The sequence below is a fragment of the Balearica regulorum genome, chromosome 2 (assembly GCF_011004875.1).
Source record: "Balearica regulorum gibbericeps isolate bBalReg1 chromosome 2, bBalReg1.pri, whole genome shotgun sequence".
Lineage (NCBI taxonomy): Eukaryota > Metazoa > Chordata > Aves > Gruiformes > Gruidae > Balearica > Balearica regulorum.
This window is the reverse complement of record NC_046185.1, coordinates 141,195,155-141,339,333: the sequence shown is the minus strand read 5'-3', so window position 1 is coordinate 141,339,333 and position 144,179 is coordinate 141,195,155. Positions and strand designations below refer to the sequence as shown.

The following is a 144,179-nucleotide window of genomic DNA, read 5'->3' as shown; positions in this document are numbered from 1 at the left end:
CTAGGGTCAGTCTGCAGTTCCATCTGCAACTCTCATGTCAGAATAGAAAAGGGCAAGTCAGCTATGCACCCCCAAGGAGACAGGAGGTTAAGTCCAGGATGTGATTTCAGTCCATGAATCCTACTACCAGATGGGAGAAAAAAGAGAAAAAGAAAAAAAAACCAAACCCAAACCAAAAACCCAGGAGAGCTTTTCTCCAGCTTTTCCCTATTAGCCAGAGTGGGAATCCCGCACTCATCGTGTTGTGAACTGTGCATCTTCCCCAGAACCCAACTGTCCCCAGGCCCTGACAGAACTTCAGTTCCCAGGTCAAACACGCCCACAGAGCCGGCTACATGCCTTCTACGTATTGCACACACAGCTTCACAACACTTACAGCCCATTGCGGGGATAGGCAGGGACTGCTTTGTGCTTAATTTAACGCAACAGTGTCCTGCCTGCTCGATGGAAATGTGTGGCTACTGCAAATATTTCATGTTCCGACTGCTGGCGGGGGGAAGGGCAGAAGGAGGCTTTTCTCCTTTTTTTTTTCTGAGAGCTCATAATTTTCAGTGCAGATTCTGAGAGCTGAACTGCCTGGGGAGCCCAAGAGAAGAAACGTAATGATGAAGGAATCCTGTTGCAGCAACAGCAGCAGTGCCACATGGCTAACTAGCTGGAACAAATCACACTATTGCTCTCCAGCCCTCTCCTTAAGACACAAGCAAACGTGGCTCAGCAGTAAGTAAGTTCTCCAAACCAGGGCTCCGGTTCTCAGATGCAGGAATTTCAAGGAAACCTTGCCACAGTCCTTTTAGGATTGGTAGGCTTTCTTAGAAAAGTATTTCCTCATCTTCTTTTCTCCCCCATCGTTATACTTCCAAGTCCCTTTTCTGAGGGACTGCCTGCCACAGCATTCCGAGATCGTGCTGATAGGAATCAGAGCAATCTTTTCAAGGCTTATTTCTCTTCAGCATCTCTACCACCAGGTCCAAGGACCACAGATAGGTGGTTCTGACCATGCTCTTCTTTAGACATCGAAGCACTCTGAGTAAGATTTTCAGCCTGTTTGGTGGTAGTTACAATTTAAGTGTATTTACGGCAGACTAATAAGGAGTGAAAAGGAAATAGCATCATCTGATATGCAATTAAAAGAGGAGGCCCATTCAAGCAGTTTTCCCAAGCAATTTCCAAAGATTTGCATCTCAGCAATAAACCCTCAGCCGTATTAAAAGCCAGTCTTCATGAAATAAAGCTATGTCCATAGCTGAACCCATTTTTATGGAGAAATAAGCATTTCTGATATTTTACTATATAATACTGGGGGGGGTTTCACATGCGCAATATGATTGAGGTGGCCAAAAATGAGATATATACTTCTTTTAAGAAGACTTTTTTATTAACCAAGGTCATTTGGGCTATGCCCAGCTGGCACACAGAGGTTAGATCTTTCAGAGAACAGCAAGGCAGGGAAGTGAAAAGGGTTAAAGTCTTGAAACACAAACTCTCCAGGAGTGACCCTACCCCAAGCTATAGGAACCAAGGTAATATGAACTTCCAGTGAGTTTCAGCCAGACTGATTGCTGTCAGTAAACACACACCAAGGCACTTTACAATTTCATAATTTAATCCTATTTTTAGGAACATTTCATATTTTTCTTTAGCTGCAGGTCCTGGAGTCAGGTGATGAAAGAAGTGCAGTGCACACACTGCAATTACTCTGAATAAATTGCCACTGAAGGCTAAAATGAGAGTTTCACTGGACATTGTGCTTAAATAAGAGAGGACTGCTAGATGCCACAGCCAGATAGGGGCTACGGCTGAACCAGTTGTTCTGAGCTGTCTTTCATACATATCTCAGAGTAACAGATATATTTAGTTCTTTAATGTGTCTGGTTAAAAAACTATGAGAATTGTGGATTTTGCTGAAAGGTAAATGGTTATTATGCTGACCAAAGGGTGTGCCTTTCTCTGAGCTTTCAACTTTGGGGTCTGTGTTTATACACTGCGAGCTCACTGCCTGTGAAATGCTGCACAGCACTGATGAGAATTAGAGGAGCAGGAAAACAGAAAGGTTTTATTGTCAAAAGTGGGTTCTAATAAAGCAGGTAACTCATCTCTGTGTTATTTTAAGCCCCCTACTTTTCAGGTAAGCCCAAGCATACTGCCGACCATTTCTACTCAGACTTCCTCTGAGACTAACACCCCTTCTCTTCTTCTGAAGGGCTGTATGAAAGGGAAGAGTGGTTTAAATACAATTATTTTCAGTCAGTCATAACTGTCCCTTACTTTTTCATAACACCAAGAGGTTCATAGTGGCTTCTCTCCCCCTTACTACACTTCAGAATAAGGATAATACTCAGAATGAACTTTCTCTGCCTGAATACTGAAATCAAGGAGTTGCAAGCAGTTTTAGTAAGAGGAAGGAGGGGGAAATGACTGCAGCTATAAAGAGCATTCGGAGAGCTGGAGAGATACTGTACTTCCCAACAGCTGCACTGCATCAAGGCAAACCACAAAATAGTTTTGCAGCAGCTCCCTGGAGCACAGTGGAAACAAAAGCCAGACAAGGCTGTTTTGGGTGGGTTTCTTTTTTTAATGGTGGAAGATAGTAGGGAGAAAGGAACTGAAAGCAAAAAAAAAAAACCCTGTGCCAATATACCAATGTATATATGCTGTGTAAATATATAGGTAGCTGGCAGTAGTGCACATCATCACATGTTACCCATTTGCTGTGATTTATGTGCTGAGTTTTTAGGGTGGAATTCATTGAGTAGTCAATTACATTATTAATCTACTAATATAAACATCAGCAAAGATAAAGGAATACCTAAAGATATAGATAATTTTTATTTTCAAACTAGTGGCACTCTAAAGAAATTTCATTTAATTAACTAGTTACACCAGATTAAAAGTAGGGTAAATGAGGGAAGCTTTTCTGTTCCCTTTCAGAAAACTGATGTCAGTTGTTCTGATTGTATCTTTATTCTCCTCCTTTGACTCTCCATGAAAATACAGACCTTGTTGTTGCAGTCAGGAAAAGATGCATTGATTGTCTGCGGCCTTGACTGTAGCTATTCAGATACTTAACTTTTAATGAGAGGGTTAAGAAAAATAACTCCTCCCCAGGATCTGAAAAACTTCAGCTGAAATCGTTAAGAATGTCTGAGCCGAAGTCCCGTCTCCCTCCCTGCCCCCATTCTTCAGACTGCACTTCACTTAAATAAACTATTTGGGTTGGAAAACATTCCTTAGGTCTATTCTGACTCATGATTTCTCTGCTGCTCTAGAATCTTTAAAACACCAGGCATCTTGTCAAAAGTTTCAGTCTACCTAATCTGCTGGGGGAAAAAAGGCAGCTCCTCAGTTCCTTGAGAACAGGGAGCTCAGTCCAAAATAAGACACCACTTTGGGTGATGGCTGTTGCATGACACATGAAGAGGGAACATGGGTTCTTTCCTAGATTTCCTAATTACGCTGTCAGAGGGACACAGAACTGGCTATGAAGAACTCCCACTTTTTCATTCCATTTTTTTTCCTTTTTTTTTAAAACAGATTTTAGGACCAATCCATCAAAAAGTAGCCTTCAACAAGTTAAAAAAAAAAAAAGGCTGATCACTCGGTATAAATACCAACAGAGAATTTATGGTGTAACAGGGAGCATTGTTCTGGTATTGATACTACAGCAAACCCACAATCCGATTAACATGTTTACTTACCAAACACTTCCATGAAGTACAGATTTAGGTCCTCCCTCTCACAAAGAGCACAACAAACTTCCACAGTTACACAGTTTTCGATGGAAACAGGTATAGACCCACACACACAGCCGAGTCAGTGGTTTAAGATACGTTTACATATCTGCTGTTCGTGGTGTTGTCTATGTGCACACACTCAGTTCGTGTAAACTGCAAGCTAATACAATTTACTTTATCCCTTAAGGGAACAGAGATAAGGTAATCTCATTTTCTCATGTTTGTCACAGATTTTTTCATCATTCTCAGAGACATCGATCGTAGTTCAGCTGGTGCCAGAGCTTTTGTCAGACCACCTGTATGCAGTAGCTTATGTGTTTCTTTGGGATTGCATTGTACACAAAGACTTGTGAAGACTGACAGGGCTCTGTGTTTCTTTTGCCAATGAGTGTGACTACAGAGTATTTTATTCCAAGGAATGGTGTATGTTCATCTGCCATCAAAGGGCACACAGTAGGGTAAAGAAACTATTCTAATACCTCATAGCAGTGGAACACAAGAGCTCATAGAAAAGAAAGTGAAGTATCTTCTATACAGGCTAGAGCAAGTCAACCTGCTTCACATCCAGGCTCTCCAGTTATTAGCTGTTTAGACCCAGTTGCATTAAGTCACTCATAGAGAACAACCCAGAAATCAAGTGGCAAGTGATGCCCATTTCGCCAGTGTTTGCACCCGCACCCTGCAAAGGCAGCACTGTCTGCTAATACAGCTCCTCTCATGCCCCACCGCAGTCTCTCCCACATAGTACACTGCTCCTACCTCTCTCACAGCTGGCACACAACTGCAGCTCCTGGTCCATCAGGAGAGAGGCAAATGTTTGGTGCCAGACAAACAGCAGACACTTTGCAAAGCTCCTCACCTTCCCTCTGTCTCTTTTCCATGCTACCTGAGCACTACCTGAGTGACCCTAGCAGCTATACCCACACCACAGAACCCAGCTTATTACACACTCACCTGCAGTGCAGAAAGCATACAAGAATCCGGGTCAGCTAATTATGGGACAAGTCCTGGAACATTTATTTGTTATGGTCCAAATCCAGGAAATATGGACACTTCTAACATGCTGCTTTCTTTGAAAGGTGGTAATAAGAGTAAGACTGAACCTTAAGAACAGATTATATCACATATACATACATACAGGTATATCTGGAAGACAAAAAGGTTGCCTTAAGCAACCTGATCTTGGCCACAACCCCTCTAGGTCCCTCCTTGCATCTTTTTCCTGCGCTTTGTCTTCTATCCCTGTATTGAAGGGCACAATGTGTTTACAATCCACCTACCCAAGAGACTTCTGCAAATCTCTGATCAGCATGATCATATAGCAAACTATTTGTTAGCTGGCTCTCTGTAAACACACATATTCTTCAAATTAAGGCTTGAAGACAAGGGCTTCCTGTTTGCTCTGGTTCTTTTACAGCCTAACTTGACAGCTAAAGTCTCTGCAAGTGACAATATAATCCATTTCTGGCAAACTCATTAAGAAATATATGTAAGAAATAAAAAGAATAGCTAGAGCACAGTCACCTTGCTGTGGTTTAAGACTAGTGTCTCAGACCCAGAATCAGCCATAACTTTCCCTCTGAAATTTCTTTAGGACTAACATAGAGCTGGTCATCAAGACAGCATCTTCCAAGTGGCATTTTAATGGTCAGACAGTGTCTGCAGACACCTTCCAAGTGTGAAGAAGACTGAGAAGCTGAATTATATCCACTGTGGAACCCAGGTAGCAAGAATGCCATTTCCCAACTTTAATTGTCATTATGCCAACTCAGTAATAAATAACACCTGACATTCTGCTTGGTGGAAGTATAAATATTCAAAGATCACATACAACAATGGTAAGCAGCCTAACAGAAGTGTACAAGCAACAACTGAAAGACAGGTCTTGAAGTATTAATTACTTGGAGAGATGTAACACCCAGGTGTAGCTTGAGCTGAGTGAACAGATGCAACACTGGAAGTTCAGACTGATATTAGAGCTCAGCCACAGGATCTGCTTGTGCCAAAACATTAACATTTCTGTGTCAGTTGAAATTAAGGCAGAGCTGACTAAAAGAAGAATATTTAGCACCATTGTTGAACTTCGTATCTTCAAAGATGCTGTGCCAGCATGAAACTATTAGCATGTGTCACACATCTGTAAGTCAGGTAAATGAAGGCTCTTATAGGCATTATGCAGGGGGAGAAACAAGGACCCAGGAGGTAAATTGTCAGAGGTTAACTAGTAAATCAGTGGTTTCAGGTGATGATAAATGCTTGACTGCTGGTCTTATTGCACATGCCATCGTGCTACCTTTTTATGTAACTTGTATGCAAATGTTCCATTTATTGCAAGAAATTAAGAAATTATCTGGAAGCTTCATGGCTCCTTGAAATTATGAGATTCTAAGCTCTGTTAAATTGGCAAATACGGGCTCTAACTAACTTGTTTGAGTCTGTTGACTATATTAATAACCTGAAAACTGAATATTGGTGGATGCAACATGTTTATCATGTAACTCATTAGTTAAATTTCTGAATGAAATTTGATTGAACTGGTAAGCTGGGGTATGGGAGGTAAAACAGCAACATAAGTTAAAAACAAAGAGAAGAAAACTATGAAACATACTGTAGGGAGTGAGTGTATTCTTCACTTTTCTCAGTCTAATTTTGGCAAGGATATTGAGAATGAGAGCCAAAGTGCTGTCATTTTTAGTAGTGTGATTCTTGCATCAGTGAAATTTTCTGGTGTGCTGCAATAGATTCCCCCAGGTGTAAATATTATCATTATTTAGTTCTGGATCTCTAATAAGTGACCCTGCTTGCTCCTGCTCTGGCCTTAGTTTAGGAGAAATCATTACTTTGGAATAAGAACTGAGGACCTGAAATCCAGGTAAGATTTGGTACAGTTTTATTTTTAATGAGCAACTTTGCAACTGTCAAATGCAGCTCTGTATACAAACAATTAACCCAGAAGCTAGAAGTTTGGGGTTTTTTAGTTAGACAAAATGGAACTGAGAAAATAACATTGGTACAAAGAGGATTGTAGGTGTAGGAAAAGAGGCTAATTGTGGGGAACAATTAATGTATTAGGGGCAAGGATTATCAAGTAAAAATACTTTTCAGTCATCAGTCTAGAGAAGGAAATTAGGATGTAGTTGGAGATGGTTGTTTATTCTCACATATTCCTGTTTTTTACTACAGATACTTGCTACCTCCTTTTAGTGTCCTGATAGTTTTCATAGGCAGGCTAATGCCTGTCTGGCATCTTCACTGCCAGTCCTGGAAGAAAAGGTTTCCCACCTCACCACCTTTGAGATATCCCCATCAGTCAGTCCAGGAACAAAAGCCAGCAATTACAAGACAGAATTGCACCCGCTGAATATGGGATATCCCTTGAAAGGTGCTCTACTTTTTTGGCAACCTTTCAATGATAAGAAGTTTGCTTTGAAGTTTTTGACACAGAACTCATCAGAACCTGGAATGTTTGAGGTTAAAGTATACTTTTTCCCCTATTCTTGAGATACTATTCTTGATAAAAAACCTTAGTTGGAAGAGAGAGAGCAAACTTAAATTTTCAGAACTGAAGTGTAACAGTGTAGGAATGAATTTACAACAGGTTTTCTTCTTTATCAAATGAAACTTTAAAGCCTTAATACTTCCCAGGCATTCCCCCCTGTATTTTGTGTTAGCATGAGAAAATCTAGCTGCTCAAATTATGTCGTAAGCACTTCCATGCTAGTTACTGAGCAAGGTTTCCTTGTAAAAGCCTGAAGCATTGCCCTCAAACCCCTCTGATTCTTTTTTATCCTCACTTCCCTGGTTGTTGGAAGAGTCAATCCAATGAACCAAAGCTGCAGAGACATGGGCCCACAAGGGAAAGGTGACTCAAACTGATCTTTTGTAGCCCTAATTCCAATGAATGCACTAGCAGATCTCGTACCTGATATGTGATGGACTTGTTACCTATGTATTACATAAAGTCTTTCTATAATTCAGCATATCTCCTATAGTAGATGAGAAATATTGTTGTTCTAGATATGAGCAGCAAACACTAACCAAAAGCCACTGCATAGGATAAAATCATCATATTTATTTTAGCTAAATAAATTGGAGGTTTTTTCTAATTCTGAGTTGTCTTCTGTTTCTGTTGAAACCTTTCCTTCTGTATTTCCTCAAATGGGGATGAAAGGAAACTCTACGCTATTCTTTAGGTTATCTGATTTTTTAAGTCAAATTTGTGCATCATGAGAATTTCTCATGAGCCAAGTTAACCCATGATCAAATTAACCCTTGCTCATCAGGCAGAATGCTTCAGTTCCCACAGTTTTCCTGTTGATTTAAAATAGAAGCAAGCCCATTGCTTCCCTATTGCTACTGAAGGAAATCCTAAGATACTATGAGTTGTATGAGAAAATTCACTGTTCAAAAAGTCTTTGCAGTTAATACTGCATAAGCATCAAGAATGTCGTTCCTCTAACCCCAAAGTCATGTTTGTGCATGAAAAAGGGACAGCAAGCTTGTGTGTTCCTCTTCAGTAGGGATCTTCCCTGCAACAGGGGCAGCAGTTCCAGCAACTTGGAAAGAGCTGAGAAATATGAGAGTCTGGAAACAAAGCCATAAGAGTTCAGCTGGGCAACTCCAGTGAGAAGTCATCTGGAATGTGGCAACACTGAGTTTCAGGGTAAGCAAGCTATGGATCTGGAAGCAGCTAAGGAAAATTAAATTAACTCAAAGCAAAGAAAAAAGAGAACTCCTATACAAGCTAAGACACACATTCTCTGCTGCGGTTTGCTTTTCACTTTGTTACCACTCAGACACCTCCAGTGATCAAGTATCTGTACAGAGAGGTTGGAGTTTGCATGTGATAAACAAGCAAATTTTGTCTGGAGCCAATGATGCAGAATATATGACAACATTTGAATTTTGAACCATGCATCTACCTAAGCTAAAACGGCTAAATTGTTAGAGTATTATGATTTAGAATATTAGAGTATTTATTAGAATATTAGAACTTGCAAGACTGAGTACACTGATGTGTCTGTAGGTGCACAAAGATTGCAGAGGTCATGGGAGCTTGGACACAGCTGATGCTGCCAATGCAGAACTAGAGTTTGAACATCAATGAGAGCACAAAGTGTCTCAACATTTAAAATTAAGAGATAAAAGCATGAATATTTACTACAGAAAATAATGAACGAAGGCTCATGTAACTCTTTCACATTCTCTATTTGAATGCAAATAGCTTCAAGCAATAATTCTTAAGAGCACTTAAGCTGAGATGAAGTTTATAAACCAGTTCTGGAGGGGGGACACGCAGTTAGACTGTATCACCAGAAGTACACAGCAGCTCTCAGAAAAGCTGAAAGCTGCCTTCGTTTGAATGTCCTTCAGTTTCATGACAGGGATACGGGGGGAGGCACATTTCACTTGCAACAAAAATATTTACTTAATTTCATGACAACAGAATCATAGAATCACAGAATGGTTTGGGTTGGAAGGGACCTCAAAGATCATCTAGTTCCAACCCCCCTGCCATGGGCAGGGACACCCTCCACTAGACCACGTTGTCCAAAGCCTCATCCAACCTGGCCTTGAACACTTCCAGGGATGGGGGCATCCACCACCTCTCTGGGCAACCTGTTCCAGTGCCTCACCACCCTCACAGTACAGAATTTCTTTCTAACATCTCATCTAAATCGACCCTCCTTCAGCTTAAACCCATTACCCCTTGTCCTGTCACTACACTCCCTGATAAACAGTCCCTCACCGGCTTTCCTGTAGGCCCCCTTCAGGTACTGGTAGGCTGCAATTAGATGTCCAGAGCCGCCTTTTCTCCAGGCTGAACAATCCCAACTCTCTCAGCCTGTCCTCATAGGAGAGGTGCTCCAGCCCTCTGATCAGCTTCGTGGCCCTCCTCTGGACTCTCTCCAACAGCTCCATGTCTCTCCTGTACTGGGGCCCCCAGAGCTGGACACAGTACTCCAGGTGGGGTCTCACAAGAGCAGAGTAGAGGGGCAGGATCACCTCCCTCGACCTGCTGGTCACACCTCTTCTGATGCAGCCCAGGACACGGTTGGCTTTCCGGGCTGCAAGCGCACACTGCTGGCTCATGTTGAGCTTCTCATCAATCGATACCCCCAAGTCCTTCTCCTCAGGGCTGCTTTCAATCCATTCCTCGCCCAGCCTATAGTTGTGCTTGGGATTGCACCAACCCACGTGCAGGACCTTGCACTTGGCCTTGTTGAACTTCATGCAGTTCGCACGGGCCCACCTCTCCAGCCTGTCAAGGTCAATAGTGTTATTTGATGGCTAAGAGAGAGTTTGGCTTCAGCTGGCTGTGTAATCCACGGTCTAAACCTGCTAGGGATATAGCAGAAGAATGGATATAGCTATGTGTTCTCTCATAAAGGGTGATCTTTTCGTTTTCAGTTTAGCCAAACAGAAGGCACCTTGAATCAGGCTTGCAGCTAGCTTGCTTTGCTCTCATGTGTTTGAGGGGACTGTAGTAGGCATGACCCCACACTTCTCTATAGCAATTTTATAAGGCAGAGGCCCATCCTCTGTGGTTTGGAACCTTTCAGAGTAGCCTTCCAAAAGCCAAAGACCTGTTACATTGTAATTACTCACTTAATTAGCCAGTCTGGTTTGTTTTGGAGGCACTTTAACCCTTTGTTGGCTTGCTCCTTTTTCATTTGATAAGACTTTTTTTGGTACAAATTATTTAAGAAAACATTTTTGTTTCCAATTTGGATAATCACTGAGGTGATTGCAGCCTGTAGTCCCAATCCTGTGACCACTGCAGGAAAGGCTGAGCAGCTGCTGAATCTCACCTCCTGAGGCTATCCAGGCTGCTTAGGCTGCAACCCCAAATTATCCTGAGAAAGCATTGCTTTCTGGAGAATCCCCGCAGCTCGTGCCCTCGAGCCTTGCACCATAGCATTCCCTTTTAATGTACGCTACCTGTGGTCACCTCAGAGCAGGGTAGCCTGCTTACTCATGATATTGCCCCACTCCACATCACTCTCTTTCCTACAGGGCAGCATAGCATCAGTTCCACTGAGGGCCATGCTATGTTCCCAGTGCTGCTCCTGAGACAAAACCTGTTGGCTTCCTGCAGTGTATCCACTGAGACACCCCAGTGATTCAGGACTGGGACCTGCACACACACAGAAATTGCACCAATCCTATTTCTTAATCATTCTTTCAGTAATTTCTAAAATGATAAAAAATGGAGTAACTATAAAAATATAGTTTTATTTGTAAGATAGCAGACATTTGTACATGTACTTTGCATCTGGAGGTCTTCTGTCCAAATCTTATCCCTACACCCTACTGAGCCTCTAGTTCCACGTCACAAAATAAAAAACAATTTACAAATGAAAATATTCTCCCTCATGTCTGTTTACCAAAATCAGGTTAAGCTTAGACAGCTTAACTATTCTCATGCATCACCTGCTCAGTAATATAGATTCTGTAGATATGGTCTTACTTTTCTTAGAGTACCTGTCAAGTACATTAGTTTTCCATTTAATTTTTCAAGAGCAGTTTAAGCCATAATCTTAACTACAGAGTTTGCCCAAGAAAGATCCAGAAGAAAAAAGTAAACATTTTGAATCTGCAAACTATATAGGAAATAAAAAGTATTTTAAATACACAGGCTCAGTACTGATACCAGTTATAGAAAATAAACGTATACAATTGACCTGTCTGTTTAAAGAACTCGGCTTTCTTCCAATATTGTGGGTTTTTCTTTCACAAGTACTTTGGAACCTAAGAGTTGCCCTATAAAGTCAAATCAAAGTGCATCTAATGCAGTGTTTTGACTCACACAGTGACCAGTAGCAGACACTTAGGAAAAAAAGAAAAAAAAGAAGGAAAAAAAAAAGAGGTGATAATTTATTAAAATATTCTAACTGCCTTTAGCTTCCTATGGTGCAGCAACTACATCTTCAACTCTCACCTGCCAATTTCCCCTTTGTGGGGTTTCAAGGAGTCTACTGATTTATTGCTTAATATTTCACATATCTTATTAAAATTTGATATGTGAAAATATCATACTGTGAAAAAAGTGGAGTACACCATTACAACAAGGGTGCTTTTCATCTCACAAGACTATGTAGGAATATACCGAGACAAGGATTAGCAACCATTTTCAAAGAGTGGAAAACTTTGTAGGGGAGAGAATGGAGAGCTATCGCTCCTTATCCATTAGCAGTATTTACTAACAAGGAAAGTTAATACTAATAAGGTATTTTGTGCTGAAGAGTGCCAACAACATTCTGCAAAACATATTTTTGGTCTGAAGGCACAACAGACCTCAGTAAGGGGACACTTGCATTCTCTCTACTTGCCTGCCCTTCACGTCCCCCCATAAGTCCTAACCTTGTAGCCCACTTCAGTGGCACTGGTGGAAGAACCCACAAATATTAAGATTCTGCAAGTTTCATGAAACTGGCAGGAAGGCAGAGGGAAAAGACTAAAATCAGCAACTCCAAGAAGGAAAGGCTGCAGTGGGAGTCAGAGCCTGCCCAGTTTGGTTTACCAGCAGGCTAATCAGTGCAAATATGCTGGCGTGCTGGGGACTAGCCCCAGCATGGGCTGCTTTTTGCCAGCTGATAATTAGTTGCACAGGAGGGAGCTGAACCTAGTGAGAGGGAGCAGGTATAGAGGATTTGAGCAGGTAATCTGGGAGAAGGGAGGACCTGAGGTTTTTAGGATGTATGCCACTTCTATCTCTAAGGTCTATTGGTTCCACCACTCATGGAATCACCTGGGGTTTTCTACAGAACTACCTGCTATTACAAAATACAATGACCTATTAATCATTATCAAATGTTTTTACAAAGCACAACCAGCTTTGAAAATGCTTGTAGGGAGAAACAGCACCATACTGCATGCCATTCATTGATTCTACCACTTAAAAATGGGAATGTTGTGCTGTACAAGTAATTCTGGGACACAGCAAGATACTGCACTCAGCCAAGCCTTACATGAGGGATTGCATCTGCGGAGATTTCACATTTGCCTCTGTGTGACATGAGCATATGCCATGAGTCCTTGTATTCACATGCTCTAGGATTTTTTCCTAGTCTGCAGGAGATCTTGTTTCTCTTTTCAGTGAATGGGGAGTAGAAAGTTGTGGGAAGGACATCCGAAAGTAATCAGCATGCAGATGATTTCCTTGTCATCCTCACTCCAGGATGAGGGCTTCTAACTACATGTGAAGCAGAGCAGACGTCCACCTGCTGTAGGAGATGAAAGCACTTCAGGCCTGTGCAGAAGTGTTTTTGCCTCTGAGGGATGACATGGGGTAAAAAGTTTTCAAGTCATGGAAGAGCCTGGACTGACATGGCAATGTTGTTTCTGAGTCTTACTGCTATCTGCATGCTGCCTCATTTTTCAAAGTGGGATTTAGATGCATTTGAAAACTACACCCACTGCCTGTGGGAATTTCGCTGCTTCAGAAGCTAACTTCAGTGATGTGCGCTGTCTGAAACAAGCCTTTACTTGCAGTCCTGCTTATTTTCAACTGTCAGCATGCATACCAAGAGGCATTCATATAAAGAAGGTTCAGGTTGAAGGTGCTTCCTTCATTGAGACAGATTTCTTTCCGTTAAATCATCAGTTATGTACTCTTTGTTGTAGCTGGAAATCATTGCTCGATATGGAAAACTACCATTTAGTATTACGCTTATTGAAACTCAGGACCTGAAGATAACAAAAAAGACTGATTATTTTTCCACCTGCTATAAACAGTTCCGGTTGTGGGTTCGTTTGGTGGTTTTGTTTTCATTTCATTTTGTTTTGTTTTTAATATTCTAACTCCGCAGCAAGCTTTTTCAGCAGTTAATTTCGAGGCAAAGTACCAATGATTTGGCAGTATCCTGTAATATTGCCTGTGGGATTTTGATTGCTGTAATAATTGCACCAAGTAATAACTAGAACTTTATATGATACCCTCCACAACCTTCTGTGCAAATACATTTTCACACAAAACAAATACAACCCATGATCATGTTTGCTTATTTTCAATAACTTCACTGTTCTCTACCTCTTATATTTTCCAGTGCTTATTTGATTCATGTACTTCTGAGTCCTTGACCTTATCACTGCCATGCCTGTTGAGAATGTGAAGGAATGGATCTATACAGATCTGCCACAAGTGATGTTCATTGCATTTTCATTTTTTCTTTTCTCATAAAGAAAATTCTGAAAGTCCCCAGGAGCTAAGAGTCTGTAGCTGTCACTTCACAGTGCAGATGCAATGGAACCTTTTTAATGCTGTTACTTGATCTCCATTTCTGGAATATACTGATTAACAGCGGTACAAGTTTGGTATACTGGAACTTACTACCACATTAGAGACTCACCAACTTGTTTAGAGTCTGTCTACACACATCCATTAATATGTGTGTTCATATAGAGAATGTATTCTCACCAACATTAATTTGCTTTTATTAGAATTTACTGAGACTGATGATCATTTTAAAATGACTGTCTGCCTTAATTTTATCTTGCCTTCTATTTTTGATGAGAATCTTGTATGCCTCAAGTCACAATTCTAAGGTTGGCAAAAGAATGGGCCAAAAAACCTAATTATATGGTTAAAAAAAAAAGTTTAAAAGTTCTGTGATATGGCTTAAATACTTGTGAGATTTTCTGAGCATGTGAGATTTACAACTATAGTGAATACTGGCCTGGCTCTGCTATTACTAAAGTCAGCGGAGTTTCCATGCTATTGTCTGAGTGAGAAGAGAATCAGAGCCAGTGCAGAGGACTGTTTATAACAGCTGTGCAAACTTACAGCTTTATTAAACAGAATGGAGGTGAAGTCGTAATGGTCTTAAAAAATCAATTTTAAAATTAGCTTTCAGATGTAAAGGAAACTAGCATATTAATAATTGCCTTATTTTATTGGATAGCTTTCAGTGTCATAGAGCAACAGATTGAGTTGATAATGATCTGAAAAGTAGTCTATATCCTGAATTTACTTAAGCTTGATAAATTGTTTTGGCTCCAGTAACAACCAACTGAGCCTTCTATCAACACATGGGTTAAACCTTTGTTTTGTCCTCCTCAATTCCTAAGTATGTAATTTTTGAGGACAAAAAAGAAAAAAAAAAGGGAAAAACAGGAAAAACTGCATATGCTTCAAATAAGTAAGCACCACCCGGAAAGCTCACTGACTGCCACTGCAGAAGTTTACCACTTTTGAGAAGGATAACTAGCCATCTCGGTTTCAGTGAAGCAGCCTTGAGCCATTCTCTTTTTGTCTTTAAGTATAATCGAGGAAAAATTTCTATTAAATTTGTCTACTGATCCCTTCAACAGCACTCCCCCCATGGTCTGATGCGCTGCTTTCTGTCTATCAGTTGTTCCTTTCTGAGAATCCATGACCATTGCTCCTACTGAGAATAACGAATGATGATTTATTTCAAGTGTACGCAGCCACTGGGAAACAGAAACTAAAGGAGGCAGCTGCCATAGATGTTCACACAGAACCTGTTTGTTTCTCAGTAAAAGTCAATTTGCTGAACTACTTCTCAAAAGCCATTTTAAATCATTCTGAAAGAACTGTCTTAAAATATCAAAGAAGTATTAGAAGTCAATGGCTATGAGCTGTTTGCACAAAGAACAATGTTCCTGGCACTCTACAGATTCCCTCTAAATGATGATCAATGGATCATCCAAGTCATGACTCTCTGTACGTACCAGCGCCATGCTTTTAGACCTCTGTATACCTTTAGTCCTACATGGGAACAGTGTCCTGACCACAGGAGCTTAGTGTAGCTGACCCTTCAACACAGGGTTCAGAGGACTTAGGGAAGTTCCTTGCACTGTCTTGTCTGTCCTCAGAATTTTCCTATAAAGAGTATAGCATAACTTTTTTGTTAGGTTTTTTAACTAAGCAGTCAGGAAGAAAACATCCAAAATGAAACAATGAATTGCAATGAGGGGGATGCATTGCACTCTTTCTGTATTTTCTCCACTGACAAAGTACTAGTCTCCTTGTTATGCAGAGCAAGATACTGACTATAACCAAGTTAAGATGTGAAGTGCAGAATCATAAACACTTGTTAAAGCTAACTCTAATCAAGCTGATACATCTACACAGCAGACACCAACTAGAATCTATCCAAGGTTTAACTTGGTGCTGCATTAAATCTTATACACCCTCATATCTCTATGTATCCTACAAAAGAAAGACTAAAGCACTGTGCTACAGCCAGATCGTGTCACCTAACCAGCCTCGGTACTTGAAGGATTCCCACTCGGAAACTACTTCCCTTATACACCTTTGTTGCTCATCCTTTACTGCTCTATAGCTGGACATGTATCCATTACCTAAAAACATGTGAAACTTTGTGTTGCAATAGGTGTAGAGAAATCAGTAACTATTTGCAACAACCACAAATACTGTGGCTCTTCATTCACACCAGCCTGAGAACTGGGATCTGAGAGCACACCAAACCCGGTTATCCACTGTGGGGCATAAGGTTTGGGGACAGCCTAAAAAGATGCAGATCATTCTCCAAGCTCTGGCATTGCTCTGTTTTCTTGTAATACGGTACCAACCAGACAGTACTGAACTGTTTGGCTGGATAAATGGTTGGCTGATAAGTTTTGAAGGAGTAGGCAGGGCAAATGCTTCCCAGCATATGTATTAAACACAGTTACAGCTTTCAAAATATTACATCTGCATTCTAATGAATTGATCAAAACGACAAGATATAAATCTGCTTTGACATCACCTAGAAACACATCTCTTTCAATGCTTGCCCTAACAGCAAATATACCAGAGGTTATTTGTTATTATCATCAGTTTCAGTTTAAATCCTGACATAGGCATTACTGCCTTCAATGTGAAATAGTTCCTTGAAACAGATATGATCCAAAGGGAAAATGAGTTCTTAGATGTTTCTTTGTTAAAGCTGGCTGATCAAATCACTTGTGGTATGCTAATGGCTCCAAAAGCTGTCATGTTACTTCTGTTAATTTAGGAGTCCCTGTCCTAGTAAAGGTATTTGCATAATAGCAACCATTTGCAATAATTGTATTTTGAGGGGAAAATATTTTCCGAATTCACATGCTAGAATCAAATTCACTGAGCAGTCCCTTTTTTTTAAATACTTTTTTTTCCCCCAAAGTTTCTAAGATTACTTTTGCATGCTTAGATAGAGTAGATGAGCAATGTAGCCTACCTTCACAACAGAAGCTGTGACAGTATCTGTATGATAAAGACACCTTGCAGGAAGATCAACTTAATGGGCCTTTGTCACTTACCTTAAAATCACATAGTGTTGCTTGAATTAGTGCTGATGCTAGAGGGGAAAAAAAAAATCCTCTTTTTCCTTCCTCATCTTTCCTCAAAATATGAAGACTACGAATGAGTGTTAGTGAAGAAAGGTCAGGTATACATCTGAGGCTGTTATGTCAAAGTTGCTGGTCCTAGAGAACTTCAGTTATGGGTTTTTCAGCATGGTGGTTTGTTGTAGACAGATCTGTAGACATGGGAAAAGAGCCATACCAATGAACTATTACTCTGTACCTCCTTTTTTTCTACCCATACGCACCAACCCTGAAATGGCTGGAGCATACCAAGAATGTTTCTCTTGCAAAGCCTAGGAGCTGTAGTTTCATGTCATCACAACAGCTGTGTGTTGCTGAGCTTCTGGCTGTGTGCCCCCCTCAGGCATTTGCTTTATGGTAGATGTGGTAGTTGAAAATCCACATCTTTGAGGGGGTTTTTCCCTTCTTTGGGGTGGGCTTTTCTCTCCTGTGTGAAACTTCATGGGTAGGACAGAGGTGAATGGTGGTTTAGTTTGGTTTGGTCAGGATTCATGTGTCCACATTCTTGCACCATCAGAGTATTCCATTAGTAGAAAAGGGTTATCATTTATTGAAAACGTGCATAAAAGAAGGTAAGCAACAGATGTCTGACATATATATGCAATTAGAACAATTTTATCTCAAAAGATTCTAATTACTACTATAATCAATCAATAAATGTTCTGCTGATGCAGCAGGGTCAAAATTCATGTGACAAAATGAAGAAAAACTCTGGCTATAGAGTCAAATGATTGACTTCAAGGGACAAGTTTAAAAAAAACCCACGCCACTATTCACTGGAAGTGGAGGTGTCAGGAAATACTCGGGCTTGAACCTCAGTGCTTTGGGTCTAATTTCAATTATTATTTCAACTTGTTTGAAGCTCACTGAGCTATTTTAGGTTTATGCTGGTATAAACTTTAAAGTAGTTAACTTTGCTGATGAGATTAATATTAAATCCTACCTGATTTAAATCGATATCATTCACATGAAAGATAATCTGAAAGAATACTTATGTACTGTTTATGCCATATACTTTTATTACAATGTTTTGATCTGTCATCATCTGTTGGGCTCCTCTTTTATGGTCAGGCATATTGTGTTGGAACACCTTTTCCTAATGCTGGTTTGTTTTGTTGGTTTGGTTTTTGTTTTTGTTTTTGGTTTTGGTTTTTTTTTTTTTAATGGAAGCTGAAGGTTTAATTTCATGTGCAGTTTAATTCCGTGTGTTGCTTGTCACGCACGTTATCCATTTCGTCGGCACTCGATAGCGAAGGAACGTCCCGTGTGCAGAGACGGCTTCAGGCAGGCTGTTCAGCCTGGCCATGGCAGGCTACCCCTGACAGGCGTGGACGCGTGGGGCAGGGCTGCTGCATTCGGGGCTGGCAGTGCCCCTGGGATACAACCTCTGCAGGGTCCCCCCTCAGATGGACACCCACGTCCCACCTTTCCCATGCTTTTCTGTACGCGTCTCCCCCCGCAGGCAGCTTATAAATAAGGGCTGGATACACCCCCTGCATCTCCCCAAACAGGCTGCGGGAGAGACGACCCCCTCCGTTCAGGGGTGGGCAGGAGGAGGCCCCGCCGGCCCGGCTGTCAGGAGCCCTCCCGCTCCCCCCCGCCGCGGCTGCCCCGCCAGCGCGGAGGCTCCGTGCTGCTCACTGGTGCGTCTCAGCGGGATCCGCCTGCCTGGCGACCCACACCCAGGAGCTGGGGGAGGGAAAGGGCGCCCCTTCCGCCCCGGAGAGGGGGGCCCGCTCTGAGGCGGGGCTCCCATTTGCCTTCGCCGTTACCTCTGCCCGGGACTCCCTTCAGCGAGCAGAGGAGGCCCGGGAGGGGGCCGGCTGCCTGCCTTGGAGGAGCCCCTGGGCGGGGAGGCGGGCTGGCCGCGGCCGCCGCTTGGCCCGGCCAGCGGGACCACGTCAGCTCCCCTCAGCCGCCGCTGGCCAGAGACCGGCGGGGCCGAGATGGGCGACCCCAAGTGACTGCAGTCCCCCTATCCCAGTCCCTGGGGCAGAGGCGCCCGGGGTGGGAAGATGGGGCCTCGCTGCCCGCCGCGAGGGGTGGCCTGTCCCTGCCGGCCCTTAGAGGCACGGCGTGGGCACCTCCTCTCAGCCCCCTCGGCCTCCCTGAGCGCCGCGGGGCTCTCGGCGTCGTCCGTACCCACCCGCCCCTCCCTACCTCCCCCGGTGCTCGTCCCCCCCCGAGAAGGGAGAAGCCGGCTGCCGGACAGACGTGGCAAGCAACCCCGCCAGCTTTCCCCTCAGCTGGGTGCGCGGGTGGCCGGCGGGAAGGGGAGCTGCCGGCAGCGCCCATCCTCCTTCCTGCGCCGGAGAGCCGCCGTGGGGCTCTGTTTATCGGACCGGGAGGCGGGGAGTGCTGGGGACGGCCGTCTGCCGGGGTGTCCCGGCAGGGTGCCCCCTCACACACGCACACTGCCCGAGCGGCCGCGAAGCCGGGAGAAGAAACTCGCGGCTCTCTTGCCCGCGCCCTGGCCCGAGAGACCTCCCCGGGGAGAGCAAACCGCCAGGACGCGAACGGGCTCTGCCACGGTCGGCTGCGAGCGGGCTGCTGGGGCTGTCGCTGCCCCCTGCTCACCACAGGGAGCCGAGCACCCATGCCGGCTGTCCGCGGGGCAATGCGAGGGGAGAGGGACCGGGGTGACAGGCTGCCCGCACCCCGTGCTGGAGGGGCCGGACACCTCGGGACCTCTGGTGAGGGGGAGCGTCGCCTTTTGCCCTCAGTTGCGATGGGACGGCGGGAAGGGCTTGGACAGAGGATCCAGCCTCCTCCCGACTCCCCTAGCCGCTTCCCCGCCGCGATCCGAGCGGGGCGGGAGGCTCCGCAGGCCCTGGACAGCTCCTGCTTTGAAAGCCCTCGGAGCGCCCTCCCGGCCGCTGCCAACCGGCCGCCCGGCGAGGCTCCCGGCCGCGCAGCCCAGAAAAGCAGGGCGAGGGGCGGGGGACGTCTGAAAAAAAAAAAAAAAAAATCAGACGACGAGTCAGATTTTCCTTCCGAAAGCCTCAAAGTGTCCACGTCCTCAAAGCATGGAACCAATTTAACATCGCCGCCTCCCTCGCTCCCCCTCCGCCCCCTCCCCCGCCGACCCCGCGGCCCCTCCGCCCCGCGGCCGCGCTGCCAAGGCTGCCGCGGCGGGCCGGAGACATGGGGCACGTGACGGCCTGGGAGCCGCGCGGGCCCCGCGGCCGCCTCGCGCCCATTGGCTGCGCCGCCGCCGGTGATTCGCAGCCCCGGGACCCTCCTGCGGTATAAATACGGCGGACCGGGGCTTGATTAATTTAGCATCCCGGGCAGCAGGTTTCTGCTAAGTTTGGAGTTACTCCTCAAGACTGTATGCCTGCGTCCCATAGGTAATAGCTAACCACCGACCAGGGACTCTGCACCACAAGGAGTCTGCATGTCTTACAACTAGACATGCTCAGCTTTGTGGATACACGGATTTTGTTGCTGCTTGCAGTAACTTCATACCTAGCAACAGGCCAACGTAAGTGCTTTTAGCTTGTTTGTGGCATGGGTGGTGTCAGGGGGTGGCTGTCCTACTCTCTGCTCTCTATCCAGACGTCTTCCCCACGGATGGTAGTCTGCGGGGTGCTGCAGCTTCCCAGGCTATAGAGACCATCTCATAAAACTGCCACCTCCGTCCCAGATCAGAATTTAGCTTTTTTTTTTTCCTCAGAAATAGAAAAAGATGGCAAAAGGCCAACGACATCTCCCCCCCCTCCCCCCCCCCCCCCAAAAAAAAACCAAACCAAAGACGGGCTGGTATCCACAGGAGAGTGCAAAGCCCTAATTCAAGCGCGGATGCTTAAAGGCTGGGAGGAGAGCGTTTACGGCGAGCGCAAGAATCCAGGCTGCACCCAGACGGCACTTTTGTGAGACTTCAGGCGCGCTTTCCGAAGCGGGAAACCCGAGAGGAGTGGGAGAGCGGCGGCTCGCCCCTTCCCTCCGCGGAGAGGGCATGCGGGCGGCGGGCACTCCGGTGCGGCACCCCTCGCCGCCGCCGCCGCCCCGCCGCGCTCTTTCGTGCACGGCGGCGCCCCCTGGAGGCGGAGCGGGGCCTCTGCGGCGCGCCGTGCTGCTGGGCGCCCTCCGACCCAGCCCGGCGGGGGAAAGCTGTTCGCGGCTCCCCGGACACTGAGCCCGCCCTCCCGGGGGTCTCCGGACAGGGAAAGACCGTACGAGGCAGGAGGAGGGAGGCAGGGAAGAAATATTGCTTAGATCTAGTGTGAAAAGGGAATGGGGCTCCCCGAGGGTGCAGCGCGGCTCTCCGCCACACGCTGGGAAGAGGATTTAGTCTCCCCCCTGGCTGATGGAGAAGCGCAGCTCCTCACACACCCACTGCCGTGGGAGAGAAACGCGCCCCACGCACTTGATTGGGGAAGAGGCGGAGCCTTCCCTCTGCCTGCGTGCTGGGCAGCATCCTGTGAAGTCCCCCTTAGCCCCTCGCCGCCGTTCCTGTGCAGGACTGGCTTTGACATGGGGTCTGGCCGCGTTCCATGGCGGAGGAGGGAGGGAACAGTCGTGCGCTGCCCGCTCCTGGCGCTCGGAGCCTCCGGGAAGGTGCCCTCCGCGCCGTCGGCTGCGCCCCGCCTCGCCCCCGCCGGCCGCTGCCAGCAGCGAGGCGTGGGGTGGTGGCGGGGCAGTGAGGGAGTCGTGGCGGTGACCGTGGCCCGGAGGAGGCCCTCGGGCCATCGGCGGGGCCGTTCTGGTGGGGCGGCCGGGCTGAGGCCTGTCCCGGGGCACCGCGGCCGCCCCCCCGGGGACATTCTCCCCCCCGCTCCCTCCGCCCCGGTGACGGGCAGCGGTGGCAGCGCCTTCGCAAAGGCTGAGGAGCCGGAGCGGTTCCTGTGGGGATCCCGCTGTACGCACTGGCCCCGCGTTTCGCGTTTCCCCAGACAAGATGGTGTAGTCCCCAGTGTCACCATCCCCCGGGGGCAGTAATATTTTTAATTTTCTGTTGAGTTAGTATAGGCAATCGGTGTTCTGCAGTGGTATTTCAGTGCTTTATAGTGTTCAGCACTTTAGTATTGTTATCTTTTTGCTGGACTGTATGAATCATCTGAATTTAGTGTGATTGTACATTGCCAAAGGGACACTTTGTGGAAAAACACCCAACAACCTGTTAGTTAGTAATAATGTCAAATCGCTGGCATTAAAATGTGATGGGAGATGGTTTTACCGCGGTAAGTTTCAGCCAAAATAGATTTTTAATTGCTTGAAATTCAGAAAAGAGATTTTTGAAAATTAGTATCTCCAAGAAATTAACAAGAGCATACTTAGTAGTTAATAACATACAGAGAGAAAATTATTTGCTATTTGGTGTTTGTGAGCTTCAAACTGTTCCCTGTTACACACTAAGACATTTTACAGGAAACTGTGGAAATAGATATGTTTGGGCAGAACCATTCCCCATAAAAAGTAAGATGGGGCCATTTATATTAAAATTTAAGATTACTCCTATGATTTAATATCTTCATGTGTCAGCCTATCTGGGTTTATTCATCTGTTGCATGCACACATATGTGAAAATACATACGTGCATTTTTTTTCCCATGGAGAAATGTTTAAGCATATTTAGAGCAGGCTTATAGAAGATATCTGCTTTTTACTGTATCAACCATATTACTTGGTTTAACTTCATTAGCAAGTCTGTTTGGAATTTGAAATACATAGCAATCTCACATGTGAGTCTACAGTTTTAAGATAATCACCTTAGAAGTAAGAAATTACATTAAGAAAATGTTTCTTGCATTAACAAAATTAACAAAATTGCATTTTAAAGGCATTGAAATGTAAAACTTGTAAAATAACTGAATCCACACTCTAATTATCTCCTTTTTTTCTTTCCCTTCTTTTTCCAGATGTGAGAGAGGTCAGTATATTTATTTTTTATCTAATACGTAACTCTCAACTTCAAAGAACAGGCTAGACTTCTCTTTCATGGCAGTATTATTTACTAATGTTAATTCCTAAGATGGTCATGGAAAGATACCAATTAAATCCTGAAGGGACTGCCTGGAAATGTACCCACCCCAATTTCTCAAGTGGGACGGCCTTTTTGAGAGACTGCCTTCATAGGTGTAAAGACCATGAGGAGAAAGTAACGGAGCAGTGGTGTTTGGACATTATACCTGGCAGTTTGGATTGGAGATGACTGTGCTTTAAAGCCAGTCTTACAGTCTATTTCATTGCACAGAAGGATTATGGAAGAACTCAGGTGTGACTTTTTTATGCCAGTTTTGTAGGCAGTAATAGGTGTAAAATTGTCAGTCTTCAACCGAATGTTCTAATGTAGTTACATGTATCTTTGCTATATAATAAACTACTAGCCTTCATAGTAATTTTAAACCATAGGGCATACTTAAATATACTGTACTGAGAAAAATTGTAGTTATGTAAGAAGATTAGTCTAAGTTTGAACATTATATTAGTTTAAAATATTGGGAGAAACTGTATCTTTTTTTTTTTTTAATTCTCTTTTTTATTTTTTCCAGGCACCTGCAGGGCGGAAGGTAAGCTTTTTTGTTTTTCTTGTGTGGAAATTGAGATGATATCAGATATTCTAAGGCAGATTAATATTTTGTTGAATATTGGATGAAAGGAAAGCTGACTACATTCATTATTTCCAGTGTTCCTTGAGAACAGCAGTAGCACTAAGATGAGGAGGGAACAATGGGTGCAACATCTTAACACCAGGGTGAATTGAAATACTGGATTTAAGCCGCTTTAGTCAAGAGAAGAACTAAGCCTACCAAGAACTAAACTGCGTCTAAGTAGCATTCTTGTTCAACCAGAGTTGCTTTGGAAAGATTTACCTGAATTGAACAGTACAGCAATATCCATACAGGTCTAAAAGGTTAAATAGATTCTATTTTATTTCTAAAAGTTGCTACTGTTAAATTAGAACCACTTATTCATTAGAGACTAAAACCAACTTTGCAAGTACTTCTGTGGACTGTGCAGTGATACTTCTAACTGACGTAGTAATGAGAGTGACTAATCTATTTCCAGTAGCTTATTGTGGAAAAAGAATATACTGTCTGTGGAAAATAGGTATTGGACCTCTATGTGCAGTCTTCTTTCCCTTTTTCATGTACGCTAATTATTTCTAATGTATCTGTTTCCCTGTATTGTCCTGGAAAATTTCCACGGTAACTCATTAAGTTTTATTTTCTTCCAGCAGGGCCCTAGAGGAGACAAAGGGCCACAGGGAGAAAGGGTAAGGAATTAGATTGACATTCATTTGGTTTTGATCTTTGAACAACAGTTGTTGGAAGACCAGTAGGAAAAAAAAATAAGTTTAGGCATTGATGTGAGATTAAATGAATGTACCTGTAAAAGCTTGCATATACAATTTCATTAAAAAGAAACCAAGTTATCTATTACCAAATTCTGCTCCAGCAATACCTCACCAACCTAATTATGGTCATTATGCCTGAGCAGATGTGGTTGAGTTCAGACGGCAGCTTAGCACTCCAAGTGATGGACTGAAAAACTTTTTTCCAACTTCCCACAGTGGAAATAGTGCATGAAAATGCAGAAGGGAAAGTTGACACATAAAGATGTAGTTTTTGAACAATATGTTATATGGATAAGCTCTCTACATCAAACCTGAATAGACAAAGCTGGCTTTGAGGATTGTTGATTATCTGTGTCTCCAAAGATGGCTTGAAAAAGCTCTCGCAGCTAGGCATTTGTCATCTACCTTCTGTTAGTCAAATAGTGGATATTGTTAAAGGCTACTGTAAAAGTAACCATAAATAAGGACAGTTGAATAATTTAATGTATAATTACAAAATAATTATAATGTTCATTCATATTGCTGATACCAGCTTTTCTGATTTGCTTCTGCATCATTGCTGCTTTTTGTAAAGTGATATTCTGAAATTCACATCCTTATCTGGGCAGTGTGTAGTTATGTGTCTTTTTGGTATCTTCTGAAAATGAAAATGCCATAGTACTGATAGATAGCTCTTGAAGATTTCTTAGATCACAATATGCTGACAAGTGTAATAGGAACTATTAGGAAGAGTATATCTGTATGGGTATTTGCTTTAGGCTACTACTAACTAAATTTGTTTAATGAAATGAGATACATGCTTTGTCCTGAAGGTAGCAAGCCTAATCCTGCTCCTTTAGAAATCCGTAAGACTTTTATTATGGATTTCATCTAGCACTGAACTGAGTCCAAAATACAGACCAAATGAAATACCTTACCTCAATTGCCACGATGGCAAAACTTGACCAGCTTTGTGCATTGAGGATGAAAGAATATAAGGACAAATGTTGCTGGACTGAACACATGTAATTTCAAGCCGTTGTAAAATTTATGACAGTGGAAGCAGAGTGACAGTATCAAAACTCTGTAGAAAAGCACTGTTTTATTGTCATTGAATTTGCAACTATACCAGCAAATAGTCTAGACTGATTAGAAACTGGCCTTTGACTTACTCCGGATTTATGTTAGTTTGTACCAGTAGGGCTGACCTCTGCCAGTCCTCAGCTGGTCAAATTTAGGCTGTCACTGAAATAACCTGACAGGCTGTGTGGGTCCACAGGGGTCACTTGGGGTTCATGGGTCCAAAATTTGGTTACTTAAAATGAAACTTCCCAATTTGGAGATTGCACTTTGGTAGCATAAATCCAATATTGCACCCATGAATCTTCTCAAATGTGAAACTACAGTAAATATCTGATACAAGGTGTGGCAAGGCAATGTAAATTCAGGCTATGCTTATCTTCTAAAGTTAGACATTTGTTGAAACTGCTATATAGCACTGTTGTAGTGTGTGCTGTAGGTGCCTGGTTGTTAATGAAGTTATCCCTTCAGAGATTTCTTTACTCACTTCTAACATTCACTTTGTAATCCTCTTTTTGACCCTAGGGTCCACCAGGTCCACCAGGCAGAGATGGTGAAGATGGTCTACCAGGTCCTCAAGGCCCCCCTGGTCCTCCAGGTCTTGGCGGAGTAAGGCATCCAAACTTTCTATTACTGAAACTGATAATCTGTGCTTTGTGACTAAATGCATATCTGCCAGAAAACACTGATGTTGCAGTGGAGACTAGAGGAAACGTTCTCTTGTGATCGGCAAGAAATTGATGGTCCCGGTTCCAATGAAACTCTCCTTGGGATGTATACTTTCCATGGCAAATTTGGATTCCATATTCAACAGGGACTTATGCACAGGAGCAAATCAACCCTGTTAGTTAGCAATTAATTTATACAGCCATAATGCATATGGATTAGGACTCAACTAAATGAAACCGATGCTGTTAAGCAGATGGGGAAAAGAAATGGCACTTTGTGGTTGGGTTCGAGAAACAGCAGCTGTATTGGAATAAGCTGAAGAAGACTATCCTTAAGCTAAAAAGTCCATACTTAAAAATCTGTTAGAATTTTAGAATATCTTCCTTTTGAATTTTTCATTTCTGTCTGTGTTGATGCTGAAGAACTTAAGAGGACTGTGTTGCATACACACTTTCTGCAGAAGTGTCCATCATGTATTCTCTGCAGAATGTTGGCTTTAACTCTTTGCTTGACATTAGCTTGCACAGGGAGCATGAAGACATAGACAGTATCTTATTGATCAAGTTTAGTAAATCCTCCGGCATGGAAGAATACTCAATTCTTATGCCTTCAATATGAACAGCAATAATTTATTTTCCTAATATGAACCCCCAAACTACTTTCATTAATTTCTATTATTTTAATATGCTAATAAAAAAAACCCAAGCAAGAGAAGGATTTTCAATTTGTTTCCATTTTAGTGAAGAGGGAAAATGTATTCTACAAAAGTAGATGTATATTAGCCTACAAAAACTACATTGATAAAAGATCAAAAATCCAGTGCAGTGTTTCTGCATGCTCCTCAGATCCTTTTGAAGCTGAAGGGCCCACCTCATCCGATAATCATTCAGGGCTGATATATGAATTTTACATAAGCAATGTGGTGATAAAATATGAATAACTTCCCTCATTGGAAATTAGGTGAAACAATTTGAGGGTTTCAAGAAAATTTTCGGTTTTAAATGAGCACTGAGTTTACATTCTTAATTTTCAATTCACACTATTGCAATGCCTGTCACTACTGTGTAGATATTTGAGGCCATTGTGTGAAAGGACCTTCATAGTAAGATCAAGTCTTTCTGGAAACAAGGGAATAGAAATGTATTTATAATAGGGCCATGTTTACTGAGTTTTACGTATGCTGCTTTAACATACCATATAGCAAGTACAGCAAGTCAGATGGCAGTTAGATGTAGAATGGTAATTATCAATACTTTTTAAAGTAAAATTTTTAGTATTTTAATTTCAAACTTTTTATCACCTACAGAACTTCGCTGCTCAATATGATCCATCTAAAGCAGCTGATTTTGGCCCAGGACCTATGGTAAGTATATGATTTAGCACTTGATAACTTGCATAGATAACATGTTTAGCATTTTTCTTTGAGTCTAAATCAGCTGTATTAACGCAAAGCATAGTTTTAAAATTAGTGTTTTGATCATATATTAGGTCAGACTGTAAACCGATCCTTTGATGGAGGACAATGAGAAGTGTTTGAAATACAGCCTTAGGACTTGAAATATGGTCTTGAGACTGTATATTTAATGTGAATATAGCACTACTGGGTCTTGTGCTTTAATTCTGTCTGTTGACCACACTTTTATGTATCAGTGACTCTCATAATCTGATGTCAGATTACACATGTACTTCGATATAGTATTACTTTACCCATACTGAGACAGAAGATTGTGTTTTAGGAATGAGATCAATTGTAAAGCTCCTCTCTAAAGCAGACAGTTCTAGAAAGTAACTCAGTATCTCAGCTCCAATTGGTGACCATTTTTCTCCCATGGCTGTACAACCCTTTTGATATTGGTGGATTGCACAGGTTTGGTAGGATATTGGCCATCACATTTGGTTCTCAGCAACTGAATGTTAGTACTTGCTACTACAAGGCTATTCTGAGTAGGAATCTTTATTGGTTACTGTATACTGTGTCTGAATGGACAATTAAGGAGTCTATTGCCTCTCCACATGAATTTCTAACCCTTCCTGATCTTAGCAGATATTTTCAGTGTGCATAGATAGCAGAATATGGGTTAAATTCACCACACACACTGACATCACAGATGATGAATGCATCTGACGGGTGATTGACAGGGTGAAGGCTGCCCAGGATTATTCTGGGTCAAGTGCTTGTTTCCATTCCTGAAAATAGTGTAATATTAAATTAATTTTTGAAAATATTTTGACATCCATTTAGATACTAAATGTAGGAAAATAGCAGTATCTTTAATCAAGTTCTGCTCTCAGTGTCTGACAATAAATCAGAATCTTATGTAGATGAGGATTTATTTGGAGTGTCACAATTTCTAAGTTCTAATTTTTTGAGTCAGGTAGGGTTCATCTGACAGCAACAGCTGTAGAATCTATCTGCTGTGAGGGATTTTTAAGTTTTATAAAGAAAATGTGAGAGACTGGGAAGATAGAAAAGGAGGGAAAAAGAATTAAGGAATATAATTTGTGAAGAGATTCACAGGGCTTATGCAGCTCATATGATTCATACTGTCCAGAAACAGTTATTTTTCCTAGAATTACTGCATATTTTTATAGCTACAAGATTGCTTTAGCTTCCATAAGTAAATGCCTGTATTTAACATGCATTTATTTCCTTTAATAAAAAGTATATGGTCTTATGGGAAAGCTACATAAGCCATTGAAAATTGGTCATGATTTTAATCTTGTAATGAGAAAATCTAAAAAAGTTCCCAAAAAGTTTTAAAGCCAATTAAAAACATAATAATTTCTGTTGAAACACCTCATAAAACATTTGTTTGGACAATGGAAGCCTAAATTAAATTTCAGTTCAAAGTTGTTTGCTTGCTTAGTAAAGCTTAAGACATCTGTTAAGAAAGTGCAATGATCTATGGAAATTTCCCTTTTAAAAGTGATTTTTGACTAACCCTTTTTTTTCAAGATGTATGTAAATTCTAAATTCAGTCAAGGACAGTATGTTAATCACTTATTTTGCGGGTAAAATGAAGATAATTTAATCAAAAACAGAAAACAATGAAATATTTAAAATTGATAAATTAAAATAGAAATTGATCATTATTTGAAATAGATGTATACACAATATGTATAAGAGTTGTTTGATTTCTTTCCAAAATTATGTGTGGACCTCCCAGTTCATGGTAATATTGCAATTTATATACCTTTATTTTCCCTCATCTCTCTCTACCATGTTAATGATCTTTTTCTCCAACATCACTTCTTGGAAATCGTGATAAAATTGACAGGCCCAAAAATACAACCTTTCTTAATGTGTTTTTATGACTCTCGTCTTTAAACTCTGGAAGTTCATGCACAGGAAAGGAGAGGGTACATAGAAGAACGAACCAGTGCACTTGCTAACAAGCCAGAATAGATTAAGAAGCCTAATCACAAGGTTTCCAGCCATAATGGTATGTTCCTAATCATCTCACTGGATCCTGTGCTGGTTCGTTGCAATCAGAAGATCTGTTTGCGTTTGGACTGCCTGTGCAAATTCATGCAGATCTCTTAACTACCTCTAGCTTGATTTGGACGTTGCACACTGAAAACTAATGCTTACCAATATTTTAGGAATACCAGGAATTGGTGTTATAGATGAGTTTAGATAATGGTGATTTTTTTTTTTTAAAGATTTTGTCATTTTTGTCCCCTAGGGTTTAATGGGACCTAGAGGCCCACCTGGAGCATCTGGACCCCCTGTAAGTAGAGTCTCATCTCTCCTGCTAACTAACATTAACATACGTGTAAAATCACAAAATAGCTTGTTCAAACACTAACAAAATCTCCTTCCTCTTCTAGGGTCCTCCTGGTTTTCAAGGTGTTCCTGGTGAGCCTGGTGAACCTGGTCAAACAGTAAGTACAGGTTTCACATACAGACACTTAGCATTAGAAATAGGACACCAAAGTAGGCTTGTAATGCTTAGGTCCATTTCTCCTATCCATATGCACATCCTTGAATGTTTGAATTGGATATTCCTGCTTGATTCCATTACAGACAGAGCTAAACACTCAGGTTCAGGCTCGCTTCAGATTGGAATCATAAAGTGCAAAGTCGATTAGGATGGAAGGACCTTGCTTCAGTTCAGGCTCCAGCTATACCCCGACTCAAGTCAGAAACCAGTGAAAAGACTTATCTGAAGAATGATGCTCAATCTATTTTTAACAGGGTCCCCAGGGTCCTCGTGGTCCTCCTGGTCCTCCAGGAAAGGCTGGTGAAGACGTAAGTGGTTATTAAATGTTTCTCATCTCTTTTGGGGCAGTGATTCGACTCTAACATTAGGTTATTGTTAAGCTAAGTGTTGTATTGGCCGTAATTTTTACATTGTTCTATAATATTGGATAGAACAAATAAACCCCTGCAATAATTATTTTATAGTACAAGAGATGCTCTATGTTGGAAATGTACAGAAAAATGGATAACTTAAACCTCTCCAAACACATTATTTAGCTTCCTGAATACAGGAAGAGGGAAACTTGAACGCTAACAAGCTCTCTGTATTTATTGAAAAAGAGAAACTTTGCCAATGTCTTCTTTTTTTTTAATGGTTTACATTGTTACTGTAGAAAATGAGTTTTCCTTCTTAGTGCATTTTCACTGCATTTTTCAGGGTCACCCTGGCAAACCTGGAAGACCTGGTGAGAGGGGTGTTGCTGGCCCTCAGGTATGTAGCGATCTACTGTGTACAATACAAACTAGTTGTCTTATCAATGAAACCCAATGGCATTTCTGAATTGCACCACATCATTAACAGTCTAGTATATATATTAATCCAATTTCAGTTCTTACCTTCAGGGATATCATATAGTTATGGTTTTATTTTGTGTTTTTTCCCCAGTAAAGCTAGTGTAATTAGTAACAGAAGTGACATAGGGAGGAGTTACATAGGAGCAGGTGAGCAGGCACCTTTGTGTAGAAAGCTACAACAGCTGTGCTGTCACATGTTAATGCATGAAATTTCTAAGATTCAGAACTGGAAAATCAGGTTGATTACTGTTAGTCTTGGAACAGGTGTCATCCTGGGAGGTTAGGGAATGGACTGTGTTCCTCACTTCAATGATCATGGCCCAAATCTACTCAATTTTGTTGAAAGTCTTAGGCTTTTTCTTTCTTTTTAACTGCAGTATATAATATGAGAGACAATCATTCATGTGCTGTATGTTTTTAGGGTGCTCGTGGTTTCCCTGGAACTCCTGGTCTGCCTGGCTTTAAGGGAATTAGGGTGAGTCTATACATACTTTTTCCCTGAACAGTTAAGACTAACACTTCAGCATACTGAAAACTCCTGGAAATACCCTCAAAGTTGAGAATATGTATTCTAAGTGCATGAACATCTTTGAAGTTTTTAATATCTCATGATATGAAAGAGTGATTTAAAAAAAAAAATCACAAGATTATATTAGGAAATAATTTCATGGGAAGAAGGATTTACCTTTCAAGACTAAGAGTTTGTATATAGCCATTAGTGGGAAAATATATACTTCATATTATTTTTCTACTCAATACAGGGACACAATGGTCTGGATGGTCAAAAGGGACAACCCGGTACTCCTGGCAACAAGGTAAATATGAGATCTGAAAATGTAGGATGCATTTGTAGCTCTTTCTAGCAAAAGGCATATGAAGTCCCCTCCAATTAATCTTCCATGTTGTCATTAAACGTTTCCCAGCTGCGATAATCTAGAAGTCAGTGCATCTGTGTAGGACAAATATGTGCACTTTAACATGAGAAATTATTCCTGGGGCCTTATTCTTGAGCCTTCAGTCAAGTTAATACTTTCAATGAATAAAAGCTGCAGAATTTGGCTCCTAATGATTGATTATCTGGCAGCACTTAAGACTGATTTTAAATATCTCTGCTTTTCTATGGATTGTACTTGGGGGTTTGGTGGGGTTTTTTAAAACACATTAAAATGAACAGATCTCATTTTTCTACAAAATTCTGCTGTGTGAGATGCATGCTCTAGTGTAAAGCTTTGTGCTAAAAATTTGGATAGATGCAGTGCTCTTATGTGTTAAGGCTATTTGATCTTTACAGTCTATCTCTTTTTGTGATTTTTTATGATTAGTACATATTTGAACACTGTCCTTAAAAAATGTTTTTAAACAGGGTCTAGAAACATATTTAACAAACTCTCCCTCTCTTAGTTTCTTCTTCTGCCATTCCACCTCAGTGCCTAATAGCAATGGTCTTAAAAAACCCTACTGCCACATTGAGTTGTAGGAAACTTTGACACTGCTGACTTATTCACAGGAGATGTGTATTCAAAAGTTTTACTATAACAATGAAAAGATCAAATAATACTGATTCTCTCTATTGCTTGTTTCTAAGAGTTTAGCACTGCTTGCTTATAGAGTTACTAATTGTAACGTAGCATTCTCCAATATCACTGCAAGTGTTTATCTCCAGAAAAAGTTTCGTAATGAGATTGCAAACACTCAGTCTGTCCAGTTTTTGGAGATTAAAAGCAGATAAAGCAATTAAGTAAAGGAAAGAACATTAGTAAGAGTGCTAATGTGACTGGAAAACACAAGCATAATAAATCAAGGTCACTCCTGATATAACTGTGCTAAAGGCAGTGATGAAGGCAAAAACTTGTGCTGTTTGCAGCATTTAAGACTAGGTGCATTCAGATATATTCAGGATACCAGTGCTCTAGCACAAATTTTATCATTATAGTGCAGCCTAGACCAACTGCAGGCTTGTTGAGAACACTTCGTACTAAAGGGAGGGGAGTCATGTTTTAATGGCTATCAGTCATAGCTCAGTTTTATTGAAGTTAAAAATACCTGAGGCACATCCTTATTTCCAGCCATTTGACAGGAACTTTGTCACCTTAACCTAAGGCAAAAGAAAGCATCATTCTGCTTCTGTTCTAGCTAAAAAAAAAACAGCTGTCAATTGATCTGAATTGGTAGTTGACTATCCAGGCCCTGTCTCTTAGGTGTGTGCTACAGAGTAAAAGAATAAAGAAAAGAGGTAAAGAAAGCTGAGGTAGGTAACGAAGCAACTTGCTCTGGCCCTCCTCTTCTAAGAGGATTCCAGCTGCCATGTTCCAGTATATGCCGGGACAGTCGCAGTCTCTGCACCCTCAGGACCCGATGTGCTGTTATTGTATGCTGTGGTGTAAGTGCTACAGAAGACAAGGACAGTAGGATCTAGCAGTTGAATGTCTTTCTAGATGGTGTTGTGCTGTCTGTCCAAAGAATCCTTTAAGTAATTCAAGCCTGCAAACTTTCTTTTTCATAGGGAGAACCTGGTGCCCCTGGTGAAAATGGTACCCCAGGACAACCTGTAAGTGTTTACTGATGCTGTGGAAAATGATAATCTGATAGATATGGTTCAGCCAGCATTTTGGTCAATTCTTGTCATCAGTGACACTCCAGCTAGCTAGATACTCTAATGTAATAGTATATGAATATTTAGAACAGATTTGCCTGGCTGCAACACACTTCATATAGAGACAGCAGAAGAAAAATAAAAAAAAATAAAAATCTGTATATCTTTCTTCAATGAATAGGTATAAATGAATTATTTAATTTTTCTTTCAGGGTGCTCGTGGTCTCCCCGGTGAGAGAGGAAGAGTAGGTGCTCCTGGACCAGCTGTAAGTGGCTTCCCATTTGTCTGTTTGTCGTCACGATCAGCCATTTACTGTAGCTTTCTCTGATCTTCAAATCTCTTTGCAAACTATTTCTTTACAGGGTGCTCGTGGAAGTGATGGCAGTGCTGGCCCCACTGGACCTGCTGTAAGTTCCAGTCCTGATCTTTGACAATCTGGTTCCATTAGGTCTTGTGTCCCTCTTTCTGTTTATAGTGGATTTCTTAGGCTTCTGAGAAGTTGTTTGTGTGGACATTTTCAACACAGTTCTTTGTTGCTTATCGGACCATCACAAAAAGACTTAATAAAACATAAACCCTCTGTAGATAATATCTTGAGAGATGGAGGACTTATATTAAATACATCTGTATCAAAGGAACCAGATATTCTCTCATTTGCACTGGTGAGTTCATAGGGAAACACTCGATGAACAGAATCTTCATTTCCAGCGGTCTAACAGAACAGGTCTTATCCCAAAACTAAAAAGACTATACCTTTTAACAGGTATATACCATGCATGTGTTGCAGATGACAACAGTTATATACATCCTGAAACTATCATATGCACTCCAGGACACAGCTTGGCATCTGAAATGTTGTCCTGTCTGATTAACAGAAGTTAAGGTTTTTCATTTACCACTGATACCTGAGTTATGTGAGCTAGTGTGAAAGGTCAGAAAGGTCCTGATCTGATTGGTAAACACTAACTATTCTAATAAGTGATAATCCAATGCAGATTTATCCCTTTAAAAGGAGTTATTGTTGCCACAGTGTACCACTGACTTCAGTAAGCCTGTGTACAAGGGTATAGTTTCAAAGCTGCAAAAAAAAAAATCATGAATAGCCCAGAATAGTTTTTCCTTCCTGCCTTCAAAATTTGAGTCAATGATGTACTTGGTTCTGTCAATTTTGCTAAAGTTGATTCTAATACTCCTTGTCACTGCAAATATCTGTCATGCTTTAACAGATTGGAGTGTTAGCAGAGCTGTGACTTTCACTTCAGTTCTCCCATATGGGGTATTCGAAAAATATGTGATTGGGCATTTGAATTGCAGGCAAACAGAGACCTTGTAGCCAAGATCTGATGTTATACTTTGTAGTATAACCAAAGCATTTTAGCTTTCTTGAAGGCAAATGAGTTACTGTAGGAAAAATATTCTGGAGCTGCTGACTGCAGAGATGTTACTCTGAATGGGCAGCAGCAGAGAGTTGCATTGGGTCCCAGTGTCTATGCCAGGCTAGAGTTATTTTACACATACTTACATTAGGATGCTATAAGCATTCTGTATAGCACTTGTTAACACTTTTTTTAAACTAAACCAGAAATATTGTTATATTCTCCTTGCCACTGGGAATTCAAAACATAAAAATAGTCACTATAATGGAAATCCAGAAAGTTCATATTTTCATACATGTGTTATGGGGCATTTAGTTTTTTTTTTCTTCACCTTTGCAAAACCAATGAGAATTCCAAGTATCCAGTTTATAACACAGTAGGTTATAGAATGTCAGAAGCCATTTCCTCTTTGCTACACCAGCTCACTCATTTTATTTCCTTGGATTTGTGAGACAGTTTTGTAATAAGTATTTATATTTGAAAGAAGTTAGCCCACAAAAAAAGTAGATATCAGTCCCCGATACCTATGAATGGGTTGGATATTTCATTAATAATTGAAGAAAAACTATCTCTCTGTATTTGTATGCATTAAAGAGTACCAGAGGCTGTAAATCCATCAGCATATCTTCTTTTGTGGTGTCTGGGTACTGTACGCTAGGAAGCTTGTCCCATCACAGTTATAAATCTCACAGCAATAGCTAGACACAGTAGAATCAGTAGACATCCCTCTTCAAACTGACATGCCATTGCCTTTGCCATTAAAAAAACAGTCTGATGAAAATGCACTGGGGCTGCACCTGTGCACTGCCTCAAAATGTGTATTCTGGGTATGAGTCAAGATTTTTAATCATTCGCATGTTAGAATCAACTCCTGCCCTCAGTTGCTGTTAAGCCTGATCCAATTTCTAGTACATTCTTACTGACTTCAATGTAAGTTGTGTCAAGCACCAGCTTGTAAAGTGGTGCAGAGATCTTACCAACCCTCTTCCCATGTGGGAAGAAGGACAAATGCTATCATCAACACAGGGCTCTTGACGAGTAGTCCGGAAGGATTACTGGTGTGAAAGCATACACAGTTACCCCTGCACAGTAAATGTGTTGGAAAAAAGCCACCTAAGACTTGCAGTTGCAGAATGCAGTGCTCCATTCATTGTGGGACTGTACAGCAAGACATCTTGCCTTGCAGATGCCTGCCTCTGCCCATCCTCTCTTTATTCTTTCTCAGGTGTTTGGCCTCAAGGCAAGGTTTTACCAATCATTGCTTAATTCACACTTTTTTAGCTGCAATGCAAATGTTTTTCAGCATTGACCTCGCTCTTAACTGTTTGTAGTGAACCAAATCTGTCAGTTTGGAGTTGCAAAAGGGAACTGATATTCTGAGGCGATAATAGGCGGAAGTGTCTGAGTAAATGTGCATTTTTAAAATCTGTTTACTTCAGCAAGCAAGATGCTTCTGACATCATTGAATACCTTTACACAACTGCTTCCCTTTCATTTCCTAGGGGCCTATTGGTGCTGCTGGTCCTCCAGGCTTCCCAGGTGCTCCTGGTGCTAAGGTATGAACATCTGCTGCTCCTGGTACATTTGATAGTGAAGATGAAATATAGTAACTCATATTGCTAGGCAGCAAAAACTACCCTCTCTGAAATGGGAGTGCTTTCTTATCAAGATCAGGATGAGGATGAATACCTATAGTATTTGGAGAAGTCATATATGAATGCTAATTTAAAATACAGCAGTTATTTCACAGCTGAAAATTGATGCTAGGCAGGTTCAAGAAAACACATAACCTCTTTTTTTTTTAACTACTTCCTACATGATGCAGTTGTATATGACTTTGCAAGGTGATGTGGATCATGATAAATAAGCAAAGTAGCAGATTACATCACATAAGTAGTGGAGGGCCAAGAAGCTGCAGTTGAGTATCGGGCTCCTTCCAGCCTAAGTTCTTGAAATTCCAGTGGGGAAAATTTTTAGGTTTAGGGCAATACCATTTTGTTCTTGCAGACTTTAACTTAGATTATTCAGTTTATTGCTTAGATCTTAACATTTTTACCTGGGTAAGACTCTCGTTATTTTGAATTTTACTTTGTCCAAGGAAAGACAAAGGATTTTGGACAAGAGTGTTCCATATATTGCATTTAAAAATTTCACTGGCCATTTGTCAAGAATCTCAGAGCTGCATGCACTTACACGTAGTGTGATACAGTTTTTCATCCTTAACACAAATAAACAAACTCCATGTCACAACAGGGAAAAAAACCTCTCATGTTGATCCACCCTTAGAAGAAAATAAGAGTATTGTTTGCTAGACCTTTTAATATTAACTGCAGGGAAGATGAAGAAAAATTGAGATTCCATTCTGGTTATTTTTGTCAAAAAGCAAGACATTTGGAAACCGTGAAGTCTTCTCTGATGCAGATGTTGAGTGTGGTTACAGCATGTAATTTCAAGAGAAGACTGTGCGCGTGTCGAGGGTGAACTCTGACTACATAGAGAATTGCTGAAAAGAAGTTATTATACTCAGTATTTTGTAGTAGACTCAGTGAATACAAGCTTCTGAGAGTAAAACCAGTAAAAGTAAAACCTTTTTTCCTGTCATTTACTCCACTTAACACTCTCCTACAGCACTCTGATCAGGCATCATTTTGCCTTTTGCATCAGTACAAATGGCATCTTAAGGTGCAAGATAATGGTCAATTAGGTTTCATACATTGTGAGGCATCTCAGGCAAATGCTGGAGGCACATGGTAGGAGATAAGACTGAAATTATAATCCTGATTTTCTAGGTCAACCTCCTGTATAATCCTCAGTGATAATGTAGCTTCTTAGATATGCTGAGCATCTATTGTTCCTGGGTTAGCCATCAGCTTCAGTGGAACTTAGCTAGGCTTCCCAGCTTCAGTGCCTTTAAAATCCAATAAAATCTCTCAGCTCCTTGATTTCCTGGCCTCTGAAGTGGGAATATATATATCATATTGTCTTCTCAATGTCAGGCTAATATAGGATTGCTCCACTATTAACCTAACACTGATAGAGGGCTCTGTCTTTCTCTCAAACAGGGTGAAATTGGACCTGCTGGTAATGTTGGTCCTACTGGTCCTGCTGGTCCAAGAGGAGAGATTGGACTTCCTGGTTCTAGTGGTCCTGTTGGCCCTCCAGTGAGTAACTTGCTAGACTTTATTGTCAGACAGGTGCACTTGAGACTCTGAATTAACCAGTATTGTTATCTTTCTTAATAGGGCAACCCTGGTGCTAACGGTCTTCCAGGGGCTAAAGGTGCAGCTGTAAGTATGGCTATACGCACACTTGTTTGCTCTAAAAAAAATATTCAGTTAGTGCAACAGAAAATATAATGGGCTCATAATACTTTTTTTTCCCTTCTGTTGGACAGGGTCTTCCTGGTGTTGCTGGTGCTCCTGGTCTGCCCGGTCCCCGTGGTATTCCTGGTCCTCCTGGCCCTGCTGGTCCTAGTGGTGCTAGAGGACTTGTTGTAAGTGACCTTGCGTATTGCATGTCTTCATTTGAAAATTGGACATGGTGTCCACAGTTGTAAAAGATTTCCTCTGAATATACTTTTGTGTTTAAAGCAGACATTTTTTCTTGCTCCACTATAATTAGACATTGTAGTTCATTTCTGTGTCTTACTGCTTCCTTCAGATGCTGAGACTTGAGAGGTTCACTTTGCCCTCCCTTCGGGTATCCTCAGTTAGAGGAACCAGCCCTGGCTATTTCATAGTTCGATTACTGGCATTTCTAAGTATCTTTAACATCTTTCTTTTCATGCCTGTAAAGCCAAAAATACGGTTATGTTCACTGACCATTTATCAAAATAGAGGCAGTCATGGCATAGGATGATTAAATAGCTTTTTGATTCATGAAAAAGTTGTCCAGGTAGAAGAGAGATTTTTGGAATTATGCTTAATTTTTGGAATTATGCTTAATTCTATGATCTCTTTTTGTTTTGGACTGTAGGGTGAACCAGGCCCTGCTGGTGCCAAGGGAGAAAGTGGTAACAAGGGTGAGCCTGTAAGTATGGCAACATGCGAAGGTTGTTTCAATGAATAAAGCCTGATAGTATCTGCAACACAGCATCTGATTTCTTCTTTTCCTCTGTTTGCCTGAAATAGGGTGCTGCTGGACCCGCTGGCCCTCCTGGTCCTAGTGGTGAGGAAGGAAAGAGAGGCAGCACTGGTGAACCTGGCTCTGCTGGTCCCCCGGGTCCTGCTGGTCTAAGAGTAGGTTTTGTTTTCATGTTCCAGAAGTAGAAGCAAAAAGGAAAGAGGAAATAAAGCTAGACTCAAAAAGGCAAATTAAGTAATTATGAGTATTTAAATTTACATTAATGCTGCTAAGCAAAGATCATTTGCCATTCTGAGCCTTTTGATTAGTTGGGACCAAACCTATTTTTGCTTTGTATTAATGCTGTTTACTGTTTAATCCCTGAAGTAATTAGAGGTTGCATTGATTTATCCATTGTGTAATATTTAGTGAATTATCTTTGATTACTCTTAAAGCTTTGTGATGGGATTTAACTGCTTAAATCAGATAATTGGCTCACATAATGTGAGGCAAAAGATTTCAATTCAGTGTCTTCAAGGGTGCCTAGTACCCTTTTCACTGGGTGAGGAAACCACTTAGTGAATTTCAGAAGGCATGTGGCTTCACGCAGGAGCAGGAATTCACTGGAAAAGAATAGGAAAAATTTGGTTTCCACCAAATTTTTTGGTAGCGATAAGGATTCAATATTGCACCTTGAGTAGGGTGTACACTGTTGTAGAGAAGCCAGTAACTCTCCGCAGAGAAGCAAAGGTACAACACTGTGGGAAGGGTTGTGGGATCCTGGCTGCTGGCTAGAGCCACTGTTAGATTACAATGAGCAGTGAAAATGCTCTGATACAAGCAGACAGAATTTAAAGAAATGTAAAGGAAGTGAGAAATTTCTTTCACAGTATACATTTACACTGAGTTGTGTGTGCTTAGAGCTACACTTACCTCAAATTCAGCTGCTTGGAAGGCTGAAATTTAGCAAGCACTATACACCTTACAGGAAGATTTATTTCTTTCCCTTTCTTGATTTGTTTTGTGTTCACTTGGCAGGGTGTGCCTGGATCTCGTGGTCTCCCTGGAGCTGATGGCAGAGCTGGTGTCATGGTAAGACTTTTGTCTGGGTTGCTATTTCTAAACCATCTTTTATATACAGATGCGTGATGTGTTTTGCTACCTCTGCCTAATTTTATTTATTTATTTTGCTAGGGACCTGCTGGTAACCGTGGTGCTAGTGGTCCTGTTGGTGCTAAGGGTCCTAGTGGTGATGGTGGCCGTCCTGGTGAGCCTGGTCTTATGGGTCCAAGAGTAAGTTTGAACTCTGGGGTGTAAGTTTGAACTATGCAAAAGAAAAGGACTTACAATTTAGGGACAAAATTATTCAGAAATCCAACTGCAAAAATTCAGCCTGTGCTAACCACAATTAGGGCACTTCCACCACTCTATTGAAAAATCATCCATAACGAAATTATTAAGAAGTATCAAAATTTTTATTGAAATTACTTTCTTTTGTATGTGGTAGCATTTGATAGCCTTTTCATAGAGCAGTGCCCCTTTGTACTGGATACTGCATTGACCTCCAAGAGGGGGTTCCACTTGTGGTTATTTACAGAATATGATCATTTAGATAATGGTTGAAGTGTGTATCCTCTTTATCTAGCTAACAGAAAAGCAAACCCTACTAAAATGATGTGAGATGGCTGATCTTAATTATTTCAATTTTATTTTGCAAATGATTTCACTGAAAATAGCCATCCACTTTTAGTGGTGCTGGCTGCAGTCAGATTGTGTCCATGTCATTGTCTTCTATCCTCTTTATACTACTCTTTCTCTTCCTACCCCACCCAATGAAGTGAAAGAGTTTTCAATGCATATGTGAACTATTAGGCATCTGCAAACATTTAAACACATTCTCTGCTAAAGTAGAGCCTGAATGAGTTTATCTAAGTGAAATAAGTGCTTATCTATACTGATTTTTGACTGGCATGGGAGCACACACCACCAAATTAAACTTCAGTGTGTTTTTGATGTAAACTTGATAGGACATACAGTTTCCACATTTTATATTGAGAACTTGGCGTCTGTCTATGTGTGTGTGCACACATGTAGAAAAAAAAAATTGGTTAACTGTTGGGTGAGTTGGTTTCCTTCTAAAAACATGAAACCTTTCCTTTCTCAGGGTCTCCCAGGTCAGCCTGGAAGCCCAGGCCCTGCTGGCAAGGAAGGTCCTGTTGTAAGTACCTTGCTTTTCATTCTGTTTCCCCATTGCATGTGAAACATAGGCATAAAATGAGATTATAAAAAGCAGAGATCTCAGCACTGAGCTCTAACACAACTCTGTGTAAAACTAGCAAGATTTTAGTACCATATTACTCAGAAGATCAGTGAGAAACTTCTCATTCATTTCTGCGGGTCTCAGGTCAGGCCTGTGTCCTGGAAAGGGAAGAAGAAATACGCAGTCCTACAAAAAGGAGGAAAATGCAGGAATGCAATGTATAAACAGTGTTTAGAAGTTAAATGGCATTTGCTTCCTGTCAGTACACATTTCTCCTAAAACTGAACTCTAATTAAATTGCCCCAGCCATTTAATAGTATGATTTCTTTTTCTAGGGTTTCCCTGGAGCAGATGGTAGAGTTGGGCCAATCGGTCCAGCTGGAAACAGAGGTGAGCCTGGCAACATTGGATTCCCTGGACCAAAAGGTCCCACTGTAAGTACAATACAGAAACTTTCTATTACTATGAAGGCATTTACAGACTAATCTGTAGGTCCCCAGCTCTAACAATATCAAACACATCTCCCTGTGTCCTACTGTACTGCTTATCGGATGGCATCCACTTACATTCAACAATTCTGTTTTAAATTATTTTCCATTTATCTAAAATATGATTAAACAAATGAAAAACAATTTAATTAGTTGAGGAATAATTGGGCATTGAAGTGATTAGAATAATATATGTCTATATTATAATTTCTGCATGTCCATTTTATCATTTCTGTATATACAATTCAGTAAAAGTTCTGTAAAGGTTGGCCACCAAACCTAAGTTTCAGTTTCAGAGTATTGTTATTTATGGAACACAATCCAAAGCTCACTCACTTTAGAAGAAAAGCTACCAGTGATTTCAGTGGGTCTCTTGACGAGCCAGACAGAGGCAACAGATAACAGTAATCATCTCCTGGATTTGTGGTTCTGCTATACATACACACATATGCAGACATATATACAATGTACTGCATAGGATGGTATGCAGAGTGTCCTGAATTATGATCTCAAAAAATAAAGGAATAGAGTTTTGAAAAGAAAAGATATTTATTTTTGAGCTACTCTAAGTGGTTCAACAAGGCAGGTGGAGCTTGTGGGTTTTTAATCAGGGTTAAAGAAATATTACAATAAATCTTCTGGTAAGGGGAGTATCGGTCTCTGTTTAGTAGTTTAAACTGAATCTAATAGGAAGTCTTGGTTAACTTTTATATCTTTTTCTTTCAACTTAAGGGTGAACCTGGCAAACCTGGTGAAAAAGGCAATGTTGGTCTTGCTGGCCCACGGGTATGTGGATATGTTTTCTTTATCAACCTCTACAGAGAAAAAAGTAGATTTTCAAAACCTCTGTAATAAGACAGCATTGTCTTCTGCAAGCATAAATAGACCATGAAATAGGAACGCACTTGGGAATGCATTCATCTAGCTTCATGTCAGTGGGGACTATTACTTAAGGGATAAATGAAAACTACCCTTTTTGGATATTAATTGGGTAATAAATAGCTTCCTGTGAATAGGAAAAAATAGTACTCCCCATGCAAATTTTTGAGGACAGTATATGGTTTCTAATTTGCGCTGTAAATTTCCAACTTCTTACTGATAATTGAAACTTACTAATTCTTCCATTTGAAGAGAGCGAATAATTGGTCTGTTGTGGGAAAAAATGCTATCAACAAAGTTCCTATATTCTGTAATTCCAAAAGAAGCTTCCTTAAGGATGAATGTGCTGCAATAACTAAAACAATAATCAGAATTTAAAATTGTAAGCACCTTTGACAATAAAGCTCTTACAAGTAAATGGTTAAGTTCAAAATACATAGCCGAAGATCTTTAGTTTTGGCACAGAATTACTTTAGAGAGATATTATTCATAACAAATCAAAACTTTGATAACAGCTTTCTACTTGAACACATTTAGGGTGCTCCTGGTCCAGAGGGAAACAACGGTGCTCAAGGTCCTCCTGGAGTCACTGTAAGTAACAGCCTCCACACAGATCCAATTGTGATTTACTTTTCATTAATGAGACTTCCCATTTTAAAATCTTTTTTCCTGTATTTCTGCTTCCAAGTTAATCACTTGTTTGTTCCATCCAGGGGAACCAAGGTGGAAAGGGTGAACAAGGTCCCGCTGGCCCTCCTGGCTTCCAGGTAAGTAACTATGTGCTCTGCTCAATCCTATCTATGGTTCACAAAGCATGAAGTGCTTCTGCCTTAACTTTATTTGCGTTCTTGTTTCTTTACACATAGGGTCTGCCAGGTCCCTCGGGTCCAGCTGGTGAAGCTGGTAAACCAGGCGAAAGGGTGAGTGACAGATACAGTACTCAAGCAGGGGCAGGCATTGCATCAGCATTATGTTTACAAGTGCATATGTGGTGAAGCAAGAGCCTGTTGGATGCATTTGCCAAAACAAAGCAATCCATGTTATATGCAAAGTTTAATAGTCCCTTTTGTTAAAGCTAGCCACAAATGAAGAAGGTCTGTTGGAATTTGAAACATACTTCTTTTTTCAAAGTTTTGGTATGAAACCGAGCAAAGCCAATCCTTTGCTTTTTGAGCCTTAAGCAGCAATAAAATATGCCGCCTCCTCCAAAAGAAAAGACAGTACATGAAAAACATTTTACTTCAAATTTCTTTTGCAATCTTCAAGGTTTAATCTAACCTGCATTACTCCAATTGTATGCTTTTGCACCTCAGTTGGTTTCAGTGAATTTACAATGGCATACAACTGCGATAGCTCAGTGGTAATTCAGGCTTTAGGTTCTGCTCAGTTAAAGTGTATGATGTAATCTGCAAATTGTGCATCCTATGTGTCATAACCACCTTTAACATTTAAACTTACATCTCTCTGTGTCCCCATAAAAGAGTTTACACTGCATGTACCTGAAAAATGAGCTTGGAATTTAATAGCTTTCTTCAGATGAGAAATTATTCTCTCATGTGTGCTTTGAGATACTGTGATACAAAAAGGGTTTATTTCTGTGTATGTGAAAGATTGGCTTTAGTCTGAAGATTTTCAATATGCTGCTGCAATTTGAGAAGCGTTTCTATTTACTGCTAAGGAACAAAGCACAATTTAAGCTAATAAGTTTGCTTTAGAAATAAGCTTTACCAATACATCTACTCTCTTCTAGGGTCTTCATGGTGAATTTGGTGTCCCTGGTCCTGCTGGCCCAAGAGTGAGTAACTCATTTGAAATCTACTACAGACTGTCTTAATAATGTGTTCAATAATAGTAACTATATACATTTCCAGGTTTGCAAGACAAACAGCTCTTCTCAGTTACAGAATATAGTGTATTGCAGCAGACTCCCAGGAGCGGGAGAAAGTGTTCTTTGCTCTTTGCATGCGTCAGGGTATATGATTGTATAACACAATAGTTGCCAGTGTTAGATAAGCGATATGAATATTACCCCAGTAATGATGTCCTGATGAGCTGATCTTTTTTTTTAATTGTATTTTTTTTATTAAAACCATTGAACCTCACAATGAGAGCATGGATGACAAAAGACTGATCCTACAGTGTTACGCTGAGGCCTGGTGCATATGAGAATTTTCATCTCCAGTGCCTGTGCGCAGACCTTCTTAGCTTGACCATTTCAGTCATACTATCGCTTGCTAGCCAGCTCCTACCTCCCATGTAAAGTCTTTGTGAAAAAATGGTGGGCTGAATCCAGAGCCTGGAATAGTCATTAGAAGATATTGCCTCCCACTTCCCTTTATTCCTGCACTGTGAATGAACATCTGTAAAGAGCTTTGTGTGGAGGCCTTCCTGCATGGCAGGAAGGTCCTATTTATGCAGAGCAACGAGTAGTTTATAAAATGCTTGATTAATTATTTGCTTTCAAAATCCCCCTATAAAGAGGTTGGTCTTTAAACTACTGTTGCTTCCTCTTTTCTTCTGACTTCCAGACTAAATGTATTCATGACAAATATTCCCATTCACTCTTATCAGTCATGTCAATCGTTTAAATAACACTTTTCTTCCCTATATGTGGTGCCCTGAGGCTGTATTAGTAACCATGTCCTCTTTAAACTTTCATTTTGCTGATCTATCCAAGCCAAATTCCCTTTATCACTGTGGTAGCAGCTATCTGTCTCTGCTGTAGCTTGCCTTAACTGTCTCATACCCAGCCAGAATGTATTTCATTCAGCATTCCAAATTAGGTCTTACTGATGCTTTGTACAACAAAATTAACATTTCCTAAAAATACCTCACTGCTTGTGCCAGATCACATTTGCCTTTTTCACGTCTGCATCATGTTGTTGGCTATTTGCTATCACCTTTCCCTTTGGTCATTTTCACCAAGTAAAACCCCCATTTATAACACAAATCCCAGTTTTTGGTTCCTAAATAAATGGCCTGATACTTTGCATTCTTGAATTTTGTCCCGCTTCTACTGTGACAGCCATCCAGCAGGTTGTTCACTTCTTCCTGTGTAATACGCCAACCCCTCTTCCTGTTGACAAGAGCTTCCACCTCTGTGATATCTGCATAGTTCATAAATATCTTTCTTCCTTTTCTGCCTCTCTGTCATTAACAAAATGTATGTAAAAGTAATGAAAAGATATACTAATTGAGGAACATCACTGCAATATAAGTTAGCTTTCTGCATCATTGGTGCTTTTTAGCAGTGTGCTATCTCTCCTTGAGTCAGTTCTTTGACCACATTATAGGTCTCATACAAACTCCCAGATTCTCCAGAATAACAAAAATCTCCATTATGCCTATCAGATTATTCACTTATATCCAGCTTGATCACACTGGGATAATTTGAGATGTCTTTAGTAAACCTGATACTTCTATCTTTGATATATGTATCATGCATTTAAACCCAGTTTCTGGCTATTTCCACATCTCCAGATGACCTCTGTTTCAGAATTTTTCCTTATACCTATTATAATGTACAGATCACATTAGTAGGCTTTAGCTGTCGCCTTTATTCTCCAATATTCACCAGGCATTTGCCACTGTAAAAATAATTGTTTGCCAATTACTATGGCTCAAGTTTCACTAGAATCCATTATCTGCATTCACATTGGTATCAGAAGCTCCATTTGACAATAGAATGCACGACACTGTTACAAGAATGAGCACAGTAGTAAAAATCCATGTTCAAGAAGTACTTTGTCAGCTGTTGTCATGATACAAGACTTTTGTACTTTGCTATATTTGGGGTGATTCTTATGACTGGTTTAATTAATATGTGCATAATTTAATACAGTTCTTGATGGTTTGCTGAGATAAAAGTGCATTGCATTGTCATTGCTACCAGTCAGTGCTTTTAAACCTCTAAGCTACAGAACAATTCAAGGAAGAACTCAAATCAGACTGTCTCCTGCAGGGTGAACGTGGTCCTCCTGGTGAAAGCGGTGCTGTTGGTCCTGCTGGTGCCATTGGAAGCCGTGGTCCATCTGGCCCACCAGGCCCTGATGGTAACAAGGTATGCCTTTTCCAGCTGCCACTACCTTACTGTTGAATTCCTGATGAAGGCAATGCAAAACCTTCTTTCCTAAGAGCATAAGTAATTACTGGTAATAGGTAGTTACCTATACACCATAGCCCCTGGGTCATTTCTTCATAACTCCATCCCAGCTAGTCCACGCTAATATTAAAGGTTTTTATGTTTAGCGCTATAGGTATACTATTATTCTGTTTTGAGATAGGGTCTGAGATTTTGGCCAAAATTACTGCTGACTTCTATTTAAACCCATCTCTACTTACACACAGGAAGTTCTTGTGTGTAGTAAGCAATATTTTCCCCAAAATATTAGTACAGTAATGAGTGGTCATCTACTAAAATAACGTTGTCTTGATGCTAAATGAATATGGGTCTTTTAGTTTTCAAAATTTTCATGGGTAGTCTTTCCACAGAAGTGTAATTTGGAATATGGGACACCCTAAAACATCAGAAGCTCACAGAATCAGAGAGAGTGTTTGCATCTGGCATCTTCACTAGCTCAACAAGTAAAATAAGTGTAATAGCTTAAGACAAAATACTACTACTCACACTGTTTAGAAGCAAGCAGAATGATGGGCAAAGTAGTAATGACAGAATTTTGTTCCAAATCATGTGAATGACTTGACCCTGTCTTACATGATATGTTGTTGCTCCTAGGGTGAGCCTGGCAATGTTGGTGCTGCTGGTGGTCCTGGTCCTGCTGGCCCTGGTGGAATCCCAGGAGAGAGAGGCGTTGCTGGTGTTCCAGGAGGCAAGGGTGAAAAGGTAAGGTGGACAGCCTGCTTTGTTACTGCATGCGCAGGTTTGGGAGATGCTTGAATTTCGTTATCTCAATGAGACTTTTATTTACAGTGAAACTGTATTAGATGATGACTCATTAGTAGTCAATACATAGAGGGTTTGTTGGTCTAACAGACTGACAGTCTTTTCTAAGGTTGTATTTTGATCTTTTCTCAGCATTTGGAATTGGTCTAAGTGTCAGTTAGTTCTTCACAAGAATGGTTAACAATGACCTTATCTTTACTGAAGAAATAGTAAAGCTGTCTTTGAGTACAAGCTTCATAGTAGGAATGGGCCTTCTGATCACAAAGGACTGAGTCTCTGATCAAATCCTTGACTGCTCTAGGTGCAGTGACTATGATATCAGTAAATCAGTTACAAAAATTTTGTGATTATATCAATTTTCTATAAAATCAGAAAACATTTTAGCCACCATAAACCCTTATATAAAGCTGTGAAGTCTGCTTGCAAGTCATGTTGCTACCTCTGCTTTATCCATATAATTATCTATAAAATTGATCTTGATCTTGTTATTTACATCTCATTCCATATTCTCTTCTGTTCATTATTTAAACTCTAAACTGAGATTTCTAGACCTGCTTTTTTGTTTTGACTAAAAAAATCCATAGTAATTTAGCATAAATGGAGTTGTAAGGAAATTAAGATGAAAATTGCTTGCAACGTTTTATAAAACACTATGTACTGACATGTAGATTAATGCAGAAGAGTAGGATGTATTAAAAAACAAAGAGAACAGAATGTTGGTGTGATTTCTTTACACTAGTGATGGCCTGGATATAACATTTTGTTATAAGAAACCTATGGCGTTTTATGTGACCACTCTGATGACATCATTGGTTTTAACAGTTGTTTTCCCACTTCAAATAGAAAGTATAACATGAATACACAAAAGAATTTTTATGTGTGGTTATTTCTTCACCAAAAGAAAAGGGATTTTGAGAGGGGGATTTACATTAATCTTTTGGAATATACATCAACTTGGTTTTAAGTTTTTAATTCCATTCAAAATTCTTGCCATCTGGGGGAAACTAAATAGGTTTCCCATGAAAGGGCAGGCTCATAATTCTGAAAAGCATGCCAGTCTTTGCTTGCAAATTCTCGCTTTGCAAGTCAGTACATACTCAGTAATAAGAATGAAATAATAATCAAAGTCCATTTCCCCCCCCCCAGAAAAAACCCCTAGCATGGTAAGCATCTCATATGATATGCAAGTAATACATAGATACTCAGCAAACAGTTCTTTCATACAAACTATTGTGTTTGTTACCAATATAATGTTTTTTTTCCCCTGTGTGTTTTCTAGGGTGCTCCAGGTCTGAGAGGTGATACTGGTGCAACAGGAAGAGATGGTGCTCGTGTAAGTATCTTTTGGCTCTACTTAAGTTTACCTTGCTACACCTCAGAACTTAAGTGACTAAAAAGGATGTTCAGGACTTCTATTTCCCACTGTATTGCATTTCCTCTTATATCTGCTCACTTTTGATACAAATCAATATGATTTTGTTACCCCTTGTCCAGGGATGTTTGAATTTAGGGAAGAGAGAGAAAAGTGGTAACTTCTCATGCACACAAGCAGAGAAATGACATCAGCAGACAACCTTGTATTTCATAGACTATTTTTCAGTGTGACATTTTCCTCTTTAACTTCATGGGCTCAGCCCAGACAGCTAATTCTAAAGGCAGCCTGTAAAGCCACACAAAATTATCCTTATTTTGAGATTTCAGCTGCCTGTCCTAGAATTCATATTTTGGAAGGAAAATAACAGAATAGATTTTGGTTTATAAAAGCATGTGTCCTTTATATTGAAGAAAGTCACACACCTGTCTCCAGGAGAAAAGAGAAAAAATATTAAAAGTAGTCACTCCTGCTTACATTTTGTTTGAAATGGTGTCCTGTCTCTTGATTTGTAGGGTCTCCCTGGTGCTATTGGTGCTCCTGGCCCTGCTGGTGGTGCTGGTGATCGGGTAAGCCTACTCTTTGAATGAAAAAGTATCTTGTTTGTTTATGCAGTTTACCCATGCATGAATATTTAAGATGAAGAGTTCCATAAAAAACAGTTCCATCTTTCTAGTGTACATGAGTTCTGCAAGTTTTTTTCAGATTTTGGAGGCAAGCGTTGTTTGTATTGTAGAACTAACTACTCAGTGAAGTTTGCCATAGCATCCCAAACCTTTTCCTAAAAGGGTAGGGAAGGGATGTACATCTACATGGCAGTGGGTTATATGGGGAGAAGATTCTGATTTAGGCTTTGTCTGAATTCTTCCCAGTTGAGGCTAATCTCCACAGTCCTCATACTGGGAGAAGAGGTTTTGATACAGTGATGAACAACCACACATTAGTTCAGAATGATTCCTTGTCCTGTCCGAGTATCATTAGAAATTATTAATACAGGGTGGGTCAAAAGACATGCATTTTCAGTAACATCCTGTCCATTGGAAACACAAGGTGACTCACTATATGCATCTTTACCACAAGATCACTCCTGTTCTGACTGCCGTGAGGCCTTTCCCCCATGGTGTCATAATGTTTTCTGCTATCTGTTTTAGGGTGAAGGAGGTCCTGCTGGTCCCGCTGGTCCTGCTGGTGCCCGTGGTATCCCTGTAAGTAGAAATTCCTACACCTAGTCCTGTGTCAAAGACATGATGTGCAGAAAAATGCCCTTTTAAAGGCCGTTCCAACCAGTCCTCTCTTCTTTGTCCTCTCTTTAGGGTGAACGTGGTGAGCCTGGTCCCGTAGGTCCTAGTGGATTTGCTGGACCTCCTGTGAGTATTGTTTGTTCTTTCCTCTTATTGATGCCATGTCATTCCTCTATTCCCATCACATGCTTTTCCAACTCCTTGTTCTGTGTGTATTTCTGCCCACAGGGTGCAGCTGGTCAACCTGGTGCTAAAGGCGAGCGTGGGCCTAAAGGACCAAAGGGTGAAACTGGACCAACAGGTGCTATTGGTCCAGTTGGTGCTTCTGGACCACCAGTAAGTGAACTCTGTCTTTGTAAAATGCATGGTTCCTAACTGTGCTATGCAAGCACTATGCTAGCCTGAAGGCCTTTAATTTTGAAACGGTGATTAAAAAAAGAAACAAAGCTTCAAACTGGGCCGTAAGGAAAGTCACCATACTGATTTTCACACATTATATAAACTTTGTCAATCTATTTATGTGGGCTCAGATCGTGAGTCTGGAACTGAAATGAAGAAAATAAATAAATAAATATATTCAACTTGCCCTGAAGATCAGCAAAATCTGGGACCATTCAGGGGGTAACTGTGGGTGAGTTCTGAGCTGAGGATGATGGTATCTTCCTCTCAAAGACAGGATGTGCTGTTGCAGTCTGACTTTCAGACCCAGTCGTCCAGAAGCATATATGCAAATTTGCCTGTGCACCTGCTTGCGCACAGGCTTTTCATGGGCTAACACCTTTATAGCCCAAAGATATATACTGCTTCATATATATGCAACCCATTATTGGGGAACTGGTTGAAATGAGGCAGGAAGTCTGGTCCTAGTATTTCAAATACTGTAAAATGTTGCAAGATCACATCGCTTGGGGTTCTTACTGTATGCTTCTAATAGAGCAATACAGGGCCCTTGCACTACGTGGCTGTATTAGTCATACAGCACAAACAGAGGACTTGCTGTTCTTTGCCTTGCTACGTCTTTCACATTTTGACTTCCAGATTTGCTTATGTGCATGTGACATTTGCAAGGCAAATTCATTTGAATCACACATGCCTTATGCAACTCTTTTCAGTACTTATGATACCGATTTAAAACGTCTGTGAGAATGTACAACCCTAATATCAGGACAGGAATTGTGGTTTTGGGCCCAGTCCTCCTCCCATTAAAGTAAAAAAGCAAAATCACCCTTAACTTTCAACAGAGTGAGACTGAGCCCTGATTCTAAACAGGGAACACTAACAGTCTTTGCTTGATTCATCTGTCTTTTTCAATCCTTCATACATAGGGTCCCGCTGGTGCTGCTGGTCCTGCTGGCCCTCGTGGTGATGCTGGTCCTCCTGTAAGTCTTCAGGCTTTTGGCACTGACATCATTGTTGCTTTTCGTGAAGTCATTGTTTCCTTTAAATTAAATCTTCCTTTTCACTTTTATTTTTAGGGTATGACTGGTTTCCCTGGTGCTGCTGGAAGAGTTGGTCCTCCTGGCCCTGCTGTAAGTAATGAATGAAGAAGTTCTAATGGGAGATAAATCAGAAGTTGCATTGGTTAGGGATAATCTTCATTTTTGTTACATGGACAAAAATTCTAAACTGCACTGGAATCACCTCAGATCCTTATAAGACTGGATGAGATAAGAAAAAGGCTCTTAACTGTTTAAACTCTCAGAGTGGGAGATATGCATTTAGTTTGGGGGGGGGGATTTTTTTGGTTAGTTTTTTTGGGTTTTTTTCACAATCCATCAAGCATCCATCTGCATCTTGAGGTGCCTAACCTTTTGTAAAAATCTGTTTCTTTTGCTTTTGCTCACCATGAGTAACTGCATAGCCATTGATTTTGAGTGGAATAGGAAGGTCATGTCCTATTTGAAAAAGAATCTCAAGGTTATTTTTTGTCCACACTTTCTAAAGTATTTGCAGTTCCAACCCCTGACCCCAGAAGAGCAACCTCTCAGTGTGTTTAAGAATGTGAATCTCTGCTTCTTTATTTTTCAGCCAAAATTTTTCATTTCAAATTGACATTTGTAGTTTTCTTTTAAAAGGTATTTCCAACCTTTGCCAAAAGGCACTTCTTTCCGTAGATACCCTACATTCAAATATATTGTAAATCCCAGTATCCAAAGCAGATAATCCTGCTGAACTGGAAGCGGTTTTTTCTCATAGGTTTTATAGTTGCAACTAACGTCTCCAGAGCCAAATGGCTATTTTCCTGCCGAATTTTGCCACTTTCACCTGCACTGAGTAAAACAAATAAAATCTCTCAGTTCAGTAATTATATTGATTCCAGCTATCCACTGCTAACAAAAGCAATAGAAGTTGCTGCTTCAGAACAGCTGATAACTTGTTTATTGCAAAGCACAATTTTTGTACATGGACATAAAATGAAATTTACCTCTGTTCTCCCCAGTTAATGGATCTATATTGTAATGATATCGTATTCATACTCAATCCTAGGGCATCACTGGTCCCCCTGGTCCTCCTGGCCCAGCTGGCAAAGATGGTGCTAGAGGTCTGCGTGGTGATGTTGGTCCAGTTGGCCGTACTGGTGAACAAGGTATTGCTGGCCCCCCTGGTTTTGCTGGTGAGAAAGGTCCATCTGGAGAGGCTGGTGCTGCTGTAAGTTCCCAAGTATCACATCTCATTAACAATGTTTCTCTGCATGTAAATGTTATGACTTCTCAGATACTTTTGGTATTTGTGAAGGACTTTTCTCTTTATCTACAAATTTAGCAAAGCTTTTAAGCAGAAGCTCCACTGAGACTCAAGAAATTGTTTATAGACATGTTTGACAAACATGCCATAAAAAGTGAACCTGATCTCTGGGTCAGGTTTTTCTCTTGTTTTTTTTCTTGTGGTGAGTTGCATCTTTCTTTGCAAGTAGCCCAAGTAAAAGCAACAAGGCTAACTGCTGAAGAAATTGCTACTTAGTCTGAGAAAGGGAAGCACAATCTCCTGCTCTGAAATTGAGCATCATGAATGGAAAAAGGAGGAACATGTGAACATCCATTTAGAACAACTTCGATTAATTTCTGCATCAGAAGCTAATTTCTGGGGACCACAAGGTTAAAGTTGTCTGACCCCAGGATGGCTTAGAATTATGCAAGTAAATAAATTAATTTTGAGTGTCTTTAAACTTTCACATCCAGAATTACTGGCATTCTTAAAGTCAGACACATTTCGGTCTTATGGAAGTATGCACTCATGTGAATTACCACTCTGTTGTTTCCTAAAAAAAATTATAGAAATTTCTTCTGTGATCTGAGAAGTTACAGCTAAGAATGAAATCTTCAGTGTCATTGTCAGACATGTATGTTAAAATTTTGAAAGTGACAACTGAAAATTTGCCCTTTAATGTCCAGCATAAAGCCATACATCTTCTAATTTTTATGTTCTAACTTAATTTCAGTTGTGAAAACCATAATTGAACTAGTAGACCTGACCGTAAGTTAGAATAATCATTTAAGGCAATCTGTCAGGATGATTACTTATGCTGGGTTTAGCACCACATATCCTCAAATTTCAAGGAAATGGAAAAGTCACTTAACTAAACAACCTTTACCTTTCAAATGGTCAGTAGAAAGTTCAAAGATTGTTTGGAGATGTCAGATATCACCTTGAGGTCTTCTAAGGCTGTATCAGGGTCAGTCTCAGATGATCACTTTCTTGGCTATGGAATCCCTTCACAGTCATCATCTCTGTACTGAATACCCCAGTTATCATGCATCACCCACTGTTATTGAATGGGAAGGAAAAAAGCACGTGTATAGTGTTTGTTCAGAAACAGCATTTTCACTGGAAAACAGTTGTGAGGGGAGTATAGCCAGCATTACATTTTTACAGACCTTTAGCTTTGGAGTTTAAAGTCTTATGCTTGGTTACAACTTCCTCCATGCAGGAACTAGTGCTGACACACATTGACATCCTTGGAAAGCAGTTGGTACTGTTAGAGCAAAACAAATAAGAAATGTGGAGGGCCATAAAAATTGATTTTTCTCTGTTGATATAAATAATCTTCCCTTCATGTCATAGGGTCCTCCTGGTACCCCAGGTCCTCAGGGTATTCTTGGTGCTCCTGGTATCCTTGGTTTACCTGGCTCTCGGGGAGAACGTGGTCTTCCAGGCATCTCTGGAGCAACAGTGAGTATATGACTAGTTAATTGCTTTGAACAGATAGGTGTTAAGAAAAAAATTTAGGTCTCCCCTTAAGGGAAACTAGGGAAAAGGCTATGTAGATTCTGCCATTTCCATTGCTGCTGCAAACAGAAGATATGGACCTAACAGACTTGGAGCAGTGGAAGAAATTGTTGCTTGCTGCAGACAAAGACTTGTGTCTGCAGGTAAGCATATTGTTGAATGGCATCAGGTTTCTGATAGAAGAGGTAGAAAATTTAGATTGAAGATAATATTTGGTATAGTTAGGTAGGTTTCTTGTGTCCTGGATCTGTTTCACTTCCAGAATTGATTGCAGAGAAATGTTTCTCTTAGATATAGGCCAAAGGTTCTGTAGGACTCATTTATGTTGTATTATAATGTCACATTTTGCTATCACTGTTCCTGTATTAGGGTGAACCTGGTCCCCTGGGTGTTTCTGGTCCTCCCGGTGCCCGTGGTCCCTCTGGTCCTGTGGGTTCTCCTGGTCCAAACGGTGCTCCTGGTGAAGCTGGTCGTGATGTAAGCTATGTGTTATTTCTTCTTCAGGATTGCTTTTCTTTTATTCTAAGCCAAAGACAAATACACAGAAAAGATGGATGCAACTGGAGGTTGTTCTGCTAGCAAAGTTGTACCTTCCTGTGTCTTCAGGGAACATTATAGCAGGATTCTAATAGACACGGATTCCTGCCCCAACTAGGTGACAAATTCTTCAAGGCACAAGTTGTATCTGAAATACATCCTGGAGTCACTATCAGAATCTTTTGACTTTTTACTTAATTGTCAAGGAAGATAGAGTGGGAAAAAGATTACTTCATTGTTGGAGCTGGGGAAAATAGTACATCCCAGGAGATAAGGTTTTGGCTATAAAGAGGAATATATCAGGAAAGCTTGTTATCAGCAAATTTTCTTAAGCATCATGTTAGATGCAATATACATATCTTTCAGGGAAGTATAAAAATTGCAGTCACTTTTACTTGAGGAATCTAGTGATTCATGGTATTAAAGACAAAATGGTTTTTAACTTAAGGCCCACTCAGAAGGCATGTGAAGCTTATTACACAAAATGTTGCAATGCAGTTGTTAGACTTGTGCAACACTCAGCAGTATTTTGGAGTCCTAACAAAACAGACACACTTTAACATTGGGGCTGAGCTACATACTGTTTCCCAGTGTGCGTTCCCTCACCACAGAATGTAAAGCACGTTTGTAGGCTATAAACAGGATGGAACAAACTCTGGCCTGTGTGGCAGGTACTGCTGAACTGCAGAGATCAGCGCAGGTTAAGACACAGTGGAAGACCTGAGTCCTGTGCAGAAGGGGGGAATGTGGGAACACTTGAGTGGAACAAATTGCTCCCTCTAATGCCCTGCCTTATGGGTGATTACTTGGAGGACAGGGCCCTGCTCCCATTTCTTCATAGAGCAGCAAATAAACTTATCCATCCAATTTAACCATCCAAGTTAGTAGATCACCTTGAAGAAGGGAATCCATACATGACTTACACTATAAGAACGGTTAAAGTAAAGTATTAACACGTTATCTTGTCTCCTGTAAGGATAACTATAGAAAACTTGCTCTGGGCTTTATCAGGAAGCTTATTTGATAACCTGAAGCATTATTAATACAGGACTCCTGTGAGTCCACAAGATTTCAAAGAGATCAGAGAATAGTAATTTTATTTTATAAGTATTAAAAAGAAATACACTGTTTCATGGAAATTTTGTGAAGGAAAATGTTTGCTAGTCTACACAGTGAAACAGTTGAAGTAAAATTTACATTCACAAAGAAAGCCATTTAAGCTTGTGAAATTCCACAGCAAAGTAATTTAGCTGTGACTACTGTTGAAGTCCCTTTCTTGCCACTGGCATTTTTCATCTGAAAAGTAGGTCTCAGTTTTCCAAGAGTGCAAGCTAGATGAAGACCACTATTGTCTTGACCTTTTCCTTTAGAGAAATACAGCAAAACCCCGTAATTTTCTTCTATACTGAACTTGTAAAACGTAAAATATTTGAAGACCATCTTACTTTTCTGAGAACATTAATATATTTAAGGGATTTGAACATGGCATCTATAAGGAAGAGTTTGATATCTTCAGGATTTATGCTATCCCATCTCAATGTTGTCTTACTTTCACTGGGAGCAATTAGACTGACACACAGTTCATGTGAGATGAAGGCTGATGGAGTATAATGCTTTTTCATGGCATTTTAACAGGGCAATCCTGGAAATGATGGTCCTCCAGGCCGTGATGGTGCTCCTGGTTTCAAGGTAACTTGTTCTTTTCTTTTATTGGAAAATTTCTTCCCTGATTATGAAATGTGTAAGTCAGTAGTAACACACTGTCTCTCCCTTTGCATTCCTTTGTTCCCAGGGTGAGCGTGGTGCTCCTGGTAGCCCTGGTCCCAGTGGTGCTCTGGGTGCTCCTGGTCCTCATGGTCAAGTTGGTCCTTCTGGAAAGCCTGGAAACCGTGGTGATCCTGTAAGTTGATGAGACCTTAATTTTTTTGTGTTAACACAGGACTAACATTTGTCCATCATATGTATATACATTATACATCAAACCTCTACAATATGTGGATAATTACTTTGGTTTCTGGAGAGATGTGTTGAGCATGGAACCTTTATTAGGTATAATATACAGCAGTGACATGCATTGTCTATTCCTGTTTCAGGGTCCTGCTGGTGCTGTCGGTCCTGCTGGTGCTTTTGGTCCAAGAGGTCTTGCTGTAAGTCCAAATACATGCACATTGATGCAAGAAGAGAAAATATGATTTTTTTAATAAGGACTCATGACTGTGCTCAAGATATGGGCCCAAAAAGTAGTGAATAAGGAGCTGTAAATATTCATAGACCTAGAATCTTGATCAGCATTCTCTCTTATGAGACTGATCCTGAAGCTTTTGGGATTGACAGTCTTCCTGGGTGTGTTAACAGGATGTGTGTGTGTGTGTGTGTGTGTGTCGGGGCAACTTACAGCATAACATAGAATGCTCATGCTTAATTCTTGCTTTGACAGTAGTATATACTTGAAGCCTTCTATTTATTCCTCTGACACCTATATCCCTTCTTAGGGCCCACAAGGTCCACGTGGTGAGAAAGGTGAACCTGGTGATAAGGGACATAGAGGTCTGCCTGGCTTGAAGGGACACAATGGATTGCAGGGTCTTCCTGGTCTTGCTGTAAGTAAATGATTTTCAGTATTTTGAATATAAAGAGCAAAAAAAGGAAATAAGGTCCCCCTAGTGTGGAATTACATATGCAAAACCCAGCAGGTTGATGCAACTTACTCCACTCTGCATCATCTCTCAAAGGCCATAAGATTCTCTGTAACACTCAACACTCTTCACATAAAATGGCAAACTTTGATATTGCCATTAACAGTTGGCTTTCAAACTGTGAGTACCATTAGTTGCCCTGAAACTTGACTGCATTTGGCTAGCACAGAACTCAAAAAGCTCTGGGTTTGGTTTAATATTATTTCTTATTTTGGCCAGAAATTGTAAAGAAATTGTATCACAGAGAAGCAGAAGTAATTTGTAGATTTTCTTCCCTTTAAATTCTGGTATCCCCTGTAGTAATTCTGAGTTTTATTTTAAAGCCTTCTCTGAAAATCTGAAGAAAAAATATGGAGACTTTTATAGGTTATCTCCTTAAATACCTCTTTACGCTCTCCCTCCTCCCTCCCCAAATTAGGCATTTTATACCACAACTCTACTAATAAATGCCAATAGCCTTAGATACCCATCTCTGAGCCCAAATACACATGCTGACTACAGCTCCCTCCTGAATCATGCTAATACAAGTGTGTGCCACTGTTTTAATGACTGTGCATGTATCTTTCCCAATAGGGCCAACATGGTGATCAAGGTCCTCCTGGTAACAACGGCCCTGCTGGCCCAAGGGTATGTTAATTTAAGAGCATATTCAAATAACTTTCCCATTCTTTTTGTGCAATATATATGTACACTCTCATTTATACGAATCTCTATTTTCTACTGTCATTGAACTGTTTGAGTTTCCTTTTAGGGTCCACCCGGTCCTTCTGGTCCTCCTGGTAAAGATGGTCGCAATGGTCTCCCTGGACCTATTGGCCCTGCTGGTGTGCGTGGCTCTCATGGTAGCCAAGGCCCTGCTGTGAGTATAACTTATTTTTTGTTGATTTAACAAATTTATGTCACAGTTACAAGAAAATCACTTTGAAAGCCTAGCAGTTTAGGAAAAGATGTGGTCTTATTTAAAAAAAAAAAAAAAAAAAAAAGACTTGCAAACATCTGTCGTTATTTAACATTAAAAATTTCCCTAATAGGCCTAAACCTGAAGTCCTTGTTCATTCCTTATGGCCAGACAGCAAATACACAAAGATGTGTTAGTCCTACACTGTGCATCTTCTACTGCTTGAGCCCAGAGCAGGTCCATACGTGCTGCCTCAGATTAGAGCTGAGGGTCCTAGGAGTTAAGTAGGACTACGCATGTGTGGAAGCATTTAATTGAAAGAACTGTGTGACTAATAGAATACTTGTTGTCTTTTGCTTTTGAAAAATTTTAGGGTCCTCCTGGTCCTCCTGGTCCTCCTGGTCCCCCTGGTCCCAATGGTGGTGGATACGAAGTTGGTTATGATGCAGAATACTACCGGGCTGATCAGCCTTCTCTCAGACCTAAGGATTATGAAGTTGATGCCACTCTGAAAACATTGAACAACCAAATTGAGACCTTGCTGACCCCAGAAGGCTCCAGAAAGAACCCAGCTCGCACCTGCCGTGACCTAAGACTTAGCCACCCAGAATGGAGCAGTGGTATGTTAGTGCCAGACATTTGCCTGTTCTGGCTCAGGAAGTATTTCTAGCTTATTAGTTTTCTTCGAGTGATATTCTTGGCCCCTCAGTGAAAATACTAAATGACCAATGAAGAAGTCCTCTCTGCCTCCACTGAAAATAGATACAAGGTCATTCTGAAAAGCTCTTTATAGCTATTGTTGCATGATTATTGCAATAATTTTTCAAAGTAATACAAAAAAAAATTAATCCTAGCTTTCAAATATAGTTTCTTATACATTAACAATCTAAAATATATATTGATCCCAGTTATCCCCTTACTATTGTACCTAGTTGTGGTATTTATGACCTCTCTGAGTTCCTGTATCAAGTGAATATAAACTGAATGCAAATGTTAGGCTGAGTGAACTATTGTTCGCGTTTCTTTACTCACCGGCAGGCTTCTACTGGATTGATCCTAACCAAGGCTGCTCTGCGGATGCCATTAGAGCATACTGTGACTTTTCCACTGGTGAGACTTGCATCCATGCCAACCCTGACAATATTCCCGCTAAGAACTGGTATGTCAACAAGAATCCCAAGGACAAGAGGCATGTATGGTTTGGTGAAACTATCAGTGGAGGCAGCCAGGTAAGTGATGTATGAGAGCACGATTGTTTCCTACAGTGCTGTCTGAAAAATGCCCAATTCACTGACTCTCAGCAAGCAAACACATAAATGAAACTCTCTTAGAGCAGAAATATGAAAAAGGGAACTACCATTTATCTCGAGGGAATGGAGCTCCAGTTCTGGTTTGGATCACAACTTGCTAAAAGGATTTCTCAGCATTGTTCTAATTTTTCTTGGTGTTTGCAAATTATCAATTCAGCATGACTAATGGCTATTGCTAAGGGAAGTCTGGACTGGAATAAGGTACATTAGTATAAAGACAGTCCAGAAATTGTCTGAAAAAGTAAGAAAAACACTTTTGCTTAGTCTTTTAATAGTGATTTTTTACATATGATGTTATTTCTGGAAAGATATTTATATTACACATTGCAGATCCTAAGTGTATGCCACCGTAACATTCAGAATTGCCAGTGTAAGTAAAAACAAGAAATAAGTCTACTTGCATGTTAGACACTGTACCAACCAATTGCAAATAAATCAATTTTGTACAGCTAAGTACATAATTCTTAAATGAAATTGAGTTGATTTTATGGTGAAATCGCAGTGTCCAAGATCTTTAATATAAAAACATAAGATTGATCACACTGGGTCAGAACAAGGGTCCAGGATAGTCTAGGGTCCTGTTTCGTACAGTGGCTAAAAGTAGATGCTATAAAAGAATGTAAGAATTAAGCAAACACTTGTAATATCCATAGACACTATTCTATTAGACTTAAAAAAAAATAAATCAGCGTTTTCTTGACAGGCATTGTTTCTTAGTATCTATGGAAACAGTAGATTTCTCTTCCTTGAACTTGTCTGATCTTACCTTTGAATCCACATAAACTGTTAACACCCTATCTTGGAACAGAGTTCTACAATTTAACTACATCCACTCATGTCTGCTTTTCAACCTACCTCCTGCTAGGTTTTTTTGATGCTCTCTAGCTGCAATAGACAAGTGTTTTGCGGACTTACTTACTTTTTTTTAATGTTCCTAGAGCAAATATCACATACTTCCATTACAAACATCCACCTTTCCCCAGCAATACAATTGACTGGGTTCCTTTCTGTTTTTCAGTTTGAATACAATGATGATGGAGTGACCTCAAAGGATATGGCCACCCAGCTTGCCTTCATGCGTTTGTTGGCCAACCACGCCTCCCAGAACATCACCTACCACTGCAAGAACAGCATTGCCTACATGGATGAGGAAACTGGCAACCTTAAAAAGGCTGTTATACTGCAGGGATCCAACGATGTTGAACTACGAGCTGAAGGCAACAGCAGATTCACTTTCAGTGTTCTTGAGGATGGCTGCTCTGTAAGTAACGCAGAAACCGTGGGTGTGATTGCCTGTGCTTAAGAACGTGATTAGGGACAGAGTTGTGCTTTGATTCAGAATTAGATCATCAGTCAGACCTGCAAAATTTTACACAATGAACATCAATAGCCTACAAAGCCAACTATGCCAGATCTTTAACAAGTGGGAAGGACTGAGGTACAAACAAAGCCTACCTTGTACTGTGCAGTGTGGCAAAAAAGAAAAAGCTTTTCAGAGGGTCCAGAAACAAATTCTGCGTAAGCTGGATTGATTAGAAAATTCATGCACAAGCTGTAGGAGAGGAAGGATCTTAAGTTCTGAAAAACTCAGGCAGGTGTCTCTGAGGATTTAACATCAGTGTGAATAATATGGTAGTTTATGTAGAGCATCACACATATATATATGACTTCAGAAGATTAAAGCAAATATTTTCTCTGTATCACAGATCTAAATAGTTGGGTAAGGATATCTGATTTGCAAACAATGGCAGCAAAATTAATATGAAACTCTTTCAGAAAATATCCATTCAGGTGAAACAATTCTCAATACTATGAACCATGCAATAACAGTTGTAATGAATCTTCTTTTGCAGAGAAAGAACAATGAATGGGGCAAAACGATCATTGAATACAGAACAAATAAGCCATCTCGTTTGCCCATCCTTGACATTGCACCTTTGGATATTGGCGGCGCTAACCAAGAATTCGCTTTGGACATTGGCCCAGTCTGTTTCAAATGAATGAACTAAAATTAACTTAAAGCCTCTCCCAAATTATTCTCTTGTCACTTCTTTTTATAATGAAAGCTGACTCCTTCCATTTCTTCTGTTCATCTACTTGCTTAAACTCTGGGCGAAAGAGAAGGAGAAGAATTGATTGGAGCATTGTGCAATGAAATTTAATACAGCCCCAAAAGGACTTGGAAGTCTTTCAAGATTTAACACCTTGCTTTGGGAAATGTCAACCTTTGTAAAGAAAAAAAAACAAAATAAAAAATCATGAAAGTTTGCACCACTTGTGGCCTTTGAATATCTTCCACAGAGGAAGTTTAAAACCACGACTTCCAAAGGTTTAAACTACCTCATACACTAAATCAAGTGTGATCCACATCTATTGTAGGTGCTTCTCCATATGACCTGAGGTACTTTCAGTTCCACTCAAAATACAGTGGTGCTAATTGCATTATTACAGAGTATCTTTCCAATACTTGAACTTTGATGGTGCTAGTAGCATTTAAAGTATCACTCCTCTGTTTCTTTGAAGTCTGTCTCAAAACTTAGAATGTCCTGTCTCACCCGCAGCTTAAGCACGTGGATCATTTTTCCTCATCTTTGTCCTCTTCCTCCAAAATCAGGTGCTCCTGCTTTCAAATCTCATTTCCATCTTCTACAATGGGTAAAAAAAAAAAAAATCATCATTTCTCGAAAAAAGAAAGAAAATGTATTTTGTATATGTGAGATGTTTAAATAAATTGTGAAAAAATGAAATAAAGCATGTCCAGTGTTCCAAAAGAAACTATTTAATGAGTTAAGTTACTTGCTTAGATGCATTGGCAGATATTCATACCCAGAATTTCCAATACATTTGCATTACTGCAACTACCTTAGTGTGCTGTTACACATTTCCTTTGAGCGTTCGAAGTCTGCCTACAACTGTTTTATGCATGTGATTGTCTATTCAAGTCTTCATTTCAACACCACCTTTTGAAAAGTCCACAAGAAACTCGGTAACTCCGTGCTCACAGTATGTGAAGTTCAAAAGCAAAAATAATTCCTTCCTTTTTTTCTAAATGCTAAGCAGGATTAACAGCTGAAAGAAAGAAAATGAAGACAGAAATCTCCTTGACGTTGAGAGAACTGTGCTGGCTGATGCTGTACTGTAATTGGCAGAACTGTGTGCTTTTGACATGATGTGCAGAAGTCCATGCAAGGAATCTCTAGAGTTAGGTGGCTTGTCAGGAAGATGGGGGTTTGTTAGGCTCTTACAGTTCGTTCAGTTCTGTATGAGACACAGAACTATCTGCTGTTGCTAACCTTAATAATTTACTATCACAAAAAGCACCTTGGGAAGCAAAGACTGTTCTTATCTGAGGCCTTGTAAGAGACTGCTGTCATACAGTGCTGCTTGAAAACCCTAACTGAACTGCAATTCCAACAGCCATGCGTTTGGAATTGGGAAGGCGCTTGGGAGAGCACACAAAGGACCATGAGGACAACAGCAAAAGCAGGTAAGGGGAGGGGTGAGATAGGCTGAGTCGTCAGGAACTCCCAAAGGGAAGCATGAAGAAAATATCCAGAAGAAGGTCACTGTAACCTGAAGAAAGCGTCGCTCCAAAGGTTAGCGGCTGAGAGTCTGAAGGCAGCTCCAAACAGTGCAAGGAGGAATAAGGATTAAAAATTGTTTCTAAAGAAAGTTTTTTATTCTTGCTTGCAATGAATTGATTAAGGAGAAAAGGGCAAATACCAAAACATGGCCCTAAGTGCAGCTGCTACATGCCCACAGCTGTGTGCTGAATTAGCAAAAAGGGGAAGTGCTTACAGCTGTGTGCTGAATTAAGAGGAACTGCCATGATAAAATATAGCCCATTTTTAATTAAGCGACTAAAACATACTGCAGGTAAACACCTGCATTTGTTCATTGGACCATGATGATTCTTAAAAGCGTTAGTATTTCAATTGCTGTCTGAGTATTTCAAAATATAATTCTTCTTGTTGCTGTAAAAAGAAAATTATTAAATGCTTTAAAACGGTAAGAGTTCCTTTTCTCACGTAGGTTATCTACGTGCCAGGAAGTTCCTACAAGGACTGAAACGATAAGATTACATTCCTCAATCTATATAATCCACTAGGGTGTATGCAAAGGTTATTGCTAGGGCTGGGAGGTGGACTATGGCTGCCTGGGAAGGAAAAGACACCGTTAAAGTAACGCTTGAGGTTTAGAAAGGAAACCACAAAGGGAAATTGCTGTCTCTTTTGTCATCTTCTGATCTCTCCTTTGCTCTCTGTGCTCTATTCCAGGGCATGTCCTGCTAGGCAGAGAACGCTTCCTTTCTACCAGCCCATTGGTAACACACAAATTCTTCTGTGTTTTCACACCTTCACCACAAAAGTGGACTCATTTGGAAATTAAACCAGAAAAACTGCATAGCACCCATCTCACAATCTCTAGACTCATTAGCACTGAGAAGATACTCAGTTTGGCCTGCAGGTTTTGAGCTTATCAGAACTTACTGCACAATTAACTATTTTGCTTATGCTATGTACAATAATGAAGAAACTGTCTTTCCTCTCAAGAACCGTAGCTGAAAATAAGTAAGATGAACTGTAGACAGGGCAGGAAGCCTTCATATTGTCTAATTTCAGGAATATAAAATGTTGAGTAAACTTCTGGTGAAATGAGCTTAATTGTCTTTGGGAGTGGTCTGCCTCCCTGTAAGGATTATCTCTGCAGAATTTAACTATAAGCAAGTATGCATCAGCAGTAATGCAACTAGACGGCATAAATTAGCTAAAACAACAGGGTTAAACTAGGTTAAAGTTTGCACTCAGAACAAGAAAGAAACCTGGAAGGAAAGGAAAACAGCAGGAGTAGCTAAGTGAAAGGTAACGTTTGCAGCAAGCCCTGGCTGTATTGCAGAGGAATTGAATTGCTGGAGAAGCTGAGGCGAAGGAGCCACTGATGTGCACAGTGCTCCGTTGTGACACAACTGTGTAAATGAAAGTGCTGCAGCATTCAGACCATTTTCCTCCCTGGAATCTGTGGGACTGATCACCTGCTTCTGTGGTCAATAAATGTGTCCTATCCGTCGGTTCCATACGTCATCTCCCCAGGAGATGAACAGAGATTAAAAGGCTCCTGTCAGTAAGGGCTTCAAATTGCATCTAAGCTGAAGCCTGAAGTCTCCAGTGCAAATATTCCTTACTGTATCCATAAATCTTACTAAAAAGTCTTCAGAAGCATTTAAAGTGCCTCTGTGTGTATGAATGGGGCTTGCTACATAGTCCTCTTGTACACCTGAATTTTACTAGTTGTGATGGGCAACAGCTCTTGGGGCTGGCGTGCACTTGTATAAGCACGCATTTCCGTGAGCACAACTCCCCCTCAGCTAGCCTGTGATCCCAATCTGCAGGGGGATCATTCGGATAAACAGGAATCAAACAACACAGAGGTTGCTAGAGGAAGATGAATTCAGCCTCCTCTTTCCTTGCTTCTCCTGAGCGTAACTTGCTCTCCTGGGCCCAGTGTCAGGCTGATAGAGGCTGTTTCCCGTTTCAGCAGGGTCAGCTGGCAGCACGCTGGGCTCTCTGTGGCATGTGCGTTTGCATTAACATGGCATAAATAGGTAAAAAACAGAGGTGATGAGAACATGGTAAATTCATCCAATGCAGAGTGAAAAGAAACTCAAAACCTGGAAAGCTGTTGTAACTGTGCAGGCTGCTTCACTGGGAAGAGAATCATGAGCCACTGGAAATTATCTTAAGGATCTGTTTTTATCAGTTTAAAATACGAATACTGTGCTAAAGACTGCAAATAGACAAATTTCCTTTAATACAAGTGACAAAACAACATTCCTGTTAACAGATCTACACTTCCACCACACAGGTTTAAGTTGCAGCTTTTGACGTGACTTTGGATTAGTTTCGCTGTAGTGCTGAGTGATTTCAGACAGGATCTCCCAGAAGTTGTTTTCCTACTGCCCACCTGATGCAGTGTTTTACAGTATTAGAATCACGTATATCAATTCAATAAGATAATAACAAGTTCAAATAAAGCAGTTCTTAGACATGCTACCAGAAGTAACCTCTAATTCATCTAGCTTTACTCAGGCTTCATTCTGAGCTCATTAAAAATCCATTAATTTTCTGTATCGCCCTCCGTAAATCTCAGATGCAAAATGAATGCAATCTATGGTGCATAAACGAAGATCTTCTGCAGAAATGACTGTACATCTATATTCTTAGGCTGCAATAAATTTGTCCTTTCCTGGAAAACAGGTGGTTGAATACAGGCATTACATGAGCAAAATTTCCTACACATGGTTCCATGCTTAAGTATACTCTCCAACTAGACATGAAATGATGGCTCTCTTTAAGCCAAATATAAGTATCAAAGCAAACAAATACAACATTTGAATGCTGTTTTGAACACAAGCATTTAAAACATACATAATTCTTTCCAATAATTATTGTCAACACCATCTTAAAAACACATATATATTTTACTCTCCTTTACTACTTTCAAGCTACGGAAATTCGTTCTTTAGGTGAAATGAAACAAGTCTTCTCAAATGCCAATTCTGAGTGAAACAAGAGCGGTTCTCCGTCAATTCCACACACGTAGTGCACCACCTATTGATTTACACAGTAATTACCGGCTCTTGCAAAGTAATTTTGTAGGGTTTTTTCCCTGAATTCACTGTCATGGTTTATATGCAAATCTTCTAAGCTGCCTTGTGGCCCAGATTGTCCCAAGGGCTATTTCTGAAACATATCAGCATCACAACTCATCCTAAAAATGTATTTATCAGAACACCACCCATTCAAACCAGGAAAGCTGCTGGCAGCAAACTGCAGTCTCACTGGGGGTAGAAAAGACTCAAGACAATAATAATTTAGCCTTTTAGTTGTCAGGTTCTACGAATCTGAAACAGCAGATGCAAATTTATCTGATTAATAGCTCCCCCATGAAGCAAATGCTTGTTAACATGCTTCCTGTAACTCACCTATCAGTCTCCTGAAACCATCTCTGTGCAAAGATACCACTGTTAAACAGAATTCTGTCATTTTAAGTATGCAGCACATTCAAGTAGTGATCTGAAACACATCAGAGCAAGAAGAATTTACTTTACAGAGGAACTTCAGGACTGGGTTCCTTTCTAAGCAATCCATTTACACTGGAATCACTCTTGACTATTTATCTTAATCCAGGGCAAGACTTCAATTCTTCCCTCCTGTTGTCTGCACTTCTCGAAAGGTTAAAAGTTATTTTTGCAAGGCAAAGACAGCCTTGTCTTGTCCTGAGGTGTAAGCGGAAGCCATTAACAACCGCACCCAGACTTCAGTGAACTATTCGCAAACCACTAAATTAGCCTCCAGACCTCACAGTGAGACTTGGGCATTGACAATTATGCGTTACACAAATATATATACAGGGTTAACATGAGGTTCATAACGGGGGAAAATGGTAGCAAACCAGTTTGATTTTAGAATGGGTTTGGATGCCCTCTCATCACTGATGGAGAGCAGAAATTGCCTCCACAGGAGTTTCTTCCTTGCCACAGTAAAAGTCAACAGACAGTGTTATTTCAGAAAGGCTCGTATTCCACAACAACACACCACCTGTAGCATTTATTGGGTGTTTGATATAAACAACCTCTGCATCAAGCTCCTGAAGCCTTAACTCCACAGCAGGAGTGCAGAAGGTCTTTCCTCCATAGCACAGAGTCAAAGCAGGGGAGCATCAGGCCCTGACTTACTCTTTGCCAAAGCAGGCAATGGCACAGACCTCGCATTTCTATCATTGTGCATCTTTTTTCCAAACAGAAGGTAGTTCTCACTTCAGAAAGCAAGAAAGGGATCTTTGATCCTGTGTCTTGAGGTTTAAGTATTTTGTTAAAATTCCAAATATCCAGGAGAGCAGCATTTCCTCAGCCTACTCATACTCTTCCTGAAAAAAAAAAAATCTAGATTATCTAACACCTGACAGGAACAATAGGATATCTGAGGAACTAAAGAATGTAGTAGTAATAACTAGATGTTATAATTACTGTAATTATTAATCATATTAATCAATTAAACATTTAACTACATTTAATTAGGACATTATTAATGCTGGTATTATACTATTAAATAGCAATAATTAAATAATTTCACAATGCGATAATTAGAAATTTCCCATTAAAAATCAGAATTTTCTTTTGGTTTTCTGTTCAAGTGGTTCTACCATGTTCATGACTGTTGGAGGAACACCTGTCCCTTTCTTCTTTCCGTACTTTCTTCCACCCTTAAGGCTAGTACGGCAAACTATCTCACCCTGCCAGCTCTACTTCTACACTTAGATTTTTATTTAAGAGGATACTTCCATTACCCCACCACCATACCCAAATGCTTTTTGTGCTCTTCCCAGAAGCAGTAAATATGGCCAGGTTCTCAGGCCTGGGAAAAATCATGCAATAGCCTAATCGCTGAGATGCTCTTCTCTACTCAGTGGTCTAAAGGGCAGGGTTTTGTCTTCCTGAAATCCTCCCTCCATAATGATTATAAGTTTTTCCGGGTGATTTTGTCCAAAGGGGTTTACCACTACCTTTTGGTTAAGGTATTCAGCATCTCGAGGTGACTCCTGACTCCCAGTACATTCTCTACACAGTACCTAAAATATGTGTCAAGAAGAGTCACCCACACAGAGCCTTCCTTAATTTAGGCAAAATGCTTTTCATTTGTACAATTCTTTGTGGCTGATCGCCTTTTTTACCTTTTGCTTGATTTTTATCTTTCAGCATTTAACAGGGAATAAGACTAACTAATTCCTCAGTCCTAAAGAACATCCATGGCTATTATTGCTGTAACTGTCTCTATGTAAACCAAACTATGTTTCGTTTACCACAATCATCTAAAATTTCAGTTCCTACAGAAGCTGCACATACTGGAAATGATAGGTTCCCCAGACTCTGCAATGAGATCTAAAGGACTTCTGTTTATTCTCCTAAAGAGAAGCAAAGAGGGCAAACTACATCCATACCAAGCACCTGCCTCACAGTACTCAAGAGAGTAGAATGAAAGTGTGTATCCTCTTCATCTCTCTCAGCTGCTTCCATTTGCAAGTAGATGTAAGAGGTCCTTTGAACCTTTTCAGTTCCATATTTGGTTCTGGGGTACAGACATCAGATATTTTATTTAATATAGTTCCTGTAAATTTTGAAACTATTGTTTTAGTGAGTAGTCTCCAATTTGTTGAGTATCTTAAGAGTTAAGGTTAAGACCTCCTTCCCTGTGCAAGACAAGCTGATGGCTTGTGCTCACAGATGAGAATGTCCTTGGCTGGCTCCATTCCCCGTGCCTGCTCTCTTTGCTAGGTGCGAGGAACTAACGTTTCAGCTCCCTCCTCCTGAGCTGGGATGCCCTCAGCTCCTTTGGGAGTACGAGCTCTTTGTCTCTGTTGGAGGTTCAGGAATTATATTCCTACCTGTCACATGTTAACTGTTAAATATGCATTCTGACAAGCACGTACAAGAGTAAACAATACTGTTTCTGAGGCACCTTGCTCATGTTTAAGCCAGTGCTTCTCTGGCCCCATATACAATGATATTGCCATCTCCATAGCCTTCACTATTCTCTGTATATTAGCATCTCATAGATCACTTCTGTGTAAGAGACTTGGGTATCTACTCCAGGTGTGACCACACTGTTACAAAAATTGCAGACCAAGGACTGATCTTTGGATTAACTCTCACCTTCTTTCCAAGTCCGTATCAATGTTCTTACTTTCTCCTTATCCTCTGCTCCAGAAGCTTAGCCTATAAACCCATTTTCTATTTTAATTCTACATAACTACAGTGGAAATTCCACATGCAACAACTCAGCAGCTCTTTTATGTGGGCTTTGTCTAAACAACTCCTTTACCTCTTTTCCACAACACAATAACGCAGCGTTCAAGCACAAGATGAAGAATAATTGCATTGATTCCTATTGACCCCTTCATCTGTTTCTTAGCACGGTTACGAAATTTAATAGCTATTTCAGTTAAACTCATAGCCTTTTACTATCTGAAGTTCTGAACTTTATGATAGCATGATCTTCTAAAAAAATAACAATTTCAAACTGATTATCTGATATGATCCGGATCTAGTGTGTTGAAAAACAACCAGGATTTCTTTTCCATTTTCAAGTTGCTTTGCACTCTTCTGCCACCTTGAGGGCATAGAGCCATCTTCTGAGAGCCAGGAGGTGTTTTTAAGACTGATGCTTCATTTATAGATTGGAAGCACTCTGTCCAAGCTAACGGACAAGACCAAAGATCTCTTCTGCACCTAGATCAAGGCCAGCATTTTTTCTTGGCTAGTGTCTCACCTCTTTACCAGCTAATTGTCTGCTTCCTGTTTCCAAGCCGACAGTACGCTAGAGTTTTTGCCTTCAGCTTTGAAAACAGCATTTTGATTGCCTCTTTCCTAGTATTCAGACCCTTATGCTCCAGCCCCATAGAAAGGAAGACATCTCAAAAAGATTAAATTCTTGCACATACCATGAAAACAGGAGATGAACAGTGGAGAGAGAGAGCCCTATAAGTTTCCCTGTGAGAGAAGAGCTGACTCATAAAATAACCAGAGAGCTACTGAAGGATATGGGCTTCAGTGGTTTCGCTGCACATGGATTTGTTCTGGTTTTAGGCTTTAGAGAAAGTCATGTTCTGGTAGTTAAGCCTCTCGCTACAAGTGTTTTCAAAGCATAAGCAAAAACATCATATAAAAGAATTAGATCCATATGCCTGTCATTAGAGCAATTATTAAAGTGTGCCATGCACAGGAGATTTAAAGCTAGAAGCAAACAATAACAGCTGTCCTGTAGATTCCAACTCACCAGGCTTTTAAACAGAATTTCTGGAAGTGGCACAACTACTCAGCTATCTCTTAATTCCTAAATGACAAATCTTTGCTAAGCCTGAGGTGCGCAATAGCCCATGTTGATATTTTGTATAAATATATATTTCAACATCATAAAATTACATTAGAGCTTACAGCAACCCAACAGAGCATCATATATACAAACAGATACAACAGAAGAATGAGAACCCTAAGGAACACTGTAATATTATGTTTAAATTAAACTATTTCTATGTAATTTCATCTTTAAATAATGACCCATGGAAATATTTTAGTCTGTTAACCCGTTGCAGATACTTAAGCAAAGTAGTGTTGTAATGACCCTGAGGCTAACAGAGAATTTGTTTTCCAAACTTTCATAGAGTGGGTTGGAAGGGACCTTAAAGATCACATAGTTCCAACCCCCCTGCCATGGGCAGAGTAAAGGGGAGAACCCGTCCCTGGGTGGGCTCGAACCACCAACCTTTCGGTTAACAGCCGAACGCGCTAACCGATTGCGCCACAGAGACTCCCGAGTATAATTCTCTTTGTAATAAAAAATAATTTTCCTTCCTATAATAAAATTGCCTTCATAAAAATATTGGCTGCAAGTAGCAGAGATACTCTGCAATAAATCCTACTATATCCTGGAACCTTTCAAGCTGAAAAAAAACTTACAATACAATGTTTCATTGTAGTAGATTATTTCACATAGGATCTAAGTAAGTCTGTGCTTAAATGCAAAAACTACTGAACAGCGCCCTGCAAATTCCAGTAAGAAATTACAATGGAAAATAAATAAGATTGTTCTTATTGGAGAAATCATATTGGCTGTCAGGTTCTCCCTACCAGTAGTGAGAAAGGAGTCCTCCTCCAAAGGCTTGATGTCTCATTATCAAAATCAATAGATAGGGATATTTTCCTCCCTGACCTCAGTCAAGCATGCCCAGTTCCACCAAATTTCAAACTCATTTAAAGAAACTTGGGAAATTAGCATAACTTTAAAGATCTAGAGTTATATCAAGTTTGGTGAGAAATGACCTTCTGGAGATAACTTTATAAAAACTAACTTCTTCCATTTCTAATACAGGTTGGTTTTCACTCCTAAAAGAATATTACAGAATCAAGCGTATAAATATCCATTGTTTGGATAAATCTGAGCTGACAAGAAATTTAGTAATTTCAAAAAAGTGTGGTTTTGCACTTGTATTCATAACAGCCAATTACAATTTTCATTCACAAATAAAGCCTCTCAGACTTAGACTTTTCCATTTTAGCTTTTGTCCCATAAACTAGTCAGACCTTCCCATTTTTATATTTGCTTTTCAATTACAAATTCCATAGCTCATTCACAGCTGGTTCCACAGTGAAATACGTGCCACTTTTATAATCATCCAGTTTCACTGCCTGAAATATTGCTGGATAAGCAACATCAGCCGAGAACATGAAGGGAAAACTGCTGAACGAGGACAGTTTAAAAGCCGCTCTGCAGAGCTGGGGTATTCTCAGTGGCCAGCTGAAGGATGCTCTGCAGCCTCCGTCCAGCAGCATTCAATAACCTAGTCAAGTATTTGCACATCAACATAGGTATATTTAATATTTTACTTTCTATTTTGGAGAGGTTCTGAAACACTGAATTGCTGAAGAATAGTGGCAATCATACATGAGTGAAAACAAGTCAATTAAGTTTGAGGTGTGAAACCCGGTGGAACGTTCTTCCAGTTTCTTACAGCCTTACTGTCTTCTTGACAGTAGATGTCACTTCATTCATCATTAATACTTACATTATCCTTAATTTTTCTTTAGCCAAATGTCCTTTGTGACATTGAAGTTTGCCTCTGTCCAGGCTCAAAGATCAAAGGATTTAGTTTCCTACCCCAGTGCTTTCTTATCCACTAGGATATTTTCCTACTGCAGTGATCTGGGCATTATTGCAGGCAACAATAGCTGCTTCACTTCTCACTTTCTTTTCTAATGGAAAAACTTCACCTTCTTGTTCCAGCTTTTTACTTACCTCCAGCTCTCAAAATGTCACTCCTTCCTTATACTCCTTTTATGCTTGTGAACATTGTTTTGCCAGGAAATCCAGCTTGCCTCTTCATCTAAGCCTCTTCTTGATGTTCTTTTGATCATTTTCTAGGTTTTGACAGTTTTCCTGTCAATCATACTGTTTTCTTTGCTGTGTTTTGCCCTATATTGATTGCTGACCCCATTACAGACTCCAGGCTTTGAAAACTGAACTGATTCTTTAAGAATTAAGGGAATGAAGAGAACGCCTCTTTACCTTCAACTAGATGCTTTACCTTCAACTAGCACTCATATCAAGTTCAGCCTGATCTCTCTCTTACTCTTACCAAATACTTTTCCCTCAACCTGTGCCATTTCCTCAACTTCTGGAAGGTTGCACGCCATCTGCACATCCAAAGGCCCTGTAACATGCAAACCTTTTTAGCAGCACAAGCCACGAACCAAGCTGTAAGAGTAGGTGCTGTGCAAGCACAGAGCAAAAAGATTCCTCCTAGAGCAGAAAGAATGAAGCCTGTCCAAGGAGTGCTAGAGGACATGTAGCCATGTCAACAGACTTTTAAAGAGCTTTTAACAGGACTTCTAAAATCTTATAAACTATATTTAAGAAACTACATCTTTAGGCCTAAAGTAATTTGAGATGGTATCATGGAAAGAGAAACAAAGAAGTGGGAATTTGAGCACAAAACAAGACCAAATTGGTCTAGTCTGCACAAAGTATAAAAATTAGGCTAAAAATCTAGTTATCTAGTATCTAGTTGGCCTAGAGACAGGACGAAAAGTCAGTTAGTTTCCTGTTAAATTTATAGTAATGCAGCTTTATATTAATGATTAGATATTAATGCCTAGAAGGGATGTGCATTCAGGCAGTACTCCTCTGGGATGAAACCCATGCTTGTTCTGATGTTTGCACTTCAAGATGCACTGTATTTTTAATCTCCTATAGCTCATGATCTGAATCTTGGGCAAGACTTACCCTTAACAGTTGGAGCACCTACTAGTATTTTTTAACATGTCTTCAGCTAATGTTCTTTAACATTTTAAAACATAGAAGCAATCAGTACTAAGTTGTTTTCCCTTCTGTTACATTTATAGAAACTATTCTGCCTATGTATTTCTTTAATGCAATGTTTTATTACATTGGTTTAGTTCATTTGCTATATTCCCTAATGAGTTTCTTCTGTAAAGTTCTTCTTGGAACTTCCTTGCCTCTCAGCTTCATGTCAGGGTAATTAATAAATGAAAATCAGCTCTTGCTCACACAGGTACCCGGCCTTTTTATCAGAGTACACCTAACTAACACCCGTGACAAAGGTGACCACTGAGGCAGGGTATGTTATGGATGCACACTAAGCATGAGCTGCCTGAGCCTTCGATGTAGGACTTTTTGAACTCAAGACTAAGTATTTTTTAATGGACCAGTATCAGACAGACTACTGCACAGAACATTAATGATGATTAGTGTTAGTGATTTTTACTAGAGATCACACTGACAGAAGTGGAAATGATGTTCGCTCGCTCTCTCTGTTTTAAAAAGAATGTGGTAATTACAGGATAGCATCTGTATTGCTGGCAGCCAGAAGAGAAAGCTTCTAATGCTCCGCAAACATGACACAGCTTGGACAGTGGCTGTGTGGGCTTCCAAAGACTGCCCAATAAAGTATTCTGAATTTTAAAAAGACACACCTGGGAGCATAAGGGGGAACCAGGAAAAGGAACAATGTGAATACGAAGTGTTGATGAAAAAAGAATAACTCACTTTGACCAGGAACTAATAGTGACTGGCATTTTCCCTCAACCAGGAGGCAAGAAAAGAGAGAGGGGAAATAGAAAAAAAAAATAGTACCTGCATACCAAGAAACTCATCTAAATTGAAAATCTGTAAAAGCAGTAATTTGTGATAAAATTTCCAAGATCTTACAGGTTTGGTGGTGTATTTGTTTCAGTATTTGGCTGAGACAGTACTCAGGGTACACTGCTTGACTGAACAAGTCCACTGAGAAAAAAACTTCTTACTCTCTGTACTCCCTCTTCATTAATGTAATCAAATATTTGCAATAGAGGGCTACCATGCATACACATGCCACATGGAAACTTGATGCTTACGGAAAGATTGATTGCCATTATGAGGCCAAAAACTCAGCAATTAAAATGTCTGATGCTGTCATTTGGCAAGTACACAAAAGCTGCTGAAGCAAAAGCTGCACTACTGAAAATATTACTCTGGCTGGGAATCTGTTGGATCTACAGCTTTATTTCTGGAATTACAATATGACCAGAGCAATCTGACAACACTGCACAAATTGAATTGTGATGTGGTTTAGGGTATGGCAGATCCTACTGATTAATTACTCAACACTTAACCTGTAAGGTAATGTAGGGAATATTCCAGTTAGTGTATAACAAGCAGTATGTTCCTTATGAACATATGAGTATTTTCCTTATGAAACTGACAGATTAGAGGTAAGCCATATTTTTTCTCCCAGCTCTGGTGCCTATATTCCTTACTATATATACTTGTGAAAAGCTAATTCCATTCTTATAAGCATATAAAAACCTCTAAAGGGAAAATAACATGTGAGAATGCCCTAGTATTCTTCTGACCGAGAATGTTTAAATATCAGCTCTCTGTAATAGCTGACTTTATACCTCAGTAGTCACTTTATCTGCTTACAGTCCTTGGGATCTCCTTGTGCCTTTGGTCGAGGACAGCAGAACTAACTCCAGAAGCTACATGTGGCTGTAATGCTGAAAACAGGAAAATCAAGAGAAGGAGATCTACTGTGAACTAAGCTTATCAGCAAACTTGTATGTGCATACCAGATTTGACCCATGGCACGAAGTTCTCCTTCTGTTTACACTGCGCCTGAACCTGCCAAACAAAGTCAGGAAGCAATAAAGGAAGAATTCTCTCACCTAAATTATACCTGTGTAGATGACACCTGTCCAATTTAAACTTATGATCTAAGTTCAACAGAGAGTTGCCATTCCTACTCCACTTTATTCTAATTTATGAGTAAATTACCGGTGCCCTACTTCCATGTGCCCTACTGCCCAGTTCTACAGAGGGAGGTCGATGGTTAGTTTAAAATAGATTGGTTCGCTCTAAGTGAGTGGAGTTAGGTGAGAAGAACCTGATAAATCTTTCCTGATTGCTTTATTATATCGATACATAGGGGAAATAATGCAGCCACAAACCACAGTAATATTTTTAGCTTCTGTCATTAGTGACCATACATAACACCACAGTCTCTTATGAAAATAATGAATTCAGTTAAGCCAAGGCTACATCTGTATAAAATAGAAATGTGAAATCCCTCCTGTGGCCTTTCACTCTCAATATTCATAGCCATTATCCCACACATGCAGTAGTGTCACACCTCCTCTGCCTCTCAAAGGAACTGCTCCTCTGTTTGCTGGGCCTTCTCTCTGTGGTAGCTCTAGGTGTTCCCCTCCAACTGATGACCTTTGGTGCTTCTAGCAGAACAAGCAGAAAGCCAACATGAAAAAGCTTTAGTATTTGCACACCAAAAATTGAGGTTTGACTGATCAGAAGAGCTGGCAACTTCTGGTTTACTTCCAGCACGCTAAGTTTATCAGCACAGAGGAAAATAAAGTAGGCATATAATGGAAATTTTACAAAGCTGCTTCTAACTAAGAATAGTTCATGTCTGGAGTCGGTTTCATGGAGTACTTAGCAATCCCTTATTAGCCTTTTATATCAGGTCTTTTATGTATCGCGGTTTTGGTGTGAATTACTTAGGTATATGTAATGATGCCAAATTCAAATAGCTTGTGAAAAACCTGTAAGAAGCAACACCGCATGCATGCAAACCACTTCCCAACTCATGGCACTTCAGCCAAAAGCTTCTGACTGAAATAAGGGAGACCTCTCTTGTCGAACGCCTAAACAATGTCTCCAAAGGAGTGATAAAGCAAAAGCAGATGCCTTGCTCACATCCACATACATATTTAATATACACAGGTGGATTGTCTTAATTAAGCTATTTAACCCACAACAGCATCAGTATGCATTTTTATAGCCCTAAAATAGCAGAGATGTAATCCGCACACAGAGTTTTCAGGCATCACTGAAGGCCAGCATTAGTGCTTCAGGGCAAATTAGGACTGCCCAGGGACTTCCAGTGGCAGATCTGAAGCAGCCCTCCCAAGGCTGTGGGACAGAGCTACTATATCTGGATGTTGTAATTTTCTCAGGTAACTATAAACAAAAGTATGGCTAGTTTGATACCTTTTTAATTTCTGCAGTTCTTTCATAGGAAGAAGCTGATTTCACTGAAGATCAGTGAAATTCTCCAGAGAGACCATCTCGCAGTAGAGAGATTCATTCTTTTTTAATTTTGGGAGAAAAATTTAAATTTCTCTGCTCAAGCATTGCAGCCATCCTAATTGAGAAACTAAGTCAACACTCTAGGAGCTCCAGTTGAACACTGTGCTTTCTGCATCTACACCGCTCGGAGTAGCAGCATTAACTAGGGCAAGTTTTGAGGAGCTATGCTCAGTCATAAATGCACCTTGCAAATTTGCAGCATAGCCAGCAAACTTAACAGTTATATTGCAGGATGAGACCCGCTGAAGTAAATACATTTTGATTGGATGAAAAGTCTTAGTTGTTCATGAATGAATGTTACACAAACAAATGAAGAAGAGTATCTGTGGTCCTCAATGACTGCAGGAAAAACACATTTCATAAGACTCATTAATGAGCAACAATGCAAAAAGCTACAAAAAGTATTCTAGTGAATACTTTCAGTTACAGAAACTGTTAAAAAATGTTTAGATTGCTTCCTAAAGTGTAAAATGCTTGCAGCTGTTACTTGAACATATGTGAAATAAGGACAAAGAAAACTAAACACTAACAGGAATATTTTAACACATAATAAGGTTTGTTCACAGTAAGAGGACTAAAAATTCTTGGCTTTTTTAATGCTGCATGACCACAAAATAATACACGAATGGGAATTTTTCATTTATGGAGTAGAATAATCTATACTATGACTAGGTTTGGTGGGTTTTTTGTTTGTTTTGGGGTTTTTGTTAAGTTTTTGAAAAAAATAAAATAACCCAGCAACTACAAATCTGTACACTTAGGACTTTATCTGGTACCTTTTTTTTTCCTCTCTCCCTGAGAGAAAAAAACTGACCACTTTAAAACAATGAAGTGTTTTTATTGTTTAAAAATATTGCTCAGAAACTGAATGAATTAACAGACTAAAATGAATAGAAAAAATACAGATTACAAGTCGGCAGATAGTAAAGACGTTGGGTGGAAATGGCATATACATTGAATATATAGTAACAGTGCACATCAGAATATTTAGAACTCAGATCTTGTATGTACATTAGGTGTGCATACTGCTTTACATCCTACTGTTTTTCAGATTAAGATTTGTTAACAAAACTTTGCTTGCAGTGTGCAAACTTCCAGGTTTTGTTTCAAATGTTTCACTTTTTTTATTTTGCCAATTATTTTTTCACATATCATTAAATGAATAATCAAATTCCACGATCTGCAGAACTTCCAGAATAGTGTTGTTTGGATGTCAGGGAAACAGGAGGATGGTGAAATGAAAACTAGACCTCTTTTTGTGTTCAAAATCCAGGTAATTCATGATTATTAATTACTTGCTCAGTTAAAAAAAAAACCTTTTTCCTTTTTTTTTTTTTGGCCAGTCCTAATGAAAAAGACACCTGAGGGAGAATGAAGTATTTCAGAATCTGTCAAGCACAGGAAGTACTTCATCAGGAACCCGAGGCTTGACTGCTTGCTTTTTGTCCCTCATATTTATGCAAACACCTACTGAACACTTTTCCTGAGTTTCATGTTTGTTTACATACGGTTTATATAGGGTTTATATACGGTCACTTTATTTTGTGACAAAGTGTTTCCTGCGAGGGCTTGCAGTGCCATGGGGCTGCCGCCTCTCACCCCGCTTCAGGCGAGGGCCAGGCCTCAGCGGGCAGCCGTGCTGCCCAGCACCTTTCCCAGATACGACTTGAGGAACTTGCCTGTGGAGGAACAGGAGTTCCCTTTTGTAAGATTTCAGCATTCACCTGCAACACACACCTTTTTCTTCGCTGTAAACACAGGTAAATCTGTGCACGTGTTTCGACGTGCCTGTACGGTATTATCGGCGTTCAGAGGGAGCCAACGCCTCCCAGCCCGGGCTGACCATTTCCATGTCAAGTGAAGAGTGACAAGCGTTATAAAAATCGCATTGCTTAGAAAAAAAGCCAGTACTGCTCAGTGCCAGCTGTCATGTACCGGGTCAGGTACAGCACCTGGCCCAGGTACTCCACTCCTTCATGGAGCACAGCACCAACGACCCCCGCGGCGAGAAGCTAGGCATCGGGGTCCCCGCCAACGACCCCCGGCAAGGTCCCCGCCTCGCCCCCCCAAGCCGCAGGACTCGGACCAAGCCCAGGGTGACCCACCGCACCCCCACGCCCGCCGCGGGAGCCCGCTGCGCCGAGCCAGCTGTCGCGGGGCGGGGAGGCGAGCGCTGAGGCCGCCCGCTGGCGGCTAAGAGGAAGCGGCGACGTTAGGAGGAGGGCGACGGCTCCGCCCCGGCAGCGCGGTGTCGGGCTTCTCTCCGGCGGAGCGGTGGGAACGGTGGCAGTCGGCAGCGGCGGGGTCTGCCTTCGCTGCCGGCGGGGACCCAGTGCTGCCCCGCTGCGCCCGCCCGCTCTATCGCACACTGTTGTCATGGAGGAGCCAAGATGGCGGCCCCGGCCTACACTCTGGGCAAGCGGGAGATCAACTACTACTTCAGCGTGAGGAGCGCCAAGGTGCTGGCGCTGAGCGCCGTCCTGCTCCTCACCGCCTGCCACGCCGCCTCCCGCCGCTACCAAGGTGAGGGGGCGGCCGCGGGCGCTCCGCGGGGGGCCGCGGCTGGCGGGCAGCGGGAGGCGGAGCCCCGGCGGAGTCCGGGGACTGCCGCTACCGTGCAGGGAGAGCGGCGGTCCCCCTGCCCGGAGCAGCAGCGGCGGGGCAGAGGGGCGGCGGGGGCGACACGCGTACCCTTGCCCCGGCGGGCTGGGGCGGGGAGGGCGGCGCGGCAGGTCGCCGGCTGCTGCGGGAGGCGAGCGTGGGGACAGCGGCGGCGGAGACCCGGCGCTGCGCCCCCATCGCGGGGCCCGGCCTGCAGGGCCCGGCCCCGGGGTCGCCGCAGGCTTCCTGCCGGCCGGGCGAGGCCCCGCAGCTCGGGCGTGTGGGACCCGCGGGGTCTGTGGCGATGCAAGGTTTTTACCATGAGCACAGTCCAACTCTTAGGGCCTTGCCTGCGGCGTGTGTAGCAACTGTGCGACTGCAGGTGAAGTTGCAGGGGTAGAGGGTGACTTGTCTGTCACTTGTTCCCATACAGGATGGTTAACCACCTGTACTTGGCAATTACTGATTAAAATCTTAATTGGTATAAGACTGGGTATATGTTCTTTTACTGTTTGAACCATTGCCTCAAACATAACAAAATCCAGCCTCTTTGGTGGATGAAGCGCACTTAAGAGTTGTTTGGTTTCACGTGTCGTTAGTGGCTGTGGACAAGCCAGTAACCAAGATCTGGAAGCTGTAGCTGCTGAACGTGAAGGGGCTGCACACGGGTGCATGGTGGTTATGAGGGTGCTGGGAGCTTTGCTGATTCCTCTTCTTTCAGGTTATTTTGGCCCCAAAGCTGTGAATCTTGGCATGATCTGTAAATGCTGATAGAACTGCTAAAGGAAATATTTTCTTGTTTCCGATTCACGCTAAAATATGTAGGATGTTTTTGTGAGTAAATCAAAAAGTTGATCCAAAGAGAGATCACCATGGCTTTGTTTATTGTAGGAAAGCTGCTGTCGTTGTACTCTAACAATTGCTGCCAGCGTCTGCGGAAGAGAAGACTGAGGCAGTTTATTGTGGAAATAGGAAAGGGAGTAGGGAACGTTTTATATGGATACTGTTCTCTAGATTCACCCTCCAGCTGGCATGCCAGTAAGTCTGATAAACTGAATAGTACTAAGTTGCAAGATACGGAAGCGTTTTCTGAATTCTAGAGGAGCTCAAGCGTGAAGTAACTGAACTCGCCTGTTGCGGTGTGTTCCTTAAAGCCCAAATCAGTTGCAAAACTGATGGGAAATGTGATGCTTTTTTAAAGAGGGATTGTGAGACTGACCTAAGGAAACAGGGACTGCCATATCAAGTAGATTACAAGGAAACTGAATGGTGCATAAATGCAATATATGATGGGAAAGTTAATGAGGGCGTTGAGTCACAAATCACAAAATGGTGAGAATCTGCTGGCCTTTATACCAGTTGATATGGTCTGTATGGATTTTCACAAAGCTTTTAGCAAGTTCATTTGCCCAAGGCTTTTAGTTTCTCTAATCTATTATATGCTAAGAGGGAGGTTTTCCCTTAACTGTTTAAAAGATAAGGCATAGAGTGAGAGTGAATCCAGAGTTACCAGTTTGGTTTCCTCTTAACAAATAACATTCAAAAGACGTAAATAGTTTAGAAAAGGAGGATGGAGCATTTATAGCAAATACAGACATTTTCAGGGTAGATAAAAGAAGTAGTGAAATAGATTAAAATTTTGTAGCCTGGACAGAAAATTAGTAACCTGGTAATGGTCTTAAATATTGTCAATTATCAGGGGAAGGTAAATTCGTTGTGATTGTGTTATAACACAAAAAGTGTCAACTGAAAAATTAAATTGTCAGGCAGTACATTTAAAACTATCAGAATAAAGCGATTTTTTTTTCTTTTTTTTTCTACACAGGACATTTTGAAATATGTTACCAAGATTTTATACCAAAAATACCCCGAAAAGGGTTATCCTGATTTGCAGAGAGTGGATGAGAAGGGGCTGCAAACATGCTGCACTCCTTAGACCCTCTGGCTCAAAGTTGCTGGGCTATGAAAGCCAACCTATGCCAGGGAAGGGATTGCTCTGTGTTTGTCGTGCTTTTATACTTTGTCTTTAGGCATCTGTCATTAGCTGGTGTCAGGAAGAGGAGAGCAGACAAGACCAGCTCTCTCACGTGAACATATGTTCTGCCACAGTGGGGCAAACAAGAAATTTAATGATGGGTTAACCACCCATGTAGTTGCTGTCTCTCTTTCATAGATGTCCAGGAATATGGAGGAAATGAGAGAGAGCTGCATATGAACACAAAGTGGTGAAATCTGTTTTGTGGGAGGTGTGGGGCGCCCCCCCCCCCCCCCCCCCAATTGGGTCTTTAATATCTGAAGAAACCGATAACCTAAAGTTTGAATTAGTTGAAACAACAACTGCCTGAATAGTGGAGAAAATGAGATTGAAATTAGACCTGTCAGTCATGGATTTAGACATGCCTGATGGTACAAATGAGGATCTGGTGTACAGCTCTCCTGTAGGGTATATAAAGGATGGCAAAGACCACAGTTGGCTTTGAAGAAAAAGTATGTGTTAAGTCAAAATACTTTATTATTTCACGTCCTCTATTATTTACAAAAACAAACTTATACCACAGAAGCACATTGTCAGTGTTGAGACTTCTACCCTGTCCTACTGTAGTTTTGGACAGTTCAGCCAGAAGAAAAAAGCCACAAATAATGTATATATAACCAGGCAGAGAGTGCTGCATGTGAAGAAGCTTCATCAGTGAATCCTTCTTTCTGTGGGACAAGCATGGGTATGCAAAGACTTCTTGAAAGATAGTTATTTTTAAAACTTTGGGGTTTTTTTGGAAGATATTCTCAGAGTGATAAAGGCACATAGAGACTGCTTCTTTCATACCTTTCTCTTACTAGCCCTAGGTAGGAGTGAAAGTATTAATATATAGATACTCAATGTTTGCAGTGTGTCTGTACTTTGAAGATTTCAAATAAGTGGCTATCGGATGCTTTAACTTCTTAGCAGTTAGCCTAATTTATCTCGCTCAGTTTAGAAACCTACGTTGTGCAGATTGCCATCTATTTTTCTTCTCCCATTGCACTATTGAAAAGTTCACAAGGCATCAATTAAAGTTTTATGTTTTATAAAGCTGTTGGTTTTGTCTTGACTTCCTTTGGGAGCTGTTGGATGATGGAGACTTTAGTTAGAATTCCTTTGTTTTGTCTGATTGTCTTTACATGTAAAGGTTTCAGCTAATTTTGGCCTCAGTCATGCAAATACATATTATAGATGGGAGCAGACCACTGCCTTTCCCAGTAAAACTTGCCTGTAGGAAAGTTACTTGTATCAAAAAAAATGCTGGACTGGCATTGTGGAGTCAAATTCATGTTCAGGGAGATTATCATATTTAGGGGTTGCTTACATTTTTTGCAAAACTTAGAGACAGTCCTTAACTTCTCTTAATTCATTCTAACTTGCATAAAGCTTCTGTGAAGAGTTAATTGGACTAAATGTTTATATACTATCCAGTGAAGCTAGTGCTGTGTATTTTTCAGTTATTATCATATTTCAAAGGTACACTCCTCAACGTTCTTGGAAATAAGTTGTTATTTAAATTTGCATTCTTAAAATCAACAATGATAGATACTGTTTAAAACTACATTTTTATTTTGAATAATAGAGAACAAATGAATTTCTATGTGTTTGAAATGGAGAGTGTGCCTTTTAGAGAAAGTGTTGTGAAACAGTCTGTTCTGGCACTGAATGGAGACTTTGAAATTTCACAATTTCAATGGAAAAACCATGATTCTGAGGAATGATAAATTAGAATAATGAGCATAATAAAAGGTAATATGTTGGAAGGATAATTTAAGCAAAGCACAAAGGAAGAACTTAAGAAGAATGGTCTGTGTTTTGTGTATAGAATGGCACTTCTTTTTCTCAGGTTTGGGGGTTTGGGGTTTTTTTATTTTTTCTTTTAAGATTTCATTTATGCTTAAGCAGAAGGTGTGGTATATTAAAATGAGAGTGGTTCTTTGGCTGCTGTGTATTTCTTCTCCTGAGTAAGACTTGGGCATTTCTGGAGCTGCTGACTTGCTGTAACCTCCAGTTTACTCTCTTGGCTGCTGTTTCAGTCTTGTTTTATTCTCCTCCCTCATCTTCCTCCTGAAACTTCTACTATTTTGTTTAAAGAAATACATCAGACTAATGAGTTTCAGGACTCCTAATGACTTTCAGGAGCTTTCTAATGTTGCTCAGGGAAATAGTAAGATACTTGGTATCTGGAGTTGGGAAAGAAAGCATAGCTCCTTGGCCTAAAATATTATCTATATGTTTAAAATGTGTACAGTGTGTGATGTTTAGAATGTTAGTTCAGTAAACATACTACAGGATGGAGAATTGTTTTATTTGTAGGTAATTAAGATGGGAGTGCCATGGAGTGCAGAGCTACCAAGCTTGGGTCATCAACTCAAAATATGGAACATGTTCTCCTATCAAGAATTAGTAAACTAAGATTCTTCAGTCCTGAAAACTTGATTGAGGAAGGATTGGTAGTGGTTTACAAATAATGATAGACATGAGTGTGAACTGTCTCTTCCTATGCGACAACTAGGGAGTGCCAAGTAAATCTAGTAGAAACCATATTTAAAATAAAGGCAGGTCATTCTTCAAGCAGCAGCTGTGCATATGGAAAATTCTTGTAGAAGGATGGTGTGGATGCTAAAAAATTGAAGAGAACAGTGCATGACTTTGTTGAAAAGAAATCTGTGGAAGGTTCTACAAAATATGTAGAAACTATGTCCAGCTCAGGAAGTCCCTGGACTGAACATACTTGGAAGAATATTAGACAAGAACATAACGTTCACTTGCCCTCTTCTTATTCATCCCTGAGCATCGGTTTGTGGCCCTGTTGAAGGCAGAATACCGGGCTAGACTGACCAACTGTAAGTCACCTATTCTTGTAATCTAATTGCAATCAACATGAGTTTGATTTTTTTACTATTGTTTCTGACAGTTTCATTTTTATGTATCTTACTAGAAATTATAGTTTACATAAGTGTATATGTTTGAGAATCAAGGGAATTATGTTGTTTAAAAGCTAAAGTATAGAAATAGGATTTTTTTTTTAATTATTAAGAAAAACTGAAACTATGGTCATTTTGAATTTATGATTTCTACTAGAAAAACGTCTGTTCAGAAAATCTGAGCTATGCAACATATTTAAAAAACAGGTAATGATTCAGCTTTTCATGTCATCTGCTGTGTTCTGGGCTACTTTTGCAGAAGTTTTGGCAGCAGGATCAGCAGCTGCCTTGTAAGTTGCAGCGATTGGAAGAGGAGCAGAAAGGCATTGATAAACTGCTTCTGGAAGGTCTTTTCTGTCATCTCTTGAGAAATGTCACTGTACTGAATAATGAAACAGGCACTGACTTGAGAAAAAAAAAAAAAAGATTATATTGGTGACCTGGAGTGACCTGTACTGATTGAAAGATAGGAGAGTTACACAGACTACCTTTTTGGAAACCTCTTGCGTTCTGTCTACATCTGTGGTCTCAGCTGACTTTCATGAGAGCTCCTTTAAATGTTCAGAAGCTTGTGGCCCTCTGCATCTGGCCATTTGCCACATCCCGTTGCTGCTGTGCAATAATTAATCAGTTTGACGTGGATAGTGCATGTGCATTGTGATGAGGAAGGAAGTGTCGATTTGATTTGTGATATTTCAGGGATTGGCTTGAGAGGTTAATGGTCAATTTGAGAGAATTCCTGAACTACCCTGGGGTGATTAATAGACTCTTAATGATGATAAAAATAGGAGTTTATTACCATATGTATATAATTTATTTAAATTTTAAACACATTTTTCTTCTATAAATCAAAATCTGCCTTACCAAGTGCTCCCAAAACTCAGAGATAGGGAGTAAAGAATGGCAGGTATAATAAACCCAGTTTATTGTGCACGTTAGGAGTATGTTGTGTGGGTTTCTCACGGAGAACCAACCCAAACCCAGAGCTACGACTCTGAGATGTTTACCCAGACCTTTTTCAGGACTATTATAATTCTCCATGTTATTCCAGCTTTTTTAGGAGTCATAATGCAGTAGCAGTGGTAAGTCATTGAAGTTCCAGGAGAGAAAATCAGTCTCATTGTTAGAGTTGCATTTTGAAATGAGCGATTGAGGAACCTTGGATTGTAGTATATAATACTACTTGACTGTGTTACCACTGCTGTGTTTGGCTGGATGAATGAGCCAAGGAGTAACAGTTGGAATACGGTCTGTTCTACGTTGCCTTTTCTGATTTTCATGAAAACAGGCAGGAGGAGTTTCAGGGAGGAAGGTAAGAACAGATGATGTCTTTAGCTGCCACTTCTTCCTTCCTCCAAGCTAATTTTATATTCTTCTTCAAGAAGCAGTGTTGTTATGCTTCCATATCAGAGGTGTTTTTCATGCATCTGAACTAGGAAAGTATTGAAGAGAGAACTGGGTTTGGGCTGTCAGCTATACTTTAAACATGCATTTTGGTTTATGCTTTTTTGTAACATTTTCCCAGCTTCATAGATGGGAACCTTACAACCTTACCTTTTTGTTTTTCTGGGTGGATTGTGAAGGAGCAGGCAGCTGAGTTATCAGCTTACAAACTAGAGTAGCAACATCATTGCCAATGTTAATGCAAGAGTTATCTGGGAAGATCTGTGATCATGCAGGATTATAAAGATCCTAGTTCCATATTTGTTTGAAATATGGATATGTTTCCATCATCCATGTAAATATTAATGTTTTCTGAAGTTTATTACCTATAGTTTTAAAAAGTTTATAGAAAAAATATTTTAATATAGATACTATTGCCATTCTTACTGCTATTGGGAAATTATGGAAACAAGTATTTTTCCCAATTATCCTATGTCCAACTCAATAAAAAAAAACCCCAACAACAATGAAGTTGATTCGATGTGTATGAGAATTAGTTAGCTTTCACTGTGGTCTTAGGATTGTAACTTAGGATAGGTTTCTTATCAGAATGTTACACAGAAAGTCTTTCTTTATCCAGTATACCTTTCCCCCCCCCATTTTTTATTTTTTAGTGATTGGACTGTGGTCATGTGGAAGCCTTTGTTTAAGCACAAGGGAAGTGATACTGTGGTTCTGTCTGTTTTTCCTAAAATCTTTGCTATAGTACTGATGTTTGAGGACTATGAGCTTGAGTCTCGGTATACATCAGCAGTGTTGTGTAAATTCCTATTCTTACAGACCTCAGACATGCACTACTTGCATCTCATTCTGTTTGCCTTGTCTAATCTGCAGTTCTAGATAAAGCTTCAGATTTTCTCGTAATAACTGAAGCAGAAAGTCTCTGCCATTATAATATGTGGCTTCCAACAGTCCTGAAAAGAAGTAGTAGATAGAAAATGCCCTATTCTTTAGAATTAATTCAAGTTTCAGTGGCATAAAAGAGCAGTTCTCATTGAGTTTAATGAAGTCAAGGTTTCACAGAAAGTGATAAGTATGGGCTGTGGTACGTTGTTTCTGCACAAGCTAGTACAGGTACTTGCCATTTCATTCACCACCGTTTCCCTGATTGTCGGTGCTCTGAAATGCCAAGTATGACAAAAATGTTGGAGGGCAACTCCTCTTTTGTGTTCAGTTATGTTCAGTTATAAGGCAGCAGAATCTGACATGGAGTTTGCTGGAAGATAAACCTCATTGATCTCATAACTGAGGTATTTTATTTATTATCGTAAAAATAAACTTAAAGTGGCCTGAAACATCACCACCTGTAAAGTGATTAATCTTAATTAGTGTGAAACTTCTTGACTGGAAAAAGGTAGCTGCAGTTCGGAATGATCAGCAAATTCTCGTGCAAATGTTTTTTTGCTTTGCATATAAACCCAGCATGTAATTTCACCTGTTCTAAGGTGACCATTATGCCTTAAGCAAGACAGTGTAACAGACTTTCTTTCAAATCTCATGTTGAGATTCATGTCCTGTACAAGATGCTGTGTATGGTGATTCTGTGTAGAAGATTATTATATTGAACTGTTGTATTCTTTAATTTCATATTAATATATTCTGGATAGTAGATAGCACAGTGGATTGGCATCTTTTGGTGGAAATGCAATTCTAGGTCACAACATCTTTCAGCAGAAATAGGGTCACTAAAATTTTGTGGATGGAGGACTGATTTACAGAGAAGTGTGATATAAGAGGTGAGAAGGCAGTTTGCAGAAACTTGTGCAAGATGTTTTTACAATAAGTTAAATTTGTTTACTGCTGTTGATTGTTTCAATTCCTGTGTTTCAAATATTGTCTTTTTTTTAATAGTAGCGGGGCTATGTTTTAACTTTCACGTGTCTGAATTCTAATCTTAATATAACGTTTTAAAGGTGGCGATACATGTGAGTATCTTCTGTCCAGTGGGAGATTTCTTGGAGAAAAAGTATGGCAACCCCACAGTTGTATGATGCATAAGTATAAAAGTAGGTAAGGAAACTCATGTCTTCTGTTTATCTGCCTGGAAAGAAGAGTCATTGTTTGACTGCAGCTGTAGTAATTAGGGTGTCATCTATTTTTCCCTTTATAGCTGATTCTCTAGGCTTTCAAAATTATGCAATGTTTATCAGAAGGTAGTCTTTTCTTTGTACATTATCTGTGTGTCTACAGTGTTTACCGTAGTTGTATTTATATATAAAAATACAAATGTTGGTGGTAGATTGGTACTGATACGTGGTATGGACCATAAGATAGTGCAAGAGACTGCATAGCTTCATGTGTCACTCTCAGATTGCTGAAAGGAAAAATGCCGACCTTATGTGTAGAATTGCAAGTAAAAACATCCCAAATAAAATTAGCAATTACTTTTTAAAATCTACTAATACGAGAACTTTATTTTTTAGAATTATGCTGTTTATTACCATTTTGAAACTTCTGTCTTTGTTAGCACCACAGAATAGGAAAGCCTGCTTGGTTGTTTGCCTAATCACATTAGCAGGAGAGTTCATTTTTGTTTCGATGCAAATTACACTGAACTTTTTATTAATTCAGCATGTTTAAAAATATTTACCATTCATTAGAGCTGGATATAATGCTTAGAATGATCTGTATTGCTCTGTACATTTTCTAAATACTTCTTCCTAAAATATAAATTCCCTATAACATTAATTTTGCTGTTTTGTTTTACAGCGAAGCAAAAAATTGCCTCATCAACAAACATGTTGTGTTTTTAGGAGACTCTAGAATTCGACAGCTGTTCTATTCATTTATAAAACTCATAAATCCTCAAGTCAAAGAAGAAGGAAATAAGGTGAGCCATTTTATTTTGATGATGTTTTTGTTTCTTTCTTCCTAATTTACCTCGTAACTCTTTCTGTACTTCAAAAAAACAAGAAATTACACTGTTTGCTGGCCTAGCCATCAGGAATTAAAACCACAGAAAGGTCTTTTGGAGAAGAACAAGATTAGACGAAGATAATTGTTTCGGTACTAATGAGATGATTGGGAATCTGAGAAGTGAACTAGGAAGCTTGAGGGAAAGCTTGCGGCAGTCTGGGAATAAATTAATGAAGCTGAATTGTCCCATAGCAACTTATGCTTCATATTTGGCTTCTTGATGAGAAAATGATTGCTCCTTTGTGTGTTTTTAAATAGTAGTAATTCATGGCTTATAATTTGTGATCTTAAATGTCAGTTAAATTGCTGATCTAATCTGTTCATAAAACTCCTTGGGGCAATGACAGATTTCCAGCTCTAACTTGAGGCTGAAACTAAAAATAGCTTCTGGTCTTACCTTCCTTTTGATTGCTGCTGAAGAGCTGTTTGCGTTTTATAAGGTGAAGAATGTAAATTGCAGCTAGCAGGGTGGAAGCAGTAAGAAAGGATTTAGCTGTGTCATTTGTTGAGCAGAATATTCATTTCTTTTGCTGTGTCGTGCTTCTTGGGCATATCCCTTTATGGATGTATGTACATATGTGAGGGAAAAGATGTTTCACTTTCAACTGTAGTCTGTTGGCTAGGTCAAAGTCGCTGCCCAAAAGTGAGGATATGATGGAGTGCTATAATTGATTTCTTAAGTCAAGAGGTATCTCTTGTCAAGTGTTTATGAAATCCAGATCTGAGTTTGTGGAAGAGAAACACACTTGTTCTTTTGGACCAGGATTGAAACTAATGTTGTATTTAGTAATATTTTAAAGGAGGATTGTGTGTGCAGTGTCTGACTGCTTCCTTTCTGATTTCTTACAGTTTCACTGAGCAAATTTAGAAATGCATTTCAGACTTTATTTCTGCCTGAGATAATTTTCTTTTATTCTTTAATTAAAATTATTTTGATTGTTTTGTGCAAAGAAGGTGGGCAGATGAAAAGGAAGTCTAGGGAAAAGGAAGTTGAAGAAAAGAAAGAAAGAAAGACTTAGTTGTTCTCGGTTTGGGAGGCTAAATTTAGGAAAGTATTTTATACCTTTGTAACAGAGTGGACAGAAAGCATTTCAGACTTTGCTGGATAGATTTCTTCCAGGAAAAATAACCCTTTATGCAAGTAGCTTACTTTCCTGATAAAACAACATAAACATTTTGCATGAATATACTGACAAGTTTATACAAGAAAAATCCTTTCTACTGAAAATAAACCTTTGGGTAAGAGCAAATTAACATAAGAATGTAAATTTTTTTTTTTCTTCTGAAACTTTGTCTTACTTTGGTTTTATTGTTTTGGATTTTTTGACAGCATGGAAATATCCCTTTTGAAGATAAATCTGCTTCAATTAAAGTGGTAAGTTTTTATCTAGCATTAAATTGCAAGCCATAATAATGCATATTATTATTTCATACAATGTAATCCAAATTGCAGTCAGAGCTGGATTTTTCAAATTTCCACAAACACTCTAAAAGTCAAAAGAAGCTTTAGACCATCAACGTTCTTTATAGATTTTTCCCAAAATATATCAGAGCGTATCTTAATGTATTATATTTGGAATAATATTCTTTGAGAGACTTTGGCTTTGGGTATTCTCTGTTAGCATTGGGCATAAGCTCTGGAAGCGTGTATAATTTTCCTTTTTGTCAGATCTTATAATTTGGCCTTCCCCAGAATAGCTTTTTCCAGGAAGTTTACTCTTCCACTGCTGTAGGAATATGTATCTGGGGCTAACTTACTCGGAACGGTAATTGTCATAATTGCCATCGAGCTCTCTATGCTATCCCAACAAGTATCCCTTCCACTGTTTTTTGCATGGAGAAATAACCACAATGTTGATTATAATGTGGATATTTTTAAAAAAAGAAAACAAACAAAGTACTTGAGGGTAGGTTTTATGAAGGACTCTGTTCTCCTCTGCCCTGGCAGTTGAAAGGGTGTCCTCAATAGCTTTCTTTGCTTGCCATGACAGCTGTCAGCAGCGTTGGGATTCTGCTAGTCACGTATTTGTTTATCCCCTGGAGACAACTCATTCTCTGTTCATGAAAACCAAAGCAGCAGTGTATTATGCTGAGTTGTCTGCAAGTGAGTTTTCAGTACCTGTTTGTGTACTTTACAGTTGTGAGCCCATGGCAATTTTAAGCCTATGCTGTCTCACTCCATTGCCCTTCACAGTCTGTTCCTGTGTTTGTGCTGTAACTAGCCCTGGTACTGCTGCAGAGTGGGCTGGTTTAGGAGTCGATTCAGCCAAAAACTTACTTCATAGGGTTCCTTTCGGTCGGGTCTGATATGGCTCATCATACGGCTCTGTGAATGCTGGAAAAGAGGGGGCAGAATGCAAGGCAGGACAAAGGGGACAAAGCAATGTGATTTATGTTGGTGTAGCCTGACACAGAACTACACCTTCAAAACTTCTTAAGCCTTAGTAGGTGTCTAACCACCAAGATTTGAGATGGCAGGTTTGAGCCTTTGGGAGATGTCCGAGTAGTTAAGAATATATTCCTAGTCTGCCACTTCCTTGTTTTGATGCTGTATTTCTCTTGACATTATTGGCATGGTAGATGAATTTTCACATTCAGAATGGCTGTGACCTAATAATCTCAATGTGTAAAATACTTGACCAGCAAAAGAGAAAATCACTGGGAACAAGTGGAGAGTTTAATTTTGCCCTTTCTAGTCATCTTACTGACCCTTCTGTCCTTCAGCCACTGCAGATGGCTGCCTGATCACTCAGAGGTTACTGCCAAATAGTGAATTGACAGTACTCAAGGGAACTACCAAAATCTTTGGGTCTGTGCAGGTGGAAGGATAGAGATTTCCTCTCTGCTGGTAGTGTTTCTGCATTCTGCATTATAAAGTTTCCTCACAATAATTTCTGCATATGTAATCCCTGCCATTTCACTTTATCGTGTATTTGTAGTCCATTTGATAGTTCTGCACCTGAAGAGTAACTAGATACTAGGTAGTCTCAGCTTTACCTGGGAGACGTAATAACACAAGCCAAAGTCTAGCCTGTCTTTCTAGGAGAAGGGAGGGCACTAGTCCTGACATCTAAAAAAATGTTAGTAGGTAATGCATTTAATGTCCATGGCCCTATTAGATGTAAACAGCTTTATTAAGTGGTAATGTAAAATGTTAGGATTTATTTTTGTTTGAAAATTGTCATTTCAAGCTATCAATCACATTATGTAAAGTTCTGGAATGAAAAAAACCGACCTGTTGGTAAAAACTGTGTGAAATTGTGCAAAAAGCAAATCATAATAAGTAAGTTACAGAAGTGAGCTTGGTTTTAGCCCTGATTGCATTGGAAACACAAGGACGTCATATTTAGCAGAAGCTAAAAAGTGATTTTCTCGATGAAATCCCAACTCCTGAACTACAAATTAAGATTTATTCTTTTTTTCATGGGGGCATAGTGGGGGGTTGGGTTTTTTTCCTTTTTTTCTTTCTTTCTGTTTTGCACTCTAGAGCGAGATACCAGGCTTTTCATGCTTACTATAAAGGAAATCTCACTTTGGGCCAAGCATTTTTCCTTCACAGTTGATTTGGTGGCAATTAATTTGGGGTTTTTTTGAATTTTTGTTATTAGTTTGCTGCTTGTCTTTAAGCTGACAGAGTAAATCTGCATTTATGTTACAGGATTTCCTGTGGTATCCAGAAGTTAATGGTTCTATGAGGCAACGTATCAAATCTTGGACTGAGGTTTGTCTTAAAAAAATGTTTATTTTAGGAAAAAATAGCAACTGCCTGAGGACTACTACCTTTCTTTTTTTTCATACACACAACTACAATTACTAGGAGTTCAGCAACTGCAGCATATCACATATATTCAGTCAGATGTGTACCAGAGATCTGAAATTTGACATCCAGATAGTGAAAGGGGTTGTTTACTGGTGCCTATGTTTCTGGGCATCTCCTGGTCTCCCAAGGACGGCTTCACTTGGACCAAAAAAACCCCAAACCAAACCAGAAAACCCCTATTTCCTAGGAGCAGGTTGATTCATCCTATTAAGAGGTGAAAGGATTTTACTGTGATTTGGTGTTTCTCTTCCTCTGTGTCTGCAATGGCTCTGCTTTTATGTGGCTAAACATTTTTGATCTTGATGAATCCCTTCCAACTTGAGATAATCTGTGTTTTATGATTTTATATTCATGTTTATTTGAGTGTTCCAAACTGAAAGACAAAGGCACTTTGGAAAGTCAAGAATGCCTTGGTTATTTTTTTTTTTCGGTATTTCCCTCAAATTACATACTAATTATTTTACTTGCCTCAGTTATGATATAGGTTGTCATGTTATTCAACATAAAATTATGTATGTAATTCTGATAACAAGTAATATGTTTACAGATCAGCAATTACATTTTTCTTGTTTCTTCCTTTGTTGACCTTTAAATAGGAATGGCCCCCGGTGATTCTTTTGATACCCTGTCTGTCATTCTTGCACAACACCTTCCCTCAAGATAGCTGAAATCATAATTTGTTTTTCTGTGATTACTACAAAAAATTGAGAGCAGCTAAAGCCTTGCTGTACCAAGGCAAAACTCATACTGAGGTGACTGGCACTGTTTGTTTCCTTGTACTCTTCTGTTTGAGTACATATTCCATTCCTTGTCCTAGACATAATTTTCAGACCTCTGGGGCAGCAATTGTCCATTGTCCTTGTTCTGTTTTTGCAGCGGGTTTACAGTTACTTCAGTCAGTACAACAGCTCAAACAGGTGTTTGAGAATGCGGAGAGACACCGAGAGGAAAAAATGCTTCAATAGTATGATACACAGTTTACTTGCCCTTAGGAGAAGATGTTTAGATAGCTTTTAAAGAGAGCTAATGCTGCTAAATTTATAATGATTGTAAGTTCTATTGCTTTACACTTTTGCAAATTCTATTATGTGAAAATTCTGGTATATCACAAGTTGATGTTCTCTGTAATATGTCTGCAATCTATTCTTTTGTAATCATTAGCCAATGGACAAGTTGAGTCACAGTTAAAATATGAGTCTTAATTAACCTGCTCAGTATAATAATAATAATAAGTATAATTTGTGAAGATTTTAAAACTAATTTCTTTTTACTTTGTGTCTTAGAGTTCTGTGGCAAAACCTCATATAATTGTAGCAGGAGCTGCCACGGTAAGTTATACATATATGGGGCATTTTAGTAAAGAAGGAGGTTCTAGTACGCTCAACTTACGCTCTTAAGTTGGTTACATGATGTTGTTGTTAAATCCAGTTTATAATAAAAAATATACTCTCAGTGAATTTGCTGTTACAACAAGTAGTTCTAAAATATCAGGTATATTTTATCATAGTGGTATGATGTACAGTATTTGCTTTTTGGCAGCAATACTGGTTGATAAACATTGATTAGCTTGAACCAAGCATACTTAGTTTTCCTAAAATTGACCAAATTGGCCATTATTTATATATAATGTGACTGGCTTTGCTACTTCATCATTGTTCAAAGTCAAGGGGCTTTTAATTAAAACACCTTGCATCATTTAATTTATGACAAATCAAATATACTTTAAGTTGAATATTATACACTCTGCATTTAAATGGTCTATTTGAATGTAATTATCTGTCTAGACAGCTGCTTTGTCCAAAAGAAATTTTTTAGCACTCTAAAGGCGAAGACTAAAGAAATAATCTAACTTTATAGAAATAATGAAAAATAGCTACTAACGGAGCAATGGAATCAGTTAATTGAAGGTCCTCAGACATACAGGTTCTGGATCTCCTTCTTTATTTCTCCAGTGGTCTATCAAGATTCACAATGGCAGCAGCGAAGCCCTCGCACAATATAAAATCAATATCACTTCAATTGCACCTCTTTTGGAAAAATTAGCAAGAAGTAGTGATGTTTACTGGGTCTTACAAGGTAAAGTAATGAACAGTAGGTAACAATTTGTACTGTCACTGTCTGTTGAATCATTGTCTTGTGGGATATGGAAAACTTAGTCCATGCTGCTTACTTGCAGAGTAAAAACGGTGTTGGTTGAATTCCAATCTGGCCTTTCTTGCAGCCTTAACTAGCTGGTACCTAACTAGCTGTTACTAGTGATGGAGATTTTAAAGCTGTCTCAGGAAAATCTTTTGCCTTCTGAACTCTGAATTCTTTGTTAGCTTACTCAGACTCAATATGCCAGGTCAGTTCTCCCTGTGCTGCGCTCCATGCGTGCCTCTTGGGAGTCAAGAACACAAGTCTATAAAACAGCTGTATTCCTGTGTTTGTGTTCAATTAAATTTTCAGATTACATAAATAATGCGAGAGGTTCAACAAGGCCATCCTCTCTGTTTGTCTAGAATGAATAAACATCATTTCTGAAGCCTGCAGGCAAATAAGTGGTGTTCCCATTCTTCTGAAAAACTGAAATTCTGCCATCAGTTAAACTGGAATCAACAGGAGCAAGTGGTATATGCTTATGGACTATACCTTAGAGAAATGAGAAGCTGGTTTCTTCTGCAGTAACTAGAGGGTTTGAGAGATTATTTTTTTCACATGTCTATTCTGCTGTCTACCTTCTGTCCTCTTGGCTTTGGAGTCTTTTCTTGGGGGATTCCATTACTGAGAGAAGGCATAAGCAGCTTAGCATTCCAGCATTATGCACTCTTCATGGGTTTTTGGGAAATTAAACAGGCATTCGTGTCTGGCTGAAGCTTTCCAATCTCTAAGTACATATGCATGACTAGGGAATGGCGATGAGAACATTTCATCATAAACAACTCTCGTTACTACTGTAGTTACTGTAACAGTCACTCATTCCTCATTGTACATTTTTTCTGTACCATTAAACAATTGTGACTACGTAAATGAAAGTAGCCTGTACAACTTGAGCTAACTATTTGTCAAGTAGGAAATTAATATGCCTGTCCTTTGTCCTTTCAAATTCAGATCCTGTTTATGAAGATATTCTGAGTGAGAGTCGGAAAATGATCACTAATGAGAAAATAGATGCTTATAATGAAGCAGCTGTTCGTATTTTGAACAGCAGCTCCCGAAATTCCAAAGCTAAAGTTAAAGTGTTCAGTGTGTCAAAATTGATAGCACAAGAAACTATGATGAAGTCTGCAGATGGCCTACATCTCCCTGAATCAAGTAGAGATACAGTAAGTGTTTTTATCACTGGTCAACATTAAAGAGTCATAATAATAAGAAAACAAGATTTTACATGAGTGTTCTGAAATGGCAGACAATATGAATGTAATGAGGACCTGCACACTCTTCAGGAAATTTTATTCAGAAGATCTCAAGAGGTGGGAGGGCAGTCAGTTACATAGGATGTTTAAAAAACTTAATAGCAAACACATTAGTGTGTAGCTATTTTAAAATAGCTGTTAATCCGCTAGATCTTTTAGATCCTGAGAGCATCTTTTAGATCCTGAGAGAGATCTTAGCATTTCCTGCTAAGAAATGAGTCTTAAATGTTCCCCTGTGTGCCCATATAATTTTGTTTAGTAAGGAGTATGAAAAGGATAAGAAAACACACAATATACACCTTCCTGGTTGCATGGAGTGCCACTGACTTTATTTCTTATTTTATCTTTAACCTACCTATATATATATGTATATGTGCATGCAGTGAGCACCTCTGGGCTTTATCAGACTGCCCTTCTCGTGGCTGAGCTCTCTCGCTGTGTCACTTTTGGTTCCACTCCTTTGCAGCTTTCAGTTGCTTTCAAGTGCTGGATGAACTAAACATCATCTCACCACAGGTTTTAGAGACTTTCATTACCATGCCCAAGTTTGTTGTGAGCTGTTTTTCATTTATAGTCCGTTTAGCTCTTTATAGCTCCTTTTACAGGCAGTAGAGAGAACCCTTCTGTTGTAAGGATTAGAATTAGCTCTTTTTGCTTACCTCAAGAAGCTCAAGGTTTTCCTGTTCACAGGAAATGTTTTGACTGTACTGTTGGATGTGACTAGGTATATGGGGATACTGTGAAGTTTTATCTATGTAATGCTAAGGGAGAATTGCATATGGTTTATATCAATGCATGATCTAGACGAAAATTTCTTATGATGAAAATGTTAACTTTTTTTACTAGAGACTAATTGACAAAATTGCCTATTTCTTCAACAGAATGCGATGATTCTTATGAATGTCTACTGCAATAAGATAATGAAGCCCATTGATGGCTCCTGCTGCCAGCCTCAGCCTCCTCTCACTCTGATACAGAAATTAGCTTTCTGTTTCTTTTCTTTGTCCATTGTTGGATATATAATTATCAGTGTAATTCATCGGAATAATTTTCGGAAGAACAAATCATGCACTGATTTGGAAAGTGGAGAGGAGAAGAAACCTGCCATCAGCACTCCTAATGTTTCTACTTTGGAGATGCTCTTACACTCCTTCTGCAAACTTGGTCTAATCATGATCTATTTTTATCTATGTGACAGAGCAAATCTTTTCATGAAGGAAAATAAATTTTATACACATTCATCTTTCTTCATACCAATCGTCTATATCTTGGTTTTGGGGGTATTTTATACCGAAAATACCAAAGAGGTAATGATCATGCTGACATTCTGTTATAACATTGTTTCCCAGTTTGAGTGTAAATAACTAATTGCTAAATATTGAAAGTTGTATTTCAAAGTCAGTATAACTCATCTGCAAAAAATGCACTCACAAGCATTATAATGTTTGCATGAAATTAGATGCAAAAGCTTTTTGAAAGTATATGAGTGTGAGTGCTTTTAGCCATTGTCACCCAGTCAAATGTGAAGTGAGGATAACTCAGATACGAGAGAGTGTAAAGCACGTTAAAATCTGGTAGACCTGTGTCCGCTAAACAGAAGTCTTTTACGATTGAGACCTGTTTACCCATAAAGTGGTTTATTGTTTTGAACTTTTTCTCCTCATTTTGTAGATGTTCGTTGTACTTTTTGGAATAGCAACACTCTTGTTTTGTTTTGCATTAGACTAAAGTGTTAAATAGAGAACAGACTGATGAATGGAAGGGCTGGATGCAACTTGTTATTTTGATTTATCATATCTCTGGAGCAAGCACTGTAAGTGATTTGAATTTTTTTTTCTTTTCTAAGTGGGAATCCAAGTTGGGTGTGTTACCTGAGAAGAAAGATAGTGCAAATGCGTGTTAGAGTTGAATAGAGTGAATAACACATGCTATTGTTCCTGTAGTTTTAAAAATGGTATTAGCGGAATTAGTTTTTCTCTCTATTTAAGTGTACATTGCATTGATGGCATTTTATGCATTACTTAGCCAATTTAAAAACATACTTGTTTCCTCCATGAGAATATTATGTTAGTTTATTTTTAATTGCTAGCAAAACTTCATTTTTATGTTCAGAACTTGAAACTGCTGAAGGGGAGCTTTCAAAGATCCTTTCTTAACTCTCTCTTAACTGGTTACAGAATATGGAAAGTGAAGAGCAATAAATAGCAGAAACGCATTTTAACGTCGAAGAGGTTGGGGCAACAAAAGAGCTTAGTAAGAAACAGGGAAGTGCAGCATAATGTTTCTTAGTTAAACCTGATTCACTGCAATGTAGAAAAAACATAAAATAGGGGGGGAAGCAAGGAAAATCAAAAGCATTTATGTGGCCATTTATAAAAAGTACTTTATTTTTCTCAACAGTTTTTGCCTGTGTACATGCACATCCGAGTTCTGGTTGCTGCGTATCTGTTCCAAACAGGTTATGGACACTTCTCGTATTTTTGGATAAAAGGAGACTTCGGTGTATACAGAGTGTGTCAGGTAAGAATATCTACTTAGCGATTTGTTATCTGAACAAATTTCTTTATAAAAATATCCATAATTTATCCGTACTTTCTAAATAATGTGATATAGGATTACTAAACCAAGCTTTGCACAGTAAAAATGGCTGTTGTTTCTATGTAATCTGACCTGTTTAATCGGTAGTGTTTATCTAATACAAACATATAGCATAAATGATACTTGCAATGTAAAAAATGTAAGTATGTAACCTTTAAAATATCAAGACAAATATTTTCCAATATATTGCAATGGAGTTTTCATTGCAGCAGCAATTTACAATATATAGGTAATGATCCAGGTAGGCTGGCTGGCAGTAAAGAGGGATATCATTGACAACAAATTTATTTGCTAAAACTTCCTGGATTTATTCTATAGTCACTGGTAAGAGGTTTACATGGATAGCTGTGATATTCTGAATCACCCTCTGGAACAGCCTTTCTCCTGTTACTACTGAGAATAGATAGGTGGTGTGAATGTTCTCATCTGCTGCCCCCCTCTTGGCAAAAAAAAAAAGATGGTTTTTCCAAATTAGCCATTAGAACTACTTCATTTTGCTTCTCTTACCTTGTTCTTACACCATCAGTCTGCTCCATGTTGATATCTTCCCATGAGGGTTTTTTTAATTATTAGTATGTTTCTATTAATTTTATTGATACAAGTAGATAAATGTTTGGTGAATCCACTTGCTTAAATTATGAAAGCTTGTAATTTTTGTATGCATTTTTGATTTTTTCCTCACTTGGTGAAATAAAAAACTTTTTGCTTGGTTAGTTGTAGTCATTAATAGTGTCCCGAAGCACTTGTGGTATCTTTCTTTCCTTCAGATGAGTCATCTTTTGGATTTGTTAAAGAAACTCTTCACATTGCTATTAAGTATCCAACTGTTTTGGATTGAAGTAGACTACTAATACATGAACAAGAAGCATCACTGTAGTGTCTGTTACCTCTTTCAAGACATAGCAAAGTATTGCCAAATATTGTACATTACTTTTTCTTTCATTCTCAAATGAGAATTTGTTGGGTGTTTTGTTGGTTTTTTTGTTGGGACAGTTAGTTCTGTGTAACAGTATGTTTAACCATTTGATATGTAGAACATGGTCACAAATACCACCCCCCTCTACTGCTTTTCTTTAGCAACAGATGAAAATTTCACATGTAAGGTGAAAAACAAATATGAGGGGTTTCATTGTTGGGGTTTTTTTCATTTAAAAACTGGGGGTTTTCTGGGTCCAAAAGCCTTTTCAGTTACGGGTTTGAGTTTTCAGATCAAAATGCAAAATAGGGAGAAAACAAATACTTTCCAGTCAGCTATATTGATTCTGTGTGTTTTCTTTTCCCAAGACAGTGTATTGGAGCCTGTATTTATTAATAAAATTAATTTTCACACCAAAACAGGTGCACTGCCTGTGCACCAAAACTGGAGAACGTATCTATTTTTGTGGTTTCCCTCCCAGGTTTTGCAGTGTGTGCTGTAGCAGTTTAGAAATAAATCTTTAATTGCTGTTAAGTGTTATATTGTCATGTAACTCGGGTCATCGTGCTTATTAAACAGATGACTACAGCCTAACTGCAGCGCTAGTAGTGACATTACCCTAGCTTTAACTGAGCTAGCCCAGGCGTGATGGGAGTGAAAAGAGAGAGGCATTTACAGCATCCGGCAACTGGAATACTCAGTCCCCAGCCTGGAGTCAGTTCTATTTTACCCTATTTTCATTGCTATCTCTACCCAAGTAGGCCAGCACAGGACAGGTCCAGTACTACATAATCAGCCTGCAGTCTTATATTGCATTATTGATGTTCCCCAAGATACTTACTGTGTTTCAACTGAAATATAATCAGCATGTGAGATGTAAAATAGGTAGATGTGTAGTGCTAAAGAAGCACGTCCCTCATCTCTCTTAGGTGTGCCTCCTCGTTTATATATCCTCTTTCTCTCTTCTCTGACTCCTTCCAGGTTTTATTTCGTCTCAATTTCTTGGTCGTGGTACTGTGCATAGTGATGGACCGACCTTACCAGTTCTACTACTTTGTGCCATTAGTCACTGTCTGGTTTATGATCATTTATGCCACTTTAGCTATATGGCCTCAGATAGTCCAGAAAAAAGCAAATGGTAAGTTGGGGGTTTTTTCCCCCTTCTGCTATAAAATATTTGCATGTTACTGCAAATGATAACCGTACAGAAAACAATATTGTTAGTTCATCTCAGTCTCTTTTTAACATAGTCAAAATATGTTAAACAGCTGTTCACAGAAATAGATGAATTATATGTCAGTTGAAAAATGTAACAGCTGATAACTAAAGTCTTATCTCTGGTTACAGTTATATTAGAATACTTTTTAATAGGTTTTGACCATCAGAAATGTGTTTTATAAAGAGTTGTGATACTACTGAATGCAAACTAAAAAAAAACATAGGTTACACTATCTATGCTAGCCGAGATTGTTGCTGTAGTGTACTAACAGGTACGGCATGAGCAGTGAGCATTTAGACTTTCCCATTCTGCATTGCTGACGTGTCTCCTCCATCTTGAGCACTAATTCTGCCATATCTTGCCAAATAAGAACTTGGGGTTTGTTATCTTAATATCTTAGATTAAGTGAACTATCAGAAGTATGTCTTGTAATATGGATATTTTAAATGAAAATTGTAGTGAAATCCTGGTTTCATTTATGCATTGCAGTTCACTGAAGAGCTGTCATCATGTGGTAAATGCTTATTATTTAATTCACCTAAATTAGAACTAAAACTTTAAGAGTCTTAGATCTTCCTTCCCTACTGATGGAGTAATATCCAGATTTTACAGTCTGCAGATACAACAATGAAATATATCAAATGCATGGTAGGAATAGATGCTGCAAAGATAGAGAGTAGTTTTACAAGATATCTTGAAGGCAAATAGCTCCAATACTTTTTTTTTTTTCCCTACAAAGGCACTTCTGTTCCAGATACAGAGAAATTACGATTGTATGCTTTGAAGCAATAGTGTACTCTGAAACTAGAAAATCTTTCAGTGACAACTTTCGCTTGTTTATGTCCCTGTTTACAGCTGCCAATTTATATGGCAAGAGAGGGAGATGATCTCTGTTGCAATGTTGAGGTTTAGGTAGAGGTTAATATCAGTCCATAGCTTTGAGGAGCAATTTCTCAAGTTTGTCTTAAGAAGATACTTGTATTTAATGATCTGCAGTTGAGCTTTGGAGTACAACTGGTGCCTCAAAGTTTAATATTTCACATGACAAAAGCTGTTGGGCATTTTGTTTGATTTATTTATTTACATTTGCCTAGAATAAGGACTGCCTGTGCAGTGTGTTTGGGAAAGAAGGGGCTTTAAAATAGTGTTTCTGTTTGAACACCTAAATTATCTTCTATCTGTATGTATGTTGTCCCTCTTTTAGACATGAGGCTTAAGTTAGAATTAATAGGTTGTTAATTGCTGTAAATGTTTATTTTAATTGCTTAAAGTAAAATTTAATTTGTAAATGTAGATAGTGATAAAATATTGCTAGTAATATTTGAACATTTATTTATGAATGCATCTATTACTTAAGCATAGCTACACTAAATAGTTGACAATTATTATTTAATGTGTCTGGGGGTTTGCTATTGAAAAATTGATGACTGTGTACTCACTAAATTATTTCTTCCTCAGGGAACTGCTTATGGCATTTTGGTTTACTGGTGAAACTGACTTGCTTACTGACATGTATATATTTTCTGTCATATTCTCAGGTTTGTAAATTTTGACTATTTTTATCCTTACCGACCTAAGAGTATATTACCTATCTACTTCTTAATGTGCTCATAACTTGTATATTTGCTCCTGTATCACAAATACAGGGGGGGAAAAAAAAAAGGAACCTTCCAATTTCTTTTCATATTTGAATTGATGTGGGTGATGGAAAAAAACACAATCTGTATCTTACTCATTTGTTTGTAATACTTGACATGTTTTCAGTACACTACTACAAATGTAATAAAGACAAAGGTCTATGCTTTGGTTTTGGGGTGGGATTTTTTTGATGTGCTTAAAGTTACTGGGTTTTGCTAGCATATGGTGATACATATGATGATATGGTGATGTGAAGATCTGTGTGTTAGAGACATGGTGTTGGCTTTGATACTTTATCAAAAGACTGGTTCTCATGCTAAATTAGCGACTTAGTGCATGCTGTAAGTATAGTTGACAGAAACAAGGGCAGAGTTTGTCACTCTAGGATTTTACAGAGGGGGTTGTGTGGTTTTAATCCTTCTTTGGTTTTAAGCCTGTTGAACTGTAGTCTTCTGTAGAGTATGCATTCGTTATCCCAACACACCAGTGGATCTTTAGGCCTGCAGTACAGAATGGAAGGTGCGCCAATACTTCTATGGGAAGTAAAACTGAAATTCTCTCTCATCTGAAGAAGTATTTCTGTTTGGGTTTGTTGTTTTTTTTCTTTTGTGGGGATGAGTGCCTTTTAAGGACGCCTGTTACTTTGGTAATGCCACGCAGCTAGTGAAATAGAGATGTGATACTGTTAAAAGACAGCACATTGATTTAAATTTACTAAATATGGTTGACATCAGTGTTAAAGCTTTTGCCATGTTTATTTTTTACAGGGTGCATTTGAGAAGATCTTTTCTTTTTGGCCACTGTCCAAGTGTTTTGAACTGAATGGGAATGTCTATGAATGGTGGTTTCGGTGGAAGTTGGATCGCTATGTATGTAACGTTTTCATAAATTTATATTAGGAGGGAGAGTTGTTTTCATTTCCTCCAGAGAAAGCAGGCATTTGTCCCAGTGGATTGTTTAATAGAAGACTAAGCTGCATCCACATTACTTCTGCAAATGTCTGTCAAAGCCTTGCTTAAAAGATGGATGTTGAATTTTTTTTTTTTTTTTTGCTGCTGTATTCTGCTTAGTTTGCTTTTAAAAAAGTCATAAAGTGGCCTAGATTTGTCTTTTTTCAAAAACTTTACTGCGAAAATTTAACACCTGTAGCATTTCAGGCTATTAAAATACAAGGTAAATTATTGTGGTGGCTTTCTTGATAACATTTTTTGACAGTTGTATCAATTAAGGATGTATTTCTTTTAAGGCACCTTTTAAATCACTTAAAATCAGATGCCCAAACGAGACTATTCTTGCACGTATTTTTAAATGGTTTTCCGCTGGGAAACTGCTTTCTTTCCAGTTATTGACTTTACAACGTGGGGGAATAGAACAGGGAGACACCGGTCTTTTATTTGCCTCCTTGGTAAAGTAAGTGGAGTTTCTAAGATGGGAGCATTTATCTGCTAACCTTATCCTTAACGGGATCACTTGCACTCTTCTCCCTCTGGCAGTCTTCAGTAAATGAAATCTGCAGAGCACACAGCTGTCCCATCCTGGGCTGCTCCCGTCAGCAGCGCACACTGCGTTGCGACATTTCAGACTTGGAGCTTTGTTAGTTGTAAACAGTGTGTGTTCTGTGATGCCACTAAAGACAAAGTCCCAAAATAAATACAGGAGACAAGCACCACATGGGCCTGAAACAGCATTGTGTTGCTAGCTAATGAGAACTTGGCAAAAGATCATAAAGCACTCTGTTGAAGAATTGTGTCTGTGAGAGAGGGAAGCACTTGTAGTGCTTCTTGAATGTTTTCACCTGCCAACTTGGGAGAAGGCCAGAGACTCATGGTTTTTTTTCCCTAGAGAAAGCACTTTTCAGTGCTGGCAGAGATTGCAGAGAGGATAGTGGGTACTTAAAAGCTTCTTGAAATTTCATTGTCATGTCTTTTAATGCTCTGTGAAGCATTTTATTTGCACTTTTTTAGCTGAGTTAAAAATGCAGCTTATGACAACCTAGTGTAGAAAGCCTATTTTTGTTTGCTTTGGTAAATCTGGGAAAGGACCTTTTGACACCTAAATTTTGGTATTACTGATAGTTTATCCTGTAGCATTTCTGGTAAGAGTTTGTACCTGAAGTACTTGTAAAAGCCATGAAATATTCATTGCATTCTGTTTGTCTTTTACAGGTGGTTTTTCATGGGATGCTGTTTGCTTTTATTTATCTGGCATTGCAGAAATGTCAGATGATATCAGAAGGAAAGGGAGATCCTCTTTTCTCCAACAGAGTTTCAAATGTTTTATTATTTATTTCAGTTGTATCCTTTTTGGTACGTACCTAGTATAACTAGTATAATCAGGTTTGTAAACCTCTAAAGAATAAGTTTTCTGAAGTTCTTGTTTACAAAATGTATTAATTTAAAAAATCAAGTCTTGATCTGGAGATATTTCAGCTGTGGTTTTGTGCACGGCCCTACCTATCTACCCACTAAAATATTTTTTCTTTCAGTCAAATGTAGATAAAAACATCTTCACTCTTTTGGTTCATTGCAAAAGTTACAAGAAAATTGGATCATAAAAATAATATGGTAGATAATGCAGCTCTTATCTCCGTTCTTGATTGCTTGTCTATTTGTGATGAAAAAATTGTCAACAGTACGGCTGTATCTTAGGGTCTGAATAAGTATAGTATTCATCAGTTGCAAAGAAGAATTTGAGAGAAACACAAAACTAAGCACAATGTATTTTTTTTTCTATTACTGTCCCACATCTTAGTGAACCAAGTGCTGAAGCACTTCAAAATAGCTTACCTCGTTTCATTTTTAAATGTTACATATAATTGCTACACAGACTGATTTTTATATCTTTTAGATCTACTCTGTTTGGGCAAGTAGCTGTAAAAACAAGACAGAGTGCAATGAACTGCATCCTTCTGTTTCAGTAGTGCAGGTAATTATAGTCCTTTTTCTTACCGTGATAGAATCTAGTCTGTTCTTGTTTGTACTTTTTTAAAAAATTGTTTTTAAATATAGAATGTCAGATATTGAGTTTCATTCTTTTGTCTGAAAGTAAAAAAGTAAATTGTTTGTCATTGCCTTTAAACACTGAAATCATATACTGTGATTATGCTTTTGATTAATCTTGATGTCCTTAGTGTAGGTTTCATATGCACTATTTAAGTGCAAACCCAACTTTTGACTAATTGAGTAACAGTGGAAAAGAAGAAAGCTGTAGGGAAGCATGAGTGTTTGGGAGGTATTGGCGTAGGAAGCAACTAGGGGACTCTGTAGTCACTTTTAGGCAGAGAAGAGATGGGCCACAGGGGCATGCGTGTGGTTTTTTTCAAATTTATATTTTCCTCTTACTGTGTCTGCTGCCCCACTACACCCCAGCTCTCCGATTCTGTTCTCTCTCTGCTTCTTTTTTTTTCCTGCTCTCTTGAGGGGCAGCATGTGTGGCTTAATTTTTTAATATTAATTTGTCCATCTTGACACTTTCTCTTTAAAAAATGAGGATTAACTCAGATTTGTGGCCACCTTCATTTTAGGCTGGCGTGGTATAACGTGTTTTGTGACTGTGCCTAGTGAGTGTACAGTAATATCCATCAGCATCATGGCCATGATTCTACTGAAGATGTAAATGTGACTTGCTATGCTATAAGAATGTGTGTAAGAGATTTGCAATTTCAATACCTACTTTGTTAAGTGTAAGCTGCATGGATTTTTGTTTGGTTTATGTATTTATTAGATTTTTAAAGAAAATTTAATGCATGATGCACTTCAATTTAGACAGTGAAAATGAATAAACCTTTTTTTGCCTGTGTGTTAATTTGCTTGTCATCCACAGTCACTTTTTTTTTTTTTAACTTTTTTCTAAAAAAGATTTTAGCTTTCATCCTCATCAGGAACATTCCTGGATATGTCCGATCTGTGTATAGCTCATTCTTTGCCTGGTTTGGCAAAATTTCTCTAGAGGTAAGTAGAATGATCAGAAGTACAGTGAATCGTAACTTAAAAACGTAAGGTGGTTTTATTTTCTCACTTGTAGTATAACACAGAAATAGTGAAAACATTTACTGGCTTATTTAATACTATGCTGTTGTGTTTGACCTCTTCTAGCATTGTAGCTTCCGTCTGCATTTAAAAATCATAGCCAAAATAGCAGCCTCACAGTAACAAACTTATTTCTTATGCTGTTTTGGGGGGGGAGTTCAGGGTTGTGAGAGTGGGGATTTCATGCTGGAGTAAGCTGGGGTGTGTATGCAGTTGGAAGATAAAAATTTAAGCCAGTTGAAGAATCGGCATAAATTACACTGATTAGTCTAAGTACAAATGTGTTTGTCGTAGAAAGCTTTCCTGTATTAATAAACAAATAGAAATTTACAATCAAAACCTTTCTTAGTGCGCGTTACCTTGTTCCATTGAGTTTATATGTTGAAAGAGTAGGAATTATCTTGCTTTCCATTTTATTTGCTGTTTAGTAATATTAAATGTTCAATTTTGTTGTATTACTAAAATTTATTTTAAAAAGGGAAAGGAACTTAGAGGAGAAACTCATTGTAATACAATGTATATGTAGTACACAAGTTTGAATTTTTTTTAAAGGATCACATTTTCACTGTTCCAATTTCGGGTGAACTTTAAGGTGCCGATCAACTCCAGGGACCTTTGCATTCACCAGCAGTTAAAGCATTATCTTTTATTTGCAGGCAGGTTAGTTCAGTCCCTTGCCAGAGATACAGTAACTGAGCAGAGGTGTATTCCTCCTCTGTTCTGACATAATGTCCATGACGTGCCTCTATGCCATATTTGGTCGAGGGCTAAGCAAACCCATTTTACTGTGTACTGTTACAGACTAACAGTTTTGTCTTATAGCAAAGACGTGGAAAACAGCTTCTCAGAGCATCTTATTTAATCATAAATGTCTGACTTAAGCAGAAATACAGTGTGTCAGTTGATGCAATAGTAATGATTATATATTGTTTTATATATAAGTATGATTAAACACGCTCATTTTTTCTTTCAGCTTTTCATTTGCCAATACCATATTTGGCTGGCAGCAGACACAAAGGGGATCTTGGTGCTTATTCCTGGATATCCAATGTTTAATGTTCTTGTCAGCACTTTTATATTTGTGTGTGTGGCACATGAAATTTCTCAGATCACTAATGATCTAGCACAGATTGTGGTTCCTAAAGATAACTCAACTCTACTGAAAAGATTGCTATGCATAGCTGGATTTTTTTCTGGACTACTCCTCTTCTCAGCAATGCAAGATCAGTCAAGGCATTAACTTGAAAAGATTCTTGGAAACTTTCTTCAGGTTTTTTTTGTGTCTGCCTGAACAAAACTTCTCATCTGGAGGTACAGGAAGACATTTAAATGAAGTGTGTGGAAAATGTATATAGTGTAAATGTACATATTTTGTGTGAAATAGCCTCCTCAAAGAATCTGAGAAACAAGAACGCACTGTACAGAACTGCATGTGAAAATGAGTTTTCTACTGGATATATGTTTCTGTTTACATACCTGTTTAAACGTGACACGAAGAAGTGAAGTGAAATGGTTTAGCAATATCATGTGCATATCACGGCATTAACTTTACCTTGGGTCAGACGAATGAAGAGTGGGTGTTACTAGAGTACCGCCTGTACATTACACATGCTGTAATCATTCTCATCAAGGAACAAAACAGAGCAAACTTGTGATCCTTTGTTAATGATCACCTTTAGCTGATGTAAAACATGAAGTTACTGGTAAACCAGGGCATTTTTCTGAACAAAATGGTATTTTTTTTGTTTAGAAATGGGTATTTTAGATGGAGAATAGTACATGTTATATGAAACCCTTTATACTTGGAAATAAAAAGTCATCACCAGTTCAGTGATTTAAGGTTATAGACAAGTTTACATAGTATTTTATGGGGGGTTTTTAGAAATTTAAGATGTTTTCTGCAAATATGGTGAATTCTGAGGTGAAATTTTTGTTATAAAGAAAATCTTATTTTTTCCCCTAAAATCACTTGCTTTTCCGTAAGTTTTCCACTGATTCATTTAACTGTGTGCAGTTTTCTGTACAATCCCAGTGAACAAACAGATGAATAACTTTCAGACACTCAGCTCAATATGGAGAATTTTTGAAAGACCTCCAACCTTTATGAGTCAGATGAAATCCCATCACACCGACTCCATCAGCTCTTAAGGAAATGGGAGAACAGGGGAACAGTGATCTTCAAACCTCTGAGTTAGTAGGTGACCTTGAACTAGGTCTCATTAGGGAACTGGTGCCATATTCTATCCTGTAATAATATTTTCATTTAAAAGGATGCGAGTCAATCTGTTGATATAACGAGGAGGGATTGAGTGGTCATCTTGTTGCATGCAGATGGTTGAGTCTTAGAATTACAAATGAAATGAGGTTGGAGCTGTTTGGAGGAACCTTTTTCCCCTCCTTTTTAGCAGTGCCCATCTTTCTTAATAACTCTTGCCTTTAGCATAAAAAGGAAAATTGAAAGAAATAGCCCTTCAACATGGCAGTGACAAGCCATAATTTACGTTCCACTTGGTGAAGTTATGGCCATTTCTTTGGTGTTTGTGGTTTTGGTTCAAGTGATAGTTTGACCTCTAATTGCTTTTTTTTTCATTTTATTCTTCTACTGATTACCTGTTGTAATTCTAATTACTTGCAGTCAAAAAAAATAGTTTTTTCCAAGCATATGTGCAATTATGTATGATTATAAACAATACAAATCCTAATTTCTACTGTATGTACATGGTTTTGGTCTTATCCCTGTTAAAAATTTGAATTCCAGCCTTCAGCCACCAATGAGTGCAAAAGAAATTTGTGAAAGAATGGCTTCAATCATTTTATTTTTTTTTGGTAGAGAACAGTTTCATCTAAAGAATGACCAGTCATTCATCATAAAAAAGAAAAAATAAATCATTCCACAGTTTTACTAAACCTGCCAGCTATTTCAAAGCTATTGGAAAGGTACTCGGCGATTTGGTTTTTTGTGTGCATTAACGTTCCAAACATTGGAAGTAACCTCCTTGATCAGTACATTTGAATGGCCGAAATCAATGGTATAGGTGAACACTGTAGTGGGAGATAGGATGCATAACCTTCATCTATGCCAGTACTAGGAGCAATGGGGAACTGTGAGTTTGAGGGATAATTTTTGTTTTGTTCTTCACAACTTAAGTATTGTAGATATAATTTTATTTATCTGTTGTACAGAATTGGTTAAAAGGTTTATTTTTAATGTTTGAAATAATGCACTTGTTTACTGTATGTGGGATAAATATATTTTCAGGTTATGTAAAAAATATGACATAATTTAAACCTTAAATAAATGTGCTGTGGATGCTTATTTTCGTAATGGGAGCAGCATCAATTAAGTAAAAACTTTTTATTGCTTGATTCTAGCTGGGCTACAGTTCGCTATTATGCCTACCTTAAATCACAGATTAGTATTGCAGAGTTTCTCCAAAGTGCTATTCTGGCTACTGTTACTTCAAATTAGGGGCAGATATTCACTTGTATCACAAATCATTTCAGATGCAATGCAGGAAGAAAGAAATTACATCCAAAACCACCCCTGGCGCTCAGGAGACTTCCGCAGAACTCCACAGCAGAGGTTTGGAATGCCCTACAGCAGAGGTCTGGAATACTTTTTCCTGATGGATTACAAGCTAGAAACTGCGGCAGAGCACTGCGTGAAAGCAGAGGAACCCACTTGGCTTTTCTTGTCTGGCAACATCAAGAAATCCATCCTTAAGATCTGTTTGGGTTAAGGAATTTAGCTTTTAATGTAGGTACTTCAGTCCCACTCTAAAGAGAAGAAGGGGCTCCTTGGATCATCGGGGAGTTTCTGTCTACCATGGGCACCTGAACTACGTGGTGCAAATCTTCTCCATCCTTTCCAGTTCCAACACCTACTTGGGCATCTCCCCCGATTAAACACAAACCCTGCGCAATTGGCTCCAGTTCTTAAGACACATCCACTATGACTGTCCATAATCTTAAAAACTGTAACACAGAGTTGTTCGGGCATCATCATGTAAAATAATCAGGCAGCAACATCATTACTTAATGTTTTCCTATTTATTAGATTTTTACAAGTCATATATTTACAAAGACAGCTGTAGTGCTTTCTATTTAATTTGGTTGCAACTGTCACTTAAATCAATACAATATCAGTTCATACTGTCGGCGTGCATCATTAAAGAGGCTGTGAATTTACTGTTTCAACTATTACTAATTCTTGAGCCATAAAGTGTCTTTAGCCAGCTTTATAAATCTGTTCTTCCATAGTAATTATTTTAATAAGTAAAAATAAATAATTTGTTATTAAACTTACCTCAAATGAAACTTTCAATCATAAAATAGGCAAGTCACCTACATCATTAGATTCTTTACAGAATAGGTGGAGCACCCACTGGTAAAAACTGATTCTTTATGCAAGTACATAACGGCTTAAGAAAATTTCCTTAACTCTATTGGCACTGTTACATACTTGTACAAATAAGATGGGAGCAGCTCAATCGGTATTTAATTGATTGTCATGTCATCCTCAAGTTACCAGAAATTGTCATGATCCAAACCCAACACTATTTACAAAGTTTAGTCTTACATTGCTTTAAAAAATCATTATTTAAAATCCATTCCATTAATTTGTTTCAAAGCACTGACAGCTCATACATTTGAAAACAGTAGTAGAAACCAAATGCTGATTGTTTTTTTCACAGCTTGGGTGAGAGAGGTAAATTTTGAATTTGCTATAGACCTCAGAGTGCAGTTTTCTAATTCCCTTCCCACTGACAAGCATTCAAGCTGCTGGAAAAAGGGAGGGGTCTCTTAGGAGGCCAACTGACTGGTGAAAGCTCTTCCTTGGTACCTTGGGGATGAGGTAGGTATGATGCATACCACTTTGAAAGTAAGTAGGAATGGCTCTTTATTCCAACTGTTGCAGAAACTGTCTTAGCTTTTCAACTTGCGTAACTGTAGCTTGAGCTACTTGTCTTAGTACAATAATCACTGGCAGTTTTCCTATGGCTAGATGCAGTTGTATAACATACTCTGTGGGTTGTGCTTAGCATTAAGGGCAGCTTTGCAAACTCTGGTGTTTAAGGCTTGATGATGCCCCAGACTGTGCACTGTACTGAGCACTGATTATATCCTTTGTTGCAATAGTTAGCATACTTGTTGCACAAAATGTGCCAAAAAGCAGCTCAGGACTTGTTTTAACTATCTGCCGAGGTGTTGCATTCAGGTCCAAGCCTACAAACATATCATTGCCTGCTTAAAAATGAACATAAAATAAGGTTTTGTGTTTTGAAGGAACAGGGTCATAACTGTAACAAGAGAAAGAAAAAAGCAAAAAAAAAAAAAGCGACTACTTAGGTCTTTCTGCAACCTCCAATAACCTTATTTTACAGTTTCTTTTTTACCCTCAGTCTTAAATTCCTCACTCAGAATTTCTCTTAGCAGAGACCTCAGAAACCTCAGCTAAGGAAATGTAGCCAGCATTTAGCAATTTTAAAGCAGACGCAGCTTTCTGCTTACAATGCAATGTCCTGATGAACACACGGCTTCTGAAAGAGAAAATATTACAGAAAAAAAGACAAAGCGTAAGTCAGCTTAAACTAGTATGATGCTTTGAGGTAAAACCCCAAGAACTGTTGGTGTGAGCTGTTACAGGGGGAGACCTTGAAGTCCTGTGTTATGCAGCAGAAAAAATCATTTAAAATATGCAAAAGACTATCAGGAGATAAATTATCGCCATCTATTGAAAAAAAAAAAAGGATAAACCTTGGTTCAGTTCCTTTTAACAAAGTTCATGCTATGAAGCTTTCAGCTGCAGAGAGACTTCTCTAAGTAGCTACCTCCCAGGAAAGGAAGTGTTCTATCAACTCCTTTTTAAGATGCTAAAAATAATCCTTGGTTTATTGGATAGCTAGTTCTCCCACAACTGTTTTTGGTCCAAATAGCACAAAGAATGTGGAGGATATAAAGAAAAAAACCTGCATCAGAGCATCAGTAATATCAGGGGGAAAAAAAAAAAGAGTATTGTTAAAGAGTTAAAAGTTAGTCCATGTATACCGTAACAAAATTTATCCTTATTTACTTGCAGACATTAATTTCTGCCTACTGGAGTTTGTAACAGTTTCTTCTAACATAACCAGATGAATGAATGGACAGATTTTAAATGTTTTATTGCTTACAGGTTGTCAAACAGTTTAAATATCTGGTAAAGGAACAGAAATCCAATTTTCAACAGGAATAGTTTGAGGGTTTGGTTTGGTTTTGTTTGTTGTTTTTTTTTTTTCTCAAAAAAATAACTTTGCTCATTACATTTTGATAAACTCTATGAAATTAATGCCTAATAATTTCTGAGCCTCATCATATTGCACAAGTTTTGATGCTTCTACACTACTGCTTTTCGTGTGCAAATGTAAGGCCATTGTATCATCCCATTGAACAGAGGCTGAAATCCTTTGAACCTGGTGTTTGTTTTGAAGCTTTGACTTCCCTGTTAAAACTTACAGGAGAGATCACAAGACAGAATAAAGTTTGATATTTATTAATACATATATCTGAAAGATTATTTTCTGAATGTAACAAATATAAAAAGTTATCAGTGTTTACAAATTGTCAAAAATGTCCAAAGTACAAAAGGATACAGTACATTAGTTATATGGAAGTGATTGTACTCTCTGGCACGGAAATCATCTTAATACTGTGGGCATGCACAATAGACACCAGAAAAACTCATGCATCAATCAGAGCAAATAAGGAGATAAGACAGTTTTGCTGCTTTCTCTGATTACAAATTCATTGCTTCCGTTAGTTTTCTTTCCTCAGGAATACCATTTACCTGCAAGTAGATGAGAATTTGTATAATCCATCAGTGGCAGACCATCCTTCAACAATATTGAACTGGTAATTGGGTGCACAGCACATGAACAGTATTCATTAGTCCTTTATCAACCACCACACTGGAGAAACACAACAAGTACAACCTGGACCAAAAGATGACATATACATGAAGTAGCCTTGCTTGCTTTCTTCTGGGAAAGGAGAGATCTGGGGAAAGATCGTACCTCTGGGAATTTCTCTCCGCCTGGGATCTAACAGACTTCATAGGGAGACACTGGAGCTCAAAGAGGAAAATGCAGTATACGGTGTACAGGTACTATTTAATCTTCTGCATTATAGGAGTATCCTATACACATTTTCATCTAAACACCTTAAAATAGTCCTCATGAATTTTGCCAATTGACTGAGTGACAATTATAAAACTTCATATGCCTTTTTGTATTGGAAACTAGTAGCAATTTTCAGTAGTATAATAGAAACATTAGATGTGAGTTGCCACCTTTCGTACAATTCTTAAAATAATTATGTTTTCACTTTGTGAAATAGTCGAGCATTACGTCAGCTACTAAGTCTGCATTTTTATATAAAGTTAATAATCCTGAGCGTATTATTGTGAATTCTCTGAAGGAAGAAAATTAACCAATGAACGTCTAGTTCTATAGGTTTTTTGGCCTTACGTGTTTTAGTTCTGTAAATTTCTTATTTGAACAGATCAATAAAATTGATTGCTAAGTTTGTACTGATGCTACTAAAAAAATCTTAGGAGTGCCTGAATTTAGTTTTAAATTGTAACATTCTAAAAATTTAACCTTCTGACAGCATGAGTCAGATATCCTTCAGAAGATAAACTGCAAGAGGCATATGCTATCGTGTCACGGAAGTGCTTGCAGTGGCATGTGCACATCTGCGTTACGAAGGAAGGTGTCATTGTAAACTAAGGAGGAGGAAACACTGTCCGTCCCAAATACGTTTTCTTTCCTCCCCTATTTCTGAGAGCTTGTCACAGGCAGCACCTGTGATGAATATGAAAGAACAGATGTATTCTACCAAAACAATGTACTACAGAAAATACAGAAACAGGAGGAATTTTAAGATCTATTTTTATGGCAGTTCGTCAGTGCGGCTTGCAAGCAACAAATCTATGCTAGCTTAGATTTCATACCTTTTAAAAAAATTTCTCAGTGCTGTCAACATCCAGTACTACCAGGTGATTTTGCATCTTTTTTACTGCAAGACAGACTGGAATTCTTGTCACAGAACAGTCATAACAGAAAGGCTGAACCATGTGACATTTTTATTCTGCTTTCTAAATGCCTGCAGTAGTGAGGATGAGGAGCTACACTAAATGTCAACCCAAACCTGTGCTGGAGGCTCTGGAGGGATACTGCCAGGGTCACTCACCATTGCCAGTATATGCATAATAAAGCACACAAATAGCAAAGCTAGCAGAACTGCAGTCAGTGTGGGTTTGGGGTTTTTTGGTTGGGTTTTTTTTTTTTAATAAATGTGTTTTTAATTTCCAGATAACAAAAAAACCCACGTGGGCAGAATCATCTATTATATACTTGCCTCAAATCTTTGAAATGTTGTCATACGAAATTCTCCTTTAATCCCCGAAAGCAGTAATGAAGAAGAAGGATTTTGAATGAAAAGAAAGAGTTGCTTATGTAACTGCTAAATTAAAACAAATCTTCCTCGTGGCGCTGTAGTTCCCATATTATCTTCAATACATATATATCTGGAGTTCTGCCTAAATACTCTTTGAATATTCAAAAATTACACTCTGGCCTCTACATTTTCCTTGTATGATCCTTATCCCCTTTCTGACTAGGCTATGGCTGTCACTTCTCAGACTGCATATGCTAACTAGAGAGAGCAATCAGCCTTAGTCAGTACTCTGATGGGGTCATTCACAGCCTCAGTCAGTACATCGTGATTTGTGAAAATGATGTAAAAGTGATGACCAAGACACAGGAAACCAGCAGCACGGATATTTGCCTTGCCACAAGTTCCCCAATATCAACTCTCTATGTTTAGCAACAGCAATAAAGAGCTCCTCCTTCTGAGATTAACTAGTACTGACGGGAATTAGAAATTTTGATCTCCTATCAAGTTTTAGAGAATCTGAACAGCGTAACCAAATTTGCTAATGGGGCTGTAACTCCATGTTGTAATAGAAAAGTATTTATATGAGGAAGTTTCCAACTTAGCTGTACCAGATTCCACTGTCTCATGCTGAGCCCTAATGTAGCATTTCTCCTACTTGTTTAATTGATCCCGTTGCAAAATTTTCATTATGTATCAAACAACAATCTGGAATGACAATGCTGTAATACTTTACTACACTTGAAAATGCTTCCCACTGTCCGCAGACTGTATGTGTTTTGACTAGTGATTCCTCCACACTGGTCACTTAATAGTAACAGTATTTTCTCAGTACTGACCTGCACTCTGCTGCTGCGGAATCTGAGTCTGATGTGGCAGGTTCCTACAAGAACAATTTAATATCTTTAATGCTTCTATACAAACTCTGAAGCGTCTTATGCATAAAAGCTCAGTATTTAAAATTTGGGGTTTTGCTTACAAAGCAATAATCCATTTTCACAATGCAAATACAGTTGTCAAAACGTCAGCCAAGTCAATAAAAGAAAGAAAATGAGTGCTAAGGGATAGTTCCTATTATTGTACTTGTCAAGCAGGTTCAAAGGCTCAGACTTGGTGAAAAGCCAGAGGTAACAACAGTCACTGGAGGCTTCTGATGTTACACAAAGTTTGGTTTCCATAAGTGACAAACAGAGAAAAGGTGACATCTTTGCAACTTAATTATTGACTGTGGAATGAATGAATGAATGAACAAATGGTTAGCTCGTTTTACACATCGGACCAGTTCACTCATGAAGGCAAAGTTACATTTTTGCATCCTGTGTGTCTGTTTTAACAGCTACCAGATAATAAGGTTGTTTTGACAGAAAGAAATTAGGGGTTGGAATGCAAGTGAAGCAGATAAAAACTCTATGATGTACAACGTAAGGCTCTGGCACCCCAGTCATAAAAAATTGCTATTCTGAATAGAGCAGGCACTGTAAAATACAGGGTAGAGCACTTTGCAGCAGTTGTACAAGGGATAATTTACACAGCTGTACTTTCTGGAGAATTTAGCTTTGGGACAGGGAGAAGAAAACACTCTTCTAGCACTACCTACGTTATGAAGGGAATTCCGGGTGAGCATGTGTAAAGTAGGGCCAAGTGAGTGCTGGCCCCAGACCAGTATGACTGGGGCCACGCAGGCTGGCCAGCTGAGGAGCTACTGACTGGAGCTAGTGTCACAGCGCAGCACTGAAAAACACCGCCAGCTGCTTCGGAGACCACCTCAGGTCTGCTCAACCCCAGGCACCTCAACCAAACCTTTCTAGAAATGCCTTTTTTCCTACAACCCTTCTCTGAATTGGAACATGTACAAAGCACTAGATGGGTCTGTCTCGATAGTTTCATTAAGTTACTGATAAATGGAATTTAAGGAATAGAAACGAGTATTTTTCTGGTTTCTGTCTCGGAGGGAGGCTGGCAATAATGGAAATGGCTGAGATCTCTGAATGTCTTCATTGGCATGTCTGTATTTATCCTCTGCGTAAGAGAATATGCTCTTCTGTTCAATGTTAACATTTCAAACATATACCACGTATGGCAGGTACACAACCAAATACTTCCAAAGTCTGGATTATCTGGTATGAATACCAGAACTCCAAAGACACGGGGGTTAAGAGGTAGGGTGTCTAAAATAGAACAGTTTTAATTGATTCCTCTGTCAAAAGTAGTTTTTCTCCAAAACGTACAGAAATGTAACACAAAGTTTCTTGCCAAGTTGGCAGGCTGAAACCCAGCCATTTAATTTTATAGCAGAAAGGCCTTTCTTTCTGCTTGAAATGCAAACATCAGAGCCATCTTGAACTACAGAGTCATTACCGACACCTCCATAATAAACACATTTCAAATGGCGAGCACTGGAATCCGTAGTTAAATCGTGCAACATAGTAAGTATTAAAAAACCCAAAATAAAATCGAACTACTTACTGCTGTGTTTGCATCAGTGGCATACTGGTGTTATCGTAGGCGTCTGGGTGAAGGGGCGGCACAATCTCACCGGTAACGGGGTGAAATACAGGAAGCGTCGAAAGCGGCCATGCTATCTCTCTATTTTTAGACATGTCACGAAGCTCTTTGGTTGATTTCTGTATAGCACTGTGGTGGACCAACTGGATGCTATGTCAAAAGGAAATAAAATAGTAACTATGTATTTTAAATGCTCTATCAAAATGGACAGACTTTTACAACTATTATTTTACTTAAAAATACAGGACTTTGATGCATGCTACAGACTCTACAGTGCAGCAATTACAGTAAACCTTTACACAGTTAATTTAATGAATATTGGATTTATTTCATTTTTAAGGCAGTAATTATTCCATTAGATTTTGCTGTCTGGGTAAGTATTTTTCATGGGACCCAAGACTGTGCAATTTACTGCTAACGTTCCATTTATTTGCTGCAATTAAAAGTTTTGGTTAACTCACGATTCTTGTGGTGCATTCATAAAAACTCAGAGATTAATTTTAAAACACTCCATAGTATAGGCACTGGATACCTTCCAGGGTATTTGTTTTCCTGTCCACTGCCTTTAAGATATAGGCTGGGAAGTCCAATAACCAGGAGTATAAATTACATATTAGCATATTTATTCACTAAATACTTAACAGCACTATTTTATTTTGAATTGACAGTCGTTAATTTCAAACCCTTTTTATTCTGGTCTTCTATCCTCACCAAGGCTCTGATTTAAAAGCAGCTTTCACATTTATGAATTAAACCATGGATTAGAGAGAATGAAAGAAGATTATGACACACATGTATGAAGCATGACAAGCTACTGAGAATGAAAATTAAATGGTAAAAGAAAAAATAACAGGAAAGAAGACACTTACTCTGGTGTTTGCATGTTTCTCTTTTCCCTAAAAACAAAACAAAATTTATGAATTAAATAATAGCATTGGTAGTTGGAACATTAAATCTATCTGATGATGAAAACAGTACGTGATGTAGAAATGCTGACAAGGTTATTGCTAAACGCAACTTGGCAGCATTTTCAACTGGGTTTATGATGAGGCCTCGATGAACGCACATATAGAGACGTGATACTGATGACAGACACACACACACTGACACACGCACAGAGAAATGGCAATGCAAGTTAAAGAACAAGCTTCTGGCTAAAATAAATTCTGTGACAAAATGAAATTGTAGTTTGTGTAAGAAATGGCAGAAATTACGTTACTTGCTGCTTTCTTTTTATGTGTTTTTCTTTTATAATATGTCTAAATGCAGTTCATATCCTCAACCAGATTTATTTTATAAAGTTAGCATTTTAGAAATTACTTAACATTTTCCTGAATCAACGATCCTTTATTAGTATTTTATTTGTTTGGGGCATTTTGGAGAGTTGTGTGTAAGTGGAGATTTTGTGGAGTTTTGTGCGTACGTTGAGATTCTTAACCCTTTCAACTAGAACAATTAAAAGGCCCTGTATCCATTCTTTTGGAAATTACTGTATGTGCTTAGATGAGAAATAGTTCAGTATTTCAAGCAGGTATCTTTTGGGCTGTTTTAAATGGTTTTAATGAACTGAATGGAATTCTCCTAACAAATAGTCTTCTATGCATTATAATCTTAGAAAAATCTACAACTACTTATTAGTGTGTTAAAGTACTCACACTCCTTCCCGTCGGCAGCACATGATATAGGCAAGTATTAGAAAAAGCACCAGTGCTATTGCCGAGGGCACTGCCAGTGTAATTAGGAAATCCGAGTAATAGTCTCTGCTTTTCAGTGTATCAGAAGGTGGCTTGTATTCTCCACCATCAGGTAATATCCCCTCGCCACGAATCACTTCCTGAAAGGTGGAAACTTGTTTTGTATTGTCAACCTGATACCCAGGGAAAAAAAAAAAGAAGAAAAAAAAAGACAATTATGTAACAAAGTAACAGAATGTAAAAATAGGCAGTATTTAACCAGCCATAACATATCAAAGAATCCATATTACACATTTGACAAATTCTATAAATTTCATCTGATCACTTTTTTTTTTAACCAATAAAACTTTACATTTCATCGAAAGCTTCTGATGAATGTAATATAACTTTATTACTTTAGCACATTATCACATTCTTACTTTATTGTGTGCCTATCAGAGATAATAGGCTTTTTACAGATTAATGCTAGGGTTATATACCACAAATAGTATTTGAGTAAAAATTCTGTAAACATTTTTATTGCAAACTAATTAGTTGATACTGATATCTTTTCGATGAATGAACCCACTTCTTACTAGTCTTCCTAAGTAACAATGCTGCCCTCTCCTGTATGAAGGTGGTAGGGATGAAGAGCAGAGCACCTATGGATTTTCTTCCTCCTCCTTCCCATTGAGCTTTGCATCCAGGGCTCAAAAAAGCAAGAAGCATGAACGGAGCTGCTGAGGACTGAGCAGCTCTATTGCCTCCCCCAGCACCAGTGCAGGAAGCACCCCGACAAGAGATGTGCATTTAGCTGATCAGAGCCAGAGTTCCGAGCTTTTTCTACCTCTTAATTCAACTAACCTCCAGAAGGCTGCATTGCCTGGTCACAAGTAATTTTTTATCTATTTTTTAATGTCATTATCTACTGTTCCTAGAAATCCAACCTTTATTGCTACTAAATTTCCTATTACATATAATTGACTGCCTTTCCCACATGACTTCAATTTTCTGCCTCCATTTTCTTGTTATCTTCAGTTAGATACTACTGTTAAATTTTATCAGTGTTACTTTTAAAACTCTCTCCAGATCATTAATGAAAATAAATTATATTTGCCTACATGCTTGACCTTTTGTCTGACTGTTCACTGAGAAATCTTGCAACTGATGGTCATTTCTTTACAATTTACTCTAAGTCATAAAATGCTGTATCAAAACTTATGCAATGGATGAACAGGTTTTCATGGAATGCTAGAAATAATGCTGAGATTCAAATGCATACACATGTACATATATATTTTAAAGTGCAAGACAGTTTGACAAAAAATTAATTTATGTATTCTTCGATCATTAAATTCTGCAGTATATTTTATGTTACGAATTCTACCTGGCCGCTTAGCTGAATCTCAAGCCCTAAGGAGACGCACAAAACAGATGTACGTATGCAGCTCCTGATGTGACTGGCAGACACCCATACTCAGGGTGAGAACAAGCTATCAGAAAGCAGCGTTAAACAGAAGCATGTATTAAGTTGACCCTCTTTTCAGTATTTGAAAATACAAACACAAACTTTAATCTACTCTTTGATTTAGGTGCTAACCGCCAACACCACCTCATAAGGAAGAGGAAGAGGATACAATGGTTGTATTTTCATTCACTGGTCTCCGTTGTGGTTATGGGAAACGGAGCGAAACTCCCTCCCAGTCCATGGATCTTGGGGGGCTTCCTGCCCTTCGGCTTGCCTTGTGAAAAGCAGATAGAGGGAAGCTTGGCTCTGTTTTCCCCTTGATCCAGCAGGTTACAGCATGCAGCAGCAATGCTGCTGGCAACAGTAACCCCCCCAAGACTGTTTAAATTCAGTTATTGTGGCATGCTGCCAAAACAAGTGCCACATTCAGGAAGGTTGGGTTATAGGCTGCTGTAGAAAATTACGCTTCTCTCTGAGAGCCTGTTCCTATTATACAGCCTCTGCTTTTCTCAAAACAGCACCACACTGCTCCATGATGAGTTTATGAGCCACTGTTACTGTTGTTTTTTCTGGAGAAGTACTCCTAACCAGCTGCTCTCCATTCTGCATGGGTACTGTTGATTATTCTTGCATTAGTGCACTATTCCTCTGCTGCTCCTTTTGAAATTCACCCTGTGAATTCACCCTGGGTCCTAGCTTCATCTAAGCCATGCTCCTGAGCTCCCTTATGAGACAGTATCAAAAACCTCACCAAAAAGAAATGACATCTGCTGCTGCAACTCTGTTCTACTTTCTTCTAGAAGGAAATCAAAGACTTGACATTGCTTGTTCTTAACGAAGGCTGACTGACTTCTACTGTTTTTCAGGTGCTGGTAAGTAATGCTGTGTACACATGCAGCTTTTGCAATTTCTCAACAGAAAGCCAATAAACAGTAAATAATCTGGATATTCTTTGGAAAACAAGTATTTTCCAGCTTTCTAACAGCTTTCCTAATTTATAGTGTATGAAAAGAAAGGGTTGGAAGTTATCTAATCAATTTTGCATATCAATACCTTTTCTCATACTCAATACATTCTTTACATTGTACAAAAGCCTTTCACATGTCCCTTTCAGTTTCCTCTTGGGTAATGTCTGAAGTAGCTCATCATCTAAGTTTATGTACCTTCACCATCTTTGTTCAAAGTTGTATCTGCCACGTTCTCTTCCAATACTGTATCGTTTCTTGATTCTCCTTACCAGAACTAAACAAAAATAACCTTAAAAAGCCTCTTTGGGAATTATACTCCTTCCATTGCAAACAGTCTAGTGTTCGGTTATCATTTTTCTTCTATTCGACTGAACAATGTTCCCATTTATTTTGATTTCATTAGTTAACACTCTTTTCTTTTTCTATTTTGTTTGTAACATGAAATATGTTTTAAACAATTTTCAGAAATTTTTTTTAACAGCATAGGAATATTAAACTGCTCAGTGCTGTAGATTCAATGTTTAAGAAAAAAAAATATATACACACACATTTTAGGAAAGCAAGTGTAACTAGCTGTATTAGCACACTGAATTAACGAACTACACCTACCTAAATAATTCTCTCATTACTTTTAGTTCTGGAAGACCTAGAGTTCTCTGGCCATTTAGATAAATCACTGCTACTGAAAATGAATATGGTGGTTTCACTGGTGCTCAACTGTAATAGAATTCAGCCCACACAGCAAAATCCTTTCACAATCTTAAAAGTTAGATGGAAAAAAATGTCCATCAGTCATGATAAAGTGGAATTTGGCAGAGCTGTCTGGCCAGGCTGGCAAAACTCTTATCTAAATCATGTCAGGCATGAAATACTGTACTTCTACAAACATCATTTTTATGCAATAATAAAATAACTCACCAGAGAGATTTTACACCAGTCAATATGGAATTGAGTACGAAATTTTTTATCACAGGTTATTACAGGCTCCATTTCTTGACTGCATCTCAGCTGATTTTGTGGGTTTTCTACTTCTCGTAAGCACGAAGAGAACGGGACATCAGCCCCAACCATAACATACACACTGCAGAAAGACAGGAGCGACGGACTGTCAGGATACCTCTCACAAATCCCCAAAGGACAATGACATACTCTTCCAAACATTATTATTGTTCACGGTAACGTTCAGCTGTGCTTTCAAGACTAAAAATCCTTTTTGAAATTATTTTTCTTGATAGTATACTTTATCTAAGCATGTGACTAGCACACTGAAATCAAAAGGATTTTTCTAGCTACTTATCACAACTTACTCTGTTTTGCTGCATAATGCAAATATTTGCTCACCATAGGAGTTGTCAATTTCTATGAAATCATGGAGCTCCAAGTGTAAGTTCCCTGTGTAAGTCAGTCGGTACTACTTTTGAAAAATCACATTAAAAAAGTGTAACATTATCTTAAGGAATCTTTGGTCTTGCTTAGCATAGTATTTATGTTTCCAATTAAAATTAATGAGGACTAGTTATTTCTAACCCAAATACTAATATGAAGCTGCCAAAATCCCCAGCTTCTCCTAAAAGATTCTACACTGTAGCTATGCACTGCCAACAAAATTTGCCGAATACTGAAAGCCAAATGTAAATTTAATACTTCATTTAGCATCACAGTAAACAAAACAAGAGCTACTGCACTAATTGTATTATTTATTTTCATATTTAGATATGTAGAATGCTGCTGGAAAATACAGTCTGCTGCAGCAGGCATCAATGGATTCCGAAACATAAATTAGGTCATTGTTGCTGTTCGGTATATAAGGCATTATCTGACTAAATATTTGATATGTAGCTGCTTATGTTAAGTGGTTCTGCTATTACTCTGGCTAGTATGGAAGTTGCTTTCCTTCTTTAGATGCGCTCAGAAACTCCAGATGCACAAAAGGGCTCTGAAACAACAATATTTTCTGCACACATCTCAGATTTTGAACCCTCACCCCTTCCTTAGATATTATTTGACACAAAATAGCTGAAAATAACTAGACATTTTTATTTTTGTCAGGGAAAAGCACTACCACAACCCTATTTTGAAAACACTGAATCCTTATGGCTTTCTAATTGAAGTATCATATTTCAGAACAGAATTTACGGTTCTGAATCACAACTGGAAATAGTGTATTCCTGCTGTTTACACTCAGCAAACGAAATTCCCCAGATACCTCAGTTTATCACTTCCAGCTGAAAGTCCACGGTGCTCATGAAGCACATCATAACTAAATGTCACTAAGTAAGAATACAGCTACAAATGACACAGTTACACGCTAAATGCTCTTAGAAATCTAAGTGTCTTTGTAACTTATGCTCTAGCACACCTTGTTTCAAAATTTTGAGTTATGTGAATTGGGAACTATTGAATACTTGAAAAGTATGTTGAGGGACTGCTTTGGAATTACAAAATAAGCATGTTTACTACCCACTGTTTTATAATTAATGGAATTTATTAGTAATCTTTGGATTGTAAAATCAATAAATAGGAACTGTCGCCTGTTGAAATGGTATCTAACATGATAAACCCACGGTATAATGGGGGCTCAGAATATCAGTAAACTTTTCATATCTACTACCAATCTGGATATCCAAAATACAAAAAAGCAATTGCAAAGTTTCTAGAAATGCTGAAAAAATACTAAGCTTTTCAGTAATTAAAAAATAAAAAAAAGGAGTAAAGCAAAAATATTAGACTGACACACGTGCTTACCCCTCCTTCATGTCATTAATAGGGAGTGGAACTCTCCCTCCTCTGTCGAGGGCTGAAGTAATGTTTATGGCATTCAAACGTTCCGGCTGCCACACATTTTTCACTGCTCCAAGAAAGTCGCCAAGAACTTCACTTGCCAACATTTCCTCTACATTCATATTCCTTATGAAGAACTCCGCTTGATATGGTAAAGGAAAATCTAGTTGTGATGAAAAAGGAAGAGTTTTCCTTTAAACAAAGGCTCCATAACAAAGAATTTGAAGTAATGATTAATGTAATATCACTTTAAGATTGATACACCTTTCAAAAAATGTTGTATTTGAACTAGCTCATTTTGAACCTAATGATTATGTTTAATTAAATAGTTAGTACTATTAGCTGTTACTTAAGCTGAAAACCATTGGCTATTTATAAAGCAACTGGGAGATGAAGCAGACTAGAGAACAAGAGTCTCAGCTGATAGATCTTCATTAAACAGATAAAATGACATTCATGCAAATCCGATCTGCGGTGACAATGGATTCCAACCTGCAATACTCCAGATTATAAATATATAAACATGATGAAGAGAACTAATTTTAAAAGACATAAACTATTCAAATTTTTTTAATTGAAATGTCCATGTACGCCATAATCTGTTGCTTTCTGAATCTGCCTATACGATTGTTCTCTGCATAAAGAACAGGCAAAGCTAAACAAACTAAACACCACGCAGAGAGTAAAGTCCTAAGTCCTTCATGTAAGGTCCATTTGAAAAAACAGGAAAAAAATTTAAATTGATTATAAAAAAGCAAACTTTTTTTTTTTTTAATGAATGAGGAATAATAGCCTTACCTATATACCTTACCTAAATAATTTAGGTAAAAATAACAAATTAAATCAAAAGAGGGAAAATTCTCCTATTTCCCCTTTGTGCCCCCACATTTGGCTTGAACACCAGACAACTATTTTACATTAATTTTTTAATCTTAAAAGAATAGGAGCCCATAAGATGTTTTTGCTTATTCAGTTCAAAGCACAAGAAGCAATCTTCTGTACGTACCTTCTGCTGACATTATATTAATGATCAAATTATGTCTTGCTGTCTCAAAGGTACGCCTGTTATATGCAGTGATCTAGAATTTAAAAAAAAAAAAGATATGACTGCAGAACAACAATGCAAATATGAAAATCAGGTAAATGAGACATCAATGAAAATTAAATTGATAATCGATAAATACCTTTTAAATGCTTTGCCTCCGTATTTTGAAATGTATGAACATTCATTCATTAACATAAAATTTGAAAAGATGATTGATTTAGTTGATGCAGACTACCTTCAAGTCAGGATACTGAAATTTTCTTGACCAGCCTATAGCCAAATACAATTATCCAAGGGATATATGTGAATAGATATATTTTGGTCCAGATAAGAGTGTTCTGCCATACATGTGTATTCTTTCTTTTCTGCTATCTTTGATTTAAGAACAACCACAAGTAAAGACTGCTTTCTCCATTTCCCCTTCCACTCTCCACCAATACTGTATGATCTACATCCATTGATAGCTCCTAGGGAACTAAACCAGATAGATGGAGGTATTTAAAGGAAAGAGTTTTGGGCTCCCAGCAACTCTAATCTTTGGGATTTAGTTTTAGCTCTAGACTCACTGAAGTCATACTCCATGAATGGATTCACAAACATTGCTCCAACACAAGTAGTTTCTTAAAAAAAATCATGGAATCTGTAACTGTAGGGGAACTGACAACTAGTAGGTAGATGCAACATTCATAACTCTAATTTTTGGAAGCTTATGCCAGAGTTATCAAGCATTGGAACAGGCTGCCCAGAGAAGTGGTTGAGTCACCATCCCTGGATGTATTTAAAAGATGTGTAGAAGTGGTGCGTAGGGACATGGCTTAGTGGTGGACTGGCAGTGCTAGGTTAACAGTTGGACTTGATGATCTTAAAGGTCTTTTTTCCAACCTAAAGGATTCTATGATTCATGATCAAATTACGGAAGGATACCAATCTAATAGTTTAAATGTACAGGATGCCTGAAACGCTCCAAGTGGTTACTCCTCAGTGGTGACTGTACTCTGAAGTTGTAATGTGATTAAGTGCTCATTCATAAGAAATACAGAATGAGGCTGGATATCAGTATAATTATGTATTATTTTCTCTACTTTTTTTTTTCCTGAAAGGTGATAAATTTGTCATAAACCAAATAGGAAAAGACTAGCTTTCTTCCTAATTTTAGACTTTAGTTCATTCATTTCAGAGACAAAGGAGAGGCAGAGGAGCGGCAATAGTGACAGAACTATGTTGCTTCTCAGCAAAGAGAGCTACAAAGCATTGTGACATTGATTGTTAAACAAACACAAGTAATAGATGTTGCACTTCTAAGGGATTTAAATTAAAAGGAAAAATGCTGTGGAATATCTTCTGCAGGTTCATTGAAGTGTAGAGGGAAAAGCTTACCTGACACAATTATGTCTTATGTAATGTAGCAATTTCATTATAAAACTAATAGAAAATAAATTCCTGAGATTTTTCAAATCCTCGATTCTGTTAATTTTTCAAAGGGGTGTTTCAATAGTAGTTTAAAAATTAATACTCAGAAAAGCTAACTCTGGTTGTACAAACTCTATACAGGAACCACTCTGAGCCTGCACTCCAGCTGTGAGTCTCCAGTGTGGACCATGCACCTGTACCAAGAAATCCTGACAGTGGCGGAGATTGCCTTTGGACTGAATATTCATTCAAACACAAACCCTCTTTGTGCAGCTTTCAAAGGAGCTTGAGCTCAAGAATGTTACCCACTCTACTGCAGTGCTATGCATAATCATACACTCATAGAACAGTTTGGGTTGGAAGTGACCTTAAAAATCATCTAGTTCCAATCCCCCCCCCTTTTCTAATCATGAGGTCTCCTCCTATTAATTGACCTACCCATGACATCACCTTAGGAATTACAAGATGATGGAAGTTATATTCAGGCCAAGAATATGCAACCACTCCTCTCAGATGGCACTAGGAAGTCAATCAAACGCAATCCGCCCTCCTCACGTACTACAAAATTAATTTAAAACCTACAACTGAGAGGGGTCTGCAATGAATTAATTTGTATGCTAGGAAAGATTAGTTCAAATATAGGCTTGGGGTCATGCTTATAATGGAGGTCTTGATATAGATCCTAGAATTTAAAAGCACATGCCATTTAAAAAAAGGGTAATTTCAAATAACAGTTCCCTCCACAGAAAGCTAAGTGGAGTCTGCAAGTACATCTGCACAATTGATTTTACAGATGTAATTAGTCCTGCTGAAATCAAAACTGAATCATGTATACAGAATTAAGCACGGGTGAAATTATCTACAGTATAACTACATTTAGAGATGTCATTCTTGAGGAAGAACTCTATCGAATGCAATTTAGAAAAAAAGCAACTCATCAAGACAAATATACTGCTGAAACAGCAAAATGGCTGGAGCAAGTTAATGAGCAGATTTTCCTTAACACGGTGAGCCACACAGTGTCTGATTCAGTGTGCTGTCTGTGATATGCATGGCAGAAAATATAGTCTTTTTGCCCTTTCAATTGCTGCTCAGTGAATAATTGGCGCTTTTAAACATTTGGATAGCTAATTGTTAAAAATAAAGCAGTGGGTTTTGTCATTGTCACACTTACAAGAACAGAATTAAATACATGTAAGTGCTAATTAAAATTAAATCTATCAATAAACATGAATAACGAACCAGATAATATTTGATGAAAATTAATTTAGAACAAAACAAACCAACCAACCCAAAAACTGTTTTTTGACTGAGCGGTATATTTTCCAGTGAGGAAAAGTGTGACCCATATTTAGGGTAGAATGTTACAAAGTTCAGAATAAAGATATTCTTCAAGTACAGTTATTTACCAAGTTTCTCCCCCCCCCATATTTTGAATACAACTTTAATATATTCATAATTTACTGAAACGAAATGCCTCTTAGAAAGATGACAGGCAAGAATTTAAAGGTATTTCATCTAGGAATAATAAACTCAAATGGTTATTGCTATTCACTAGTTATACCTTAAAAGTAAAATATGAAGTGTCATACAACTTGGCTTTCTCTCTGAAGAGGATACAATGGTACCCAAGAGAAAATGTTAATGCCACAAGTCCTTGTCCCTGCCTTATAATCCTTTATTTTTTAATTGTAATTGACTTTTTAAAACAAGAAGCAATGCTTGATGAAATTCTGAATCTTACACTGTAAAACAAAACAAATCTTTTTGAACCTTTAAAAGAAAATACCTCAATGATGGTTGGTTTGCCCACATTTTCTACAGTTGGTGAGCCATACAGCACTCCATCACTGTACGGTGTCCTTTGTATATAGCGCAGCCATCCAGGTCTGTCAGGGTAACCCATTAAGTTGGTATTAAATGTTATAGGATCATTACTTATTTCACCTAGACAAGAAAAATTATATTAGAGTATTTACAAGAAAATACTATACACATCAATGTTTTCGTTAGAAAACCTTATTCTGTCTTCCAAGTTATGTCTTTTAAACATTTCCAAAAAGAAAAAAAAAGAAAAAAAAAAAGAAAAAAAGGGCAAAAAAATTGCTAACCTTCACCATATCAGAAATCTGTGAACTCCTATTCAGCTTTTGTAAATATTAAGAAATTCATATCTGAAAAGTGTAACCAACTGCAGAGATGAATGTACTTGTACTTCTTAGAGTCCTGGCTAACTCATTAAATAGTAGGTCTGATTTTGAGAGCTCAGCTCCACATAGAATTGAAGCAAAAGCGCAAAGGTCTCAGTCCTTTAATTCCCCCAAACCCCTTCTTTTATGTATGGTTTTAATAATGCTTTGGAGACCCAATGTACCTGGGCGGGCTTACTGTGGAGTGGCTGTGTACTCATCAATGTCTGAAAGCTTCTCTTAGCATCAGGATAAACATACAGGTCTTCAGCACCAACAGCCTGGCAGTAGTTTTTCTTTAGAGAACAAATTCACTCTGCCAGTCCCTGTTAGATGAAATGAAGACTCAGGTATACATGTCAGGAGAAACATCCATTTTTCAAGGAGAGGAAAATTTCGAAACATCTCATTTTATTAATGAGAAAATGTAACCAATGCTAACAGAAGCTTATTTTTTCTTTAAAGTAAGTTTTGAAAACAGTATTCTCAAATCAATTCAAAAGCTTATTAATGAAACAGGTTTTGACTATGTGTGTACTGTACATTTATTATAGGTTTTTCCTATTTTTATAGGAAAATAGGATAGTGATGTTTATATAAATAGGATATATTTATATATTTATTATTCCTTTTTATTGTTGATAAGCACGTGGGGCACAATGTTCTCTCTTTCTCTTCCCCCTCCCCCCCGGATTGCTTATACATATTCTAACCTGCCAATGATCAATCCTTCAGGTTTGCCTTAGGTAATGTCAAAACATCATACTTGGGAAATCACAGCTCCTTCTCTAAAAACAAACTCCTTACTAACATTAAACCGTTCCTAAATATAGAAAGAAGGCTGAATCCAAAGGAGCATTTGTTTTAAATGAAAGAAAACATCATTATGTAGTCTCGTACTTGAACTTATCTTCTATTTTGTCTCAAGTTTATTACATTCTTTCAAAGTGCTCCTTCACATAGCTTGATACATACTACGTCTGAAACAGTGATAAGTGGCATTTTTAACAGACATAATTATTAAACTTCCACAATTTCATATTTAATGTGAAAGTGGAAAAAAGGTATACTTCCTAATTTCAGATATATAATGTGTTATTACACCTTCCCAAACAATATTATAAAGTATATTTTTCACAATACACAATTATATGCATATTTTCATAAACAATGATCACAAACCAGAACCTTTTAAACTTGCAGGATCACATATTTTAGTTCATTTGCAGATATTTCAACAGCAACTAAGAACTGTCTTTTGTATGTTATATGCAGAACTGTAAGGTATGCTAAAAAGACGTGAGTATTTTAAAACTTTTTTTTCTACATTTTTATATAATATGGAAGCATATAATATCTTAGCATCCCATACCAGGCTTTGGGTAAGGAGGAAATTCCCCCTTAAAGTACTCTCTCTCCAAAACATGAACAAAAAGAACTCCAGCAGAAGGGTATACATTCCGATCAGAGTGCACCTTAGACAGAATCGTGTACACTGAAAAGCAGAAGGAAAGATAAGAGACAGAAAAAAGCAAAAATGAGACATGCTCTAGATAATACAGCATGCATTTCAACAGCACCATGGGCAATCTGGGAGCAGGAAAGCAACGAATATTAGATACCTGTTAATAAGTTTTTAAAAAGGTTACATAGATTTAAGAACAGAACGCAGAGCAAAGCCCCTCTTTGCCCAACAGGATCTCTTCCAACATGGCAATAAACAAAACCAGCTATGTTAGGATTTCCGGAGTTGCCCGAGCTTTTTATTTTTATTGCAATTTAAAAAAAAAAAAATTATGGAGGCTATTGTAATTTTATAGCTGGTTTATTTGCAATATTACATGAATAAAAATGCATTAACTGAATGCTACAATTGTGTTTTCTTGATATTTTACATAAAAATAAGTAACATGAGAAATACAGAGCAACTCTGCCAATCAATGGTACTGATTCCTCCCTGAAAGGAAATGGTAGATTTTTTAATTCTTGTGCAGAAAAGGACAAAGCAATTCACTTCAGCGGAGGATTTCTACAAGTTCTTAAAGCTAACCTTTCTTAGACCAGCAAGTTCAGATAATGTACACCTAAAAATCTGGTTAGAGCTCATTATGGAAGATGTGCTTGTATTGAAGAATAAACCAGAAGGACTTGGACAAGTATAGACCAGTCAAGTGTCACTGATTCCAAACAAAAAAATAAAGCTCTATTTTACAGTACTCAAGATTAAAAACCTAAAGGAAACTTAATTCAGAACCCCCACCATATGTAAAAGCAGTATGCTATTTTTTAGGTAGTTAGTTACAAATTTAGTCGATAAAGCAAATCTTATTTAGGTATAACACATCTGACACAGTAAGATATTCACATTTTAATGAATTAGAAGAATACAAAAATCATTACAATACATTAAATGGATAAGAAATCACTTTACTGACAAGTTTAAAAATTTAATTATAAATGGAGAATACTGATCTAACAGGTATTTCTCATGGTGTCTTAACAGGACACACTGTAGGTCATACTACTTTTCCATATCAGCATTCAATTTTAAGTCAATACCCTGAAAGAATCAATCTTTGCTGATAATTTTTGTCAATGAGATGAAAATTACACAAGTGGTAAATAGAGTCACAGATACAGAGACACACAGCTACCTGCCTTGCTTGCTAAACTGAAAAGAACTTTATGAGAAGTCACATCTCCGAACAAAGATTATAGGCCATACACCATGAGGGTAGTGTCATAAGACAGAGTGCCTCCAAAAGAGACTTCAGAGTCCTTGTAACAAACTCGTATCACCTAAAATATAAAAGGGCTAACTTCAACACTTGGATTAAGAAGCAAGATACATTTGAAATGTGGATCAAGTTCATGTAATTTTCTAATTCTAGTATAATTTCTCCAGCCTTATCATTATACCAACTTTCTTACTTGAGATCTGCTTAAAAAGGAACTGCTAATTAGGCATTAATCACAGACATTCCATCCCTTGCACCACGTACTCCGTGTGGAATCTATCTCACCTAATTTTAGATGCCTACAGAAACAACATCCACCACTGAGTTAGTCAGGCTCCTTTTATAGTCAGTGGAGAAGAAACAGACGCTTCTAGGGGTTGATTAATTTGATTTCTCCTGTAAAATGAGATGAATCATGTCCTAGATTCCAAACTACACTGACTAGATCTCCACTGACTGCAGAGGCAGCTGAGAGGAGATGCAGACATCAGTAATGTAGACCTCCACATTTAGTTACATACTTCCCACTCTTCGAGCCTGATATACTGCAGAATTAATAGTCTCAAGCTCTGGATACACTATTGATCAAATTCCACAGTAGTTGCTTTTTCCCACTTTTGGAAACCACTTTTAACACAGTACTGGATGGAGTCTCTTTCTAATAATTTTACCTTAAAGACAAAATTAAACTAGATCCTGAAATTTACATAGTTAATTACAATTTTATGTTAATAAGCCAGTTACTGTAATTTTAATTATGTAGACTAAAGTACAGTAACATAGCTATTTGATTTGTATAATTAAAATTAGTAAATTGGTGACCCAAAAAACTTTTGCACTCACTTCTGTGACTGAGCAGTAAATAGAGCAAGGAAGCTAATTTCTTTTAAAATATTTTCAAGAAAAGCTGAAAAGGTAATTTATAACACTGAGCAGAAAAGCTGACAAATGTATGGTGGCTGGCCAAAAATGCTTCAAATATATATTAAAAAAAAATCAATTTTTCCATTTCTTATGCTTAGACTCTCCACTGAAAATCCATTTCAAACAGGAAGAACAATGAAAAAGTAGTGTATATTTCCTCATTAAGAAATAGTTTTAGAAAGAAGGAAGGATAATACAATCAGCAGCTACTGAAAAAACCCCATATAACATATTTCTTTTGTTTGTTAGAGGAAATCTATCGCCACCACTAAATGCCTGCCCATTCCCGGTAACAAGATGTTCTCTGTTGCTGAAGTAAGCATACCAATAAGGGTTTCATGCAGATACAAGAGAGTGATCTTTGTGGAAGTCATTTTTAATGCCTCTCAGAAAGAAAAAACCCACAAACTTATTTTATCTTGTAATGACAAACACATTGTAATGACACAAGTATGGAGATTAAGAATTTGAAAGTTCTCGCCCTCCTTGTCAGAGAAGCTCTCTTCTTTTTCCCCTATGAAGCTCCTTTGAAATCAGAAGGAAAATGATGAGTCTTCAGCCCACTACAGCAATCACTGCTTTTCAATAATGAAACAAGTCAAATGCTATTTTCTTCAGAAGCGTTTAAAACCCACAATTATTTTCATAAGACTGCCTGAGACAGGAGATGAATGTGTAATCATCTAGGTGATCTAGGGATGAAATTAAATATACTTACCAACTTCTAGATAGTAATCTAATACAGCAGACTGCCAGATGTGAATTGCCTGGGCAAATTCCCTGTGGTAGATCAAAATCTCGGGGGCTGTGAAAGGCTTCTGTAAAACTAACCATGGAAAATCAAAAATCTTCACTACATAGGATCACAACAGATCCCTGCCAGAAAAAAAGACAGTATCAGCTATCTCAACAGCACTGTTTTCTCCTTTCTTGTTTCCAGATCCCTTGGAGGACTTCCTGTATATTTCAAGATATATCTGTGCAGAAAGGTTTGAAGTTCTGGAGATTGGGAAAGAAGTAGATTAACTGGGAACTGAAGGCTGGAAAACATGCATCACTTTTTGAAACATATACAGAAACTGTCCCAGTTGTTCCTTCTTGTAGGTCTTGAACATGGGCACAGCCATGAATTCCGCTAGGATTACATCAGCCTCCAGCCCAGAGCCTGTTATCAGATACAGGTGACCCCCGTCTCCAGAAATTTCAGATTTACCATGTTGGTTGAAGCCTGTATGTTGATGATCTTCAGAAAAAAAAATCCACCTGGAAATTTCTTCTGGAAATTTCAATGGGTTCTCTCCCCACTGATTTGTAGCAGATGAAGCACAATCCCAGAAATAATTTGATTTGGGGGCCTGTCTAGATTGCTTGCCTGGACAAGCAATCAGTGCAAAGCCTTTTCTCAGCTAGTGTACACTAGCTAAAATATTCTACGTGTACTTGCATAAATGACAGTAAACAGTGTTTTTACATATGTACATAAAAAGATTTTTTTAAATTGTTACAGACAAGTTATTGTATTAAGCAAAGGTATCTCCAAGCAACCAGCCGTGATAAGAAAATGTGCAATATTAGGTATACACACAGCCGTTATTTCAAGCAAAGCTATAGGAACAGGAAAAGTTGGGGAAGAGTCACAAAGACACACAGGTCTGTGAATGTTTAAAAGATTGAAGAAATGTAAAATTTTCCAAATTACTTACCTTGAAATAGCACCTTATTCCTAAAACAAGTACATGACTGAAAAAGCAAGAGTAATATTAAAAGCAGATTTGACTGAACCAACATGGGATTTAAATTTACAACCTAAACTCACCATTCTTCTCAACAGCCTTTATTCTGCTGATAATATAACTGTGGGCTTGCTTAGTCGTCCAGTTAACTGTTCCATTATTGCCATCAGTAGGGCTTAACAAAAAAGCTTTTCAGAATAAAACAAATGCAAAAAAAAAAAATTAGTCAGATCAATAGACTCCCACAAACCAAGTATCAGATGGGATCAGATGCCTTCTAAATCAGGTCTTGGTTTTAGTCAGAGTTTAGGAACCTCAGGTTAAAAAAAATGGTGGCATTTGATTTGAATATATAAACATATAATAATCTTTCTGACAGTCACCTTTTTAACACTCTTTTTTCCAAATAAACTAAGTTTACATTAAATGTGTAAACCTCTGCAGACACTTCTGTTGACATAATTGTACTGATAATAAAGAGCATTCTCTGATAAATATATTTGCAATGGTAAAACCTCGTATACAGGCAAAGACATATCTAAAGTTACTTTCACTGGCATAGTGTATTTTGGCCAAAGTAGGGACAGTAATATAACCAAGAGCACAGCTTTGCTTACGTAAAGATGCTTTGCTTGTATAAAGACACATGGGGCTGATTGCCTTGCAGGCATAACCAGCAATCAATTTTGAAAAAAGAACCAGTTAAAAATGGTTGTCTTCATCCCACGCAGCTGGAACACAGCCTGAAAACAGCTGGATCAGTGCAGCTGGAGGTGCAAGAAAGTTTAAATGTGGTGAGGAGCAAATGATTACAGGAGATGGAAAGCAGCTGGGGAGCTGACAGAAAGACTCCATTTCACCAGTAGCAGAACTGCCTGAGAAAGCTCCCTCCTCACTTCCCACTTTTTGTTCTTTTGTTCCCTTTCTTCTGTGATGAATAATAAGGATATCAGCTGTTTGTATAGTTACATGCCAACTGAGAGTGCAGAGGGAAGGAATTGCAGCCAGATGCTAGGAAAGGGAAAGTGACCATAATAAATAGTCTTTCTTTTGAAACAGTTTGGGAGCAAGAACTCATGTCAAACCCCAGCTAAGAGATGTTATCAGGTTAGCATCTTAACTTCCTTATAAAAGTAGTGATATCAGAAACATCAAGTAGCAGTACTTGCATACAGATACACCAGTTTGCAGGAAGAAATGAACACTTGCTGGCAAACACTCCAAGTATGCAAATACCATTTACATTAGAAGCTTAAACATCTGTGGAAACTTCTGCTGACATAGTTACACTGGTTGGCTATTACATTACTGATATCGCATTCTCCAAACAGAATCTAGGAGCTCCAACAAATCTGGCTTAAGTAGTAGTCAAGATACACAAATAACCTATGGCATGTGAGCCAGCCATTTCTTAAGGATAATTTACACAAAATACCTAAAATTGCATTGAAGATTAAGTGTAATTAAAAAATTATGTGTTCAAATTACCATACCAACACAGTAACATTTCTAAATTAGGAATTTCTGTTAAGTTTCTTTAGATTTTCAATATACACAAAGGATCTGATTTTAGAAAAAGGTAGTATTCACATCCACTGTTTTACATCTGTCTTGCAAGACGGCCAACTTTCTCCCTACTGAACTGATCTGCATACACTGCAAGTCTTAATAGAATACCATCCTAGGGATTATCCAACTTAGTACTGCATACGACCTTTGGTGTAAATTTTCTGTAATACTTGGAACACTCAAGAAATTCCGAAAAGGTAAAGTAAAAATGTTCCACTATTTCAACAGGCTGAGCTGGGCAATCAGAAGCTTGTCAGCTATAAACCAGCACCAAGCAAAACAAGTAATACAAGATTTGATTACTGAATTATTAAATGGAGAAGAGTATTATACTTATCACAGTCAATAAGGATTTAATGCATATTTTCAGACACTTTTGATGAGCCCACAAGTTTTTTCTAATAAAGACAGCAATAATGACGTTACCCTTAGATATACAGTATATCACCTAGCACCTTCATTGAGAAACTAGATAGAAAAAATCATTCTAGCATATTTAAATGGAACAAAACAACAAAAAAAGACAGGTTCCAAGATATGTTTTTTTAATATAAATGATCAGTAAGTGTCTTTGATTTAGGTTCACAAGTTGTGCTAGATTTAGCTGTGGGATCAAAGAGTTTACCTGTCCACCTCTGCACCCTACACTGCATTTCGCAGGGGAACTGGAAAAGGAACTAGTGTGCCTGTTCTCAGATCCTAGAGTTTACAGTGTGATGTTTTACTATAAATATATATCACCATCTATTTGACTTCAAATGACAGGTGTGAAATGAAACAGTTCAGGAGCACACTACCTATTCCACAGCTTTCACCACAGAAACAGCAGTCTCAAGCAAGAAAATAGGACTACTGGACAGTTAATTTGATACGAGATAGCTGTGGGCCTCACAAGGTTCTGGCATTGGCCTTATGTAATTTGACTATATATATAAAATGACCTGGATGTATAATATACACTGATAAAATCTGCAGGTAAAAACAAAGGCTAGGAGATTGACAGACAATGGAGATGACATGCTACTAACACAGAACAGTCTGCACTGTTTGGTAAAAAGGGGATCAGTGATGTGCACTTCAACAGAACAAAATGTAAATGCATACCCAGGAACAAAGGCGGCATGCCATATGTGCACCACAGAGCGTGCACATCAGGGATGCTGAACTCTGATAAAAAACTAGGGACATACGTCAGGTAATAACTGGATAAACAGAAGCTTTCAGCAGAAAACTGGTTAGAATGGCTGATATGTAAACAGCAACATCAAGGAGGAACAGGGTGATTTTATTTTTGTACTTGACACAGATATGATTACTGTTCAAATGCCATGTCTAGTACTTACATAGAGCCTTCAAGGAGCATAGTGACAACATGAAGAAAGTTCAGGGAAGATCTGTGAATACGATTAAAGGATGACAAAAGAGGCCTTATACTACAGAATGCAGGGATTCAAACTATGCATTTTATCAAAGAGACAGTTTAGAATTAATTCGATCAGCCTTGTACGCATGCTGGAAAAAATGTTAATAGTGTCAGGCTCTTCAGTTTGTTACACGCTGCCACAGTTACTGGAGCACCCACCAGTGCTTCTAACAGCAGGAGCAACGCACAGCTCTGTGCCTGGGGCTTGAACATGCCCAGGGGAAGTACTGCTACAGTGTTTTCTTTTTTCTTTTCTTTAATTATATTTTTCTTCAATTAATATTTTATTTTCCTTAAATTAATATTTTTCTTTTTCTTTAATATTATTCTTTAATTATATTTGTATTATTTTATAAATTATATTTATATTACTTTACACTGTTTTTCCCTTTAATTACATTTGCATAGGTTTTATGCAAAGGTTTCGAGTATTAATATTTAACAGCAGAATATTTAACAGAGAAGATACCCACTACAATGTCTGCCCACCTCACAATCAAAGAAGGATCTAAGTATCCTGGACCAACTTCACCTTCCCCATTCCTTTACTGCACTCTAACATCCTGCCCCCTTACCTATCCTCCTTATTGCTTCTTTGAAGGAGGACCTCAAGCCCATGCAGCACACAGCTCCAGCTCTCAAAAGCCAGCATCTCCCCTCTCTCCCACACCTCCACCTTCACCTGGGACCTGACCTAAACACATGCTTATTACTTTCATGCCACAGACCAGGACCTTGGGCCACGCTTCCACTACCTCTTAGCATGCAACCCTGCTCTAAAAAACTACCCTTGCACTCCTCTACCGTGTATCTCATCTGGCTCAGAGTCCTTCCTCCATCCTGAACTGGAAGCACAGGTCCATACATGGCATAGATTTCTGATGGGAGAACCACGGAGCAGGACAGTTAGAAACTGACACCACCGAGTCGAAAGAAAACATCGGTCAAGAGGGAATCACCTGCATCGAGGTGCTTAGCCCACAGCTCAAATCAGAGCTTGTACCCAGGCAGTTACTGAGGAACCACTGGTGTCCGCACAGATACTTGCCCACTTGTTCACATCATCCACGAGACGAGGCAGAAGTCACACCATCACCTACACTCCCTCCTCTTCCAACCTCTGCACCCCCCTTCTCTTACCTAATATGCAGTACATCATAAGGAAACTATCAGTGTAGAAATTTACTATGAATTAAAGCGGATTCTCTCAGTGGAAATTCACATTGAGATTGGACATTTTCTAGCAGATAAGGTCCTCTCTAATGACAACTACAACATAAGAAATAAGAATTGTGTTAGCTCTCCACTGTGGATTGCTCAGGTCCCTCTGCACTCCATTTATTATAACTGTGTAAAAGTTCAAATCAAACACAGAAATGTCTCTAAGCTCTATACTTACTCATCTTTGTTCAGTAGGTAATGGTTTTCCACCTGTTTCTGTGCCACCCATTGATTACTGTAACATCAGAATATTTCTCCAAGATCATTCGAGAAAAGTAACTGAATAAGGCGTTTTGTCAGTCTCACTGTGAAACTTTGGCATTTGCATTCTTGAGAATGCTGCAAATTAAGTACGGGGAGAACAAAAACTTTGTGCTGTATTAATAGTAACATTTACCCACCACCATCCTCCCTCCTACTGCAGGCCTGACAAGAGAACCAAATTAATTAGTTTTTCCATGAAGGCGAGGAAAACACCGCTAGTTCCTGCAGTCCAGCCCAAGCCCCCTGGTGTAACCAAGGGGTATGGCTAGGTCATCCTGCTATTCCAGGATGCCCCCTACATTTCTATCATCTCTTGACAGGAATTATCAGAGTATCCCTGCAATTACATTCCAAATTTCTGAGGTGGCAATTGATTTAAAAGACTAACGGAATTTAGGAAAATCATAGATTTCAAGACACTGAGGTTTCTGTCTGATCACGAGATTGTTCTTTCTAACTTATCATCTGCATGGCTTGGATTGCCACTAAAAATAATCTGCATTTAAAAGACATTCTAGTGGTTTGTGTTGCAATTGTAACAATGTTTAGACACAGTCTATGTTTACATAAACAATTTTTTTTATTACATAATGAGCACCGTAACTGCTGTTAACAAAACAATGTATACTTTTGACCTATATAACATGCTCATGCTAATTCCAAGACAGCAATACTTATCCCCGAATACTGAAATCCATACTTTCAGCTCTCAATCTGTAGCACCCTGTTTCACATTGAAAACACTTCAGCAAGACAGACATGTAAAAACTCTTCTCAGATTAGAGCACTTCTTGGTTCTACTAGTTCTTGCTACTACTTGCTTGAAAAGCAGTTCAACTGATTAGGAGGGAAAGTAGTATGTGTTCTCTGGTTTCTTGGCTCTTCTGTATCTTTCAAATTCCTGTGGAAGTAATCAAAACCAGCAACTCCCTCCTTCCCTCTAGAGCTCTGCCAAAAGAAGGCACTCGACACTGATAGTGCCTGCTATAAATTTATCAGTATCTTTTCAAGAAGAGCCCAAAAGCTGTACCAAAATAAATATTCTTGTGTAGATTTGAAATTCTTTCTTCTTAGTTTGACTGGAAAGAATCTTTCTTCTAAAGAAAGAGGTTTACTTTGGTGACTGTAACTCCTGAAGTACTTTAGCGAACTGCTAACCAAATCTAAAAACATTAAGGAACAAAATTAAGCCTCTCTTTATACACTAAAAGTCATGTCTAGAAGATAAATTCCTGGTATAAAGCTGACTTCTTATCATCTGACTTCAGGATCTCTAAGATGTCTCCATGTAAGCTATACCACCTATAAATAATGTGCTTCCGTAATAAAAAGCATACTAATGGAATGGCTAGCATTTCCCTCCTATAATTACTTATTCAAGCAAGTACTCATTGACAACAGATTTTATTTATTGATCTGGGTCAGATTAGTACAAAGACTTGACAGGTAGCATCTTCACAGGCAGAGATTTGGAGCCCTGTATGAAGAAACCTGTTTCTTTGCCCTTATGGTTGCACACACAAAAGAGAAAAAGGGCAGATATCCTATGGTATTAGCTTGAAAACACTAGATCATCCATGAAATGTCCTGCCTCCCTCTGCAGGGCGCAGCTGAGCAGCAGAGTGTCGCCAATGGCACTTCTGCTGTGAACAGTGGGACAAGTGCAAGGATCCACTTCAGTCTCCTGAATACCTGTCCTAGCCCATGATTTCACAGTTACTTTAAACTAGTGTATGCTTGCAGCCCTGCTGAAAGGGGGAATACTCAGCACATTCTTGGCCACCTAGCATACACCAGTATAAGTGATCCTGTACCAGTCCTGGTCAGTGAATTGATTTCAGTGAACCATTTTTGTTTGTGGGTGGACTAGTTTTCAGCCAGATGACCCAATTCACAGTGCCCAGAAGGGAAGCAGTGAAAAATGCCTAGCTGCAGAAAGGTACGAGAATGTTTTCTGGCAGCAATGCAGTTTTATGACAAATTAACATGACAGCAATATCATAGCTTCCGAAGTGAGAACTAATGAGCTCCTTCCCCATTTTGACCCCTTTATAGGGAAGGGGGAATATGACTCCATTGCTCTACAACTCCCTACTCACAGGATGAAACGGGAGTTCCAGGGACAACATGGGCAATGACAATCAATTCTTTTAAGTGTAGAAATACACGGCAACAACCACAAAATGGCTACAGTGATTCAAACAACATTTTGATGACCACTCTCTTGTAGAAGCAGAATATGGGGGCAATTCATTGGTCTGCCAAATTCTAATATGGCAGACATATCTACTAGTTTAATCTAGTAAACTTCTACTATGTCTGTAACTGTGAAGCTAAAGTCAAAGAACTACCTAGTTTGTATTAGAAATGCTTAACACAAAATGTCACTTCTCACAATAATGTCAAGTCCCATTTTTTCGTGCAGAAAATGATAATCAGCTAGTGCTTGAGTCAGTGCCTTCAATCTGAGTACTGTATTAGCCACCCAGATGCAAATGTTAAACTTCTGAAATCACTGTTATAGCCTTTAAACTCTTCAATCTCTTGAAATCCCTGGATTTTGAGTTAACATTTTGCCATGGGGAGGGTAGGGAGGACTGGGAGGGGGACAACACAGACGACAACAACCTGGACTTCTGACAGCAAGCAGCCTCCTCCAAAAAGCCTTTAAGTGTATGTTTCATACATCTTTAAGAACTGCAAAGTGTAAGCCAAGTTTCTTCTGTAGATAAAGTGCCACAACAGAAATGGGAAAACCTAATCTCTATTAGTAGAAGAGAACTCAAATTATTTACAGATCTTGTGCTACGTCTCATGTTCCATTTCGTCTGTAAGATGTCTTTTGCCTGGTTAAGTAATGCTTCAATACTGTAGAGTCTACTTAAGAACAGGATTCCAAACAAAGGATTTTCATGCAGGGCTGTGGCTCATCCGAGCCAGCAGACAAGGCCGAAAGTTCTTTCACATGTTCATAGTCGAGATGTCAAGCTCTGGAAAAGCAGGAAAATGCTACCATGAAAACAATGGGGTTTATTTGGGGTGGTTTGGGGTTTTTTTCTTGCTTAAGGGGGATGGGAGGGAACTGAGGTAAGCTCAGTTCAACTGTCTTGTACCTGAATTCAGACCAGGAACATACTACGAAATCCCATCTTGATGAAGAATAAATTTTACATAGTTACCTCTTAAAAGAACTTAACTGAAGTTCATGCTTCCTTTTTTACATCAGTCTCAAACCATGTATTCTGCTGTTGCAACTAATGAAATCCAACTGAACCAAGCTTAAAAAGGTCTGAATTTGAAGTGGAAAAGCTAACACTAAAAAACCTAAGCCTTCTTCCCTTGCCACGTAGCCTGGAAGGGACTTGTGGATTAAGCTCACAACTCAGCTTCTACAAGCTCATTTCAGCTGAACTTTTTTAAACCTAATATCTTAGTTGATATTGAAAGCTTACCCTAAGACTGTCCTAGTTCTTTCTTGGTTGCTATCCCACAACTGGTCTTAGGAGAGGGAGGCAGAAGAGGCAGGAAGAATTTCCACATAAGGAGAAAGCAGCATCCTGCATCTCACAAATGCAAAGTTTTATCCTCACATTGAACAAATTAATGCTTAGGTGCTAAATGTATCTTTAATATTTCCAATGCCTCATGCCACGTCTGCTGTCAGTATCCTATGACAAGTATGGCCATATAGTTAAAGAAGTATTAGAACTGTACCTAGATATTATTTGAGAAGATATTGAGCAGATTGTTAGCTTTCAGAAGACATACCACCAACCTCTCAGACCACAAAATAACCTAAAGAAATAGATTTCTTGCTGTTAACTTGCTCTTGGGGTAGCAACAGTCTCACAAAAACACTCCTATGGCTGGGCTGCTACTGAGTGTTACCCGTTTGAAGTATTTCACTGTGAAGAACCTTGTGGGTGTGAAACCTGCCGACTGCATGACAGCTATTATTTACATGCATTAGGGAGCAGGATTAAGTCTTCTTCTGCAGTCTTAATTCTGACACAGTTGGATTAAGCGGTCAAGGTGGGAAATAATTTGTCGGGGGGGGGGGGGGGGGGGGAGATACGAGAGATACCCCTGTACTCAAAATAGCCCAGTCCTCGGGGACAGGCACCAGACGTCAGGCCGAGGGAGGGGAGGAGAGCGGCGGGCGCTGCCGCCCGGCCCGGCCCTGTCCCCGGGCGGGGAGTCGCCCCCTCCATCCAGCGACTCTCAGCCAGGCCTCGCTGCCGCGCCCTGCCGGCAAACCCGCTCCCACACCGCGAGGCCTCGTCCCAGCCCCGGCCGCCCCCGCCACAGCCGGGCTCCCCCAGCTCGGGGCCCCTCCGGGCTCGGGGCGCTCCCCTCCAGGCGCCGCGCTGAGAGGGGCGCGCTGCGGAGGTCCTCTCCGCAGGGGCAGAGGCGAGGGGCGGGCAGGCCGCCATCCCTGCGCCGTCTTCGGGGTGCCCTCCGCCTCGTCGGGAAGCTGCTGGAGCCGGGGGGTGGGGGGGGGGGAAGCCGGGGCGGCTCAGACCCCGCACCGATGGGGGTACGGAGTGGTGGGGAAAGGCGGGCGGACAGAGCCGCAGCCTGAGGGCAATGCGGGGAGGGAGCGGCGCCGCCGGGAGGGGACACGAATACCACAAGAGAGGGGGACACCGGGGGGCACCGCGGCGCAGGCCGGCGGCTGCCAGCAAGGCCCGTGCCCGCTTGCCGCGGTGAAACGCCGCCGTGACCGACCTGTCAGCAGGAGGGTGGTGAGGGCGCCCCCGCTGTGCGGCCAGGGCCCCGCCGCGCAGCACCGCATCGCTCCCCGCTCCTCCGCCTGCTGCTGCTGCTCCTGCTGCTGCTGCTGCTGCCGCCGCCACCACCGCCGCCGCATCCTCCGCACCGTGCCGTGCCACCGCCTCGCCCCGCGGCGGCCGCAGCATCCTCCCTGCCCCGCCCCGCCAGCGGTCTCCAGGCACCGCGGCTGCCCCGCGGGGCATGCCGGGAGGAGCCGCCCGCCGCACCCCGGCCGTGGGCGCCATGTTGGGGGGACCCGGGGACGGAGGGGTGAATAAGTTAGTTGCCTGTTGTTGGGTTCTTGGCAGGATCGCTTCCCCTGAAGGCGGAGGCAGGCTGGCCTGTGGGCCCCTGGCAGGGTTGGATGCCTGCCTTGCCTTGCCGGGGTTCGGCGCTACCTTAGTGGAGAGGCGGACACAGCCTGTGGCGGGGCTTGGCCGCTTTCGCTTCAGGCCAGCAGTGCAAACGTGGCGGGAACGAAGTGTGGTGAAGCGAGGCCCTGTTGATGTGCCGGGTGGGGAAGGGAAGGCAGCGGCTGTGGCACCTCGCTACTTGCCTCTTCCAGGCCCGCTCCCTCTCTTGAAGCCAGGACCCAAGCGGCAGGGCAGCACAGGACATCT

The 144,179-nt window shown here is 39.3% G+C and overlaps 3 protein-coding genes and 1 non-coding gene across 9 annotated transcripts; 2 read left to right on the top strand and 2 right to left on the bottom strand.

The window, feature by feature from the left end:
* The first annotated feature begins 20,348 nt into the window (after positions 1-20,348).
* COL1A2 (collagen type I alpha 2 chain) lies at positions 20,349-61,988 on the top strand. The gene is made up of 52 exons (XM_075746160.1): positions 20,349-20,550; positions 22,928-22,938; positions 23,561-23,578; positions 24,250-24,285; positions 25,951-26,034; positions 27,401-27,457; positions 29,781-29,825; positions 29,926-29,979; positions 30,293-30,346; positions 30,735-30,788; positions 31,293-31,346; positions 31,633-31,686; positions 33,375-33,419; positions 33,677-33,730; positions 33,828-33,872; positions 36,344-36,397; positions 37,904-38,002; positions 38,084-38,128; positions 38,236-38,334; positions 38,817-38,870; positions 38,972-39,079; positions 39,942-39,995; positions 40,098-40,196; positions 41,068-41,121; positions 41,499-41,597; positions 42,384-42,437; positions 43,068-43,121; positions 43,244-43,297; positions 43,397-43,450; positions 44,281-44,325; positions 46,492-46,590; positions 47,266-47,373; positions 48,713-48,766; positions 49,321-49,374; positions 49,957-50,010; positions 50,119-50,172; positions 50,275-50,382; positions 51,372-51,425; positions 51,522-51,575; positions 52,534-52,695; positions 54,109-54,216; positions 54,643-54,750; positions 56,446-56,499; positions 56,603-56,710; positions 56,904-56,957; positions 57,303-57,410; positions 58,080-58,133; positions 58,258-58,365; positions 58,778-59,024; positions 59,443-59,633; positions 60,733-60,975; positions 61,568-61,988. The coding sequence occupies exons 1-52, from the start codon at positions 20,481-20,483 to the stop codon at positions 61,712-61,714; spliced, it is 4,092 nt and encodes a 1,363-aa protein (XP_075602275.1). The 5' UTR covers positions 20,349-20,480; the 3' UTR covers positions 61,715-61,988.
* A 9,016-nt stretch (positions 61,989-71,004) lies between these two features.
* TRNAN-GUU (transfer RNA asparagine (anticodon GUU)) lies at positions 71,005-71,078 on the bottom strand. The gene has a single exon. It is a non-coding gene; the product is annotated as a tRNA-Asn (tRNA).
* Positions 71,079-79,099: 8,021 nt separating this feature from the next.
* CASD1 (CAS1 domain sialic acid O acetyltransferase 1) lies at positions 79,100-110,638 on the top strand. Of its 4 annotated transcripts, XR_012834141.1 has the most exons (19): positions 79,174-79,447; positions 87,829-87,925; positions 88,625-88,745; positions 90,162-90,206; positions 92,490-92,552; positions 93,935-93,979; positions 94,604-94,727; positions 95,742-95,956; positions 96,928-97,353; positions 97,770-97,859; positions 98,447-98,566; positions 100,542-100,698; positions 102,238-102,317; positions 103,185-103,286; positions 104,583-104,723; positions 105,265-105,342; positions 106,275-106,367; positions 107,419-107,756; positions 109,950-110,087. XR_012834141.1 is itself a non-coding variant. In XM_075746153.1 (18 exons), exons 1-18 carry the CDS (start codon positions 79,315-79,317, stop codon positions 107,683-107,685), a joined length of 2,397 nt encoding a protein of 798 aa, XP_075602268.1. In that variant the 5' UTR covers positions 79,100-79,314; the 3' UTR covers positions 107,686-109,761. The 4 variants fall into 4 exon arrangements, 3 of the variants coding, with proteins under 3 accessions (XP_075602268.1, XP_075602269.1, XP_075602270.1); XM_075746153.1 differs by lacking the exon at positions 109,950-110,087 and having other exon boundaries at positions 79,100-79,447; positions 107,419-109,761; XM_075746154.1 differs by lacking the exon at positions 107,419-107,756 and having other exon boundaries at positions 109,950-110,638.
* On the bottom strand, positions 110,481-143,731 carry SGCE (sarcoglycan epsilon). Of its 3 annotated transcripts, XM_075746157.1 has the most exons (12): positions 143,515-143,730; positions 130,287-130,409; positions 128,515-128,672; positions 125,277-125,349; positions 124,235-124,433; positions 122,408-122,570; positions 119,036-119,247; positions 118,250-118,276; positions 117,342-117,530; positions 115,715-115,758; positions 114,840-114,874; positions 110,481-113,268 (listed from the first exon to the last, which is right to left on the bottom strand). In XM_075746157.1, exons 1-12 carry the CDS (start codon positions 143,654-143,656, stop codon positions 113,218-113,220), a joined length of 1,416 nt encoding a protein of 471 aa, XP_075602272.1. In that variant the 5' UTR covers positions 143,657-143,730; the 3' UTR covers positions 110,481-113,217. The 3 variants fall into 3 exon arrangements, with proteins under 3 accessions (XP_075602272.1, XP_075602273.1, XP_075602274.1); XM_075746158.1 differs by lacking the exon at positions 114,840-114,874 and having other exon boundaries at positions 143,515-143,731; XM_075746159.1 differs by lacking the exons at positions 130,287-130,409; positions 143,515-143,730 and adding an exon at positions 129,100-129,222.
* Positions 143,732-144,179: the final 448 nt, after the last annotated feature.

What these genes read in the sequence shown, in the direction of transcription:
- COL1A2 (XM_075746160.1), top strand. Translation starts at nt 20,481, where the DNA reads ATGCTCAGCTTTGTGGATACACGGATTTTGTTGCTGCTTGCAGTAACT. An exon ending in AAGGGCCACAGGGAGAAAGG is followed by an intron (nt 24,286 to 25,950) that starts GTAAGGAATTAG and finishes TTTTGACCCTAG; the next exon opens with GGTCCACCAGGTCCACCAGG. An exon ending in GTGGATTTGCTGGACCTCCT is followed by an intron (nt 50,173 to 50,274) that starts GTGAGTATTGTT and finishes TTCTGCCCACAG; the next exon opens with GGTGCAGCTGGTCAACCTGG.
- CASD1 (XM_075746153.1), top strand. Translation starts at nt 79,315, where the DNA reads ATGGCGGCCCCGGCCTACACTCTGGGCAAGCGGGAGATCAACTACTAC. An exon ending in AATCTGCTTCAATTAAAGTG is followed by an intron (nt 90,207 to 92,489) that starts GTAAGTTTTTAT and finishes TTTATGTTACAG; the next exon opens with GATTTCCTGTGGTATCCAGA. An exon ending in TTTCAGTTGTATCCTTTTTG is followed by an intron (nt 104,724 to 105,264) that starts GTACGTACCTAG and finishes TATATCTTTTAG; the next exon opens with ATCTACTCTGTTTGGGCAAG.
- SGCE (XM_075746157.1), bottom strand. Translation starts at nt 143,656, where the DNA reads ATGCGGCGGCGGTGGTGGCGGCGGCAGCAGCAGCAGCAGCAGGAGCAG. An exon ending in ACTGGTGTAAAATCTCTCTG is followed by an intron (nt 119,248 to 122,407) that starts GTGAGTTATTTT and finishes CCTGGGTATCAG; the next exon opens with GTTGACAATACAAAACAAGT. An exon ending in CCACTGATGCAAACACAGCA is followed by an intron (nt 115,759 to 117,341) that starts GTAAGTAGTTCG and finishes TTGTTCTTGTAG; the next exon opens with GAACCTGCCACATCAGACTC.